The 144,179-nt window shown below is 31.4% G+C and overlaps 5 protein-coding genes across 8 annotated transcripts in view; 3 read left to right on the top strand and 2 right to left on the bottom strand.

Annotated features, from left to right (window-relative positions):
• LOC124362601 (trichohyalin-like) overlaps nt 1-1,102 on the top strand; it is a 49,920-nt gene extending 48,818 nt beyond the window's left edge. For all 4 annotated transcript variants that reach the window (XM_046817247.1, XM_046817249.1, XM_046817248.1 and 1 more), the window contains one exon: nt 1-1,102. This exon is cut by the window's left edge and continues 2,241 nt beyond it. The gene's annotated coding sequence lies outside the window, so the exon portion shown is untranslated.
• Nucleotides 1,103-2,747: 1,645 nt separating this feature from the next.
• On the bottom strand, nt 2,748-47,735 carry LOC124362599 (ceramide synthase 6). The gene is made up of 8 exons (XM_046817244.1): nt 47,367-47,735; nt 29,248-29,481; nt 25,928-26,036; nt 21,530-21,751; nt 16,308-16,426; nt 13,299-13,449; nt 4,481-4,614; nt 2,748-2,919 (listed from the first exon to the last, which is right to left on the bottom strand). The coding sequence occupies exons 1-7, from the start codon at nt 47,543-47,545 to the stop codon at nt 4,501-4,503; spliced, it is 1,128 nt and encodes a 375-aa protein (XP_046673200.1). The 5' UTR covers nt 47,546-47,735; the 3' UTR covers nt 2,748-2,919; nt 4,481-4,500.
• An 8,033-nt stretch (nt 47,736-55,768) lies between these two features.
• On the top strand, nt 55,769-66,789 carry LOC124362598 (transmembrane protein 177-like). Its single transcript, XM_046817243.1, has 3 exons — nt 55,769-56,063; nt 58,031-58,256; nt 66,237-66,789. The coding sequence occupies exons 1-3, from the start codon at nt 55,912-55,914 to the stop codon at nt 66,786-66,788; spliced, it is 930 nt and encodes a 309-aa protein (XP_046673199.1). The 5' UTR covers nt 55,769-55,911; the 3' UTR covers nt 66,789.
• An 18,011-nt stretch (nt 66,790-84,800) lies between these two features.
• Nucleotides 84,801-124,614, bottom strand: LOC124362596 (vacuolar protein sorting-associated protein 41 homolog). Its single transcript, XM_046817242.1, has 19 exons — nt 124,454-124,614; nt 119,967-120,107; nt 116,687-116,857; nt 115,446-115,563; nt 112,872-113,082; nt 111,838-111,995; nt 108,453-108,662; nt 106,816-106,921; nt 105,951-106,099; nt 103,583-103,737; nt 100,953-101,137; nt 100,387-100,570; nt 99,998-100,193; nt 97,601-97,741; nt 96,984-97,120; nt 95,344-95,443; nt 95,161-95,205; nt 92,082-92,164; nt 84,801-89,206 (listed from the first exon to the last, which is right to left on the bottom strand). The coding sequence occupies exons 1-19, from the start codon at nt 124,487-124,489 to the stop codon at nt 89,138-89,140; spliced, it is 2,595 nt and encodes an 864-aa protein (XP_046673198.1). The 5' UTR covers nt 124,490-124,614; the 3' UTR covers nt 84,801-89,137.
• Nucleotides 124,615-125,948: 1,334 nt separating this feature from the next.
• LOC124362595 (elongator complex protein 5) lies at nt 125,949-142,564 on the top strand. The gene is made up of 6 exons (XM_046817241.1): nt 125,949-126,252; nt 130,652-130,840; nt 134,090-134,266; nt 137,944-138,120; nt 139,019-139,206; nt 142,454-142,564. Exons 4-6 carry the CDS (start codon nt 137,983-137,985, stop codon nt 142,545-142,547), a joined length of 420 nt encoding a protein of 139 aa, XP_046673197.1. The 5' UTR covers nt 125,949-126,252; nt 130,652-130,840; nt 134,090-134,266; nt 137,944-137,982; the 3' UTR covers nt 142,548-142,564.
• The last annotated feature ends 1,615 nt before the right edge of the window (nt 142,565-144,179 follow it).

Genomic DNA, 144,179 nt, shown 5'->3' with positions numbered 1-144,179 from the left:
AATCTATAAATTTTTAAAAACCAAAGAATTTTAAGATTTAAACCAAACAGGATCCATATTAAATTTTAATTAAGAACTCTTAAAATGAGAACTAAGCCCATTATTTTACTTAACTTGATATAAATCTACATTTATTAGTACTTATAATATTAAGTAGAGTCAAACAGCTATTCTACTAAATTAGAGTAGTAATGTTTCAAGATAATAAGGGATGACAGAATCTACAACTGTGTGGGGTTTAAGTAAGAACAAATGTGCACTATTTAGGACGATATTGGCCAGCCTCATACCAATTGATTATGTAAGACCTGGACATTTTCAATGGAAATTGCAAGCAAAATACTATTCAATCCTATTTATTGATATGCACTTCCTTAGATCTCGTTGACCAAAAGTACTTCGAGAACATAAGCTTGAGGTAGCAGAATTTGAATGACTTTGGTTTATTATTGTATGAGTGCTATATAAATAGTAATGACTAATAGTGCTGCCAGGCAGACAAACATATAATGTTATCAGCTTATTCAAAAGGTACATTTACAGAAAAATCTTAATCAATCAATCCAGTAACGTGATTGTGGGATAATCATACAGACTCAATTTGGATGGATAAACAGATCACATAATGTGTTGATCAACATATTTTCACAAGGAGCATACATAGTCTACAGATCACATAATGTGTTGATCAACATATTTTCACAAGGAGCATACATAGTCTATCTGTTTATAAGGAGCACTCATGCCAAAAATTGCGGAAAGTAGAGATGGAGTGGTGGAAATTTTATTTAAGTTCAAATACAGACCTATTTTTCAATTAAATTTTAGTTCAGATTCTAGGATTTGTTAGAATGGATTGATTCATAGAATATTGTTTATTATGAAACAAATAAGTTGTTTCATTCATGCCTAATATTTATAAACATAACATTTTCTAAATCCAGGATGAATATAAAATATCAAAATAAATTAAAATTAGCTTTAAATTATGTACTTTATACATGATCTAACAGTGAAGAGAAAACATGTTGTAGACTTGTTGATACCAGTATTTTCTGTAAATATTGATAAGTTAAAATAAAATATATTTATTGACTGATAATGATATTGTTTGTATTTTACCATTGACTACATCGTTTTTTTGTAAGGAATGTACAGTATAACTACAACATTATGATCAATGATAGTGTAGTAAGTGGAGAACTTACTCTAAGACACGTGGTTATAAAGAGTGCAATAGTGAATCATTCTAAAATGAGATTTCCCCAACTGTGTGAAATGGTTGAGTTGAGTTACTTTGGTAAGTTCGCTATTGACAATATAACAGATATTTATGATAGTACTTATGATTTTGAGAACAGTTTCACAAACTTTCTGGATTAACGGCAAATCACAAAAGTTTTGTGATGTGTCTGACGAAGATAGCCTTGCTATCGTAAGGCCTAACAAAAATAAAAGTTTTAAATATTGGTTTATGTGTTTAAATGTAATTAAGTTAACAGTAGCCAGTATAAGCTCCATCTTCAACATTCAACATGACCTTATGTACTTCTTTTATTTTATTTTTGGAAGTATGTACAAGGGCTATTCAGAAAGTAACAAATGTTTTGAGATGAAAAATCAAAAAATGATTGAAAAAACATTTACTATATAAATTTCAAAGTACATTCTTAGCCTATTTTTCAACATAATCGCCTTTCACAACTTTGTTTTATTCCAACTTTCCAATCCTCCGCCTGAGACCGAAGCCACTGGTTACCGCCAGCTTGAAGTTCGCCGTTACTATCAAAGCACTGTGTTGCAAGCCAGGTTTCATCAATGCAAAGAGGAGGTCACTTGGTGCTTGATCTGGCTGTATCTGTATGGAGGATGGCCGAACATCTAATATCCAATTTCCAAGAGCTCTCAAAATGGCTGTATGTACAACAATGGATTGTGTATCGTGAATTGTTGTGACGAAAAAAAGTGTTTGAGCTCAGTTTTGCTGTCCCAGAAAACAGTCCATAATCTTTCTGACTGACAGGTTTGGAGACATTTTTTAGTTGCCCGGGAGAATACATGTGTCTTCATTCACTAGGCTGTCTTTTCGTCTTTCAATAAACACACTTCACCCATGTTTCATCACCAGTTACGATACGATCGAAAAGTTCATTACAATTTTTATCGTAATTTTCTAGGAAATTTCAGCTAGGATGGAGTCCACCTGGTACAAAATTTGTAGAAGCCAAACTTCTCCACAACAACTAAACTTCATGAAATTTGTAGGAAATGTTCCAAGGTGTTTCATCAATTAAGTCTTCAGTAATCAGGCTAAACCGACCAAAGCAATTCTTGTCGTGACCATTTTAAAAATCAATACACCATTTCTCACTCTGTTTTCACTTATTATTCCACTCCCATAAACATCACAACAGTGGTAATGTATTCCAATAGGTTTATAGTATTTTCTAATAAAAACCAAATCACCTAACACACTTCACAAGTGGCGTGATTCTCAATAGCAGCACACATTTTAACAAGCTACAGTGAAACAAGTAGGAGAGATACATACCACCCACTACCACAGCTTGATGCGTACTGAGCGTATGAATCATTTTATCCCAAGATGGCAGCTCTAGCTTCACCCACTACTGAGCTAGCCCCAAACATCTGTTACTTTCTGGACTACCCTCATAATTATCTAATAAGAAATTTCAAATTCTTCATGGTTTGAAAAATTTCTATAAAACATGGGTGAAGGATTTAAATAAATTACTTTTTAAATATTGTACTTTTATTTTATTGTTATATAAGCTATCTTCCAAAAATATACAAATAAAAACAAACACTTTGATTATAAATAAATACAAGAAAAGGAAAATGAAATGCTGGCAGAATCAACAACAGTGAGACCAGTTTTACTGCCGTGATGATGAGTCTCTGGAAACACAACAGAGATGAGTGATAGCAACGGAAATGTGAGGGCAAATTCATTGTGTAAATCATAATAATGTTGGTCAAATAATTTAACTATATATTTTTAAATTGCTGTTTAACACATTAGAAAAAATTGTTCTATAAGTTAGCATTATATTATCACACAATAAGCTGAAAAATATAATATTTGATCATGTTTTCTATGTATGCATTCATTTTGGAAGACAAGTACATAAGGTTGTTTCTTAGGCGTAATTTTCACTTTTTTAGGAAATTTATTTTTGGTATTCTTCGGAAAAAAAGAATAAATTTCTTCAGCAGACTTAAAAACAAAGGGAACTATCATTATAATTTGGTAAAAAAAAAAAATAGATTGTGAAATATAATACAAGAATATCAACTCTAAATAAACAGTATTTTTAAAACTTGCTTTGCATTGAAATACATTTATTGTAATGTAATATTTAAATAGTTTAAGTTAATAATCTAGTTTAAGTACAAAAACTGTGAATATAAGTTTCCATGCCTAACATAATTTAAGAATTTTAATTCATTGTTAAAAATATAGGCATTACATTAATACTTTTAAATTTTTAGTTTCAAGCTATTACAAAATGAAATTTTTCATCATGAAAAAAATGAGTTAATAAGATTTAAAAAATAATTATATATGTAACCAGAGAGCTGCACAAACTGATTTCAGGAATCATTTAAGTTTGTTTTCAGTAGCAAATGAACTAATAGATTGATATTTATTTAAATAAAAATTTTCGGACTTAAAATTACTTTTATGAAAGGTGTCACTACCTCTATGTTAAAGATTATAGACAAAAAGGAATTTCCCCAAATAATTGTCTACCTTACAAAATATATTTAAAAGGGAAATATAATATTTCCCTACCTTTGAGGAAGAACAAATTTTTCGAACTGCGCATTAATATTTATTTAAGTTTTTAGAGAGTATTAAGTACTTCAATTTTATAATAATAATTAATTTAAAATTCATATGTAGTGTTAAAAATATATCTGTTACTAAACCAAGAAGAGACTTAGAATTTTCTAATGATGACTTAAATATACCAATCAATATATAAACCAAAACAAATTATGTACAAAATAAAGTAGAATAACTAGACTTCAACGTATATTTGCTAATAAAATTATGCTTTAAAATGTATAAAAAGGATTATTGTTTTCTAATAACATCCTCTTTTTAAAAACCTGTTGCTATGAGGAATTTCTTGTTTTGGCAAGAAATTGTTAAATCTTATACTAAGATACGAAATGGAAAAGTGCTTTAGAATTCTCAACTATCAACTATAGGTTTCCAGATGTTTGTTATAAATGTTTTTAAACTTTTACAATAATATCAAATTATACAATTGAACACAATGTACAGACATAATTTTATAACTAATTAGAACCTAATCATGATTACATTTTTAGAAACTGTTTGTATGCTTAAAACTATGAAATACATACATAAACTATTACACATAAATCTTGTAAATTTCAAGATAACAGAGTTTCTTTATTTTCAAAAAATACTCCAATGAGGACTTACTTGGTGAGGTGGTGTTTGTGTTACTTCTCCACCGGTTTGTGTGGTGATGAGTTGTGATCGCCTTGCTGGTGGTTCACTGAGTTGTTGGATACATCTGAAGCGTCACTAGACGAACTCCTTATATCACCTTCCATCTATATCCAACAATATGAAAATAAGTACAGTCATGTCAAAACTACACACACAATGACAAGAAGAGTCCCGTCACAGGGATCTGTGCTAGGTCCCATCTTGTTTACAAGCGATTGATTGGAGAAGGTCCCATCACTCCTGGAAAGTTATAGTACTCGCTGTCTAATGTATAACCTATGTATAAGACAACCCTAAGATAAGAAATTACACAGCAGGAAAACTTGCATTTCTCCAATTCACCTACACTTACAGTAAATTCATTGACCTAGCAATAATTCCTGGTATAAAACAGCTCAGACACACTTTAGAAGAAAAAGACCAACAGTAAAGTATTTACAATTTGTGGTCAAGTGACACTCTAAAATAAATCTACAACAATGTATGCTTTGTATACATAGACGGAGCAAGTAAATAATATCTGAAAAATGAACACAAACATTTTTGTAGTTAAATATGTAAAGCATAGGATTGAAGCTTTACAGCCTATTGTGCACTGATAAAACAAACACATAAGATATGGGCTGTTTTTCTGGTGTTTCCCTTTTGAAAAAATTCAATAAAATACTAATCTATACACTGTAAATAAAATGTATCTTACATATATTTGTGATCACTATAATCGAAATGTAGCCTGAGGTTTTATTTTAAATCTTTATACAATACAAATCTTATACAGTACAAAGCACAAAATTCTATTTAACAAACAAAATTGTGAATGAGTGCATGTTACACGAAATTAGCTAATTATGACATTCTGACACGGTATATTTACAGTAGCTGACCAGGTAAATAAGGAACCTAGATACCATTAACATGAATATCAACAAGCCATTTGCTCTGTGCTAAACCGAAAGAAGTACGCAAGTACAATAGCTAGCCCGCAACCATTGCAATTACAAAGTGCAAATCACGAAGTACAAATTTTTATGAGGGCTGAAAAAACCATAAAGCAGTAATTCGGATTTTACACTGATGAAGGATATTACAGTGATTAAGTGTATAAAAATTGAGATAATTTCTAAACTGAACCAAGGAAATGAAATAATATAGTGAACAGAGATCAGAAAGCAAGGCCATACAATATACTTTACCAGGTTTACAGATTTTCTTACTTGTCAATAACGAAAACCATGGCTACACATGAAGACAGCGGGCTGAGTGACTTGCAAAGGAGGCATGTTTCCTTACGGAAATTAACCTAATTGTAAATATTATAGATGTAATAGTTTGGATTTTTATCATTCTGTTACACAAAACTACTAGGCACTACTGTTTTGAAATTTTGCACTAACACTGAAATTATAATATATTATATACCTCAAATATGACTACTTCTGTTTCCAATTTAACAAAGGGTTCAATTATATTATGACTTTGACAATAGGATTCCTGCCCACTGGTCTAAAACTTGTGAAGTGTCATTGAAATATTTGAAGTTATACACAAAACAAAAAGCAAAATAAATAAAAAAGCAAAAAAAAAATTAAGCGTGGCAAAGTTATTTGAGTTATTTCATTGGTGGTTATGAGACTTTTTTTCTTTCCAACTTCAGGATCCCAAAACATTGATTGTCATTTCAACTAAAAATCCAACTATTCTAAAGTGGATAAGGAGATGGAATATTTTCCATGACCATCACTTATCTCACAAGTACTTGGAATGCTATTTAAAGAGGATTTACCTAAGACATCCCTATTATTCAGCAGGAAATTGTTTGCAAAGCCACGAGTAACAGCTAGTACTAGATAAAAAGTATTATTATATGTTTTGCATGTCAAATGTACTGTACATCATGAATTTCTTCCAGGAGAAACAGTAAATGCTGAGTTCTACCTCACAGTTCTCAAGCGTTTTAGAGATTGTGTGCATTGCGTGCAACCAAATTTGACGCAAGGAAATAGATTTATCCTTCACTATAACAATGCACCTTGCACATTTAACATTGATTATTCGTCAGTTTCTGGAAAAAAATTCAATCACCATCCTTGAGCATCCTCCTTATTCTCCAGATTTCGCCCCCTGCAACTTTTTCTATTACCAAAATGCAACAATGTAATGAGGGGACATCACTGCGAAGATTTGGACATAATAAAGCAAGAAACGACAAGACCACTTAAAAGCCTAACTGCCAAGGACTTCCAAGGGTGATTTAAACAGTGAAAAAGAAGATGAAAATAAGTGTGCAGCAACAAATAGAGAGTACTTTGAAGGGAAAATATCTATGTAGACTAAATTTTGCAAAATAACGTTCTTATGACTTCAATTTGTGTACGAGGGCTGTTTTTTAAGTAAGGGCCGTTCTCCCGTACACGGTAGTAGTTCGCGTTCCTGCGGTAACGAGCGTGCGCCCCGCCTCCCGGCATTCTTAGCGAACAACTTCATGCCAGTTGCAGCTCTGTAGCTAACCTGTATGCATTACTGTGGATCTTTAAAATGTTTAAGATTATCGAATCACCCGCCGCGTGTGAGATTCGGTCAGTGATACGATTTTTGACTGCAAGAAACATGTCGGCTGCTGACATTCACCGTCAGCTTTGTGAGGTGTATGGTGCCAAGGCAATGAGTGAAGGTAAAGTGCGGAAATGGGTCCGAGAATTTAAAGATGGCCGCGAAAATGTCCACGATGAAGATCGCTCAGGCCGGCCATCTGTGATCACGGGAGATTTGATTACTGCAGTTGACGCAAAAATTCATGAGGACCGACGGTTCACAATAACCACTCTCTCTATGGAATTTCCTCAAGTGTCCAGGTCAGTACTGTACAAAATTGTGTCAGAAAACCTAAACTTTAAAAAATTGTGCTCAAGATGGGTACCCAAACTCCTCACTGAGGATCACAAAAAAAAGAGATTAAGCAGTTCTTTGACTTTCTTGACCCACTACGACGAGGAAGGAGATGACATGTTGAGTCGAATTGTCACAGGAGATGAAACATGGGTATCCCATATCACTCCTAAATCAAAGCAACAGTCCATGGAATGGGGGCACACAACATCTCCAGTCAAAGTCAAAGCCAAGCAAACGCTGTCGCGGCACAAAGTTATGGCAACTGTGTTCTGGGACAGGCGCGGTGTTTTGCTAGTGGACTTTATGCCGCGAGGAATGACGATTAACTCAGAAGCCTACTGCGCAACCCTGGCCAGTCTCCGACGCGCCATTCAGAACAAAAGACGCGGCATGCTGACAAAGGGAATTCTGCTCCTCCACGACAATGCAAGGCCTCACACCGCTGCTCGGACACAGGAAATGATCGACTCTTTTGGCTGGGAAGTTTTGAATCATCCGCCCTACAGCCCCGACCTTGCTCCGAGCGATTTCCACCTTTTTCGTTACTTGAAAAATCATCTTGGCGGGAAGCGCTACAATGACGACGAAGAAGTCAAGACGGCCGTGAACTCCTGGTTGTCAGAGCAGGCGGCAGATTTCTTTGAAGAGGGATTTCAAAACTTAGTTTTAAGATATGATAAGTGCCTTAACAAACAAGGCAACTATGTAGAAAAATAAAGAAAAGTATGCAGATTCTGAAAATAAATGTATTTTGAAAAAAATAATTGTTGTTTATTTACAAAAAAAAAAAAAAAAAAAAACGGCCCTTACTTAAAAAACAGCCCTCGTATTTATTGGACAGACCTCATACACTAGAAATAAAATTCCAAATTTGCTTATTTGATAAAATATTCTACTTTCCATAACTTGTCTATGGAACTCATAAATCACTAAAATTGCCATGAAAATTATATCAACACACATCGTGTAAATTTTTAAGCGGCTACACAGTTCATTACATAATGATAAAATGACATTTTCGAGAATAGGTGACTTGTTCAATAAGAAATATTTTAACTACAAATGTTTATAAAAATTTTGTATTTTATTCAAGTGTTTTCTTTTGCACTAAAAAAAGAAGTTTTGGTTTTGTGGTACTGACTTAAAATAGCATTTATATAAATATGGGATGAATTTTTGGAATTGGTTAACATTTTGTATAAAATATATTTTAACATTTCAGAAGATTGAAATATTGATTAAATCTACCTTTCTTCCAAATGTGCCAGAAGGAATATACAATTTTACTTTTTGTAAAAGATGTTTCCTTTATTAACCACAATATATATACTGAGCTTACTTTGATAATTTGGCACATTGTGCTTAAATTGTGATTTCAATCAAACATTTTATTCTGGGGTGTAAAACAACGGAGAACCTAAACAGCGCACTGATATTTATAAAGTTTGACGAAACTTCAATATAAATTAAGCATAAAACAGAATCCTTAGAGTAAAAATTATGAGTGTTTGTTCTTGAATCAGTGGCAATAACAAGTCATTATTTTGGTTCAAAAAGGTAAAACAAATGATGTCCTGACAACATTTGTGTGTTAAGACATTAGTTTTGAAAAAAAATAATAGGTGTGATCAAATGTTTAAATTTTATCAGCTCCTACTTACTAACTTTCACCTGCAGTTTCAAAATTTCTTGGATGAAAAGCAGTAAAATATATATATATATATATATATATATATATATATATATATATATATACTGTTTTTTTATGTTTATTAACTTTCCTTCATAAAAAGGATAATAATTCTCAAGGATGTTAAAATGACATAATGGTTTCAAATGGTATGAATTGATATGTCTATGTTGATAATTTCATTATTTTCATCATAGACTAATTTAATTATTATTTATTATTATTACTTATGTAATTATTTTTTTTTTATTTTAATTTATAAATGTAGGATTGTGTATATATATATATATATATATATATATATATATATATATATATATATATATATACAATAAAATAAATAAACATATAAATTAACATATAAATTAAACATATTTTTATTATAAAATAAAATATATGTACATAAAACTTGATGTTAAATGTTTCAAGTTCAAACTGACAAAATAAACCTAAAACACACAGCTCTGTCAATTAAGTTACAAATTATAAAAGAGAATTATATCTCAATACACAAAAGTATCAAGTTGTTGCTTTATAAACAACACAGTTGTACCAGATTTGCCAACAAATAAAACCATTCTTATAAATGCATTTCACATAAATTTGGCAATCAAATCTGTTAAAATATTTATTTTTAAACATAACCAATGGATTATTTTTACTTAAAACAAGACAAATAATTTTATCTTGTTAAAGACTAAAAAAGTAAAAAAATGTATAACATTTACACATTGTTGAATAATGTATAAGAAGGCTCTGGAAATTCAATTAAATTATACTGCCTAAAGCATGAAGAATATCCTCAAAATCAAAGTACAATCCCAATAAACCATTTCAGACTTTTGTTCTTTTTTCTTCATTGTAATTCTAATCAAAATTATATAGCAAAAGATTAACAAATATAAAGCGATTACACAACAGCAAACATCAGTTCACAGCAGAATTTAACAAAGAGAACGTACATCATCATCTCTAGGCAGTTAAGATTATACTGTCCAGTATTCCAGTATATTAATTTTAGGACCATTGACTAATATTAAACACTGGTCAATTAAAAAATTAGATATGCTTTGTGTGGTTACTCAATGGTCTTGGCATGAGAACCTGAGACAGCAACTGCACACACAACTGTTTAGCAAAATTACAAAAAAGGTCAAACATTAAATAAGCTAAAAGCCACTAAATGGTTCATTCACAAGCAAAATTCAAATTTTTATGCAATGGGTAAAGAAACATATATCAATATGAACGACTTAAAAACCGTTTAGGGCAAGTGTTTACTTTTCTAAGCAGATATTGCAATAAATCTCAGTATTTTGATCAAAAAGTTCAACTCCAAACACTACTTATTCTTGATGTCTATGATGGTTGTATCAATTGAAAGCAAGCTTGATCGGGGGAAAACAAGCCTAAGGCCTATAAACTCACTTATTTTGAGAAACTGTCACAATTTGAAGGTTGTGACATATACAAATATGTCATGATGCTAGATGACCTGAGAGAAAAGTCAACTCTCGATTTTCAGATTTGATCGGTAGGACTGTTTGGTGTCAATTTCAAAGAAGTCCCAAGTAAGAAGACTGACTTACAATGCAACTCTAAAATGAAAAGTTTAATTTAAATGGTTATACAGTAGAATGTAAAAAATTAAGATGTCAAAGATCCGGCCCGTCAATTATACGGATTTAATTCTGGAGAACATTATTTTTTATACATGTAAAGTACTTGTATATAACAACAAAAACTCTCTGTCCCAGAGCATATGCAAGAATCGTGTTGTGTGTCGGTGGTGGGGTACTGTACCAACTCAGCTTGTTCTCCTTAACCAAAGAAAGAACTTGACTGCAAAAAACCCAAACCAATACAGTCGTTCATAAATCCATAGCTAATATGTTTTAAGCTTAAAATATTGAGTAATTTAAGTTATTTATTAATCAAAGTTTTACGGTAATTTTTCTGTAAGTTAAACATCTAAAACTTCTATTAATACAGTATTGAATAATTTGATTTATCAGCACTACTTCCATAAATGTGATTTATGCTCGATTCCACATACCTGTACATTTGCTGTTTCTTATTACCTCTTTTTTTAGTTCATTTCGAAAATCCGGACATTTCAAAAATCTGGATTAGTTCGGGTCCCAATTGATTCAGATTATTGATGCTTAACTGTACCATAATGAGCTGTTTTAAAAACCCAATTTTAGAATGCAGGTACCAAATATGATATCGACAAAGCATTAAAATTTGTGAACATTTGTTTTCTAAAACAAAATTTGTTGAAAGGTTGGATAATTTGTTATAAAGAGAACTTGCATAAACAAAATGTATTGAAAAAATTCTCATTAAAAATTACTCATTTAATTCACAGATATTAACTTAATCCGATTTGTTAAATATCTAATTAAAATGTACATTATGTTCCATGGCAGCTGAAGATTCGGCAGTATATTATGTTCTTTACTTTCAATAAAATTCTGTAAGGCAATAATACCGAAGTTAATGGAAAATGTGATGCGAATCATTGTTAATTTAAGGCATAAAACTTATTTCATAAATTTATATTGAATATCAATGAACTGCACATTAGTATTTGTAATTATTATGTTTGTCCTTATTTTTAAATAAATTACAGATATTTAATAATTTCCTAAAATAAACATGAAGTATTCAGTAAATAAGTTAATCGATTTCTGTTAATGGGGAAATAATGTTTCAAAAAAAGTAAAAGAACCCAAACAAAACAAAAAATAAACAGAACATTTTCAAGTCATAAGAAAAATACTTAAGAACTTTATTGTTTGTTACCTATTATAGAGTTTCTGATGACAATTCAGCTGAAATACATTTCACAATTGTTTTACTCAATATACTAAATCTAATAAATACATAAACATTAAATACAAATTAAAACTAGCATACTAAATCAATTTCTATTTTAACATCTTTATCTAGAAGTCGAATATCAAGAGTGAAAATAGCATCTAATATTGTAGACAAAAATAACAAATATCCAAGTTAACCCATCAATTAATGTATATAGTATATAAATCAGAATATAATAAAAACAAATTACAGTTTTCTTTTATGTCAAATAACGTTTATGTAGTTGTGAAAATGAGTGTTTTTCTGTGATTTTTTTGTTAAAATTTGGTTTTTTCAACTATTACATTGAGAAATGTACATTACACATAAGTATGTAAAATAATACTCAATCCAGTAACAATATGATATAAGCTGGCCTAATACTTTAATCAAGTTTAATTATAAAATCAATGTTTTCTCTGTATATTTCTGAAATGTTCATGCATTATTTCCTTGGGTTGTCTGTTATGTACATTCAATATACCAAATTGTAATGTGTAAAATTATGTGTTATTTCATGTAAAATATTTATTGATATAGCCTATATATCAATTCCAAAAAGTTATGGATTCTTGTAGAAATATTTTAATACAAGCAACATCTATAAATCTTTCACCCATCCCACATATATTACAACGAATTTAGGCGGTAAAAATGACTCTACACTCATAAGACGGCAAATGTTGATCAAAGTTTTTGTCCTCTGTTGAGAACACTGTGGTGATGTCTATGACACTATGACAATGTCTACGAATTGTAGACAACAGCTGCGCTCCACTCATTGTTCTAGGACACCTGTTACTTGTCTAAAACTGTCTGTAACAGCAGAGAATGCTATTTTCTCCAGTACTCTGGCACGTTTTATGGCTTTTTCCAAGTGGGGAGGGTAATAATGTCACCTTTCATAAAACTCAAGTCTAACATCAATTAGAACTAGAAGAGAATTAACATTTATATTTTCATGCTAATAGCAGACTGGAGAAATAAAGAAATTTATATTCAGTGCACTAAGGTTTAATTTTAAACTGGTCTTTTTCTAAAACTGTATTTATTAGTGATATTGTATATAAATCTTTTTGCAGTCAATAGGAAAAGTTCAACAAATATAATTTTAAAATATTAATGTATACAGCCAATTTCCAATTATTCAGGAATGAATATATGCAGTGGATTGACCATTCTTGATATAACATTAACTAATAAAAATGTAATTAAAATCATGACAAATGTACATAAACCGAGTTGAGCACTGTACATGTAACACCATTGTACTGGGACAATAAAGCAGGTATTTGTGATTCCCCTTGTAAAACATTAATGACTTATAAATATAATAAAACTAACCTGTCCTGCAGAGATGGCAGACTTGGCAATTTTTACTATTAAATAAGTCCAAAACAGGTGGAGTCCCAGGAGCAAAAATAACAGTCCATTGAATATGTAATACGCTGGAAACATGGGTGTGTTCACGATGATGGGTGCTCTCACTGTTGTACTAGAACACAAAATCAAGTTTAGGGGAAAGTATTGTCCAACACAACAGAATTTACTTGCTTAAGTTTTAATACAAAAATACAAGTAAAAGTTTATTTTAAGAGTAACTAAGTAAAATTCTTTTTCTTGGCGTACCAATAGATTCACCCATGTGCAAATTTGACAGCTTTAGGAAATATTGGTTATTTGCATTTTAACTGTGATAACTTATTTAATAATTGGGTCAGCCTCATTCAGTAATGAAGGAACTGTCCAAAGACTCACACCAATGGCAATAAAAAATACTTTAAATGAGGCCTTAGTTAAGATGAGGTAAGTGCGAGAATATAGTAACATTCCATTATCATGCTCCATAAGAACTTGCCAATAATTTGCAGTAACTTGCCAATTTCCTGACCTGATAACAAAACTCTCAGAATTCACTTTACCAAATCATATTTTAAATTATCTTTACAAAAAGCAGGATTTGATCTAACAAATCCACAGGGAAGAAATCTATCCAATAAGATAGGGAAGAAATCCAAAATTAAGAAGCTTATTCAAAAAGGAAGTGATGTGGGAGCCTATGAGCGGCTTGAGTTGGAGACTAACCTAAGACTAATAACTCAAGTTTGGGAAATTTTTGACTCATGAACCTATGCGTCTATGTAGAGAAGGTAACAAACTCTCTTATAAGGAAAATTGCATAACCTTGGATAATTGTTTAAGGTATTTTAAATTTCAAATATTGCTGGTACAGTGCCAACAGCAAAAATTAATTTAAATTAGATCGAGTTCAGCGAACTTTTTTGAAATTGGTGCAACAATCATAGTCTTCTTAATGGAAAGAAACTGTAAACTTCATCTCAACAATGATACAAGTACAAGAGTATTAATATTGAATATACCTTTGATAATAAATATAGAAATATCACCAATAAGAATAAGAATGTTTATAACAATTTGATATAATTAAAGTGAAATATATCTTGACATTTCAATACCACATGTAAAAAAGTATAAAATAAAAAATATATTACAATATGTCAATAACATTGGGTTCGTTAGAGATTCTTTTGCGATAAAATAATACAACTAATAATGTAAAACAATATTACAGTGAGGCCAAAATATCTTGATTACAATAATCTTAGCGATGTTTTGAAGCTGAGTGGACTTAAAAACTTAAAAGGTAGTTACAATAATTGTGCATGGATGAGAATCAATTCATTATTACTTGCTACAAGTTTATATGAAAACGTGAAGCCCCAAACATGAAGTTTGTACCAGAATTAAAAATTGTACTTTTAATTTTAATTTTACTTCAAGAAAAATAGCCTTATCATAAACTACACTAGAACCTACGTACAACTCCTGCAAATAAGGTTTACCTACTTACAATGTCCACTTTATGTTTTGCTAAATTCAATTAGACCTTTTTAGTGTAAAACAGTTTCCCATTTAAATTTTCCTTGTAAAATTTGATGTGTATACAGATCATGTGTCAAAACATTTTGCAAGACCTCATAAGGGTTTTTCCTTGTAAATTACTATTTTTAGCAGAGTCGACTACACTAATAAACAGCACTAGTCCATCAGTTGACACCCAGCACTGAGCACCTAGAAATCCACAAAAGTTCCTAGAAATCTGCCCCTTGTGGGTGAATAGGGATGCGCCAGTGTTAAGGAAGTGACAGGCTTGCTTTCAGTTCTGATGCTTTGATCATAAATTGGAGAACTCCAGTTTTGTGTCACAATCCATGGGTGTTAGGATTGGGGCAACGACGGATGTCTCTTAACACGTTCACTGCGGGTGAGGTCTCGGGACATCATGTGCACATCACTTCTTTCTTTCATTAGAGTGTCCTTGGCACTTGCGCGGGACGGTTGAGGTTATGTTTGTTTTGTTGTATGGGCTCGGCTGAATTCTCGGCACGTGTAGTTACACTTCCTGTGCTCGGCGAGTCTGTGGTGTTTTATTAAAAGTAAACGTCACAAGTATGGAATCAAGTTGTATACATTATGTGATCCCCAGGGATTTATGCTTACATTTTTAATTTACTGTGGAGTTTTGGATATGGGAGGAAAAGGGCACGCCGCCAATGTTGTTTTGAATCTAATGAGAGAAAAACTCCACAACAACCACAGCCTGTATATGGATAATTATACAGGACATTCGGGTGGCTGGTAGGGATGTATATATAATTGTAAATACCTAGTTGTGCATATATTTTAGCTTCTCACAATATTTCTAGACATAAGAGACAAAATGTGTTTTTCGTGCAAATGATAGTGACAAATCGGGTGCTATTTGCGCGTGAGGTCCCGGGACCTCAAGTTTTATAAATTGCCTAAATGAACTTTTCCGGGCTACAATTGAATATATTTTACCTTTCTGACAATAATTCTATACATAAGAGACAAAATGTGTTTCCTTTGCGCAAGTGATAGTGATAAATCGGGCGCTGTGTGCGCGTGATGTCCTCGGACCACAAGTTTTCAAAATGGCCAAAATAAACTTTTCCAAGCTACAATAAACAAAATACCATCCCCAGTCTACAAGAAAACATCTAACGTTAAGTTTAAACCAAAAATATATCTTTAACATATTGGGTACGTAGTGGGCTGAAATTCAGCAGTGAACGTGTTAAATAGGGGAAGCAACAAAGTTACCAACTAACTTTGTATAGTCTGAATAGTTACTAAGAAATAGTATACATTTTAAATAAGGAACAAAATTATTTAGGAGACAAAACATGGAAGAAAACTTCAGGTTTTTATGAAGTTTTCCACATTAAATAGGGTTCCACAGTATTACTAAATCAAAAGGCACATAAAGCTTAAATTATACACTTTAATAAAACCTATTCAAATTCTTACCTATATATCAGCACAAATGGAAATACGCCTGTTCTTGTTATCAGCCAAGCAATAGTAAACATCACAAATATCATGTCACAAAGTCGCTGGTACTTTGCATATTTCGCCATCTTCGCTGCCTGTAAAAAGATTTAAAACATTATTAGAATAACTTCTACCTGTCAGTTGACAATATATATATATATATATATATATATATGTAATAAAATGTATTGCTGTTTGGTTAAAAATTTAAATCTTATTTACAAATAAAGCTTGTGCTTGGAAAATAAAAGGACAAAGCACCTAAAAAACCTTGGATGATATGGGATATAACCAAATTGATAAAAAAAAAACATGAAACATGATAAGCGATTTAAAAGAGCTAAGAAAAATCCTGGTGATTTCTTACTGGTTGCAGAGTACAGGAATTTAAGAAATAAAGTAAAGAAAGACGTATATTTTGCAAAATAAATTACCACAAGAGAAATTTGGAGATAAATAAAAAAGGTATTTAAAAAACCTAATGAAATAATGGGGAGAAGTAAAAAGTTGAATATAGATAATGTTATTAATAAATTTATGGTTGGTAAAGTTGGTGATATAATATAATTGATTGCTAATGAATTTGCAAAGGTTTTACCCAGGGTATAAACAAAATAATTCACAAATGCAATTTTAAAACAATGAACAATACAAATTATTACGATATTTTAAACCGTGAAGGAAATGTAATAAATACAAATCTTAACATACCTAAATCAAACACAAGTGACATAAAAAACATAATTTGCAAGTTGAAGAAAAAAGCTCAGATGCAGATGGTATAAGAAGTAAAGATGTAAAAATGTTCTCTGAATCCTTTGCTGAGATTATATCTAAAATAATAAATGCATCCCTTGAGGAGAGTAAATTCCCTATAAAATTGATAATTGCTATAATTAGATCTATATACAAGGGAGGAAGCCATGTCCTTTTTCAAAACTATCGCACTATATCGATCTTGTCAGTAGTGGATAAAATAATGGAACATTGTGTAACTAAATATCTCAATACTTACTTAGAAAGTAATAAAATAATAGATTATTCTCAATATGGGTTCCAAAAGAATGAAAGCACGGAAACGCTTCTTCAAGATTTCTCTAATCATCTAAATAATGAGCTGGATGTAAGAAATCAAATACTGATAACATTCATAGATTTTTCTAAGCGTTTGACGTTATAGAGTATGATAGAATTATTGAATCGCTTAAAAAAATTGGAATATAGAATTAATTTCTTGATTGGTTCAGAGATTATTTACAAAACAGAAAATTGATTGTTAAAATAGATTTTATAACAGGAGAGCATAGCATTGAGTCAGGCGTTTCTCAAAGCAGTGTTCTCAGACCAATTCTATATATTATATATTAACTCACAGGCTAAGCAATTCACAAAGGCCAAAATATACATGTATGCAGATGATACTACAATTAGTTACCTCTCACAAAAATAATTATAAAGTAGCAAGTGATATGCAGCATGATTTTAACAATATAGTTACATGGTGTCATGGCAGTGGCTTGATTATATCAATGGTACCATGTCTAAAGTTATGCGTATACATTCGCTGGTTTATGATTGCAAAACAATACAGATTAAACAACATGATACCAACTGCTTGCATACTGGGAATTACATTTTAAACCAGTGCAAATGTGAGGCTCTAGAAAATGTTAATTGTTTTAAATATTTAGGGGTTCTGGTAGACCATACACTAAAACGGGATAAGCACATAGATCATATCTGTAAAAATAGAAATTTGTTCATATAAATTTCACCATTTAAAAAATCTACGACAATGTGTTAATTATAACTTATGGAACAAATATGTCACTAGAAAACTTGAAATTTTTGTGCCCAAACATTTTTAATGTGTTGTGTGAATTAATTATTAATAGAAATAGCTGCAAAAATATAAAATTGGGATTGAAAGAAATTATTTGGTTCTGTTTAATTCAGTTAATGTATGAATATATATATAAATGTGTGTGTGTGTGTTTGTGTGTTTATTTGATTCTATGTGCTTGTTGAAAAATAGTTAATTTGCTGTGTTGTTTTTGTATTTTTTATGTCGTTGGTGGAGTTTTATTGCTCTGTTTTCTTGTAATTGTTATACAGTGAAATGTACACAACAAATATAGAGTGAAAATGTAGTCTATAAGTTATCCTGTCAACATTGCCCTAAAGACTACATTGGAGAAACATCTATGTCACTTAGGCTTAGGATAAACAATCATCGTGCCGATGTTTGACATCAAAATCTACACACGCCAAATCTTAGACCCGTATCTACACACGCTGTCCAATACAATAAAACCTTTGAAAAATGTTTCTCTCTAATTGGCATCAAGAAGTCTCAAAATTATGACAATAAAGACTACACAAAATTATTACTAAGAAGATATGAACAAGCAAACATAATGGCTCTTCAATCAAAATCACCAGTTGGATTAAATTTGAGACACAGTTAATTTAAATTTATTATTCAAACATTTTATCTATCTCTGTGTTTAGGAAAGGTTACATGTTTAATTTACTTGTTTTGATACCATATGTTTTTGTTGTTTGCAATGTTTTTATAACCTTCATTATTTTGTTTGTTTATATTTTATTTTATACATGCTTTTGATGATGTTACTGAAAAGTAACGAAATATTAAGCATTTCGAGTTGAAGAAACGTGTTTTGTTTTCTTTTATACCTATATATATATAAAGTATCTTTATATAATATTTTTTGTGTTCGTGTGTATGTGACTGAACTCCTCCTAAACAACTGGACCGATTTTGATGAAATTTTGGGTGTGTTTTCAATGGAATTCGAGAATGGTTTAGATTCACAATTTGGTCAACTGGAAAATGTTTTTTTTATTAATTTTTCATTTGTAAGTAGTTGTTGATTTTGGAGTATTTTACATTGGATCCAGCAGACTGCACTACGACACGTAATACAAAGTGAACTGATACTTAACAGCTGTTAATACTTTCAGCTGAATTTCGTCAAAGAGACAGAAACATTTGTTGGCATTTAAATTTGAGAAAATATTAAATTATTGTGATGTGCTTCATCAGTAGTGTAATGCAGATTGCAACGACAAAGTTCTCTAATTTTAAATTTAGATTGCACCAATGATCTATAGACCATCTAATGCAATGGGAATACTATTTAAACGCTGTTATAAAACCTATCTTATTGTAAAGAGCTATGTATGTTTACACATAAGGTAATTGAACCTGGTTACATTGAAAGTAAATAAAAAAAGCCGAAAGAAGATGCTTTATGACCGAAGTTGGTTTTCGTTGGTATACATTTTATTAATCGGGGTACAAGGCAAACTCAACAATACTGGAAATATCTTAGACAGAAAATGAATTTAAACAAACGGAATTTGATTTTTTATAACCAAATTAGTTGAATATATATATATATAGGTAGTGTCCTGAATAATGTATCAACGTCCTACCAAAAACGACGAAAGATAGAATTAGGAAATATGGTACATACCCTGATATTGTGTTCTAGAGGCTCACGAAGGAATGACTAGCTATCGATTATCTCAGGAGTGCTTAGAATGTGATCGAAAAAGAATAATGTGAATATAGTATCATGATTTTCAACAGGAAATTGCGTGCAAAGCCGCCGGGAACTTCTAGTATGGATATAATACTAATTTATAAATTTGTTATTTATTGTTTTAGCTGTTTCAAATCCTGATATTTATATTACCTAATCTTGATTTTGCTAATCTGTTTACACCCCTTCTTTTGTTGTAAATTTGACTTATAATAATTGAAGTAAACAGTTAAGTTGGTTAGTTTCTCACTCTGTTTTTACTGCTAGGCTGCTTTCTGTTTGTAGTATATAAATTGTTAGAAATCTTAGTTATTCTTCCAATTATTATATTCATAGCCCTAGAAAGTAAGAATTACGAAAGATTATGAACATCCTTATAATACACGAGAAAATAATCAATATCGTTAAGTTCTAAGTGCAAAAATCTCTGGGGTTTTTGCACTTTTGGTTAATTGTACACATAAAAATATATGTATATACCTTGTGTAAATAGTTAAAAATAAAATAAAAAGTATTATACAACTTGTGTAAGCAAAGTTAATTATTTAGAAAAAAAGAAAGGGCTTTATTATGATCATACACATAAGTCACTGGCCTGTGTGAGGACTTCGAAGAGTAAGGCGGAAAATCAGTACAAGGTCAACAGTACTGATAAATACAGGTACATCTAAGTCACAGGCAGGGTTTGAAACTGTGCTATCTCTCAGATCCAAAGTCCAAAGCCTTAGAATGTGCAGGCTCTGCTCTCTAACAGATTGTAAAATATTACTAATGTTTATTTTCTTCAGTAGCCAAACTAAATTATTAAATATTATATTAAATAATTAACAGGTTAAAATAAAAAAAACTTTAAAATATTTTAAAGTAATAACATTTAGAAAATGGTGAAATGAATTAAATTAATGAAACATCAAGGGATCTATTTAAAATTAATGTAATTTGATAGGAAACATCTCATTTATATATAAAACTATTTAAAATTTGAATATGCCGGAAACTGTGTAAATTTTTAGTGTGAATCCTGAGTACAAGCTAAGTGTTAAACAGTCCAGAAAAACAGCAAGTGTGCGACCACTCCACAGGTTATCACCTAATCTATATATATATATATATAAATGAATGTTTGTGTGTTTGTCCTTTATGGAATTGCAAAATATTAGACAGACCATTATGAAAATTTGTATGTATACGTATTTTTCCACGGAGAAGGTTTATAAGCTGTGCCCATTGATGTAACTCACCACCAAGCGGCGCTGCAAAAGATAAAAGGTTTCAAAGCGCCTGCACACTATAAACTGCAATTACGAGACAGTTACGTATATTACATAGCCAAACACTATTTGAAGGCGCTTATGTTATATGTATATTTGTCTTTAAGATAAATTTCTGATTGAACTTAAAGTTTGAGTGTTAGACCTCTTTATAATAAAGTACATGTACGTGCACAATGGCTATAAACAAAAACATATTTTCTTGATCATGGCAACAAGGCAAACTCTACATCGGCGTTGTAAAAATAATTAAATTAAACCAGAAGTTCACATACACGGGCAAAGCTTACGAAAAGCGTGCAAAGCCGCAGGAAACAGCTAGTATACACATAAACGGTACTATTAATTTACTACAAACCTCTAAAAATATATCGGCAAAATCATGAATCATAAGGGTTGTACTGCCAATCCTGTGGAAATTGCACACCCAAGAGAGATCCACCAGGAATATAGTCAGAATGTGATGTGTAAACATCTGCCAGAAATCTTTCCTCTTCACATCGTAAAACTGGGAAGCCATTAATGACCAGTAGAAAGCTGATGAGGTCATGTAGTACCACCACACCCCATGAGCCACACTCTGTAACAAAATCATGAATCATAAGGGTTGTACTGCCAATCTCTGGAAGTTACACACCCAGAAGAGATTCAGATGGAGTATTTTCATTAAGTAGTGTATAGAAATCTGCCAGAAATTTTTCCTCGTGACATTGTAAAACAGGGTAGCCATTAATGACCAGAAAAATACTGATGAGGTCATATAGTACCGAACATCTATAAAAATATATTTCAACCTTGATTTAACCATTTTAGGCACATTTAAATCTAATTAAAATGTTTAATCTCAGTAGATTTACTAAACATTAACATTTTTAACGATTACTGGTGTTGGTGAACTTAAAAACATATGCAGTGTGGAAATAAGTAGCCCTCCTTTATTTTTGTATAATTATGAACATGAAATTAATAATTTCTAAACGTAATTGCATAAGCACTAAAAAAATTATAGCAAATAGCGACAAAATTGTACCATATTGGTTTTATAACAATCAAACCAAATGATTGGATTCCATACTTGCTTGAATAAGGAAGCAACATGAAACTAATATATGAAATTTTGAAAGACCAGAAGGCCCACTTCATAAAGTATCCAGCAGACTTGGTCAGTTATATTCTATAACTATGAACTATAATTTATATGGCACACATAAATATTAAATGAAAAAATAGAATCATAACGCACAAGATATTCATCATTTAATATATGAGCAAACTTTAGTTGCTGGTTATTTTTTTCATTTCAATTCAATTTATTCAAAATACAACATCAACTTCAGTACTTAATTTAGTATTTAGTTACAGAGCATTTAATTTAAATGGATCATTGATCATTGATGAAAACAGATTTTTTAAGACACGTTTAAAATTCACTGATGACAACTTTCACTAATACTAATACTAGCACTCTATTCATTCATGTAACTATAACGGTTTTATTAATTTTTTACATTTAAATGAAATTGAATCAAAATGTTTACAAATATTTCAGTTAGTTGATTTGTAGACTTTCAAAGTGGATAAATTGAATACAATTAAATATTTATAATAATATTTTAGTAATAAAACATATTCCTTATGGTTTTATTTAACCATTTCAAACAAACATTAACTGAACCTGGTTTCAATGTATACTCTGTTGTTGATAACACAGTACTCCCTCAGTAAACATTGATTGTAACAGGTGTGATAGCAAAGAGTAGAAGCTTGACAAATAAATTCCACTTTCTATCCTATTTATAATTTAAAGTGTTGATACATAATTTTATACAAATACATAATTATTACATAGTATAATAAAAGAATTTGAGACACCATAACTATATAATAAATTATTGTACTATTTTTAAAAATAATACGAACAGAACCCAAACAAAGCAAAAATGTTAATAAAAATAAATGTTTAATTGGTTTTTGAATCCAACATCATACATTCAGAAAATTATTATTGTTTTCTGATTGGTTTTAGTTTGGTTTCTTGTTAGATTCGAAGGAGAGAACAAACTGGCTACTCACAACCTAAAATAAAAAATATTAAATAAATAAATATTTATTGCCGTTTAAAGTTTAACTCATTGAAAATGTCAGAAGTTACAGCTTAGAACCAAGTCTATTACAAAATATAAGATTAATATTTACTATTAACAAGTAATATAAACCTAATAAGTAAAGGTATGTTTACACTGGTACACATGTATGAAAAAAGTGTGATATACTTGTCTGGAAACAAATTTAAAATTTGAGTACTGAAATCCCAATACTTGTTGACTGATCTCATACATGTATACCAGTGTAAACATACCTTTATATAAAATTCCAATAAATAAATTTGAAGGTTTCAAAAATGATCAAAGATGTACTGTACAATTTGACAATAGCATAAAAAGGATTTTTTTAAGTCAATTATGATATTTATAACAAAATACATTTTAGTGTGATTGTTTATGAAAAAACAACAAAATCATCTTGTGATAGCTTTGAACTAACATAATCAATATGAGACCTAATATTCTCCACTAGAGTGTTTATCGAGAAAACTTTATCTGCTCATATGAGTTGTGTTTTGTTTTGTACTCTGTTTTTTCAAGTGTATGATAGGAGCTTCAGGGCTGTAAAACATGAGCCACCAGAGTTCTACAAGTCTGTTTTAACCAGTGGGATAGATAATTGGGAGCCCATAATAGAAACATACTTTAGGTATTACATAATGTTAAAATTTTTTGAGTGGGACATGTATCTTCCTCATCCCTATTTAACAATTATTGTTACTCGAAACAAGATGAATTTTCAGATAGAATATATCAACATGATACAGATCTGTAGTAGTTTTTATTAACCCTCCGGCTGGCAACGTCGTAAATTACCACTCATTTTTTCCTGCCGTGAACTGGCAGAGTCGTAATATACGACTCATTAAACATCGTCTACTAATTACGTCATAGTTCCGATAATTACCGCTCGAATCGCATAAAAGTTATATCACTTTAATCACAAGATCCCAAGCCTTCTAATAATGTATTCACTTTTATATATATATTTGAATATTTGTTCTTTTACTGGCCGCTAAAAGCTCCCGACTACTTCCGCGTGACGCGACTCGGCAACTGTTAGTGCTTGTATATAGTCTTGTTTTTTTTAGTTGTAATTTTATTTGTAAATAAAAGTGTTTATAACTATGTATTTTCTTTTTGTGCATAAGTAAGTGAACATTATGCATATTTTAGATTTTTAAATAAAATTAATTTTGAGTTTTTTTTAATGGCATAATATAAAAAAGTGTTTTTTGAAAAAAAAAGTTTTGAGTTCTGACCATCAAACATCCACCATTATTCAGGTAAGTCAAATTATAATTATGTTTATATTGTACAACATATTCTGCAGAGTAATTTGATGCATAACACTTTTGTGTTTTCTCCAATAATTAATTGTACAGGATAAAAAATTAAAAACTCTGCACGAAGCTTCAAAACAGGGTGCCAGTCAAGGCTCAAATGCGCGCCAGCCGGAGGGTTAATGTTCATAATTTTTACCATTGGCTTTTCACATCTGTGTTACATAATACATTTCTTTTAATCAGCATTGACTTGACTGTTATCTGTTTAGGTTGTTGTTTTCTAAATATATACAGTGATTTTGTACAAACTACGTAACAGATTAATCTTAGACGAAATTGTTCTTAGGCTTACAACAATACAGGCTTACAAGAACAAAATAATGCTTCGCCTTATAATGTTTTAAACAATATTTGAAGGAACAAATATTTAAAAACATTTAAAGTATGATCATTATTGTAAACATTGTTTATACCATTTATATATTCAGAACCAACCATAAACTTACTTATATTTTAGATAAATGAAAGAAAGATTTAGATCCTACTTTTTGTAGAAAGAAATCTATTAACTTATTCTTTAAGAATAGAAAATAACTTAAAACGTCAATCATAAGATACAACAAACTGTAAAAGTTAAAAATTTATCCACCATGTAAAGTGATACAGGTACAATACATTTACATCATCCTTTGCAGGAATTCGTCAATTGGGATGATCAAAACACCAGGGATTCAGCACTTCTAGTCATTAATCTACAGTCCCAATCCAACCTTCAATCTCAAGTCTGGGGGAAGACAGTTGTGTACTTTCTTTCCCATAAATGTTGGATTTTTAATATAATGTGGAATGATACCTTAAAAGGGAGTATATTGATGCATTCCTAGTGTTGAGGTTATGTATGTTGTAAACTATGTTTATGACAATTTATGAAAACATTGACTGTCCAATTCAAAGAAATGTCTAATACATTACATACATCACATACATATTTTTAACAGCAATATTTAATATTTAGTGTTTCAGGAAGCTTGTATGTTTCACAACACGGACCTATTGTTGCACGGAATTATGAATATGAATAAATCACTTAATGAGACAACAGTTGACAGGTGGTTATTATAGGATAAATACAAATGACAGGAAACTAGCAAGACACTTAAATAGAACACTGACAAGTCTTGGTGACCTTAAACTTCCTGTCCCAGAGCCCTTATCAAACCAGTTGGTTTCAGACTCACAAATGTATCTCTTTATTAATATAAAACTAAAAGCTAGGGCACGAAAGAGTTTAATTGTGAAGGAATTCAAATTAAAATCAACACCAAAATTAAAAAACCAAAACACTGAACACTAAAGCATGGTTACCTGATGAGGATAGTTTTCCCAACATAAATCTGAATTCCACAGCCAAGGTTTATCCCACAGAATGTACAATCCAAAGGAAAATGACAGAGTATAGTAAGTGAACCTCCACCTAATAACAGAATACCATTTCTTTAAAGAATATATTTTAGTGCTCAATTTACCTTATTTTATGGCATACTTAATTTGATGATTCAAAAGCAATTATTATTGTTAACAAGTACTTATGAGTAAAGAAAATGAATATGCATGTCAGGGTGGAAATGCTTTGGTAGTATAGGGAGGTTCCCATCTCATGACACCATACAGTACAGCTATTAGAATGTAACCAAAATGCAGTGCTACTAAAAATATCTTGTTAAAAGCAATGTTCTTAATCCCGCCCTTAAAACTGTAAACTTTACTTGAAGCAGACTTTTTTATATCTTTTATTAGTTCTGATGCTACCGGTATCGGCATTGATATCTAACCACTGCACTAATATATAACTTGAAACACTGAGAGAAAATATTTTTCCAGTAACAAATACAGACTGAACAAATAACTTATATGGATAAGAGCGAAACGGAGCGTGGTGAAAAGTTATTGTTTTGGTTGTATTAGCTGCTTCATACGTCTACACAATTTCCAATCAGTCTCTTTATTCACCTTATGACTGATAAGTTTACAAATTACTTTGGTTAAAAGAACTAAAACTCTACTGTTAAATCCTGAAAAAAATGCAGACATACCAAAACATTTTAAGTACAATTTAACAAAATTATACTAAGATATAATGTGCATTACTTAATAAAAAAGAGAAATAAATCAAATAAACTAAAACTAACCGAAATTGAAGGACCCTACAGAACGTAACGAAAAAGATAGTGTAAAAACAGACAGATAGATTGATAGACTGCTCTTATACTTTTAGATTATAAAACCAATAGAGCTATTCCTTGAACAAAGAGGAACCTAAGAACCAAGTTTCCCGTCTTTACTCTCAGATCATATAGTTTAGATATCCAAGTTTCAAAGTTAACCACAAATCAACTAGTAGAGCTGGAATAACGGGAATTACATTAAAACTAGGCTTGTCTATTTAAAGTTTTTTAAATTTATAACAACGAAACCCGGTATTAATTTTTGGTGCTTTTCAACCAAACTGCAACTTTTAAACTTTATAATTTGTGATCCGATTAAGACCAAATTTTTCTATTAGATAGATAAAAGTGTTCTCTTTTTGGGTGTGTAATTTTATGATTATACACAACATTTCTTATTGAAGTATCATCTTAACTTTCATTCTTGACTAGGTGGTTCGATACAGTACAATGTAGATGGTACTGATAAAAAGTGCAATGGTCATAGACAGGATTTGAACTTGTGCTGTCTCTAACTAAGGTCCAAAGTCCGACGTCTTAGACAGCTCGGCCATCAGCACTGCCACAATTTCCAAGTATAATATCAGAATCATATCTATGAACAAAATATTTCTATCAATAAAATATTTTTATTTCATGCAGCAAATTTGGCCCTTCGTAAAAATAATAAATGCAATTGAATTGTTCATGTTTGGAATATACAAGGGCTGTCCAGAAAGTAAGAGACTTTTGGACATGGCGTGGCAATGGGTACACACTCAGTACACAACCAGCCCTGGTAAGATTGTGCATTGTGCCTATCGTACTTTGTATACAGTGGAGTGTTAAAACGAGTGCTGTAATTTTTACAAGCAATCATCTGTAATTGAGTTAGAACACCACATATGAATATACAATCAGTAACCATTATCATGTGGAGAAAAAGAATGGAGGAAACTACTTAAATGATTTTAATGGCTTTGTGTTAAATATGTATTGCTCCCCTCACTACACACACAAAACTTTGGATTTCTTATAGGAACAAATTTAATTGACAAGTTGAGTTTTCAATGTACAACATCTATTACAATACAAGATCTAACTGAATTTGCAATACAGTTTCTATTTCATTCCAATACAGAGTATCATGCATAAAATCGCCCCAAACATGCATTACATTTGATTCAAGATGGTATTTATATTTACTAAACAAAAGAAACTGGATGATGAACATATATACAATAGGTCTATGCATGGTAAGCATAAGAACTAAGATCCATAACTGATATCCGTTTCTTCTGAATATTATGGACCACTACAAGAATGGCATAAATCACAGAAAAGAGAAAAAAAGAACTAAATACACAGTAAAAATGTCTTCAGAATGCTATCCAGTAATCAATCCTAATACTTCTATTGACTAAATTCAGCTCAGCATTAGACAAATCTTTTAACTAATTCTAGTAACTAATTTCAGTGAGCCGTCTACATATTTATTGTCTTTGGTATTTTTATAGTCCAATGAGATTTTATATTAAAACTTTAACTTTGTTTTCTGTGACAGTAACATTAACCCACTTAATAAAAAAACACATTATCTGATGTCTTATAGTTTTAGGGTTCCTTAACCAAAAAACATAAACATACTTTCCAATATAGACTGAATTTATAAAAAGATAAAGGAAATTTTTCTTAAATTTTATCCTTAAAATTCTTTTAAATAACAAGAATGGCTTAACTACAGTACTTAACTTTTGATTGAAGTGGATTGTACGAAAGTAGTAAACAAGCATTTATTCCATTACATAACAAATAGGAATCTAAAATTTTGTCTTTTAACGGGCTATCTTTTATGTATATTGACCATTTTTTTCTCTTCAATTGTTGATTTTCATGACATTTAGCTTTAAAATTTCAAAAAGGCTGTCTTTTTAAAACTATGAATGATAAGATTCTTTCTTGCTATGACATAAAACATTTGATTCGTGAATTTTAAAATTAAAAACAGACAGACAGACATACAAACATTAAACAAAGCTAAATAGGCCACAGCTTATAGGAAAGTTTTTGTTTATTTGCTACCTACTTAATCACATTCAAAAACATTTCCCCACATTTGAACACTCTGTATAAGATATAACATACTGTATATGAGATCTTATGAGGAAAAGCATATCAAATATAAATAATAAATAATTAATTTGTGTTACTGTAACAGAAATTAACACATTTAACCATTCATTAGCATTGAGATATGATATTCTAACATATGGAGACATTCTAAAGTACAATATTTTTGGATTTGAGACAAGTTTTTTTGAACTTTAACTCCATGTTGCAAGTGAAACCACAGACATGCAGCTGACAGCTAACCTGTGTGCCCTCTAAAGCTTTCTTTTACACAAATCTAAATGTCCCACATTTGACTAATAACTTTCATATAGTATACTATACCATACTTAGTATAACATAGTAACAAACCCATTTTCTGAGAATTTTGTCAGAGTTGAAGGTTTATCTTGAGCTTTCCGAAGACGCAGCCACCGTTCAACTTGACGTTCTGTCCAGTCCAACTGTTTTGCCATACCAACTATTTCTTTATGTTTCATCTTTATATTTTGCCTGTAAGCTTTCTCTAAAATTTCATTGTTGACGGCTTTTTTATGCTTACTTCCTTTTATACCTAAGTATAAGCCCAGAGGAATGAAACAAAACCTGAAACAAAAAATAACAAATTAATCATGAGAAAAATACAACAGCCAGTTACAGTAAACACCACATTTTTAAAGATAAATGTAATTTTTCTTGCCAATAATTTATCTCATAACAAGAGTTTAGATGAGGTTTGATCTTGGAAAATAGAAATAAATAAATATTTTGGATATGGAAAAATTATAAAATCTGTAGCAGGTAGCATTCAAATTTTAAAAGTCTGAGAATGTTGAAAATACTTCAAGCCACTCAAAACCAAATAATTGGATGAAATAAAAGTGAAAATTATGTATAATTTCCAAAAATTGAAGTATAAAATGTATATAGAATTAGATTTGTTTCAAAAAAGTCACTTAATATTCTTCAATAAACAGATATTATACAGCAAAACTTCACTAATTCAAAACCTCAATAATTCAAAATGTTTATAATTAGTACCAGTAACTGCTATTGGAATAATGGTTTATTTAAGATTATTTATTATAAGAACCAGTGATCTCTTATATTCGTATTGTAATATTTGACAAATACACTTTATATGCGATATATATATATATATAAAAAACATTATTTATTTATTGGCTGAGCGTTAGCTATCACTTGAGAAGCTGGACCAATTTCATTTTCGTTCATCTGTCCGTCCACATGATATCTTCAGAATGAACTAAGCTATAGACTTGATTTCTATAAGGGTAACATTGGGTTTGATGATGGTGCATGTCATTTCATGAAATTTTCCCTGGGTGGTTGTAAACATTTTTACATTGATCTTATGGTTATCCATGATGAAAACAAGAAAACTACAAAATAAGTACATTTGTAGAAAAACTGAGCACAATCCTATATCATTTTAACAAGTGACATAGTGAGAAGTAGCTATAGACTTGAAATTTTGCAAGCAACTTCAGAGAAGCCGGTTACATGACATCTTGTTTATAACATAACATAACAAGAAGTAGCTGCCAATTTAAGTTCATCAACATTTTAATCTGATAAGAATTATTATTTATTGTGTTGGTTTTACTTCAGTTTAATCAGTGTTCTGTTAAATGGTTCTAGGAATCAAAAAAAAAAAAAAAAAAAAAAATCTAAACTGATTTTTATTTTTAACTCATTTAAACCCCAGTGCTAGAGCAAGTGTGTGTGTGTGTGTGTGTGTGTGTGTGTGTGTGTGCGTGCGTGCGTGCGTGCGTGCGTGCGTGCGTGTATAATGAATGACAAGTCGTTTTACAGGTATTTGGTCTTACAATCATATGTTAGTTTGATTATTTAAACACATATGTAACAGAAACGGTCAAATACAAAATAAATGAGGTCTCTGTGGTGTAGTGGTAGCATGCTCACCCAGCAAGTGAGAGCCCAGCAGGGTAGGTACTTTTTGTGATTAATTTTTATTTAAATTAAATTAGGCTATTGCTGTTTATACAAAATTAAATAATATATGCATGAAAATGTTTATGTGTGGGTATTTCATTATTTATTTCTCACTGGAACTTTGTTTTACTAGTACAAAACTAATCAGATCTCTTCACCAGTCTGCATTGCAAAATTATGTTACACATCTTGGGACATATTTTTTAAAATTAAAAACTAATGTAAATACAGATATGTAACTTTGGTTATTAGTGCCATTGATGAACAATATGAAAGGAAATGGGCACAGGTTTACAAATTCACAATGGTTTTTGTTGTATCCAGGATGCTGATGATTATCACAGAGAAATAACCATCATATAATATCTCCCTTTCTGTGTTGTTATCTACACAGGAAATCATTTGACACCAGCTGTCAGTAATAATGTAATCCATCAAATACCAGAGAACACATCCGCAGTGAAAATATTGGTTGCCCATTCTCTGATCCTTTCAGTAGCCACATTCTACAAACACTTTCTACAAAATTTGATTTTATTTGTAAAGGGTTACCATCAATTAATTTTTAATTAAATAAACTTAAATTAAACCTATCCAGATTTTATTTATTAATATACGTATATTAATTAAAAAATGTACAGGATGATAAAAAGATCACCTCTTCTTAATTTTTTAACATAACAAATAAAAATATTCCTTCCGTGTCAGCTGGTATAAAGGCAGATTTCATATGAGATCGCCATATCGAAATGGCAACATGAAGATGCAAATTAGTTTAGATGTTTAATGTGTACAACTTTATGGGACAATAAGTCTCAATTTTGGTACATTAGTATAATCATACCACCTTAGCAACCATTTAAAAACTCAATTATCTTGAAACCTTACAATACAAAAATTGTTACAACTATATAAATTTCTTTGTGAAAAGATGCACTTGATTTAGTTACAATTCATCCACAATTATGTTTGTAAACATTTTCGCTTACAATTCAATTGTATACTTCTATAAATTTAATATAAATTCGTTTCGCATCACGCATGTAAACTACACCTTATCCAAAACGTAAACAAACGTTATACAAACATCTGAACTGAACTAACAAAATTTGATATTACTAAAAATTCTGTTAGGAGATATTAAGAGGGAAATATAGACCACAATAACATAACCACATTATACAGGGTGAGTGGCTGTTAATGTGACAAAAATTTTTGAGTTATAATGCAATGTAAATGTGATACAATGGCGGTTATAAAAGTCTAACTCCAAAAATTAGGTCTGAAATGAATTATTTTGTTTTTCTAAAACACCCGTGTTTTTTTACGTAAATCTGATATTTCTTAGCAACGTATAGACATATGTGAGCAAACTACATCATTTTTAGATTCTCCGTTAAATTTTCAATTTTAAAAAGTTATCAGTTCATATAGCATACCATTTTAAAACCTATTAAATGGGAAAGTTTTTAATATCACTTGACACATTCTTGTATACAGGATGTGGTAAAAAGATGGGGTTCAATGATATTTCAGTTTTTCTGAAACTTAACAACTTTGCCATTTGAATCGACCTGAAGCTTAATTTTCTTTTCTTACCGTTTGAACGGATAACTTTCTCAAATTGAAAATAATTAATTTCAGACCTAATTTTTGGAGTTCGAATTTTTTATAACCGCCATTGTATCACATTTACATTGCATTATAACCCACAAATTTTTGTCACACCAAGAGCCACTCACCCTGTATATATGATAAGAAAAATAACGAAACGACTCTCTAATCTAGTAATGTATTACAAATGATTTGTTTTCCAACTGTTCGATTAGTTTACTAATATTATTATTGATGTAAATGTCTGAAATATCGCAAAGTCTATCTATCTGTGCTTCTGCAGACTTTCCTAGGTTATGGAATTTTTCAGGTTAGGTTACTTAGTCCCAATTTAAGAGCTGTCAAAATATACAAAATCAATTTATATTATGCTATTAGAAACTATATGACCTTTAACACACTAAAAAACTTCCAACGCCATACAATCGTTGCAAAAAGAATCTAATAAATGGTAAAATACTGATTTGAATAAATCTAAAAATTACAAATTTATTTATTAATGAATCCAACGTAAAATTGATTAACTTACTGCATTATTTAATAGGTAGCAGTATTTAAAGCTCATCGGATTCTTAATTGAATTTTAGCATAGTTAATATTAATTCCTATTCCAGTTCACTACTAGTTTCATCCTGAAGAAATTTGAAAAGTGATTAAAAATAAATTGAGTAGATCTCTTCTAGCCAACAAAGCCGATGTAATTTAATTTGGGAAGAAAATTAGCCTTTCTGTTGATTATAATATTGTAACCTTTATTCAATTACGTTAGGCCGTACCTTACATTTCCTTATAAAATAAATTACGTAAAAACATATTTTAATTCAAATTTTGCTAAAACAATTAATTGACTTTTTAAAAGATAAATTAAATTTAACGATTTCAAACAATAAAATCATAAGTACGACAAGATAGAGAACAATATACGCTGTGTTTACAAGATATTTAGCAAGACTTCATTCCATAATTTTTATTTTTTACCTCAGTTATTATAAACCCTTAACTTCATTTTTAGAATATGATGACAATGAAAATGAAGAAATTATTTTTAAGTACAGTAATTAATTATTAACTATAATAATTGGGGGTTATAATACTTTGTTTGATCACCGTTACTTAGTATTAAATTCACATTTTAATTTGGTAATTCTAAGCAATATATGGGTCAACCTCGATTTTTCTCATATTACAATATAATGTTCCAATAGTCAATTAGAAAAGGAAATGACTAGAATTTCTTGGTGGAAAGCAGTTATAGGGAGCAGGCAACCGCCAGACGGTCATATATTGCTTAGAATTACCTATTAGTGATCAGGGGCACTAACGTGATCTGGGCTTCAAATTTGGAACTACAGTGGAGTCCCGCTAATCCGAACACGTGTAATCCGAACGTCGGTTAATCCGAACAGGTCCAGGAGGAATTATTTATAACGATAATGAACAGTTATAGGAACTAATTACATACAAATGAAAATGGGTGCATCATTTCGTACATAAACAAAGAAAACTTTAATTAAATAGACATACAGTATTTTATTAAGACAAATTGTGTACGGTACAGTACATAAATAATGAAATTAAATACAGTAAGTTACCAAATTAAGACTTATAGGTTAAGTATGAGTTAAATTACTGTATTAAGAAGTGAAATCAAACAAAAATTGGACGTACAGTACTGATATTATTATTGAGTACAATATTAAATGTTAAAAGACATAAATTCAGTTATTCTCTTCTGTCGCATTGAAGGGAGTCTATTGGATGACGCGTAGTTTCGTACAACTATTGAACGCGTGGACCCGTACAATATCCAGTACGCTCACATTGCTTAACAATAGAACTCTCACACTAAATACGGTAAATGTGCTTAGTATTCGCAAACACGTTTATTTGTCAAGAAATACAATGCAACAGTCAGAAAACATGTTTTAATAAACAATACTGATAATTCTATAACAAAATAGACCCATCTCAAGTTTAAAACCGTATTTTTCTGTAATTCTAGCTAATCCGAACAATCACATAATCCGAATAGGGCTCGGTCCCAATTAGGTCGGATTAACGGGACTCTACTGTACTCGAGTTAATTTTTTTTCTAATATGAGAAAAATCGAGGTTGACCCATATATTGCTTAGAATTACCGGTAATTCTAAGCAATATATGGGTCAACCTCGATTTTTCTCATATTAGAATATAATGTTCCAATAGTCAATTAGAAAAGGAAATGACTAGAATTTCTTGCCGGAAAGCAGTTATAGGGAGCAGGCAACCGCCAGACGGTCATATATTGCTTAGAGTTACCTATTAGTAATCAGGGGCACTGACGTGATCTGGGCTTCAAATTTGGAACTACTTGAGTTAATTTTTTTTCCAAAAGAGCAAGCAGCGCGAAGCACTGCGCAGCGGGCAGGCATCGTGCGTGATCCTTTTTTTATTAAAAATTTCTGATAAATTGTTATTACATATTACAATATAATGTAGGTAATGTATGTAAAACAATTTTAAACACATAATTACATGAGGGAAAGCAAAGTAAACCAATATAATCCGCCCAATACAAAATCTCCGTAAAAATCTGGTAAAGGAATCTGTGTCATTCCTTTGGCCTGAATCAATTCAGTATATACGAAGATCACGCACGACGCTTGCCCGCTGCGCAGCGCTTCGCGCTGCTTGCTCTTTTAGAAAAAAAATTGACTCGAGTAGTTCCACATTTGAAGCCTGATCACTAATAGGTAATTCTCGCGGTTGTCTGCTCCCTATAACTGCTTTCCAGCAAGAAATTCTAGTAATTTCCTTTTCTAATTGACTATTGGAACATTATATTGTAATATGAGTTGCCTGCTCCCTATAACTGCTTTCCGGCAAGAAATTCTAGTCATTTCCTTTTCTAATTGACTATTGGAACATTATATTGTAATATGAGAAAAATCGAGGTTGACCCATATATTGCTTAGAATTACCGAATTACCTTTAATTTCAACATATGTTTGTTGTTGCGGACTACAAACACTTTTATATCGATTGATAGTCTAGGATTTGAGATGCGAATATTAGGTATCGATGATTACATTCTTCGATATAAAAAACCGGGTCCGCTTATTGTACCCTACCTGATGCAGAACTAATGAGCAGGTGGTCAGAGTTAGACTAAGGGTGCTCCCCCCTGCCACAGAGTGAAAATAATTTATTAATATTATTGGCAACCGTGATAAGCACGGAGCATGCACCAGGCATTTCAGGTAGGACTGCCATTTTTAATAATCAAATGTTACTTTTACAAAATTGAAATATTACAGACGTACGTATTATTTGAAAGTGTTTACAGCTGTTGATGTAGATTATTTAAGTTAATTGTTTAAAGTAATTAATTAGTATTAATTTATTATATTGATGGTTATAATTAATTAATATTGTTTACCAATTTCAATATAAAAAACCGGGTCCGCTTATCTTCTACAGAGCCATAACCAAACATATCCGTGGCATATTTTACTGCTTTCTCGGTCATGAGCACGTTTCTACTACGTATCTCGTTATTGTTCTTCAAGTGGTAGTGTTGTGATTAGTTTGATATGTTTATCTTATTTTATAGTAAAATGTAATTAAACTTGTCAGTTCAATAAAACTAAAATTTATTTGAATTAAACAGTTTTCTAAATAGTCCTTTTTTATTTTTATCAATAAATACGCTAATTTTAAGTAAAATGCCTTCTTTATACTATTTTCTTTTATCTTTTTTAATTTAGTTATAGTAAAAATTAGCTTTGTACTTAAATGATCAAAAATTGTTTACTTGTCTTGGCGTTGTAGGAAAGTTAATGGATTTATTAGTGGCTTGTGAAGGGTTAAAGATTAACTTTAACTTTTTTACTATGGTAACATATTTTTGATAACCTTATCTAAACCTTCTCATGTAACAACTGGAAGATATAGACAAAACCCTCCCTGTTGGCCTCCCTGTTTAATATAAAATTACTGGGGAACGTTTATTAACACTAACGGGTCAATAATATAATACATTTGTACAATATCATAATGAAAATGATAATACACATAAACACCTACACTATGTACAGTAGATAACAAATTCAAGGGTCAACGATATGCTTCTTTACAATACAGTAACAGAACGAGTGACGCATGAGACGCAGGGCAGCAGCAGACGGCACATGCCAGGAGTGGTGGTACAGTGTCTTAGCTACTCGCATCCTGTCCTGATAACAAAGGCTTAGTTGGTGCGAAGCCAATAGAGAATGATGTTAGAATAATCTCATTCATGAAGCATGGCGATTCGATCTTCATTTTTTCCAGAAGAACACAAGGAGTGTGTATAAGTTGTCAGCAATTGTGTGATTTTTGGCTGCAGACATAGATATACGTCTACAGCACTTAAGGGGTTAAAAATTAAATTACCAGCTACTGTTGCAGGCTGCAGTGATGTAAGCGGCTACCACCACAATTGAATCCGGATACCAAATTATCGATTACAAATACATAAACTTTCAAATACAAAAACATTCTAATTAAAATTATTTTCAATGAATTATTGTCAGCTATTTTTAACGTATCGAATAACAAAATTGTTCTAATTTCATTGAAAGTAAAATCATTTGTATGGTATTCGATTGATGACTGCAAGTACAACAGTCATGTATATGTGTTATTTGTATCACAAGCTGTCAGACACAATTTCCTTTAAAACAAAAAAGTAATTAAATGTTGCACTGTTTTTTTTTTTTTTTTACATTTTATAAATACATAGCCATAGCCTGCATAGTTTTTTATTAATTATAAAATTATTTCTGTTTTATATATAAAAACAGTTGAAATATACTGTAATTTGAAATACCAAGATAACGTTCAGGTCAACATTTTGGTTTCAGTAGTTAAGATAATCAATAATATCGATTATTCGATCATGGTGGTGGCTGCTTATTCTGCTTATTCATTAAGTCGTCCTCAACTAAGTCAGGGATTTTAAGAAGTTGTAGAATAAATAACGAAGTTGTAGAAGTTTTTGTTGCTTTACATTTGTGGCTATTACTTGCCAGTATAGATGTGCCAAGCGGTTTCTTGCATGAAACACTGCATATAGTTCCATGTAGTCCTTGGAACTAGTTTCTGGACCAGTTTCAGCTAAAGCTATTTTAAAGTGAAATGCTATAGCGCTACATTCAATAAATACAATACGTTGTAATAAAAGTAATACGTACATTTTATTTTGTTTATAAATAAATATAAATGTATATTTGTTCATTTGAGGAATAAATAAAAAATATATATAAACAAATGTTAATAATGTAAAATAAAATAGAAAGGCCGTCGCAGGACTGTACGACAGAAGTGACATTTCTTATAACGGGCTGTGAATATATATATATATCTTGAAAAAGTATGTTTGTTGATTATTAAATATTTTTTTAAATATATATTTTAAAGTAATATGAGAGACTCAATTCTATAACATAAAAGATTTTCTATTTTCTATTAATTTTATACATATTTTTGTAATATAATTTACGTTTCATATTTACAATGATCACTGACTTTTACATATTAAAGTAATAAATATTTTTGTTATTACGTTAAAGTAATAAGTATTATTTTTTATACTCACCCAGCAAGTGAGAGCCCAGCAGGGTAGGTACTTTTTGTGATTAATTTTTATTTAAATTAAATTAGGCTATTGCTGTTTATACAAAATTAAATAATATATGCATGAAAATGTTTATGTGTGGGTATTTCATTATTTATTTCTCACTGGAACTTTGTTTTACTAGTACAAAACTAATCAGATCTCTTCACCAGTCTGCATTGCAAAATTATGTTACACATCTTGGGACATATTTTTTAAAATTAAAAACTAATGTAAATACAGATATGTAACTTTGGTTATTAGTGCCATTGATGAACAATATGAAAGGAAATGGGCACAGGTTTACAAATTCACAATGGTTTTTGTTGTATCCAGGATGCTGATGATTATCACAGAGAAATAACCATCATATAATATCTCCCTTTCTGTGTTGTTATCTACACAGGAAATCATTTGACACCAGCTGTCAGTAATAATGTAATCCATCAAATACCAGAGAACACATCCGCAGTGAAAATATTGGTTGCCCATTCTCTGATCCTTTCAGTAGCCACATTCTACAAACACTTTCTACAAAATTTGATTTTATTTGTAAAGGGTTACCATCAATTAATTTTTAATTAAATAAACTTAAATTAAACCTATCCAGATTTTATTTATTAATATACGTATATTAATTAAAAAATGTACAGGATGATAAAAAGATCACCTCTTCTTAATTTTTTAACATAACAAATAAAAATATTCCTTCCGTGTCAGCTGGTATAAAGGCAGATTTCATATGAGATCGCCATATCGAAATGGCAACATGAAGATGCAAATTAGTTTAGATGTTTAATGTGTACAACTTTATGGGACAATAAGTCTCAATTTTGGTACATTAGTATAATCATACCACCTTAGCAACCATTTAAAAACTCAATTATCTTGAAACCTTACAATACAAAAATTGTTACAACTATATAAATTTCTTTGTGAAAAGATGCACTTGATTTAGTTACAATTCATCCACAATTATGTTTGTAAACATTTTCGCTTACAATTCAATTGTATACTTCTATAAATTTAATATAAATTCGTTTCGCATCACGCATGTAAACTACACCTTATCCAAAACGTAAACAAACGTTATACAAACATCTGAACTGAACTAACAAAATTTGATATTACTAAAAATTCTGTTAGGAGATATTAAGAGGGAAATATAGACCACAATAACATAACCACATTATACAGGGTGAGTGGCTGTTAATGTGACAAAAATTTTTGAGTTATAATGCAATGTAAATGTGATACAATGGCGGTTATAAAAGTCTAACTCCAAAAATTAGGTCTGAAATGAATTATTTTGTTTTTCTAAAACACCCGTGTTTTTTTACGTAAATCTGATATTTCTTAGCAACGTATAGACATATGTGAGCAAACTACATCATTTTTAGATTCTCCGTTAAATTTTCAATTTTAAAAAGTTATCAGTTCATATAGCATACCATTTTAAAACCTATTAAATGGGAAAGTTTTTAATATCACTTGACACATTCTTGTATACAGGATGTGGTAAAAAGATGGGGTTCAATGATATTTCAGTTTTTCTGAAACTTAACAACTTTGCCATTTGAATCGACCTGAAGCTTAATTTTCTTTTCTTACCGTTTGAACGGATAACTTTCTCAAATTGAAAATAATTAATTTCAGACCTAATTTTTGGAGTTCGAATTTTTTATAACCGCCATTGTATCACATTTACATTGCATTATAACCCACAAATTTTTGTCACACCAAGAGCCACTCACCCTGTATATATGATAAGAAAAATAACGAAACGACTCTCTAATCTAGTAATGTATTACAAATGATTTGTTTTCCAACTGTTCGATTAGTTTACTAATATTATTATTGATGTAAATGTCTGAAATATCGCAAAGTCTATCTATCTGTGCTTCTGCAGACTTTCCTAGGTTATGGAATTTTTCAGGTTAGGTTACTTAGTCGTTAGTCCCAATTTAAGAGCTGTCAAAATATACAAAATCAATTTATATTATGCTATTAGAAACTATATGACCTTTAACACACTAAAAAACTTCCAACGCCATACAATCGTTGCAAAAAGAATCTAATAAATGGTAAAATACTGATTTGAATAAATCTAAAAATTACAAATTTATTTATTAATGAATCCAACGTAAAATTGATTAACTTACTGCATTATTTAATAGGTAGCAGTATTTAAAGCTCATCGGATTCTTAATTGAATTTTAGCATAGTTAATATTAATTCCTATTCCAGTTCACTACTAGTTTCATCCTGAAGAAATTTGAAAAGTGATTAAAAATAAATTGAGTAGATCTCTTCTAGCCAACAAAGCCGATGTAATTTAATTTGGGAAGAAAATTAGCCTTTCTGTTGATTATAATATTGTAACCTTTATTCAATTACGTTAGGCCGTACCTTACATTTCCTTATAAAATAAATTACGTAAAAACATATTTTAATTCAAATTTTGCTAAAACAATTAATTGACTTTTTAAAAGATAAATTAAATTTAACGATTTCAAACAATAAAATCATAAGTACGACAAGATAGAGAACAATATACGCTGTGTTTACAAGATATTTAGCAAGACTTCATTCCATAATTTTTATTTTTTACCTCAGTTATTATAAACCCTTAACTTCATTTTTAGAATATGATGACAATGAAAATGAAGAAATTATTTTTAAGTACAGTAATTAATTATTAACTATACTAAAAAATAATACTTATTACTTTAACGTAATAACAAAAATATTTATTACTTTAATATGTAAAAGTCAGTGATCATTGTAAATATGAAACGTAAATTATATTACAAAAATATGTATAAAATTAATAGAAAATAGAAAATCTTTTATGTTATAGAATTGAGTCTCTCATATTACTTTAAAATATATATTTAAAAAAATATTTAATAATCAACAAACATACTTTTTCAAGATATATATATATATTCACAGCCCGTTATAAGAAATGTCACTTCTGTCGTACAGTCCTGCGACGGCCTTTCTATTTTATTTTACATTATTAACATTTGTTTATATATATTTTTTATTTATTCCTCAAATGAACAAATATACATTTATATTTATTTATAAACAAAATAAAATGTACGTATTACTTTTATTACAACGTATTGTATTTATTGAATGTAGCGCTATAGCATTTCACTTTAAAATAGCTTTAGCTGAAACTGGTCCAGAAACTAGTTCCAAGGACTACATGGAACTATATGCAGTGTTTCATGCAAGAAACCGCTTGGCACATCTATACTGGCAAGTAATAGCCACAAATGTAAAGCAACAAAAACTTCTACAACTTCGTTATTTATTCTACAACTTCTTAAAATCCCTGACTTAGTTGAGGACGACTTAATGAATAAGCAGAATAAGCAGCCACCACCATGATCGAATAATCGATATTATTGATTATCTTAACTACTGAAACCAAAATGTTGACCTGAACAACGTTATCTTGGTATTTCAAATTACAGTATATTTCAACTGTTTTTATATATAAAACAGAAATAATTTTATAATTAATAAAAAACTATGCAGGCTATGGCTATGTATTTATAAAATGTAAAAAAAAAAAAAAAACAGTGCAACATTTAATTACTTTTTTGTTTTAAAGGAAATTGTGTCTGACAGCTTGTGATACAAATAACACATATACATGACTGTTGTACTTGCAGTCATCAATCGAATACCATACAAATGATTTTACTTTCAATGAAATTAGAACAATTTTGTTATTCGATACGTTAAAAATAGCTGACAATAATTCATTGAAAATAATTTTAATTAGAATGTTTTTGTATTTGAAAGTTTATGTATTTGTAATCGATAATTTGGTATCCGGATTCAATTGTGGTGGTAGCCGCTTACATCACTGCAGCCTGCAACAGTAGCTGGTAATTTAATTTTTAACCCCTTAAGTGCTGTAGACGTATATCTATGTCTGCAGCCAAAAATCACACAATTGCTGACAACTTATACACACTCCTTGTGTTCTTCTGGAAAAAATGAAGATCGAATCGCCATGCTTCATGAATGAGATTATTCTAACATCATTCTCTATTGGCTTCGCACCAACTAAGCCTTTGTTATCAGGACAGGATGCGAGTAGCTAAGACACTGTACCACCACTCCTGGCATGTGCCGTCTGCTGCTGCCCTGCGTCTCATGCGTCACTCGTTCTGTTACTGTATTGTAAAGAAGCATATCGTTGACCCTTGAATTTGTTATCTACTGTACATAGTGTAGGTGTTTATGTGTATTATCATTTTCATTATGATATTGTACAAATGTATTATATTATTGACCCGTTAGTGTTAATAAACGTTCCCCAGTAATTTTATATTAAACAGGGAGGCCAACAGGGAGGGTTTTGTCTATATCTTCCAGTTGTTACATGAGAAGGTTTAGATAAGGTTATCAAAAATATGTTACCATAGTAAAAAAGTTAAAGTTAATCTTTAACCCTTCACAAGCCACTAATAAATCCATTAACTTTCCTACAACGCCAAGACAAGTAAACAATTTTTGATCATTTAAGTACAAAGCTAATTTTTACTATAACTAAATTAAAAAAGATAAAAGAAAATAGTATAAAGAAGGCATTTTACTTAAAATTAGCGTATTTATTGATAAAAATAAAAAAGGACTATTTAGAAAACTGTTTAATTCAAATAAATTTTAGTTTTATTGAACTGACAAGTTTAATTACATTTTACTATAAAATAAGATAAACATATCAAACTAATCACAACACTACCACTTGAAGAACAATAACGAGATACGTAGTAGAAACGTGCTCATGACCGAGAAAGCAGTAAAATATGCCACGGATATGTTTGGTTATGGCTCTGTAGAAGATAAGCGGACCCGGTTTTTTATATTGAAATTGGTAAACAATATTAATTAATTATAACCATCAATATAATAAATTAATACTAATTAATTACTTTAAACAATTAACTTAAATAATCTACATCAACAGCTGTAAACACTTTCAAATAATACGTACGTCTGTAATATTTCAATTTTGTAAAAGTAACATTTGATTATTAAAAATGGCAGTCCTACCTGAAATGCCTGGTGCATGCTCCGTGCTTATCACGGTTGCCAATAATATTAATAAATTATTTTCACTCTGTGGCAGGGGGGAGCACCCTTAGTCTAACTCTGACCACCTGCTCATTAGTTCTGCATCAGGTAGGGTACAATAAGCGGACCCGGTTTTTTATATCGAAGAATGTAATCATCGATACCTAATATTCGCATCTCAAATCCTAGACTATCAATCGATATAAAAGTGTTTGTAGTCCGCAACAACAAACATATGTTGAAATTAAAGGTAATTCGGTAATTCTAAGCAATATATGGGTCAACCTCGATTTTTCTCATATTACAATATAATGTTCCAATAGTCAATTAGAAAAGGAAATGACTAGAATTTCTTGCCGGAAAGCAGTTATAGGGAGCAGGCAACTCATATTACAATATAATGTTCCAATAGTCAATTAGAAAAGGAAATTACTAGAATTTCTTGCTGGAAAGCAGTTATAGGGAGCAGACAACCGCGAGAATTACCTATTAGTGATCAGGCTTCAAATGTGGAACTACTCGAGTTAATTTTTTTTCTAAAAGAGCAAGCAGCGCGAAGCGCTGCGCAGCGGGCAAGCGTCGTGCGTGATCTTCGTATATACTGAATTGATTCAGGCCAAAGGAATGACACAGATTCCTTTACCAGATTTTTACGGAGATTTTGTATTGGGCGGATTATATTGGTTTACTTTGCTTTCCCTCATGTAATTATGTGTTTAAAATTGTTTTACATACATTACCTACATTATATTGTAATATGTAATAACAATTTATCAGAAATTTTTAATAAAAAAAGGATCACGCACGATGCCTGCCCGCTGCGCAGTGCTTCGCGCTGCTTGCTCTTTTGGAAAAAAAATTAACTCAAGTAGTTCCAAATTTGAAGCCCAGATCACGTCAGTGCCCCTGATTACTAATAGGTAACTCTAAGCAATATATGACCGTCTGGCGGTTGCCTGCTCCCTATAACTGCTTTCCGGCAAGAAATTCTAGTCATTTCCTTTTCTAATTGACTATTGGAACATTATATTCTAATATGAGAAAAATCGAGGTTGACCCATATATTGCTTAGAATTACCGGTAATTCTAAGCAATATATGGGTCAACCTCGATTTTTCTCATATTAGAAAAAAAATTAACTCGAGTACAGTAGAGTCCCGTTAATCCGACCTAATTGGGACCGAGCCCTATTCGGATTATGTGATTGTTCGGATTAGCTAGAATTACAGAAAAATACGGTTTTAAACTTGAGATGGGTCTATTTTGTTATAGAATTATCAGTATTGTTTATTAAAACATGTTTTCTGACTGTTGCATTGTATTTCTTGACAAATAAACGTGTTTGCGAATACTAAGCACATTTACCGTATTTAGTGTGAGAGTTCTATTGTTAAGCAATGTGAGCGTACTGGATATTGTACGGGTCCACGCGTTCAATAGTTGTACGAAACTACGCGTCATCCAATAGACTCCCTTCAATGCGACAGAAGAGAATAACTGAATTTATGTCTTTTAACATTTAATATTGTACTCAATAATAATATCAGTACTGTACGTCCAATTTTCGTTTGATTTCACTTCTTAATACAGTAATTTAACTCATACTTAACCTATAAGTCTTAATTTGGTAACTTACTGTATTTAATTTCATTATTTATGTACTGTACCGTACACAATTTGTCTTAATAAAATACTGTATGTCTATTTAATTAAAGTTTTCTTTGTTTATGTACGAAATGATGCACCCATTTTCATTTGTATGTAATTAGTTCCTATAACTGTTCATTATCGTTATAAATAATTCCTCCTGGACCTGTTCGGATTAACCGACGTTCGGATTACACGTGTTCGGATTAGCGGGACTCCACTGTAGTTCCAAATTTGAAGCCCAGATCACGTTAGTGCCCCTGATCACTAATAGGTAATTCTAAGCAATATATGACCGTCTGGCGGTTGCCTGCTCCCTATAACTGCTTTCCACCAAGAAATTCTAGTCATTTCCTTTTCTAATTGACTATTGGAACATTATATTGTAATATGAGAAAAATCGAGGTTGACCCATATATTGCTTAGAATTACCAAATTAAAATGTGAATTTAATACTAAGTAACGGTGATCAAACAAAGTATTATAACCAAAATTAGGAAAACTGAAGACGACCATATTTACTCCTCTCACAGTTACATTTGTTTCTTTCCCACAAATTTCACAAAATGGGTTTTTCGGTACGAGTCCAACATGTTGAAGCCACGAAAAACATGTCTTATCATCTTTCAAAGCAATGTTGTGTAGTTTTCTAAAATTGACTGCCATTCTTAATAATCAAATGTTACTTATGTAAAATTGAAATATTACCTTACGTGTATTACTTGAAAGTGTTTACAGCTGTAGATATAGATTATTTAAGTTAATTGTTAAAAGTAATTAATTAGTTATCAATTGATTATATCGATTGTTATGATTGAGTAATATCGTTTGCCAATTTCTATATAAAAAACCGGGTCCGCTTATCGTACCCTACCCAGCATTTCAAAGGCGTTTTGGGTAAATCTTAAGCTCAGCGACTACCGCTCCGATCGCCGTAATTTTTTGCATTCTAACACAGGTTAACGTAATTTCACCGAAAAAAATAGTCCCGATTATCGCCGTAGCTGTTTACTCCCCCCCCCCAAAAAAAATTTTTTGGAAAAAATAAAATTAAAAAAACCTGACTAACAGTGCATCTATTCGTTTTTTTGGTGTTATTAGTTCGTAGGGCACGTAATTTCACCGAAAAAAGTAGTCCCGATTATCGCCGTAGCCGTTTACTCCCCCCCCCAAAAAAAAAAATTTTGAAAAAATAAAATTTGAAAAACCTGACTGACAATGCATTTATTCGTTTTTTTTTGGTGTTATTAGTTCGTAGGGTAGTAGTCCATGTACTAATTCTAGTATAAACTCGTCTTATCTTGTCAGTAATAAACGCGCGCTGCTTATCTTTTGCCTGTAATGAAACCTGCGTTAGTTCTGTCTGAGTGTTGTGTGTGTAAGCAGTCATGCGTGATCTGGGCTTGGACTTTGCAAGCTCGAGTTAATTTTTTTTCTAAAAGAGCAAGCAGCGCGAAGCGCTGCGCAGCGGGCAAGCATCGCGTGATCTGAATTTTGAATAGGCAAGCTAGGGTCTTTTTAGCGTGTGACAAGAACCATCGCAAGCCATGTCAATAACTTCACTAATTATTCCTTGTCCATGTGGGTTTGTTTGTGTACGTCTGGTGGTCAATCGAAGCCGTCCTATAGGTCACGTGACCCGTCCGGCCAATCGGAAACCTTCCTGTTTGTCACGTGGCAACTGTCAATTCATCAAAACGTCCATGGTCGGCCATTGTTTTTAGTTTGATAGTCGAAAATCTTGTTATTTATGTGTTTTGTATTGCCAACATTGTACTGCCGTAAAAACTGGTTTTTATATGTTAGCGATAATCGGGACTATTTTTTTCGGTGAAATTACGTTAACCTGTGTTAGTACGAAAAACCTTACGGCGATCGGAGCGGTAGTCGCTGATCTTAATATTTACCGCGTTTTGTAAAAAAGCTCTCCAATAAAAAATCTACAATATCGGATATAACTGTATTTGGCATTTTGGTCAAAGTCTACCATTCTAATACACTAGATCCAACTGTGGCATGGGAAGAGTTAAGAGTGCAAAAATAATCTGTGCTTGAATTTAGGTACTATCTCGAGGAATACTTTTCTTCCTCGGAGAGGTGTGGGGAGGCGCCACTGAAACCCACACTAGAGGCCAGGAGGCCTTAACTTTTAACTGTTTTTATTTAGGTACAATATAAATGTATGTATTTACCTACTTTTATAGCATAATAACAAGATTTATTGTTATCAGTAGATAGGGATTCAAAGTAGCTCCCTACACTCCCCCAAAGAAATCTTGTACATTATATAACTTTATAAGAATTTGTATCATTATATAATGGTACTAAAAGATGTAAAAAAAATTATTTATATTTTTTATTAGGTAAGGATATTTGGGACCAAAACAACCCAGAGTACAGGTCTGAAATTAAGCCAGCACTTACGGGGTTAACTAAATGTTTACTAGGGACAAACATTATCACAAACCACTTCTATTGGCTATACATAAACATAGCCTAACTTACTATACTTACTTTTCGACAAAGTACCGGATGATTAGAACTAATACCGCCATCGGGAGAGGATATAGTAGATGTTTGTAGTTGGCATACTCAATTTTATCGTTTGATTCAAGATCCGCCCAGGTTATATTGGGAGGTAACCATATATCGGGATCCCAAAACTTATCAAAAACTGCTTGTAGCACACTCATTGTTAAATTAAACGTTCTAACAAATTATAAATACTTATTTATTAATTTACAAACTTTAAAGAAATTTCCCTTACACAAACACCTTATCAAATACAATATTGACTTCAAATCTCCTGACAAGAAGAATAGACACTAGACACACAATCCCATGCTTCATCTTCATCCAAGCCCACAGAACACCGCCTGGCGCCTACAGGCTGCACTGATTACCGAATGCCGACGAGCTCATAACGATATTGATCACAAACATTTTCATTTTACACTTTATTGTTAATACTATGTATAGAATGTATCTTAAAGCAATCGGTAGAACTAACAATACAATAGACACAGTGGTGGCGCATTAGAGAGAGTATAACGAAATGTATTATTATGTAAAGGGTTCAGACGGAAAAGGATTTAAACTATATATAATTTAAAAAATACTAAAATCTCTTTCCACGGAGACTTTTGAATGGTCTCCAACAAACAAACAGCTAGAGTTTTATTTGTAAGGTTTTTATTTCTCTAATGTTTATATCTAGTCGTTTATTTCACATTTCATAGTTATAAAAACTTGCCTTTAGTAACCACCCTACTGGAAAAACAAAAAGACAGATATGATCGTATTACCGTAAGTTTAAAAATAACCAACAGTATACAAAATTAATTATTAGGGGTAATACTCTAATTTTCACATTACCAAACCCTATTTTTGTAGACTGGGTAAACATTTAAGTATTTCAACTTTAAATTGTTCAAGTATTAATAGAATTAACATTAGCGAAAGTATTATGAGGTAAGAGCACATTGCATATTAACACATGTAGACTGGATCACTAAATGGAATTGGTGTATATTAGGCAAAGAACGACACAAAAATTGGAAATAAATTACGTTAAGAAGAAGATACAAGAAGGGACATTAATTGCTACTGCAGAATTAAGCTCTAAAATACGTGGACCAATTATTCTCTTTTTCTCAAGTAGCTCTGCATGTGCAACTAGGATAGTAAAAAAATTAACAACGGCTTCCCTTCTCGATAGTTCATAAACTAATTACCAATAAACAAGCAATAATGTTACAGTTGGTAACCGAACACATGGGTAAAAAATGAAGTTTCTGATATAATTGTTAAATAAGCCAGTGTTAGTCCTCCTCCGTAGACTAATGGATATATTATCGGCTCCCTAACTGAGAGATCACGGGTTCAAATCCCGGGGATGGCCAATCATGCATAGACAAGAATAAATAGTGTACTTTGCATATAAATAGAACAGTGTACTTCGAAGCCAGTATAGCTAAGCTGAGGCTTTAAAATAAGACAGTGTTGATATGATTTTTCAGACGGACTATCGATATAATAGAATTATAATAAAAACATATAACAACTGTTACATTATTGAATGATTACAATATTGATGTTTGTAAAACAATCGGAGCAGCACTCTAAATGCCAAAAATATACAACCAAAATCAAACTCTGGTTGTTGTGGTAGACCTACGTGTATGTACTATAAAAGCTTAAACTGAAGATTCGTTGATATGTTGTGTTGATGGCTCTCAACCTCAAAATGTATCAAGCTCATCATCTCAATATTTAACGACTAGTTGTAAGCATACTTATATTTATCCTTACATTTTGACGTAGTGAAATCTGGAAATGTAAAAAGTAAGTTTTCGTGTTTGAATTGTTGCAACGAAAAGATTGGTTGTAAGATTTTGAAGACAGTTACTCAACTCGGAGCTGTTGTCAACAAAAGAAGAGTGCATATATATAAAAATAGAGTAGCTACCAGGTATCTTTTAACGTATCATGTAAAACAGATCGGCCGAATTTTTTAAGAAATCCGATCTTTGAATAGAACAATTCTGCTAACCACACAGCTGCTGAAGAAAATCGCATCTAAAACTAACAAAAAAATAGTAATTGAGAATGTGTTTTATGACAGTGCAGCGCCCACTTAATGATCATAATAACGATTTTAATGCAGCATAATATATTGCTAAAAACAACAGACCTTGCAACGACCACTTTGGCCTTTCTGAGATGCAAAAGTTATAAGCTCTAGGTGTTGGATTACAATAAAATAACTGTAATGAAAACAATGTCATGAATCTGATAATATGAAAAGAAAGATAACTGTAAGGGTAATTGTATAATATAAAGGAGAATTGTCCGGCTTTTAGAGGCTATGGAGGAAAGGTCTAACACTAATACTTTAGTTACAGAGAGAAAGAAACTATCCATAAAATCAAATTTGTTATTCTTCCACGCTCAGAAAATTTTAAAAATCCAACAGACGAGTTTTATATTATACGCTATTTGAGAGTCCTTTTGAAACGGGCATCTAAATAATAACTCCGTAATTGATGTTTAGCGTTTCAGATCAAAATTCAGACGTAAACAAAATCAGGGACGCCAGGTTCGGCACGGCATTTGTGCAGATATAGCAAATACATGTTTTACATGATTGAAATAAAGGCTACATACCATTAAATGGAATTTTATGGTATAATAACCGAATTGTATAAGCAATTTACAAGGAAACTAAACTACACAAAAGTATTTCAAGAGCTATAAAGATAACAAATTTACGATTCACAAGAGCAATTAAATCATGGCCAATTATGTATACGAGTAGAGAGACCACAAGGAAAAATACTAGGTAAATTAAATATAATAATTTTACAAAATTAAATTTTAATTTCTTGCTGTTCTAATAATGTTTGAGAATCATTGCCCAGAACACAGCATAGGGTCATCCACTGTACAGTTTCTTTGGCCCGACAGCAATGTTAAGTCATCGGTTGGCGTAAACTAGTTTAAGAATATCAACTCTCATTGGGGCAGGTCACGATAGACGAAACAATGTTCCTGAAAGAAGAGGTCTTGGGATTAAGTGAAAGCAACCGCACAAAATCTAACCCCCGGTAGTTTTGTCAACAGTCAATACCAGGCCCGGTTAACTCATATATGTTGACCATTACCAGGATACATATCGTCTTCTTCGGTTATTGGTGATAGTTGGGTGCCGAAACGAATGGGGCGCTAGTCACAGTACCTTGTTTTTTATTGACTGTCATCCTTTGATAAATTGTTAAAAATATTCGTTATATACGATTTACAGTAAAAATATTGTTGCCTGTTGTTGACTAATGAAAACCAAAAATTGTATTTACATGATTTAAATACCAAATTTTTATTTTAATAAATTCCATTGATAATGACTTTTGCTACATTAAGTAAAACAAATGAACCTAAGTAGTACAAACAATAACTAAATTATGGAGTAACGTAAAGCGTGTTTTATACCTTATCTATAAACCAGAAAAGAAGGGCATCTTTCATTTTTCAAGAAACTTTTCAGTTTAAGAGCTCATATATGTGTGTGTGTGTGTGCTTATATGTTTTTTTTTTCAATTTTAATTGCAAATTAATTAGATATCAGGGATTTTTACATGATTTGTAACCCCAAAAAATACGCATATCGTAAAACTTTAGTTAGTTGACAATAAGCTGTTTTGGAAGATTAGTAAATAAGTAAAAGCGAAACGTCATAATTGACAGACGACATATTTATTACTTCTTGATTGGCTTCTGATATGTCTCCCAATATGCTTTATTCCGTATGCTCTTGTTTAATGCTTACAAGTATGCTTGAAAAAAGTCAAGACCTGTTTGACGTATAGCCTCTCCGTGTATTTTACCAGCTGATGTGATATTGGTAATGTCGAGACTGTTATTGCAAAAAGTCGTACGTCAAAAGGGGCACTTTTTCAAGAGAGCAAAAAAAACTTAATATTTATTTTTGTTACTTGTTAATATTATAGATCTGGAAATGAGTTAATAGGTTATTATTAAGATTTAATAAATATATTAAAAGGTGTTTATTGATGTAAGTTAATAATTATGGGTTTTTTTTTAACGCACATACGACTTTTTGCAATTAAAATTACAATTATATCTCAACATACGACATTTTTACACAGACATAAGACTTTTTGTACACAAATTAGGGTGTTTTATTAACATACGACTTTTTATGAAACACACTTTATTAAAGATATTATTTTACATTTGAATAAAGACATAACCTAAACTAGTTTTTTAATCAGTTTTCATGACACAAATGGTCATAAAACAAACGGTAATCTTCTTCTAGGAGGTTTTTCAACTCTTGCAGGTCCTTGAATTTTCTAGCTGTGATGGGCACTGGCTTGTTGTACAGTGGTTTGAGCTGAGAGTAAACCTCTGTTATTGATTTGGGACGCCTAGGCAGAAGGGCCCAGTTATCAGAGAACTGTAGTTTATACCATATTTGACCATCGGAATTGTACTTAAGGCATCTGAGGTCTGTTACATAAGGATCGCCTTTTTTATTTCCGGGTCTTATACTTTTGTAGTAACCATCAGCATAGCTAGAAAAGTCTTTGTATGTTAGGGTTTCTACAGAGTAGGGGCCTGGAAATCTTCGAGCTTCCTTGATGTCTCTAACAAAGTCTGCAGGAACAAAGTGTTCATGTTTTTTTAATTTCCTTTCAATTGTGCTATGCACACTATCTACTTCCATCTGGGTGTGGCCCACCTCGAGTGTATTTTTGGGTACACTGTTACCTTTTTATTTATGGCAACGTACAAAAGAGCGTTCGACACTGTTTCGCATCTGTTTTGGTTGGTGCAACCATCACTCCAAATAACAACATCAGTAATGTCTGGGCAACTTTCTATTTGTTTTGTAAGAAACCTCACAAGCATGGAGGCAAAGATATCACCATTTAACTCACCATTTCCCTCATGCCAGATGTAGCATGTTTACATCATGGTTTGCAAGATTGTAAATGGAATAGTTATGTACTTTTAACTTAGTTTTGTAGTAAGATTGAAGATGCCTTAATATTTGGGCATGTCAACACTTTTTGTACATCAACGGCCACTACCAATGTATTATTTGACTCTGCTGCTTTCTTCTTATCGATTTCCTTCTCATTCCTAGCTCCTTCTTTCTACTTTGATGCTGCTGATACTCCTCTTCTGTGATCTTACTCAACTTAAACTTGATGCACGTTTCACATTGATCATTTTTTGGTATGAAAAAATCCTATGTTCATTAGAACAAAAACTTTGTGAAAAAGAGCTCTTGAGGCTGTTTCAAGATTCCTCTCCTCACACCAACGGCTATATTCCCTATGTAGCTGGGATTTGGTTTCCCAATTAGGTTCCAAATACTGTTTTGTTGTCTTGGCCCGACAATAATGGGATTCCATTTTTGGAAGAGAAATTCAAAAAACTGCCGAACAGTATCTCTCTCTTTTCAGAATCTTTTTTTGGCTCCTGGTCATTATTATTTGGAAAAATCTCATTAACTTGCTGAATATCATCTGGATTATTTTCTTGTGGCAGTGGTTGGTCCATAGGTCCTTTCAATACCCAAGATCTGACTGATTTTTCACCAAGACAGAATGTGTTTTAAAAAACATCTTCTTGCAGACTCTAACTTTACCGTCCCCCACTTTTAGGTAGTATTTGAAAGACACATTTTTGCGAGAATTCTCAACATCAGTTGTACTTCGCCGATAGTTAGGGTGTGATTTTTCTACCAGTGATACAATTACAGCTCGCTTTGCTTCCCAACTATCTACGTTCTTCCAGAAATTTGTGAAAAGTTGGTTTCTGTCCAGATCTGTTACGTTGTCACAGCTATAGTTCCTACCATTTTTGCATCTGCATCGATCTTTCACCTCTTTCCCTTTCCTTTCATTATTGAACTTGTATTTTCTGCCATTTTCACTTTCTTGTTTCTTCAACCCTAAATAGAGGCTCTCCTCTTTTTCTTTTTAGCAGAGTTAACATTCCTTTCCCAGTCCCTTGGATCTGCATTTTCTCCTTTCCTCCGTTTCCTTTTTTCTTGTATGCCTCCTATAGGCTGTTCCACCTGACCACGGTTCTCTACTATATAATCTTCTTCCTCTTCAACCATTGGAGAAGGACTATTCTCATGAAACACACCAAACTTCTTCAACAGTTTGTTGATTGTTATCAGTGTTATCTGACGCTGTTAACCAAACTTTGGGGTTTTAACGGCAATGATAGGAGGAGAAATGTTTTGTTTTTCACGTACTTTTTTCAATACTTTAATTCTTTTTTGAAAAAAGCAGGATTCTTCATCACTAGAGCTTGAACTAGGCTCATAAACATCTGAATCAGAAGAAAAATAAGGGATCATTTATACTATCATCAGTTTGTTGTAAAATTTTCTGAACTTTTTCTCTCCCTATTGATTTTTTATTTCGGCTAGGTCTAGCAGATTCTTGGTTGGTTCCTCTGAGTTTCTCTTTCTTGTACGAAAGAGGTATTTCAACTGCTTGTTCGTCGACTTCCTCTAAATCAATAAGAGGAGAACTGCCAACTTCAACCGGCACTGGTATTCCCTCTTTAGCAGCAGCCACGTCTGGTTCACCTGCAACATTAACAAACAATATAATTAGCATTAAAATTCTACCAGCTTGAAAGATTATTTAAACACATTTTTGGATTGAGAAATCGGATTGGCCAAAGTGTTGCTGAAAGAAAAGTCCTTAGGCTGTTTAAAAATCTGGTTGTTGTTAATTATACACAAATTGAAGCGATGAAAACAGTTGGCCCAATGTTTTTACTTTTCCTTGGTTTAATACAATGTTTGCCATCAATACATACTTAGTATAATAAAGTAAAGGTTAGTGATTAACTTACCATGCTCTATATTATCAGCCAAGCCAAACCGAGTCTTGTTTCTTTCATAGTCGGAAGGTTCACAGTCGCAACAGTAGGGACAGATATACTTGCAGTGAGAGGCACATCTGTAACATTTTAAGTAATATAAATTTAGCATACAAACTAAGTTAGCCTCTAGTCTAGAGTAACAATGTTAAAAATATATCTCAGTTGATGTACTTAAAAAAAGGTTTAATGAATTGCATTTCAAAATCAGGCTTAAAGTCAAAATCAAGGTGCTTTTTTTGAAAGAAGTATGTAGCCTAAACTATATTGGTGGTCTAGAAATTACAGATTGTTTTGTATTTTATCACACCCTAGCATAGGCTATATGTTTAAAGGTAATTTAAAAACCTTACAAGATATAAATAGCAATAATATTAATCCTAATGAAGATGAAAGATGTGGTTGTAACAATCTATAGGTTACCTTCCTCTAAGTTTTCAGCAACGCTCAACTTCATTTGCAGCTGGGTAGGGTCACATTTATAACAGACAGTCTTTTTTCTGCTAGTTCGACCATCAATTTTCCCCTTTGCATCATTTTCTGAAACAATGCAAGATTGCATTTAATATAAGTTCCAAAAAGTCGTATGTTTTTGAAAATGCAAATAGGCTAAATACCAAACACAAGACTTATACCAAACATAAGACATTTTAGTACCGAAATAAAATATTAAGATTATGCATGATATAATCATATTAAACCATAACTTGTGTCCTAAAACTCTATTATGAAGTCTATTCATATAGTAGAAATACTTAAAATGTTGAAAATCATTTTTCTAAAGCTTGAGTTGGAGTTACAAACATAACCTAAAAACACGTCAACAGAATTTAACAGTGTAAATAACTCTTTTTGTATCGTCCTCCTCCGTAGACTAATGGATATAGTCTCGGCTCTCTAACTGAGAGATCACGGGTTTCAAATCCCGGGAGGTCCAATCAGGCATAGACACGATTAGTGTACTTTGCAAATAAAGTAGTGTAATAATAATAATAATAAATAATAATAATAATAATAAACCAGTGTACATCGAAGCCAGCATAGCTTAAAGCTGAGGCTTAAAAGAGAAAAAAAAAAAAAAAAAAAAACTCTTTTGTAAGATTTAAAGACTGTAAACACTATGAAGTAATGTGTAGGTTACAAATTAAACCTTTCTGAAACATTTATGAACAGAAATAGAACAGAATAATTGTATATATTTAGTAGAGAAGAAGGAAAACAAAAACAACTTACCTTCTCTTCCAGTCTTCTCAGACATAAGACATTTTGCAGTAGCACAAATCAGTAGAGAATACATACAACTTTTAAACAATAGCTTATATTTCACATTCGACCAGCTGTTGACATAAGAGATTTTGCTGCTTGAAGCGAAACATAATTTGCCACATTTTAAGGCAATAAAAAAAAAAAACCGAAATTTTTGACATACGACTTTTTGAAATAACAGTCTCGATGTGTTTATAGCCTATGATTGCATTTTTTTCTAAACAGTCTAACCTTCTTTTGCTCCTTTAGCAATAATTTAAGATGTAACGTTTAGTTTAACTAGTTTCATTTAATATTGATATATGTAAGCAGACATATATAGTTTGTAGTCCATCAATAAGTTTTGTAACATCATTATAACATGTCAAGACCATTGCTTGTTAAACCAACCCTAATTAGTAGAGGTATATTTTCTGCAACTATCCTTAGTGGAAGTGCTGTGATTGGAGTATCCCATTTCATTAAGCATACATTTTTATTAAATTTCTTAAAAAACAGAATTGAGTTACAAGGGTGAGTCTACATAATAAATAGTATAATTTAATATTATGATTGAAGTATGTGAAATCAAGATAAAGCTTTACTCTCAAATGGAGGTTAGAATTTGCTGCAGTGTAATAAGTGGCCACCACCACAACCACCAATCAACATCTAATACAAATATTTAAACTACAACCATTCCAATCCATTGTTAAGGACTGGATGTCCTGAAGGATAAATTTAGTTAAATATTATGACATTTCACTCATAGTTTGAAATAAAACTGTATTTTTAGCTTTCTGGTTGGTGTGCCAAATTCTGAATGCAATCCTTGTGCCACATAAAGTTATTCAATAACTGTTAACAGTTAAAGGTATGTTACAGATGGGACATGGGAAAAAAAGAACCTCAACTTCATGTAAAGTGTTTTGTGAAATATATTGATGCTGAATTTCAAAGAATATGTGTTAGATAACTCGTGTACTTAATTGATAATATAATAGTGTCAATTTGAACTATAGCATCTTTATAATAAGAAAAACAAAATGTATAAAAAACTTACGATAATATAAATAATACACATGATAAAGGTATAACCAATGTTATTTATTTTTAATTACCAAACTAAAGTATACAATACTTGACAGTAAACTAAACTATAACTTAATTAAAGTTTCTCTAAACTTATATTTTTTTATATAGGCTAAGGAGTCTTCTTAAATTAAAAAGTTATAATTCAAATGACTTCAAATTTAAATAAAACATTTGATTTTCAGATTCTTTTATTTCTGGAGAGTTGAATAGTCCACATATTTCTGTAAATGCAATAATTTAAGACTCTTGAGTTGTCAATTTTAAGTAACTGTTAATTGTTTCTTCTACTAACAACAGTCATATAATATACAACTTATACAATATTGTTTTCCTTATCGACACAGGTTTGTGTAAATTCTCACATACTTTGGTCTTTTCATTTTCTCACTAAAAAAATCTAAAAAAACAAACTGTCCTGCCTTATTTATTGCCTAATATTTATTTATCAAAGAAATGTATAAATAATCTAAAATAAAGTCTTAAAATAGCAATAATTAGTGTAATAGAGAACTACCATGAATGAACTGTGTTATGCACCCCAGACATTCTGCTGCTGCTACACCATTTGCCACTGTAAACAATTCCAGCTGCCAGGTGTCAAGCGCTGAGGTTCTTCACCACTCATAGTGGGTTAATAGAAAACAGGACTAGAGATGGAAAACTCTGTTAAGGATCTATGTGACTATTTTATTAAAGGCTCAACCAAAGGGACAAGTACTCAGGAATCCGTAAATGTATCCAAAGAGTCCTGACGGGGAGACTTTAATAAGCGTCCTACAATCGTTATTAGGTTGTTTTATTGGACAGCTCGATATATTATCCAACTTCATAATTTAACTACATTTGACTTTGGTATATACAATGATGTATTGCATGGCATAACAGGGTTGTTTATTAATAAATTTCTCTGCATTTGATGTTTGTGTATTACTTTTATGTGTTATACTGCATATATCTTTTGTGTAAATCGTTCCAAATTGCTCACAGATGCTTTCTAATGTATCTACTTTGTTTAACGTACATGTATTGGATCATCAATATTCATCTTTCTCTTTCTTCGAAAAGATGTTGTTAATTTTGTCTGAGGTTTTTTGTATATCATTTTTATTTTTCATATTAGTCTATCTGTTAGGGGATGTAAGAGTTTCTTTTCTGTATAATTGTCTGTCTGTTTGACCACGGGACATCTCGAAATGAAATAAGCTCTAGATTTGATAATTTGCATGCAACTTTAGTGAAGCCTGATGTGGTGTACTGCTACTTTGTTATATTTTGGTAAGAAATATAAATTGTCATAAATTTTGTTTCACAAAATGGTAAAGAATATTCTACTTATGATCATTAGTAGTGTTGTAATTTAAAACAACAAATCCATAGTTGAAATTCAGCTGAAGTTTTGTCCACAGGGAGGATGGGCCCATTAAACCAACTGAAAAACTTACGTCAATTTTTAACGATGTTTCGAATGACGTAAAAGAGTTTGTCAGCAACCACACTTTTATGGTTCCATTTCTAGTTCCTGGCATACGCGTTATACACGGAGGAACATATGGTACTATCCAGGGTGGCATCGTTGGACTGCCTGCATTCTTCGACTTTAATACTAAAGAAGATGTGGAAAAAAATGTAGTGGTAAGTAGGATGATTGATTACAGATTAGTCCTCTTATACTGTAAATTAATATTGTAAGTTTTTAGGAATAAAATAAATACACACCGGCAATTTGTTACAAACTTACAAATGTTTCTGTTAAACTTTGCTTACAAACCTTTAAAAAATTCATGTATTGTTTGAAAAAATAAGTTTTTTCTTCTAATTTTGATGTAATAAAAGATGGGCTTAACGGAGTTCCTTTGAGTGCCACGGAGTTTTGCTATATGGTATGCATAAAATGCTGAGCGAAAATGCCTGACTCTGCAAGGGTCTGGTTAAAAATTCATAACAAATTTATTTATTGGTATAATGTCTTGGGTTTTTGTTTTTTATTTTTTTAGATAAATATATTTTCTTTATACATATAATGCATTGATCACTTATTTAACGTTTTTATACCAATAAAAAAAATCATTAACAAAAACTTTATGAGCAAAAACATTTTGTTTTTATTTTGACACAACTTAGTGTTATTGAAATATTTTATTTTTTCACTTTTAGTTATTCTATTTTATACTCCATTTAATTCTTTACAAAAAGACATATAAAAACTTTTTTTATATTTATAAATAAAGTTTGGAAAATAAATATGAAAATATGAACCACTACAAAACTAGAAATTTTCTAACCTAACCTAACACTCTGTGTATTGTCTACACTGCTAATGCTTAAATCTAATGCTTACAATACTAGGTCTTCATTGTCAGCAATGTTTTTACGACTCATTGTTTATAAATATCACTGAACAAACACAAAAAACATAAAAACTATACAAATGTATAATTAGTAAAGTACTAGCTGCTTACAATCACCGTAACTCACGGTCAAGTCATTGTTCTACTTATTCATAGACTAAAACAACATGCACAAACGAAATAATTTTAAGATACTAACACTACAACCCCATTTACATTTAAAAACTTTCAATATTTACAATCATTTGTGAAATAAACACCAGCGCAAACAAAACATGGGACGGCTCGTCCGCGTAGCGGTCGATTCTAAACTCGACTGACGCGCTCAATTTACAACCGCCGTAAAAATCCGAATCTAACCAGATGCAACAAAACCTACATCAAAAGTTACGTTGAAGCCTTTGGAGTGCGTATGTATAGTCATTTAGCCAATTTAGATAAATACTAGATAAAATATAAGTCGCAAATAGCGATTCTGGCATTTCTTGCATATAATGCAGGATCGCAAATAGCAATGCTCCGGCACTCAAAGGGTTAATAGTATTCAATATGTTAATTTTGGTTTAGAAATACATAATTCTTAACAAGTCCTAACTATTTTTTTTTCTGGAAGGTCCAATCTGTAAATTTTGTAACAGGTATGAACTTTTCCTTAACTTGACTACTGTGTCAGTTCTTCAAGTGTACTATCATAAAGATATATATTTTTTATATTTAAAATAAATTATTGAACTGATAAACTTTGAATTCTTGAAGGAAACAGGATTTTTCCGGACATTTGCCATCGTTCAGTGAAAAAAAAAATCAGTAACACTACGTTTCGAGATCTGCAATCTGATCTCTTCTTCAGGTAAAGAACTAACCTAGTACATAATTACAAACTAGGTTAAAATAAACAAATCTTACCAAAGCGTTTTGGCACGCCTAAGTTAGGAATCACAACCTACATGTTGTTTGTCAACTTCACTAACTCTATAAACATGCACTTAATAAAAAACTATACAAAACACTAATCATTAAAACTGAACTACGGAATACAGGTCACAATATGTCTTCATTCGTCTACTAACCACCTACGACTGACCAGAGGGACTAGCCAATGGTAATCGTCACGGCTGGCTAAAACAAGAGGGCGGAAATAAAAAGGAAGGGGGACAGGAATGGGCCCTTTCGTTATTATTGGTTCATGCAAGATGAACTTCTTAAAACCATATTGTGACTCCTCATTGGTTTATTACAAATATCTGATCCGTTTGATACTTTTGGTTTTCTCTTTAGTTTATTTTTTAGAATTGGCAACCAAAGCGGCCTAATCTCGACTGATGGTTGACTGATTGGTTGGTCTGCCAATTTAATGTATGTTGCCTCAATTAAATGTATTAGGTTAGTTCTTTTCCTGAAGAAGAGATCAGATTGCAGATCTCGAAACGTAGTGTTACTGATTTCTTGTTTCACTGAACAATGGCAAATGTCCGGAAAAATCCTGTTTTCTTCACAATCCTTCCATCGTCAAAAATAACCTTCAAACAAAGAATTTGAATTCTTATTTAACAACTATTTCATTATTTATGTGAAGTGAAATTGAATTTTAAAACTAAATCCTATCTTTAAAGTAATCTTTATGTTTGATTTAACATTTTGTTACAAATGCATAATCAATAGTCTCCGGTTATTGTAAAAAAGCAGTAAATATTAAATAATTAATTATTATGAAAATGTAAAAAAGAACATAATCTAGTCTTTAACCCTTTGAGTGCCACAGCTCTAAAAATTTTTCACATTGTAAGAGTGCCAGGTGAAATTATCTGGTATATGCAAGAAGTGCCGGGATAAAAAATAAGATAAAAAAACATAAACTAATTTTTGTTTTATCTAGTTAAAAATATTTTTATGTTATACAACATTAAAAAACAATCAAAATTCATATGTATAACATAATTCTGAATTAAAACCTTCTTGAAAAAAAATACAATGACAAATTGTTGGTTATGCCATATTTGGTTACAATGCTGTAAAAAATTGGTTTACCAACATATTTTGATGATTTTTTTGTGAAAGAACAAACAGAAGTTATATAATATATAACATTATATTTGAACTAAAAATAATAAACCTGAAAATAATATCTAACAATTACAAATTTTTTGTAAGGATTAATTAGATTTTCTTCTCTAAGCAACAATGTTTCTAACAATAATATTACATTTTTTACTTCAATTCCTAATATATCCTGTAAGAAGTGTAAAACAAATGGCTTCCAAAAGTTTTCTAATATCACTATCTTCCATTTTTCGGGTTGAAACTACAAATGCAGCACTAAAAACTTGAAAACTCTCAAGCAAGATAAACAACAACGAAACACAACACACAACGGCCACTGCGATCGTCGTTGCATCAAAACAGCTGAACACAAAACAAAAACGGTTCTTTGGGATTATACCGACCACATCAGTACGAAGAACACAAAAATATAAATTTATAGAAACAAACATGATAGAACGAAAAAACAACTCTCTAATTTCAAACTTACAAGCATTTCCAGGTATTGTGATCGGTATTGTTGTCGCTGTTATCTTATCTTTCTCGAGAATCCCGATTACGGCAGGCCGCGCGGCATCACATGATTATTTAAGTTTTTTGCACGGTACATAATTGCCTTTCAGTTACAATTCAATTTATATTTCTTATCAGCCCCTCTAGAATTTGATATTTTCTCGAGGGATGTTTTTCTTTCGTTGACATCAGCGCGGGCTTCGGCAGCACCTTCGGAGGCACTCGCATTTTGAATGGCGGAGTACAATCAAAAATAAAAACAAGTTTTAAGTGTTTTTTTTTTTTTTTTTTTTTTTTTTTTTTTTTTTTTTTTTTTTTTTTTTTTTCAATTAAGAGTTTAGTTTTTGTTTGGTAATGTTTGTTTTTGTTAAATTTTTGTGTTTGGAGAAATGTAGGGGTAAAACAAGGAAGTACAACAAAGCGACGCACCAGCTGAACGGGCGGCGTGACTCTGCAATCACGTTATCTACTAGACCGTTCGACTTTTTTGACTTCTGTCTGAGGATGGGGAGGGGTTTGCGATAAGACAATTCTTGTTTTATATCGACGAAATATTGTTCTACGCTAATCTAGTAATCAGTAGAAGCAAAATGTCAAATAACAATTCATGTCTGGGTGTGGTCGGTATAATCCCAAAGTACCACAAAAACAAGCACGTCATCTGCCCGCAGTACAAAGGAAAATATTTTTTTTTGTACGCTTTGCATATCTATGAAGCTTTTGGATGTAGTGTAAACCAGTAAATATATGACAATATTGTATAATAAATTAAATACGAAGTCTCCCGTTACGGGAGACCCGGCACTTCTTGCGCTACTACGGGGTCTCCCGGTACGGGAGACTCGGCACTTTTCGGAAGTATATAAGGTCTCCCGTTACGGGAGACCCTGGCACTATAAGGGTTAATATTACAACTAAGGCTTGGACTACATAATCAGGCAAACAGCCATGTATTGTTTGCTCTATTTATTAAAACCATTACTTCTCATTACACAACCTACACAAGGGTTTGGACTGCTTGGTGAGGACGTGTCAGTGTGGCGGTTGGCAGATCGAATGCCTCTGGAGACGTCAAATCGGTGTGTGGCTTGTCAGCTCACCAGAAGCAAGTGTTTCTCCCCCTCCCCATCTTCCTCCCTGAAGTTGGAGCCGCCCTTGACGCAGATAATAAAGCACTAAAACAAAAACTTCATGATATTTCAGGTGAGAAACCTTTTTACCAACATGAACTGGAAGATAATATAAGAACATTGGAAAGTGTTTTCAAAGAAAACAATATACAAACTAAAAACAAAGTTAATTTTTGGTCAGGAAAACTAAAATCAGAGCACTGCCTTAAAGATGACCTTGTCTGAAGAAGAAAAAATACCCTTTCACAGGAACTAAATTATGTACTCTCTCAAAACACTGAGCTTTCTAAAATAATTTTTCAAACAATCTCAAAATATTCTATTGAGTGACAAAACTACTTAAGAATAACGGCATAATGTCAGGAGCCATCCAAAGCGACATGGATAACCGAACACCCACTTGACTGAGATTGGCCAGAATTATCACTGGTGATTCAACCACAGGATACAGATTAACTGGTGAAGAAACACAGATTTAAGACTAATCTAGTAAGGAGACCACCCCTACATACTAGAAAAGAAAATATTTCTAGTATATCTTTTCAAGTTGCAAAGAACAAAACCAACCCGAAAACAGCCACATCCATTGACTGTGTATGTTATAACATCTCTGAAGAAGATATAAGTGCATATACAAGTCTTACAGGATCATCAGATCACACTGCTCTGCTTTGTAAACTAAACATAATTCATTAATTAACTCGCTCTCAAAACACCACCAGAAGAATTATTTAAACAAAATAAAGACTTCAAAATCTTTTTCTCTGGACAAAAGTAGAAAAAGGTACACAAATGCTCTAATGCTGAAGAACTTGCTGCTTTTATAACTTTAAACATATCCTACAACTAACCCTTGACACTGTATGCCCTTTAAAGAAAATAAAAAAATAAACAGCTACAGTTTTATGAAGAAGAACCCAGAACACTTAAAAGTGTGTATCTGAGAGTTATATATTTATAAATAGCTTTTAACAGTATTTTTCTGATATAGCCAACAACACTCTATTGCAAAGCAAAGCAATCACAGAAGTAAACAGAGTAACTATCAATCCGTTAGCAACTGTTTGCCCAGTAACTTTAACCCTAACCCCAACAAATTCTGTAGAAGTTGTAAACATTTAAAAACAAAAGTCATTAAGTCATCTGGTGTCATTAATGGGTTCTCATCCAAAATATATTTGTATAATTAGTAAATCATTTGAAGGTGGGCAGTTTCCCTCAGCACTAAAAATTAGTAAAGTTTACTCCAAACACAAAAAGGGTCCAATTACAAATCTCCAGAACTACCCACCAATCTTCCTTGTCTCCACTTTCTCCGAAATCATAAAAAAATTGTCTTAGCCGGATTGATGCATTATATGACCCAAAATGGATTACTAACATACAAACAACTTGGTTTTCTGAAAAATCAAACAAAGTTCTTTGGTATAATGCTTGACAGCAAGTTCACTTAGACAGAACATATTGATTACTCGTGCAAAAAAATCAGTGCAAGTATTATATGTCAACCGGATTCTCAAAAGGTGTTCCAAGCATTGGTGAACCTTGAACAATGTTAAACCTGCTGTTAAGCATTCTGAGACCTAGAGATCATGACAGATGTATCTCCTCTGTACATACTATAAAGTATACTCTATGTAGACAAACTTAAACCACAAAAAAAATAGAGACTCATTCCTACAATACTCGTCATGGCTAGGTTTAGCTTGCTAGTTCATCGTACCATTCTACTAGAGAAAAACCCATCTTACCCTGGCTGTAAACTCCGAAAACACGTACCTGCATTAATGGAGGACTTTAAAGGAGATCAGTTAAGGCAAGAGCTGAAGATGTGGCTGGTGAGGAGTCCATACAACAGCATAGATGAATTCCTCAAGTGTGACAGAGAACTCACACATATGTCCAGATCTGAATATGCATTTTTGTTAAATTAACAATATTGGAATTCTTGATGAATGTACAATAAAACAATTTTTATTTTGACTTCAGATCCTTTTTTTGCAAGAAGTTCCAGAAGTCACATGTTGCTAAATCTTGGATGTAGTGTGAGAAATGAGCTCCATTGCCAAGTCCTGAATCAGCTGCAATAGGGTTGACCCAAGAAAGGGTCAGCATAAGTTTTCCAGCACTCTCACAACTTTTGAACTTTCTTGGAGGGGATGAATATGCATGTCTGTACTCCTTCAATTGATTTTTCCCTAAAAATCGTGGTATTGTGGTATAATTTCCTTTGTCTTCATATCGGCGAAAATTTGTTCTGAAATTTTCAAGATGGGTTTCTTTTCAGGAGTAAGCATTCTCTGCATCCAACAAGCACACACTTTATGATATAAGTTGTGAACCATATAACTGACTCGTTCTTTAGAAATATCACAAAGAAAATCAATTTCATGGTGTTTTATTATTTTTTTTAATAAGCTCAACACATGCGAGTTTTAATCTGTTGTCACATCCACTGGATAGCCAAAACGAGAAACATTGTCTATATTTAATGTTCAGAAATATTCTTTCTAAAGTGAGTAATATCCATTGTTTTGTCACCATAAATACTTGATGTACCAGATTTAAATGACACATTGGTCTCAGAGTAGCTTCAACTGGAAATTATAAACCAGTAAGAAGTGAACCTTTCCTCTGGGGATTTGTGCTCTCATTATCACCTACTTACACCCGACGCAACACTTAAATACTTATTTGATTAACAACACCCAACTATGTGCAGTCTGGTGGCCAAAGAACTGGGGACCTGTTGAAAAAACCATTATTTATTTCCATTTTAATTGAAGTAGCAAATCTCTACTCCAGCAGGTTCCAGGTCTCTGACCTGTTACGAGAACAGATCAGTAAATGGTCTACTTGTGACTTTGGTAGTTTTGAATAAACAACAGTTCTATAATTGATGCCCACCACTACCTAATAATAATGTTACTAAGGAACTAAAAATAAATGTGGTAGTTAATTTTCCTTTGTAAATTGATGTAAAAAGGCCAAAAATAATTTTTTCCTTATGAATAATTTTTTTCTGAATGTTTTGGAAGTCAGTTTATTTTGTGGAAAAGACACTACAGGAAAAATTGTATTCTTATTTCCGTTGAAACTATGTCCAAAATATTATTAGTTTACTAGTAAAAAGTTCTTTCAATAAATAAAAATGCTAAAAGGTTTGGTTGTGTTTAAAGATTTGTTTTTGTCATATAAGAAACGAAAAATAAAATTTTCATAAATAATGGAAATACTTTTCCAGAATGAACAAGTGAAATATGCAGTTTTACCTTAAAATAAATGAACTCGATAGGGAAACAGGGTCCCAGATATTTCAAATGGAAAGGAGTAAGGATTGGGAAAAATTTTAGTTTGTACCTTTTAAATTAGCAAGTGGGCATATGGGGATGGCAGGGATAAGGAGGCACCAAAATCCATCATTAGTAAACAAAATGTCCCAGCCCCTGTTTCATATCTGTAGTTGTACTGGAGCAAAAATATATATTTTGTAAACACAGAAGTAATACAGTTTGCAATCACTATGAAACACTTGGCAAATTTGTTGTTAAATCTTGTTAATAAATATTATTTTTTTACAGGTGAATGGACCATCACATTTAAGTGAAGAAGAATTAAGTGATATGTTTTTACTGAGTGATGAAGCTAAAAAATATGTAATAGCACGTGAAATCCTGCTTATAAACTCAATGCATGTGTACATTAAAACATGCTTACCCGTACTTGTAGCATACTCAACAGAGATGTTATCAAAACTGATCGCAAGACACCAGAAGTTAACACAATTTCCTGTGCAAGTAAGAGCCGTCTACTACCTTCTAGTGACGGTTGTCGGGCTGATGATCTGGAATGTTTTATCCAATAATTTTAAACACTATTATGAGGCAGATGTGGAGAATAAGATATGTAAACTTGACAGTAACTACATGAGAGGGGGCATTGAATATTACAGCAAAGAGTGTAAGCGTAACCAATTTCAAGTCAACTTTAAGAATCAGACTAGCTCTTTGCTAAAAACTGTTGATGATTTCATAGTGTCATTACTCTCTTTTAAAGAAATTCCTGTTGTTAGAAAAATAGCGTATTTAAAAGCTCATTTAGATCTAGATAGTAAAAAATTAGCTGCTGAGTGAATCTTTTAATGTTTTTCTAATTTCAGAATCCTTTCCTTTAATCCTTCTCAGAGTGGAAATACAGAGAGAAGTATAACATTTTCAAAAGTTACTATTTTATACATTTATACACACACATTACTTGCCGGGCAAGTGTGCTACTATTTGCATAATATTTGATAAAACAAATTTAATTTTTATTTACAATATATAATGTCTTGCAATCATTTAATCAAACTGTACTACATTGTATCATGAGGTAAAACTAACTAATAATGTATAACGTGTGCCCTTTCTAGCTTAATTTAGAAGTTGTCTTTCTGTATATGAGTTTTCGGAAATAACTATTATCTCACAAACAGTTTACGATAAATTCATGAAACCTAGAGACCTCTATCATACTGACTTTAGGACAAGAAGCTTAGAAATTGCACCTAGACCTAAAAGAACCTTTGTGCTGCTTCCGGAGTAACAGAATATTGTGAATGGTTAAGGTTGGGGTAGGGGCCGCCTCCTGTTGAGATCCATGAGGAAGAATTTAGGGCATTAATCTCAGTCATGTACCCTCGGAAAAGGGGAAGCCAGCTATGAACCAACCTCTCCAGTCAAAACAGGCACGCCCTTAAGTCTAGACTAGCATGAACGTTTGACTCTTAGAGAATCACTCCAACTTCAACAGTCATCTCCCACAGTAGACTAGACCTATAGAACTGCCCTTGCAACCCAGAATCTCGACATTTGTGTTTAGTGATGCTCCTGGACATTTATAGGGTTGCCCAAATTTAAGTGACATTGGTTTTTGCTGCCCAGTGTTGGTTCAACTGGAAGGTATAAATCAGCTAGAAGTGAACCCTCCTGGGTACATAATACTGACACATCAACCTGCAAAATATTAACTTACTGCAGTTGCTTGTTTCAAATTTTCAAAGTTAACTTTTTTAAATCTACAAAAAAATACAAAATATGTAGGCAATGTTTAGGTAAATTCAAAGGAGCCGTCCCTTAATTATGTAATGCTAAAATATTAGTTTTCAGACTCTCCGTCTGAAACTATTTTTTCTAACAGTTGTCTTCCCTGATTATTGCAAAAACTCATTGGAGGGGTGCATTAGTTAAAATTGCAGAGTTAAAATTTAAAACTAGATAAAAATTAGTGCGTTTTTATAATAAAAAGTGTATTACATGAAAAGCATATGTTAAGTAATTCCAGATCAGAAGATGTCTATGGACTTTCCAACTTTGTATTAAAGGAAATATTAGATGCTATAATCTATCCTTTAACACACCTGATAAACTGGGTGCTTACTGATGGAATATATCCACAGTGCCTTAAAATAACAATAACAGTACCTATACATAAGAAGGGTGACAAAATGAATTTAAACAATTACCAGCCTATTGCCCTAGTACCCGTTATATCAAAGTTAATAGAGACTATTGTGAAAAACCAATTGGAATATTACTTTGAGTACAATAATTTGATTTCTTCATCTCAGTATGGGTTTAGGAAAAATCTGTCAACTGTTAAAGCTGTAGAAAATATTGTCTCTTATGTATTGAATAGCTTTGAAAATAAGGAAGAAACAGCTGCTGTGTTATTTGATTTAAGTGAGGCATTTGACGTTGTACCTCATGATGAACTCATTCAAAAATTGAAATATTATGGTCTGGAGAACAATGCTTTGTCTTTGATTATGTCTTATTTGAGCAATAGACTTCAGCTTGTCAAAGTAAGTGACCAGAGATCAGGACTTAAGAGGGTGGCAAGCAGGGTTCCCCAGGGCTCAGTCTTGGGCCCCTTCTTGTTTACTGTCCTCATTAATGATCTCCCTAAATTTGTCCCTGGTAAGGTTGTCTTGTATGCTGATGATACTACTCTGTTATCATCAGACAGAGACTCAAAATTAAATGATGTCGTTATGGGCTATATGAGGGAAAGGTCCTATCTCTGGTTCTCTGCTAATAAATTAACTGTGAATAATAACAAGACCGAGGAAATTGTCTTTAGTTTACGTAATTCTGTAAATAAGTCTGTAAAACTACTTGGTATCAATTTAGACTCAAAGCTTAGCTGGGGAATCCATACAAACCATTTATGTATTAGATTGGCAAGAGTAATATTTCTACTAAAAAAACTAAAATTGTATACAAGTCTTAATCTTGTCATTAGTGCATATTACGCTTTCTTTAATGTACACCTTCTGTATGGGGTTTTACTGTGGGGCAACTCTAGTGGAGCCAAGACTGTGTTTAAGTGGCAAAAGAAAGCCATACACTGCATAGTAGGAATTAGTGACAATGAGTCCTGTAGGCCATTTTTTGAAGAACTGGGTATACTTACACTTCCATGTATATATATATTACACAGTTTAGTTTTTGTTAAGGAAAATCTCAACTCTTTCAATCTTAGAAGCTTTAACCATGAACACACTAGAATTAAAAATACAATTGATGTGCAATATGCTAGGTTAAGTAAAACTCAACAGAACTATGCAATAACTGGAGCTAGGCTATTCAATAAGTTACCATTAAGTGCTAGATCAATTTCTGTTGGTAGGTTTAAGAATGTTGTTGCAGAGTGGCTCAAGAGAAAACATTTTATTCTGTAGATGAGATTTTTAATGCTAATTTTAGTGACTTACAATTTTAAACTTTTAACATAGATATAGATTGTATTTATTTTAGACTCTGTAGGCCTACTTAGTGATATTTTTAATATCATATTTGACTTTGTCAATACAATTTTGTAATTGTTGGACGACAATAAAATGATTCTGATTCTGCATAACTTGATGTCTAACAGTGGTAATTTGTTTCTTTCAGTAATTTAATATTAAATCAATACACTATTAAATGAATTTGAATTAAATAACTTACTATAATTTCTAAAAGTATCAAAATTAAAAAATATTTAATTTCTTTTAATTATGTTTTTATAGGAACCTTATTTTTAGTTTTAAATTACCAAGCTTCAATTAATATTAATAATGAATTCAATATTTTCTGAAAAATAAATTATTATTCAGCTGATTACAATAATACAGCTATTAGAACAGCTGTTTGACAATTATGAACTTTAAAAATCAAACTATGTACTCATTGTTGTGTAATTTGTAGAGTCAAAAAATGCACTTTGTTTCCCTGTGTAAGTTTTGTATTTTCAATTTGTCATTATAAGTTAGATTTTCATGTAGTACTTTATTTTAAGACATTATTTTTTATCTAGTTTCAAATGTTAACTATAAACCTCTGTAATTTGGTCAAATTATCCCAATGTGTTTTTTCTTAATCATGAAGACAACTGTTAAAAAATGTGTTTTCTCAGTTATACTTGATTCTATGATAAAACATCATTCACTGTTGAATTTTCTTTGACGTAATCTACATATTTTGTATCTTGAAATTTGATTGTTAAACTTGGATATAGATGTAGATTTTAAAAAAGTTTACTTTGTAAAGTAAACTTATGAAATTTGACTTTTTCTTGTTTCCAAGCATAAAAAGACACAGATTTGATAACATCAAAGAGGGCAAGAACAAAACGAGGAGGAGCCGTCAGCCATTTCTAAAGATGAGTACAAAAAATGTTTTGAACAGTGGAAACACTGGTGGGACAAATTTATTAGTCGTAGTGGAGAGTATTTTGAAGGAAATTCGGGTTTTTTGTAAAAAATTTAAAAATATATAGCTTTTAAAAAATAATTCTGGTTTCTTTTGGGTACAATAGTTCTCTGGTTTGGTTCTCAAATGACTCCAGATATTCATTACAATATTCAATAAATATATCCACACTATCAACAGAAGTTACATGGAGGTCTGTAGAGTTCATGAACCCAGAGAGACTAAACAGTTTTAATTGAGCTTCATTAAGAAAATGTTCAGACCAACAGAGAATATTAGGTGAAACAAGCTCAATAGATACTTCTAGAATACTGACTGAGCTTAGCTAAGACGCCTTGAACATTCTTATTTGTGATCCTCAATGTGTTGGGTCCAATATTCCCAGAGGTATCATTCAAAATTAAATGACCTACCCTATAAGATCAATGTTAAATTTCTATCACTTGCACAATCTTATTTTTGGTCTCTGAATTAGGGGAAATGTCTAATATAAAGATATTATTAATTAGCATCCAAATGTTTTTTTAGTTTTTCTTTTAAAATTAAATTTTGTTTAATATTCAATCAAAGAAGTATAAAAAGTTTTGGATTTTCTACAAATAACCAATACAAATATTTAAAAACCTAAAAATTATTTGGATGTGCGTTAACTATATCTTTAAAATGAGACATCTCCCATAATTCATCAATTTAAAACAAGGGAGAAAAGATGTTTAAGACTACTTTTAAGTGAGAAAAGTCAAAGTGATCACCAGTACTAACAGCCAGCTATAAAAATGTGAACTATGTTAAAATAGGAACAGGTGGTGACATAACATTAAGTAAGATGAGTAAAATCCAGATTATTGGTAATCTTTGGGAAGACAGGGACTGTTAAATAGGGTGAAGAAACAAAATTAATACTAAACATTGTAGGAGGCTGGAAATAAGTAATTATGACACAATTTATTTTTGACAGTATTAATACTACTATTAAATTTTTTAAATGCATGATTATTCAGGAAAAATAAGTAATTACTCACTTATTGTTTATAAAATAAGTAATTGCTCACTTATTGTTTGTTTTTATTGGTCACTGTCATATAGCAAATTATAAAGAATACTATGAATAGAGAAAACTAAGCAATATCATAAAAATAAACATGTCAGAGAGCAACACGTGATACAAACATAAGCAATAAATTGATAGGGACATTGTACTGTGGGCATGGGGAGGGAGAAGAGATACCCAATATAAAGCCAGCTCACATTGTTCACTTGAAATGTTGCTTCTATTTCAAAACCTAGCTTTTTATATACATATTATATTAATTGACTTTTACTTTCTCTAGTGACTAGGTCTTTATTATAAGATTTTGATAATTAATTATTTCAAGGTTAGTTCAGAAATTTAAAAGTAATTTAGAGGACAATAACCTTAACCGTTTCATATTAATCTTAAAAGAGTTATTGACTTCTACCTTATATTCAATAAAAGTTAAAATATTTTGGCTGGATGGAGCTGATATGTTAAAAGTAAATTGTGGTACTCTGTGAAATAACCAGAACAAAATTTTGGGAGAAAAGTTTATATTTATTATCAAGAAATTTGGAAGGTGATAACTGACCCTTGGTGACTAAAAGCCCCATATGTACAATTTTAAGACCATCAGATTTAATATTTTAGTTCACTTTATTTCTGAAAAAAAAAGAAAATTTAATTTAAAATTTGGTGGAAATGCATCCTGACCTCATCCGTAGATGTGTACTCAAGTTGTGCTTTACAAACACTCATTGCAGGTTTCCTTTAGGACTATAACTGATTCTGAGCTATTAATATTTAAATTTGGTTGTGTATAATATATTGTACAACAATTAGGTATTTTACGGCCCTTCTTAGACATCAATTAATTTCTATCTAAAAGTTTTCAATGGTGGTATTCAACATGCATATGTAGAGACATTATGCATTTTTTTGATTACATCAACAGTTTATAGAACTAGAATGAAAGCTTATTATTTATTTTATTTATATTTCTTTACATCATATTATGCTATATAGAGTACCAACTGTTACCCAAAGCAGATGAATAGTCAATAATGAATCTACCCAAAGCAGATGAAGTCAATAATGAATTACAAATTACACTTCAAAAATGTCATTTACAAAAAATTACTTCAATAAATGAGAATTGTTATAGGATAGGAAGAGCAAGCTTACCTTTACCAGATTAGAAGGGTCTTCCTCTTCTTCTTCATAGAAACAAATAAATAGCCAAAATGTGATATTTCATGCCCACTGGGGGTTTTGACAATCACAGAGAGATTCAAATAAACTCTTTTCTTTATACATTTCCTCTTTAATAGCGTTGCTTATCTAATTCCAAAACAAATTTACATGGTATGTATTATTTCCTGTTTCATTAATAATATGTGCAGGTCATGTTTGGAAATTTTTTACTATTACAAAAACAAAAAAGTACATTTAATGATCAAGTCTGTTATGTGTATTTTGTAAATTAATAAATGGCAATAAAACAAATTTAATACATAAATGTTATAATAAAAAGCAATTTACGAATGAAAACCAGTATTTAAATTAAACTACCAAACAAACAAAACACAAATTCAAGCGGACAACTTTTGACTGCTGATTGGCAGAAATCAGATCATGTCAGCCAAGTTGAAAACAGTTACGATATCTAATGAAAATCAACCTTAACTTTTAAATTACAGCCTCTGAAAATAATTCACTCAGTTATAAGTAGTGGTTATACTTTCAGAGTTATGCTGTGATTGAAAATAATACATTTTGACTTTAAAAAACAGGTAAAACACTAGGTTATTTTCTGTCAGCCACATTTAAAAACATTTCAGTGAGGTAGTTTATATTTTACTCTCATTATGAACATTATAATAGTAATTTTTAGTTTTTATACATTTTTCTCCTCATAGTTAACAGGAGCATAAAAAACCGTAATGGAAAGGAAGCCGGGCACTATTTTTGTGAAAGTTTGGGTTCATGTATAAAATTATCTTCAGATTCTAAATATTAAATAGTGCAAAAATTAGTTGGTTTACGGTAAAAAAACATAACTTTGGTTAGCTGACTTTATGGTACAGTTGCTCAGGAAGAAAGAATTTTATAACGCATGTTTGATGGAAGAAAGTATTTTGAGACATAACAAAGCTCTAGAGAGGCTTTTCATTGGTTCAAATTCATCTGGACATCATTCTTCCTCTTCAATTATCTTGTCTTTTTTTTGCCAAAAACTCGAATAATTGTAGACTTTTTATCTTAAGGAGCAAGCAGATATTTTTATATATTTCAGAGAATAACCTTTGTTTATAATATATATATATATATATATATTTATTGGTTATTAAATTATAATTCATATAAACCTAGATCTTTTTTCAAAATTATATTTTTTGTGCTTGGGTTTTAGGTGCTTAGTTATTTTGAGTTGGAAAAAATACGAATACTACTGTAAAGTACTGTTTAATTTAATAAAATAGGTAATGTGTACTATTGGTAGTAATTACATTAAAATCCAAACTTTTTACATTTTACTTATATGTATATATATATATATATATATATAATTTTTTTTGTAGAAGCAACATTTTCGAGTGACGAATTCTCTTAAACCTATATTCAATCAATATTTGAAAAGAGATTAAGACCCAGATTTTCAAATGTTATTTTTTTTTAATGGAAATGCCGTAATAATTTTGCTAAATCTAAAAAAATAAACCAATTTTATTTTTATTATGCAGTTAATTCTCTTAATTAAAACTCTAAAGTAATATGAAAATTTTAGAATAGTCAGTGAAACTTCATTTCATGTAGCATTCAGCAATTATAATTGTGTGTGTTAAATATACAAATGATATAGCCAATGTTAGATTTGTGGGGTCAGGGCTGGAGAGAGGATGGGTGGGGGAGTGAAGTGTGTTAGTGCAGGTTATGACAGCAATGTACAATCAATTTCACCGGGTATTGGTTTCCACTTATCTGATGATCAATACGTCAGGTCAAGATGATCAAATGCAGGTAAGGTACAGTACTGGTTACCGTAGAGTGGGTGGTGGGTTGTGACCTACACTTACACCCCACTCTGTCAGTTGTGCTCAACAGTCTCTTGATGCAGGTAACGTTCTTAGTGCCATTGTATGGTTACTGATACATTCTATTCATGAATTAATAACATTCACCTATTAGTTGTCAACTGCTGAAAACATGTGAAACCTGTTTATTTTACTAATTGAAAATCCATTTGTTAAAAATTTGAAAATCAGATTTTAAACTGGATTTTGATATTAGGATAACGTCTTGTCAACAGAGTAAGCTAAAGAAGAAAACAAAAACAAGGAACATTTCTGGTAAAATAAATATAGTAAATGAAGTAATCAATTCAAATTTACAAACAAAGTCTACTGAAAGTGGTATTGAAGACTTTGTTGTGTACGGGAGAACTGTTGCTATTGAGCAGAGCAACCCCTACAGAACAAGGGGATACTGCAAGTTTCGGCCGTTCTGTGTGAGAGAAGAAGAAAGTGAAGGAAAGAATATTGTTACCAAGGGAAATTTGTGTGAAGGTTCAAAGTCAAAAAAAGTACCCTTTAAAAAAATACAAAAACATCTGGACCGATGCAAAGATTTACATGGGCAAGATTGTAAAAAGGTCTTTAACAGAACTGTTCCCAAACAAAATCCTATTATGAGGTTACCGATGGAGATCAAAACTAGATTACTTACATTGAAGAAAGCTGACTTCTTCATGCTAGAAGAACCTCAATTGTTCTCTAGCACTGAAGAAGCTCAACAGGTGATAATGAATTTACTCTGTCGTGACCACGAACAATTCCTTAGGAGCAGCAATGTTCGACCTTTTGTAAGTGGACAAATTCTTCAACGCTACCTTCAAGATGTCTATGAATATTTGTACAACAGACACATTGAAGCTTTAAGTAATATTACAGCTGTTGAACATCCACCGCAGAGAAGAAGCCTTCACATACTCAACAAAAGTTATTTATTTGAAGATCGATCTTCTCAAACATTTGAAAATTATGATGTATCAAAAAATGAAACCTCAGAAGAATCTTCTATTGTGTCTGATACTGGAGAAGATGATATACTAGAAGACATCAGTCCAGTCCGGTTAGATCAGCCGTCCGTCAAGGTGATGCCACACAAAACCAAGTTATTGGAAAGCAATTAATTCATTACAATAACTTTGATGATTTCCAACAACATCAAATAATAGCCTTATCAATTTATTACAGGATTATTGCTGTAAAATATTTTAATCAATGCTGTGATATGTAATTCAGGTAATCGAATATCAATTAATGAATATATGAATTATAAGTGAAGTAACTATTCAGTGTACAAAAAAGATTTGCAGTATATGGATTTTTGATAATTATCAATGACATGAATAAACTAATAACAAATATTCTTGAATTTAATATTGATTTTTAAATGTTAATACATGTAAGTATAGTACTAAAATGTTGGTTTGTATTATCGTATCATTATAAATAAGAGTATAAAAACTATAAGTCTATTTATATCAAATTTATAAAAAATGCATTGTGTATTAATTACTTAACTCATATTTTAGTTACAAATAAAGGTATACTAATAAAAATCTTGAACAACTGCATTAACTATTTTATATTATGATTAAAGTTTTTTAGAAAAGGAAATTCATGATAGTTATGTGTTATATTAGTACATAATTCCATAATAATGATAAAATGCAACAATTTTACAGTAAAGGTAATGTAAATCTTCCTGTCTACTAGCCTGAGTCTCATGAAGATTAACATTAAATAGTTTAGCAGCTATTCACAGGTATTGTCATTTAACTCTTTGGACCAGATCTTCCGTCTCTCATTCAAAGATAAAATTCTGTATCATATGGCATAATGTTAGCTCCTTGATAAAACTAAGATTTGTTAGGTATAAGAACAAAAAGCTTAAGTTTAATGTATAAGTATCAATAATAGGTAAGTATTATCTAATCATATTTAGTTGTGTTAATTTTACAAAAAAATGACTACAAGGAACAATAATTCATTATGTGAGTCTGACTGGCCACATTTGCAGGACTGATCTTCAGCCAGGCCCCATTATAACTTTCGACGTATTTTTATACTGACGATCAGCTGATAATTAATGAAGCGGGGAGCCTCCGCAGATTCTATTTTCAAATTCCGTCAACCGATTTTTTAACCTTAATATTTTTGAAGATTCTTTCGAACCTCAATTTTTGTTGAAGATTCTGTAGATTCGAGATTTGGTTTCTACACATCACTAGTTATCACAATACCATAAAACTGGTATTTTAAACAGAAAATTTTGATGACATAGTCATAATCCTTTATTTTTTTTATGATTTCCATTAACCCTCATTAAAATCCCTATCTTTTTCAGCACTTCTGTGACCAATAGACACCCTGCCAGAATAATTGGACTTTTCCTTATTTTTCTCCATATTGTTAAAATTGCCTTATTTCCGGTCATCATATACTTCTATCAAAATTATATATATAATTTCAATAAACATTGAATCACAAAAAGTACTTGCTCCGCCAGGACTCGAACCCGGATCTCTCACTTGCCGGGTGAATGTGCTACCATTACACCACAGAGCCCTCACTTTTTACGATTCAATTATTTTGTATTTGGCCGTTTCTTTCACATATGTGTTTAAATAAATATATAAATCTAAATATATATATTACACACTTTCAAAACTTTGTGTGGCCATTTTTAAACTGTATGAGATATAAAAAAAAACAGGTGGGAACAAATATGTTTGTTAAGAAATCCTGAACACTACCTTTTGCTCTCAGATGTCTAATAACTGGACTATAACTATTCATTTCATAAACTCTGAATTGCCAGCATATGAAAACTTAAACAAGAGGGGTTTAGGTTTTTTGTGTGTTGCTAAATACATTGAAACATGCTTAATTATAAAAGTTGGTTAAAATTTATATTTTCTAAAAATAAATCTTGTATGTTTCATTTGATCAAAAAGGTTGTAAAAATATGAATAGCTGGTATTTTGAAACATTATATTGGTTGAGACTGGCTAACAAACTTATTCAAGGTATGTGTAAAACTATTGCCATCAAGTTTAGTTTGAATCAACTAAATATTATGGCAATTATCATGTTCACAAGACTGCAATACGACTATACATATATGAATGTTTTCATTAGGGTGGTTTTCTGTTCTGAGAGCAGTGATTTGCAAAAATGAACAAAATTCTCAGAAATCTCAATGAAACTGATTGTAATAGGCAGATATCTATAAAAATACCTAAAAATAACCAAATTCTTAATTTTGCTAAAAGAATGCTTGTTGTATAAAATGGTTTTATGTGCATCTACGAGTTGCAAACATTTTAAATATACATCATCAATTAGTCAGTACTAAGTGCACACACAAAGAGGTGCTGATAGTGAAAAATCAGTTAATCAGTTTATTGAGAAAAATTCAAGAATATTTACTGAGTTTCAAAAAGTCATAAGAAATTGAGAATAACTACGAGATTTATAAATTTACTGAAGAAAAGAATATAGATCACATTTAGCATTATGGATAATGTATCTAGTCCTCTCACAAAGTACTGTGATAAAATGGTGTTTCCACCATTCATGTCCAAGAGATTCATTGGACTTGCCTATTTCTAACATGTTGAATATTAAGAAACTTTTTAAACATATTGGTAATCCTAAAACTAATAATAATGGTTTAAGTTATTACAAGTTTAAATAATTTCATATTTGATACAGGAAATCATTCTTTGAAATTTATTAAAAGGAGAAAATGATGCTGTGAGTACAGGTAATGCCCATGTACCCTTAACATGGGACAGCAAACTCTGTAAGTGTACTCTGCAAGGTAGAGACACATAAGGCACAAGAAAATGTATTTCATCAATATTTACAACTCAATCTGCCCTCTTGCATTAGAATTTACTTTGTATGAATAATTATCATAACACAACACTGTGCGTGCAGCCTTGATTCTCCCAGGCACAGAACACAAAATAGAGATGGACCAAGGGATCTGAGCACGCAGGCGAGGCTTTACTAGCCATCCACAAAACATTAACCTCACCTACACGCTGTCGTCTTGTGAGTGATTTAAAAGAACTGAACTATCTGAACACCTTTTAATATAACCACGAGACAACTAAATATTCCAGTTCTTACCTCTTAGGTCAAGAGAATATTGAAGGATGGGCTCCAAGAGAAAGCCCAATATTCTTGGAAAAGACACCTTTTTTCACTGCATGCCATCAGGTGGCCACCCAGTCACCACTTGCCGATCCCTTGGCCCATCTGTAGGTGATGCACTCTGTTTCTCCACAAAACTACTCTCCACTGACAAAACACGGAAAGCTGCTGCTACTTTGTCGAGGACAAGAGAGCGAAGAACAAAACGGGTGCACCAACAACAGCCTATCAGAACTCAAACGGCATAGCACAATTCTTAGTGTAATCGTATAGTTTGTGAGAACTGATCACTGCAAAACATGAATAAACTTTTTTATACTAACTTAGAATTTGACTTTTACTGAGATAATACATCAGGTGATGCAACAAGACTTTTAGAGTTAAATCGGTGCATTTTTAGATGGTGCATATTCCTTCAGGGGATGCAATGAAGGATATTCACATTGTCTTAACAGCAGGAGGCAACAGTCACCTTGGCATGTTCAAAGTGTAAATTTTGGTACTTTTTGGCAAATGTCAGGTTGAAGTATTTCGATAATAGGATATATGGGTTTCTTAACCCCTCACAATGCCGTCAAGAATACTTGAACAAAGCCCGTTAAGAGACACACGGTTTAGTGTACTCTACCTTGTATAAGACACTGTATATTTGGTGTTGCTGTGCACATAAAAGCTTAACATCAATTAATTTTTAATGAAGCATGAGGCAAGCACCGTACACACTTGTCAGTTACACCACCTTTGTTATAAACACTGTCCATTATTAGTAAATACTAGACATAATGAATGCAGTATAACTTAGAATTAAGAAAATTACTCTTGGATATTTTCAATTTACAACACCAAAATTAATGAATGTATCTACTAGAGTTTCAACTGAATCTCAAATCAGCCATTGACAACTTTAGTTACCAACATGCCTAGTATCAAGCGAACACCATTATTACTGCAATATCAGATCATGATGAAAGGGAGCTAAAATAATAAGATTAAATGAGTTTAAAAATAATACTATTATAACTTATAAAAGAATACATTATCACTTTTAATCCTAAAAGTGCTGAGTCGTGATTGCGATACATTAGGATGCTGCAAAAGCAATAAGGGAGTGAGCCATCTGCATATCCCAGACTTGAAGTCGGGATATCTGCATTGTGTTGTTACTCACAGACACAGAAGTTGGCCTTGGAGTTGCAGGTTGAATTCCCACACCTGATGTAAGGGTAAACAGACCTGGTATAAACTTAGAGGTTTCCTGGTCTGTATTAAAATTAACGGTGGTTGACTTGGATGGAAGTTGACGAGATCAGTGTAATCTTGTATAAGTGTACCAACCCTAAAAGGCTTGAAATTTTTGCCTTTGCTGTTACAATAAACCACTTAAATTATGTTCTTTATGTTTTGCAAGGCACTTATTATTGAATCATAATCATAATAATAGCTTTTACCTAGCGTTTCAGGAAACATTACCAGCACTTAAAGGATTAAATACTTGTTTTTGGTAGAAATTGGTTAGAATTACAATAACAAATTTAAAGTAGGCAAGTCAATATTTTTTTTCCTTTATCAAGAGTCTATCTGTTAATAAAAATAAGTTGTTGTATAATGATTTAAAACTGGATAAGGAAATGAAATTGGCTTTACTGGAAGTGAAGTTTGGGCTATAAAGTCCTCTCTTACATTTAACTTCAATATAATCTATAATATTAAAGAGACAAGTCAAAATAATTTAAAAAGAACATAACTGAATAAAATACCATGAATATAAATAACTTATGATAACACAACTTAAAATAATCCTACAACATACTGATGAATAAGTTTTTAAATTTTAAAAAGCATCCATTCAAATCATTCACAAATTTAGCCCCGAAGTATGACACCGGAGACCCAGACCTCATCACAGCCACGCAATATTTGACACGGTACACCTTGACCTCTACCTTGAAACGAGAATAAATGCCAAGATATTTTGATATCATCAAGAAATGCATTTTTATTGTCAGCAGGCAGTAACAGTGAACGATTTATTGGAGAAACTGGAACGATGGATAGGAATTGATACAAGAGATGCTCCCCTATGAGTAGATCATTCACTGATGTTAGAAATGAAAATCTTTTAGACAGATAAGTAGTTAATTTAGTATGATTATGAAGAAGAACAAGAATTTGACATTCAGTTTCATTATGGATAGCTGTTAAAAAAGTGTAACATGATCACTCCATCTTAGATTGAAAATAAATCTAGTGCAACAGTTTTGAGCTCTTTGTAGTCTGTCTGAAAGCTCGACATTCATATCATTATGCACATCACACTAGTTAAAACAGAGCAAAAAGTTTGAGGCTGTGAATGCTACTAAAGACCCTATTACTAAAAACGTAGCCAGGAAAAATTTGGGAGGGTTCAGACAACTGATATTTTCCCCATAGTGGACAGAGAGTAAGGCCCCAATTTGTTCCTTAAAAAGTAAAAAGTTCTTGACCCGTTTCTTTGTTGAGAACGATCTTTCAGCAGTACATGTCAGTAATACTGAATTATTTAAATAATAATAATAGTTAACTAAAAAAGAAATTGAAAATTTGGGAAGGGGGCCCTTGGATTATCTTGCTGCCTACATCCTTGCCTATTACATGTCCCAAAAATCTGATCAGTCCATCCCAATTGCTTTGTTATAATATTAGTACAAGGTCTTTCTATGAAAATATAAGTCTAAGGGGATAACTTTAAATTTTCAAATTGCAACCCATATATTGTGACAAGTCATTTTAACCCATTGGGGAACTTGCCCAAGCGTCACTTGTGCTCTTTCTAGACGCTAATGATCACGTATTTGTTTGTTTTTTCCACTGGATCGCAGATTTGAGTCCTCCTGCATCCTTATGAGCAATCATTCCGTTTCGATTTGTTATGTTTGCACACTAGAACCACATCTAATAGTTTGTTTTGTTATCGTTTACATTTTGCCATATGCTCAATTTTCGTCACTTCAATGTTCTGCTTACATTCTATGTATCATGTTGTCAATGTTTAGTGTTTAACTGTATATAGTTGTTGAATGAGTTTTTAGTTCTTACGCTACCTCATGGTACAAGACAATTTGCGTACTTTAGTAGTAGACAGATTTTGTTTTTTTAAAGGAGAGGCCGATCCCCTTTAGATACTTGGACAGTGTGATATTGAGATATCAAAGATACTCAAAGAGTAACACAAAAATGAACTATAAAAAGTAAATGAATGGTCATTTATGTAATGTAAACAGTTTATTTTAATTATCTTTTTAATAATAACAATGGAATGTAACAAACAGTTTTATCTCATCTCTCAGACCACTAATTCAGGAGCTTAACATAAAATCATCAAAAGTGAAAAAATGTAAATGAATTTTGATTGTTTTGTTTTTATGCTTTATAATTAAGTAATCCAATAAAAACTGGTTTTCCAAGTATAAAACATTGTGCTGTTTTGAATAAAAAATTATTAAAACAGATAAACAAACAAAGTAATAGAATATTGATAGTTGCTTTTGATTTTTTGTTTTTCTTACTAAACAAATTTGTAAATACATACTACAAAAATTAAATAACAAATTACTGGTACAAAGCAACAACACTATTGTAGAGCAACGAAATAGACTAAAATACGATATCTTGAAAAATTTATCTCTATCCAAACTCATTCTATTAATATTTTGGTACACAATGCATTTTTGCCAAAATCAATTCTAACATTCAGTCCTAGAGAGGCTAGGTTAATTGCTTCCTCAATGGGTTAAAGGTCTATTCAATGGCAACACAATGACATGAACAAAACATCTCAACGACGATGCTAGCAAAAGTTATGGGCAAATAATTCTTTACATTATAATGCCAACTAGAAAGACACCTCTTAACAAAACTATGCTCACCAGAAACATTAGATACTACGTAAAGCGATAATCTGGGCCCCTCAAAGTGTTACTAAACGAAATCACGCATACATTGTGTTAATATGCGCAAGAAATTAGCATTGTCTTTACAGATTATTTTTTTGCCCTTAACTTTTGCTAGAAATGACGCAGAGGTGTTTTCTTAGTGTCATTGTGTTTCTATTTAATACACCTTTAATATGACATGTCACAAGATAGGGGTTGTAATTTGAAAATTAAAATTTACCCATTCTACCACTCTTTGAAAAGGGGGTTAAAATCTTTTTACACTCAAAAAAAGTAATTTAAGGAGTATGGTGAAGGTTGTACATTGATATCTCAATCTGTTTGGAATATATCCAAGGGTAACAGGACTTAATTTACACCCTTAGATGTAAGGGGTTGTATGCCCATAAATTTTGCTAGGATCATCGTAGAGATGTTTTATTTCATATTATTGTGTTTCTTTTGAATTTACTTTTCAAATAAAATGTCACAAGATAGGGGTTGCAATTTGAAAATTTAATGTGATCCCCCTCAACCCCTTGGTAAAATATTTTTACCATCTAAAAAGTTTAAAACAGTATTTTAATAGGTATGGTGAAGATTTTACATTGATATCTGAAACCGTTTGGAATATATCCAGGTGTATCAGGACTTAATTTACACCCTGTATCTGTTGATAATTTTAACCTCAAAATTTCTGGCCTGAAAAGTTAGGCTAACATACAACAATGTTTAGAACATTTCTTTGGTTCTCAATATGACAAAAACGAATGATATAAAATTACAATAAAACTAGCAATCAAAGTTAAAAAATAACAGAAGTATGAAGGTTTTGAGGTTTGTCATTAATGATCAGATTTCATGGACTTATCATGTTGAAATGAATGATATGCAGCAGATTGGGTTTGGGGTTGTTTGCATTATGAAAGATGTTATTGCTGTAATACATGAACTCATTTAATGTTATATACTGTAACCATGCAGTCGTATTCAATACAGACTGCAGATCTATAGTAAAACTTCTCATTTCTCTATACAAGAATTTTATATAGCATATAAAAGCAAAAGAATGATTTTAATTATGAAATACAACAAATCATGTAAAGAATAATTTAAAGATATTGACTGTGTTTAGTTTATACGTATTTCAGGCAGTTTTATATGGAAAGCAAAATCAGGATAATTATAAAAAATATAGATTGCAACATAAGAAACAAAAATTATTTTACTACTACTGAATGCGATAGAATATAATTTATTCAATGCAATCCCTGCATATATTGGACCTAGCATTTAAAGTGACATCCCAGAGAGAATCAAACTTAAAAATAATTTACATCTATGAAATAAATTAAAGGCTTTCTTAATAGACATCATACAACAATGTTTAGAACATTTCTTTGGTTCTCAATATGACAAAAATGAATTATATAAAATTAAAATAAAACTAGCAATCAAAGTTAAAAAATAACAGAAGTATGAAGGTTTTTGAGGTTTGTCATTAATGATCAGATTTCATGGACTTATCATGTTGAAATGAATGATATGCAGCAGATTGGGTTTGGGGTTGTTTGCATTATGAAAGATGTTATTGCTGTAATACATGAACTCATTTAATGTTATATACTGTAACCATGCAGTCATGTATTCAATACAGACTGCAGATCTATAGTAAAACTTCTCACTTTAATCTATACAAAAATTTTATATGGCACATAAAAGCAAAAGAATGATTTTAATTATGAAATACAACAAATCATGTAAAGATATTGACTGTGTTTAGTTTATACGTATTTCAGGCAGTTTTATATGGATAGCAAAATCAGGATAATTATAAAAAATATAGATCGCAACATAAGAAACAAAAATTATTTTACTATTGAATGCAATAGAATAATTTATTCAAGGCAATCCCTGCATATATTGGACCTAGTACTTAAAGTGACACCCCAGAGAGAATCAAACTTAAAAATAATTTACATCTATGAAATAAATTAAAGGCTTTCTTAATAGACATCATGTCATATCATTCGTATAGTATCAATTCTGTCAATATTTGTTAATTATTTTAAATAAGCTAACATGTGTGAATATTGGAATGATTAAAATATTTTGTTATGCATTTGTGATAGTACTATTCTTTATTCATATGTATTTGAGGAAGTATTACCACACTCCTTCAAATAGCAAGTAGACTAAATTGTGCATTGTCTGGCCAAGGCCCAGTATATAATACAAAACGTTTGGAAATAAATAATTCAGTTTAAACAGACTTTTATTTGAAGAGTAATAAAAACTTTATATACAATATATGGAAAAGTCAGATTATGAAAGTAGTAACAAAACAATAAAATATAAATACACAATAAGATACACAAGACTATTTGGTTATACTTAACCTCAACCATCCACATTTGAACAAAATATACAAACAGCACAGCTTACAATATTGCATTGAAGAAATAAAATATGCTTAATACAAACAGTTAATCTTTAGAACATGAAAAAAACTTTAAATATATTATAATTACGATGATAAACCTCTTTGTTGTAGAGAACTAAAATGTATTAGATTTACGTTTTTGTTTGTTGTAAATAATACTTGTGTAAATTTGCAATATTTTAAGTGTACAGTTAAAATACAGATGTAATTTCATGAGGTAAAATCAGTAATTATAGTAAAATATTACATAACATATGAGTATTATGTGTTGTGAGTACTATTGTATGAGTACATAATTACAACAGTACAAATCACAGACAAGGGAGAAACATGTATCTCATTGTAACAACAGTTATAATTCTACCATCCGGTTGTAGTTACTAACCTTAATGAGATATTTGGATATAAAATTGTATTTATCATAAACTGTAGTTATCATTATCAATACGTAATTAATATTGTTTTATACTCCTTTTCTAAGTTTACAGATAATAGTTGACCATAATATAATATTATTTAATGACCTCTCCTTTTTAGGGCTACAAAAATATATCTGTTCTACTTTAACAAAAAACTCATTGTCTGAGGCACACTTTTCTGCAGGCACTACAGTCTGATAATTACAAATTACTATTAGTTTCTGGATGAATAATCCATATACCAAAAATTGATAATTTTTACTGGTTTATATGGAAATAAATTATAATTGGCTTGATGTGATTTACAACAATGCTATTTATTAACCAATTTTTCACTTGTAATTTAGCCCTAGTTGCACGATTGAATGAAATGATAAATTTACATTTAAGTGGTTACGTGAAATAGGTCTTAATGAAGTGTTTTGTTAACAAAAGTAATTAATGAAACAAATATATCAGTCTATATATGTAATAGATGCTATTTTTACGATATCTCAAATTAAGAGGCTAGCAAAGTCTAAGGGGCAAGTTTGAAGAAAGATAAACAAAGTGATAGCAAGTGATCAGCTATTAAATTATCCATACTAGCATAAATTCTGTCAGGTATTTGAAGTATTTAGCAGGGAGTTTGAAAGGCAGTGAACAGTTTGAAGTCTAAAACTTAAAACACTTCCTGAAACCTCTTCAAATACATCTTTATATTTAAAAAAGTGAAATATGGTAAAAAATAATGTTTTACTGCATACATTATTGATTTATATTAAATTTTAACGATTGTTAGTAAAAGAATTCGATTTAATAATTGAACAATAATATCGATTTTCACAGCATTGATTCTTGCTATTTAACGCCAAGTGAGTGACATGACATAGTGTGAACAAACGGTAGCTTAGCAAAAGACAGAACAACAATTGCAGTACATACAAAGAAATAACCACACATTAAATGTTATGAGCACAACGACCATGTTATGAGCAAATATACAACATGACAAAGCACAATGACAGCAGCACAATTTATTGTACCATGAGCATACGTTGCAAAACAAACAATCATTCATAAGCATAGATATTGTACAGTGATTGTATCACAAATAAATAACTTCTTATAATACATAGTGTCACATCCTCTATTAGTCAAAAAGAAGTAAATATTTCAAAAGAATTTTATACAATCAAAATTATATATTTTTGGTATACATAAATGTGACTGATCTATATTTGGGGACTGATCTATAAGTAGGGGAGTAAGGTGCATTTTGAAATTTCTCTGTATTCTATGTCAAAGGGTTACTGGCACAAGTGTTTAGGCACAGAGAATAATAACTTAGCCAGGCTAATAGACAGTAGTTTCATAAATATCAATAAGCAGGGATGAGAGCAGTCTCATGAGAAGAAAGGGAACAACATCTTTAAAGAAGAACACAAGTGTGCTTGCAATAAATGCTTGTTCAAGTGAAGACTTTAATATAGTTGTTCCTGGTTTTGTTCTCCCTCCCCAAAGAAGGCAAACTAAGTAATCCTTCACTACTTTTTGAACAATATTTTAATACAAAAATTTGTTTGACAACATAATTTGAAATTTGTGAATTTTTTTAAGTTAAAAAGAACAACAAGGTTCTTAATTTCTACGGAATGTAAAAATGATCTTAAGCCAGTTATAATACATAAGTTTGTAGCGAAAACCTTATTCCAAGTAATAATATTGAGTGTCGAAACCCTTTTCTAACAGGTAGAAACTGGTATTAGTCACCAAAGCAGGCAGAAGTGATTATAATCTATCAACCTAATTAAGTATTTTACTATTTTTAGAGCTCATCCAGAATTCCATGTCTCTTTATATGTTGGGCGTTAAAAAAAAATTAGAAGTAAAAGATTGTACCAAAATAAAAAGTGATAACATACATGTATTTTCCATGTTTTCTTCTTTCTTTTAATATAAAAATGGTTAAATTAATTTTGAATTTTAAAATAATTGTGGCATATACATATATATAATCTTTTTTACAGATGTCTTATATAAAATGTGCTACAATTTGCAGTTTTTATTTCAATATGATACTTTAAAACATGTGCAGTTATTTTATAACTTTAAAATATGTTTTTGCAAGATTGAATATTTATTTTTGCAAAACAAGTGAACAGCTTCAGCTTTGTCATTAAGCTGATACATCACATACATTCTAGCACTGAATTGTGCAACTAAACTCCTAACCTTACAGAATATAGAGAATCCATAAAAACAGGGATTACAATATACAGTAGTTCAAAGAAAATTCACGTGAAACAGGGCCCATGTTCTTACGAAGTTTTGCGGTTACATACACTTATGGAATCAGCATTTAAATTGTTGGAAAATTTAGTACAATTAAAAAATTATTATTATGCTAAGACGCAGAGTGCCTCTGAATTGTATATAAGAATTTTGTAAACCTGCAATCTAAAAAAAGACAACTGGAAAATGTCCTTCCTTGTTTTAAGTGTCTGTTCTTTGTGCTTTCTTAACCATGCATACCTCAGTGACAGTTTGAATGGTTTTAAATGGTGGTTATCAGAACAGAATATGCAAGAAACTAAGACTTACTATAGAAATACAAAATGTGTATTACTTTATTTATTAGCCCACCATCAGTAGAAAAACCACATAGAAAATACATAATTTTACAATAAATATAGATCTAATTTACATTCCTTTAACTCTCACCCAAACACAAGACTTGGATCAGTATGGGTAGCACCACATTGCTACTGCACTACACAGATGGGCAAGCTCTATTTTACTGACTGAAACAATAAGTGTGCGATATAGTGGCAATATTTTGAACTACTATGGGTAGTTTGCTATAAAGAAACCCTTCTTATTGCTTCGACATTCGCTAATATTGAACCAAATTAGAAATAATATAGTTATAATCGACATCAACAATAACAGAATGTGCTGGTTTGCTTACACAACATAGTTTGACTGAGGGAGGCTGACAGAGCAAATTAATTGGGTCTGGTAGCACCATGAATACCTGAAGTAAATGTGACTGGGAGAGGGATATAATAGATTTTATGAGAACAGTTGTTAGTTATAACAAATTTGTCACAATACAATCCAGAAAAGTTCTGTACACATATTTCTTTACAACAGGCCATTATTATGTTCTATTACAGAACGTAAAGAATCAGAATGTATTATATATGGTGGAATCAGAATCAAGAATGGGGAATTGGTTTTCGCCAATTGGAATGCAGGATTGAAAAATTTGTAATCAGTCTGTCAAAACTAACATATTGAATGGATATTGACAAAACGTACCTTATAAGCATTACTACCTTAGTTTTACATTTGTTTACAGTACACATTTACGTATTTATAGAATTGACATTACCAACAAAATATTTTGCTATTTTGTATTGATTCTGATGGAGAGTATAACTGTATGGAAAATAATTTTGTTCAAACAAATCATTAAATGATTATTAATTTACTTATGTCTTAAAATTGCATTGTATGGTATCGTTCAGTGATTAGTGTTGAGACCCTGTTGTTTGGCCCACTTTCAGATTTTTCTAAATGACTCACACTTGCCTAAAGGTAAACAAGGAAAGAAATTATAACACAAAATAATAAAAATTATGAATGATTATAAAATTGTAGATAAATTCTTAAAATAAAATATTTGTTGGCTCTAGTGTACTTTTACTGTAGATTCAATTAAATTTGGTTTTTATTTATTATTTCAGTCTATTTTATAGTAGAATTGAATATTGAAGATTTGTTGGTCTTTGGAGAATTGCATATGACACAACTGACCTGAAACATAACAATATTTGATATACATATTTATATACATAAGCTGCTCAATATGAGGACTATAAAAACATCTCTATATATTATTAATGGTTTCAAACATTTCAGACATTGAAGAAATTAAAAATTTTAAAAAATCTTATCTTAAGAATAAAATGTAAAATGAGCAGGAATATTGGTCGAAAGAGGCTAGTACAGTTAAATGATGGGGAGATTATCCCTCAGTCAGTGATAGCTCGTCCATAAGGGCTCTGGCGAAGAGCCTCCCCAGTAAAAACAAAAAAATAAAAACAATAAATAAATAATATTTACATAATAAACTAAAAATATGAAATGAAAAAGTGTCTATAAAAATTAATTGAAACCAACAAGTTGTCCATAGTAAACTATTTGAAGTCAGCATTTCCATCACTGTCTGAGCTGTCTCAAGGCTCAATGTAAACCAAATGGAAATAGATCTTGACCAACAACGGTTAGGCATCCAATTTGCATATATTTGAATTAATGGTTTTGCTGTTTTTGGGCAGTGCTCAGACTGCACTGCCACTGACATCTATGTGTGTTAAACTCTACTATGTGAGCAATTAGACATATACAGCATACCCGATTATGGTAGTGATCTTTGGTACTATTTCTATACTTCTACTACACACAGTATCAGTAATAAAGGCAGGTATTTAAGTTTAACAAGCTAATTCACGCATTTACTCAGTTTTGGCAGGCCCTGGAAAAGATATTCGGCTGGACCTCATCATGTCCCGCCACCATGTCCCGCCGATGTCTGTTGACATCGTCCCTTCAAATAGACGAGTGGCTAGGCTCGACCCAGGCCCCAGTAAAATTGTCAGAGAAAAACTGTTCTGAGTATGGGCCTGAATGTACATGAAGTTTCAAGGTTTGCTAATATAAGTCCGCTTGATTTATATTCATCAGATTTTCAGCAAAAAAGATAAGGTCCAATACTTTTTTTACAAACATCATATTTATCTACCATCTATATATTCATATTGTAATTGTTCTTTTATCCAGTATTATACTGTATACTTTTATTATTCTATGTTGTAATTTCATTTTGTAATTGCATTGCCTAAAGTGGAAACACAACCTGATATGTTTTTTCTTTGTATTTATAAATACATTTTTATTCATATACTCCTTGAGATGAATCAACTCAACCTAAATATTTTTTGTCTAGTCATGAATAATACAATGTCCAAAATATGTGATTACCGTAAAATTGATTTAACGTTTCAAAATTAAAAGTTCATAGGAGCCATGTACAATCTCCTCCAGACTGTAGTATGGTCAATTCAGCAACCATTGGTAGATGGTCTTCATTAATTGCTGTTGGAAGCAATGAGCTATGATTACACCAGGGAAGACTTTCCAGTATAGTTGGTCATCGATCAGTGCTCCAAGATATTTTGCCATGTACACTTTTAGTCAGTTCAGTTATCTCAACTGCCTTATTTTTCTTCTTCCAAAGAAAATCTTCTAACTTTTGCTTTAGTTTAGAACCAGATTATTTGCAGTACTATTGAACCATATTAACTGCAATGTACGACTGTATTTCAAGTGTCTGGTTCTGGAGAATAAGCCACACATATTAATGATTTGCTGTATCCAGTACGTTAGCTTGAAAGGTCACTTACATATAATATGAAAAGAATTGGTCCCAGAACAGTTGGCACACCTCTGGTCACAATTATTTTGCTAGATGTGATATTTTGGATCATATTGTTTTTATTTCAACAGATAATGTTCAGTTGGTGCGATAGCTCTTAAACCATATTGTTTGACTTATATTTTCCACCTTGCATAATAACATTTCATAGATTAGACTGTTGAAAGCCGTGCTATAATCTAGTTAAACTGCAGTTGCTGTACTAACTTGCTCTAAAGATTCAATAAGATTTTCTATATAATCTGAATTACAGCTGATGTAGAGCATCCAGGCATAAATAAATCCATGCTGTTCTTCTGGTATAAGATTGTTTGTCATTAGGTAATGCTTTGTGAAAGGGATTTTTAAACAAATTTAGATAGAATCAAAACTAATATTGGTCAGTAATGTTTTGTTTTCCTGTTTCATCCATCTTGAATTTTGGATAAACTTTTACAACTTTCAAGATGTTTGGAAAGAATACCTGAGAAAAATATTGATTTATTATGTCAGTCATATGATATGTGAGTTCTTTTCAAAATGTTCTTATTATTTTAGAAGATATTTCATCAAAGCTAGTTAGTTTTTTTACTGCAGAAATGTGTTGATTTTGATAACTTTTGCGTGGGTGGTGGGCCAGAGAATAAGAATATTATAGCAATTGTTATGTAGAACTCCTAAATCAGGTATACTTGATACAGTGTTGGCCAATGATTTTTGGGCTGCATTTGTGAAATAAGAGTTAAGTTGTTCAGAAATTTTAAAAGGATCAGTTGTTCTTTAACCATGAATGGTTGCTTGTCCTTTAAGATGTTGTTTGGGGCATCTTTCACTACTGATCTTTCCAAAGCTGCCTTATTTTTGTTAAACGGTCAATATATGAAATTAGAGTTATGTTTTTTTTTTAAAGCTTTGAGGTGGAAATAATATAATTTTGTTAAGGACAGCATTTAAGCTTTATTTTCAGCACTTCCTATTATTTGATAAGCCTTGTGTGTGCGTTCAAAAATTAATTTTTTCTAATGGCCTATGGATAAAAATGGACATATATACTTTGACAACAAATATTTTAAGTATATATGAAATATTCATAATGAATATGTGTTATTCGGTTTTATGTGGACTGAGTTATCTTCTATTTATTACATAACAAATTATAAATTTATTTTTATTAAATAAATATAAACTATAATGAAGACAAGATGTATAGCTCACAATAAGTTGTAGAGGTGGAAGGCATTCTTCATGAAACAAATGATGGCAATAGAATATCACAATATTATTCTTTTCATTTACATCTGAAAAAGAAGATAATTTAATTAATAAAAGTTAATTTTATTCAACAACTTAATAAACAGACATTTTCATTTTAACTGTAGTCTATGTGAACTAAAATCCAACTTGAAATGTATTAAAAAACTGTATTCAGTAAGAATGCATAAGGAATGGAAAACATTTTTGATACCTAGGTACTATGTTACTGATAATAATATCTTTATTGTCACATTAATGTATTACAATCATTAACAAAGTCTAAGTACAGCAGTTTTAACTGAAACATGCAGTCAAAATATAGTCCATGGTGACTAATTACCTTAGTATACTAATAGATTAATAAAACGTAATAATCTACAGCCTAAAAATTAAAGTTTAAAATGTTGTAAGTAAAGATAAATTATTATGGAGCCCAGAAACTGAAATTAATTAATTCCTATTCGAAGAACAGACCAATGCACTTTGTAGAAGGTAGTCTTTTCAGATAAAATATACTAGACATCAAGTCAACATCTTAATAAATAAATATAGACTATAAATTAACTAATATACAATATATAAATATAATTTAAAATGCAACAAAAACTAACAAACAACTACAAAACACAATAAGAAAACAACCTAACAACTTCTCTGTTAAAATACATTAAAAAACAAAAGATTATTATAACTAAAAACTCATCTGTTAAAAGTGCTAAAGTTTGTGAGTATTTTTGGACATTTTGAACCCTAATGGACAAAATTAAATAAAAATAGAAAAAGAAATAAACCCTTTTAGGACCACAGGTTCTCAGATTTTTCATTTCAAAAGACCGGCCAGTTTCACAAAAATTGAAATAGTTTAATACAAACAAATTTAGCTTTAACCCATTGGCTACCAATGACATATATTTCCCGTCATCAGTTAGGATCAGCGTAATTACCGATAATGGGCACTGCCCATCAAGATAAGTTTGTAATTTTGGAGTAGAAAAATATTTCTGATACTAATTATTTTGGCATTTGTCTATACTCTTATATCGATGGTCTGTTGAAACATAACCCTTTTGATTTTGAAGCTGGTCAACTCTATCAAAATCGATTGTTGTTTACCATTTCATCTGTTGATTGTTTGATTTGATTAGTTGCCATCTAAAATAACATCATGGTATAATGAAGTTGCTGTAAAATGACGTCTTTTCTGAGAGTTTTAGTGGAGAACATATTCAATGAAAGTAAAAATGATGTGAGTGATGACAAAATTTTGAGTGAAAGTGACTATGAAGAAATGGCCTAACATTTAAACTTGGGAGTTGCCAAGGAAAGCTAATGAACTACATAATTTTATTTTTAGTGGTAGATCTGGTATAAATCCAATTGTAGCTAGACAACTAAACACTTAAAGTATAAGATAATAAAATACAATTTTATCTTGTTATATAGTCGTTCAATATTTTAAATTGAACCTAAGCACCCACACAATGATTTCCATTGGAAAATTAAACATTAATTTAGTACCTGAGGGTTAAAATATTTGAATTTTAATTGGTAACCAATGGATTACCACTAATAGATTTATTGATAACCATTTACAAGATATACTGAAATGATTTTTGTAAAATTGTTACTGACCCAAAAACTATCTTTTTTTACAAACATTTATTTATAACTAGCGGACCCGGCGCGCTTCGCTGCGCATTTCAATAAGTTTCCCGCGGCTTCGCACGCAATTTCCCGTTGAAAACAGTACACTATATTCACTTATACATTTTCTATCACATTCTAAACATTGCTGAGATAATTGATAGTCGTTCCTTCGTGAGCTTCTTGGGCGCATTATGAAGGTATGTACCACATTCCTGCCTCTATCTAGCTGTTACCCACGGCTTCGCACGCAAATCTTAAGAACCGAAGTCCTTATATTACTTAGTAAATTTTTTTTTTTTACTATAATAAATTTTAGATTAAATTAGTTATATCTCCGATGCCACGATTGAGCTTGCTTTGTTGTCTCGATCGAGAGAATATGTACACACGGAGTTTTGAGAACCATACTTCTGTCAAAAAAAAACAACTAAGGTTGATTTTATAACATTCTTTATATTTGTAGCCAACGTAAGATAGTAATTATGATATCTGCATTGCTCTTCTGATCAAGCATGAGCATGGTTTATATTAAATAAATATTGCAGTTAAAGGTGAATTTTTACGTCAAATTTGAATTGTATTATCTGGATAGTAAAGTCTATGTTTAACAGTGATTGCAGAAACAGTTTAAACAAAATTTGTCGTTTCTCTTAAGCTTACTCTATGCTTTAAAACTATAAGTGTAGTAATTAAATTATATATAAATATATTTTTTGTCGCATTATATATGTTTACAAAGAACAGCTGATTAAAAATTTGAAAAGACTCTTTCACTTAATAACATATGTTTGCTGCAGTGCATTTCTTACGGGTATTTCTGTAACCAGTGGGGCGGAATCCTGAATCGGGAAAGGGATAAAAAGTATCCTATAACCTTCTACAGATCAAGACGAAACAAATTAAAAAAAAAATTAGGCGAACCCGTCCAGCCGTTTGTGAGTGATGCTGTTACACACGAACAGTTTCATTTTTATATAATAGATGTTAAATAAAATTTAAATGTCAAAAAAGTTAGAGTTAGATTTCATATGTATATATTTATTTATGGGTTAGTTATTAGAACACTGCATATTATTTCAAATTTGTTAACACAAATTTACCAAAATCTAAAAGAATAATGGCAGTAAATACCTGAAATTGTGAATCAATAACAAATATTTAATACAGGCATTGACTAACTTTTATCTATGTTTGAATGTATTATCAATATTTTTTATTGTGCTTTATACTAAAAATAATTAAATAATTGGAAATCTACAAACTTACAGATAAAATTTTGTATAAAACAAGTAATTATTCTTTCAATTAACTTATATTATCCAAAATAATAAATAGTAAACTGTAAAAAAAAACCGTCTAAAACCCACACACACACATATTAATTATATCTTACCTTTAACTATAACTTTTCTATGACAAGCCCCACAGAAGTACTCATCTGTAAAAACATACATTTTTAAAACTTCTGAATGAATATTACATGTGAACTTGGTATTTGTTTAGGATTTATTTATTACAAATTATTCGGTCTTTACAAGTCAGGAGACAAACATTGAGCACATACCAACAAACTCACCATCTATTAAGACTCCTCTTTGTTGCATGCATACCAGGCGTTCATGAAGATTGAAGTAGTCGGAGACCAAAATCTTTTTACAGCCTTCTTGGACTGATACCTACACAAAAATCCTTCTAAAATATGAAATCATAAACAACCATAACACAGGACCATTACAGAACAAAATTTACTAATAGTACTTTGCTACTCGGTATAGTATTTCATTTGAAGTCAACTTCCACATACCTGGGTAAGAATTGACCACATTGAAATTAATTAAGATGCAATCAAATGTTTTAACCCTTCCCACACTGTAGACGGATATATTAGAATGGTAGACTGAACAAAATGCCAAATACTCAAATTTTACTTTATGGCACTTGTTTTACTAAAGACACTGCAACATTAAAATAAGTAAGGCTACAACACACACTACAAACACTGCTTTGTCGGGAATATTCACAACAACCAGAGATTTTAACCCTACCACTCCTAAAGTATTATACCAATAACTGCCTTGATGTAAAAATTGCTTTAACTTACTCTGTAGAAGGCTACAACACACACTACAAACACTGCTTTGTCAGGAATATTCACAACAACCAGAGATTTTAAACCCTACCACTCCTAAAGTATTATACCAATAACTGCCTTGATGTAAAAATTGCTTTAACTTACTCTGTAGAAGGCTAAATAGCCAAAATCTTACTTTTTCAGTGTGTGTCAAACTGATTTTTATGTTTTACTACATAAATGATAAATTTATATTGAGATTTATTGTGACGCTATTCTTGTAATCTATTACATGTCTGAATAAAGAAATTTTGAATTTGAATTATTTTTTTATGTAAAGAAAGGCATAATCTGGTAAAAACACATTTGAAGCAGAAGGGTTAAAGATAATGATTTTTAAGAATGTTGTGTGTGTGTGTGTGTGTGTGTGTATATATACATACACATTATTTGCTAGCACAACATTCATTCTTCCATCGCTATCAGACTAGATATATTGTCCATGTATTAATGTTATGTTTGATTGCACCTTAATGTACTATTCAACAATTTTAGTAATTGACGTAACTTCTTAATCTTTCCAGGGGTATTGATATCTTGAAATGTTATGAGATGGTGTTCTACATGAGTTATGTTTTTAACATAAAAGTAGTTATCAAGAGTAAAAATCATAAAAATAAGGAAAAAGTGTTTCAAATATATACTTACTATAGATTAAAATGGCACAAAAAAAATTTTAATTTAAAAATTTACAGATCACCTAAAACTTTAACAATAAGGTTTTAAACTTTTTCAGATATAACTAAATATTTAATTTTGTACTCTGAAACTAATTATTTTGATTAAAATCCATTTCAGCAATAGATGTTGAGAAACGTTAAGTGTATGCTGTTTGTTTTGTAATTTATAAACCAATGTGGAAGGAAGTTAGTAGAAACCACATCACCCTATTTCAAATGCGCTAATACACTATTTATTAGGAACGTACACAATTGGCAAACAGCTACAGTTATAGTACATGGCAACGGTGGCTTAATATTTATTTATACTATGTACCTTAAAATCCCAGGTATAATAAGATGTTTTATTATATTACAAACAGTAATTATGATTTTTGGATCTAGTAGAAATAAATACTATATTACCTGTAAATTGTAGTCCTGCATCAATTTAACTAGAGAATGTTTTAATCCAGGAATAGTCATTCCACTGTCTATCCTCTGAACTAGTAGGCGGGGATCTATATAAGTTCCTATCCTTTGTAGAAGAAAAGTTATAAAATCTGAAAACAAGAATCCAAATACGAATTATTTACTTTTAATTAGTTACATTTATTATTTTCCTTTTAGATTTGAGAAGAGCTGTGAGCCAGAAGGCTTGATGTTTAGAGCACTGGATATTAATTTCTGCATTTCCCCTTAGCGTGCAATGAGCTTTAAATAAGTTTGTTTGAAGTTCTATTTGAATTAAGATTTCTGAAGTTATTATATGAATTAAAGAATTAAAACTGATTTGCATTAAAAATAAGACATGATATAATTTTGAATTTATTGAAAAAAATTTACAATAAAAATACAACATTTAAATCGCAAGTAAACTCATCCTACAGTCACTGTACACAATGTTCAGATGTAACATATAGCACGTAATTCGACTAAGATCTCAAGAATTGCCTGAAGAAGAATTATCATCCTCCCCAACAGATCATTTTATTCCTTTGAGCAGTTTAACACTACATGGATGATTTGTTCACATTATTTACCTGGTCTCTTGAGTGAACAGCTAATAAGATCTTCCCAGAGGTCTGGATCATCGTGTTCCTTACAAAAGGTGATGGCATATTCAATATCACCTAACTGGTGTGTGATTAGATTCAGAGCCTCTTTTGTATTACCAATTCTTCCTGAAACAATAATTTGGTTTCTAATTTGATGCATTTTTATTCGATTTTGAATTAGTTTTTTATATTACAAATATTGCTTATTTGTACAAAATTTTAATTTTATAACATTTTACAAAACAAAACTGTGGAAGTATGCGAAGAAATAACGATTATTCTATTAGGAAAATTATAAATACAGGTAAAATATTGAAACCAAAACATTCTAAACATATAAAAATATACTGGAATGTCATCATATTCATTTGTACATGATCTCTTATACCTAGTATCGTCCAATGAGTATATGTATGATTCAACACCTTATCTATTTAATTCACTTGACATCATGATGACCCATACTTAAATTGTGGCCAAAAGTATAAAATTTATATATATATATATATATTTTTTTAATTACACATAAATAATGTACAATGTCTACTCTAATAAAAAGAAAATGTTCATAAAAACTAGAAAAATGTTAGATTAAACCAAATTTTTACCAAAGTTTAAAGCTGTTGTACAACAGTTAATGTTTTCTATCTTTATCTCTGGTGTCAATGTATCTATTATTTGTTTGTCTTTAAATGTCAAGTTAAAACATTTGACCTGTGAAAAATGTATGATTTTGTATTTTTAATCATTTTGCTACCCTTTTATTTTGACTCTCATAAAAACTAGTGTAGTTAACAATAGGGAAATTAATACATAGTGCATATTAGAATCACCCAGAATAAAACAATACTTCATTAATCTAATATCTAGATTAATAACTTAACAAATAAACTTCTGAATCTAACATATTTTGTATTACTTTAACATTATAACAAATTGAACTTCACGTGTAAAACAAAATTTGTATACACCATATCAAACAATTATGGAAAATACAACAAAATTAACAATAATATAATTATAAAATACTACCATTAATAGAGAAATATTTAAGAAATTTCTATGTTAAGTAATAGTTTAACCCCTCAACACAGGGATTTTCACTAGCCACTAACTAGGGGTTAGTCAGCCTATCATCACTGACATATGAATTAGCTATTGGTCATTGCTATTGCCGTATTTCCAAGCTACTTTTTAAAACAGTAAAAAATATCTGTCAAAATTAATAGGAAAACTTATGACATTATTGTTGATTTATAACGGTTTACATTATATTAAATAAAAACACAATTTTCATAATTAGACTAGGCCTAAAAAACCCAACAACAACAATTACGACAGGCTATTTTATACTTATTGTACATTAAAAAATATTTACACTCCTACTATAATCTGTTCTGACTAAAAGAGTGATATTTTAACACTGTTAAACCTGAGCTGTTCTAAACAGCAGTTAATATCACGTTCTATAATGTTGAAACTATCACTATAAATCACTAGTGCTTAAGATAATAGATGAAAAAACGTTGTAGTAATAATGATAAGATAAAATTATTTCTATCCTCTAGTGAGAAAACTAATTATTTGAAATAGTTCTGACTGCCGCTAACAGTATAGGGATACTGTCTACATTAAAATTTCACATTCTAAATTTTCGAGTTGGCCAACTGAGATTTTCACATGAAACCACAACGAAGGGTTAATAATTAATAGCAAATATTGGTAATAACTGAAAAATGAATATTTAGAGATATTAAGAATTATTTATTGGATCTGACAACCATAAAAGCATAAATAATTTTCAACAGTAATATTAAAGTTTGATTTATTACTGAAAACAGTGGACTACTAGCAGTTAGAAACTTTAATAAATAAATTATCTATAGTTTTCATTAAAATGAATATTATTACTGAGTTTAGTTTAATTATTTATTAAAGATTAGGTATCTATATCTTGATGGAAAATCTTGATGTTTATTTTTCACTTTCTTATTTCTAAATATTCAACTATTTGTTGTCTACTTGTGTAAATAATTCTGAACTATTCATACTTTACTATTAAATTCCATATTTCATTTCGAGGTTAATTGATTCTATCTCTAATCTAATGATTTTTGAGGAGGTAACAATCTCCCTTTTATCTCAATTTTTCCCATCCTCATGGGTTATTGACGAATGCAATGATCTATCATCAAAATAAGGAGAGTCGATACAAGGTTGACAGTACCAAGAAAAAGTGCAATGGACTCAGATAGTATAGTGTTTCATAACATAATGGGAATAACTTTATTGAAATAAAATCTTGGAAAAATCAATCAATTATTACAAAAACATTGAAAACTGGACCATCAACTAGTGACTGATAAATAGCACAATACTTACCAAGTAAATACACCATCTCGGGATAGAAACACCTGTCCTTGCAGATGTTGAGGGCTTCTTGTATTGGGTAATGGTCACTACGACGAAGCAAGGCCAGTAGCTTATCTTTAGCAAAGTCAGCATATAGGCTAACAAGCAAACCATGATATTTTTTTGCTGCAGACCTATCTTTTCTTTGGTCCAGAGCATCCAAATACTGAAAGTAATAAAGTTATTTTACTACATTAAAAATGTTTATGGCTAGATTTGTACGAATAGAAATGGTTGGTGAAACAATAATTTTTTCGGTTTTAAACCAAACAACGAAATTTATGATTTTTTTTTGCTATAGTTGTGAATTATTTCCCATAGTATTAGTATTAATGAAGTAAGCCTGTATATTCTGTTACCCGATAGAGCAGATGTTTGTTGCTAGAGAGCCTGGCCACCACGATGTCAGGGGGTACCTCCCCGCTATCCAGCAGCGTGATAGTCAGGTCAGCATTCAGCTCCATCAAGTCTTCTATCATGTTGTGGATGACTCCGTACAGGTTGTGTTTGGCTATCAGGTCAAACACTCCGCTGTGACCTAGCCTGGACAAATGTAAGGATGATGATAAATTCTCATATTATAATTACAAGCGGTACATCCAAAACCAACAGCTGCCATGGATAATGTTCATGACAGGTTCATGTACACATCAACAAGAATCAAATTGCAATGTGAAGGCATACTTTCACAGGTTGGTAGGTTTTCACGCCAATTGAAGCTCTGTAGCTTATGTGCATACTGTACTGAGTTTTTAATTTTTCACCATATATTTTTTAAATTTATAAGTATACAATCCCTAGCATGATAGTGATGATGAATAAAATGAAAAGATTTAGTTATGAATCAAACTTGCATGATACAAATCAAGCATTTTAGTGAATTATAAAGAAAAGTCAAACATAAAATACGAAACAACTGTCTTACTTGAGATACATCTGGAGAGCTTTATCGTATTTGTTGTCGTAAGAGTAGAGAAGAGCTAGTGCCTCCAAGAGCACAGACTTGAATGTCTGCTGACTGACCACCAGCAGATGTTCCAGGGTGGCATTGACTACAGCAGGCACGTTGTACAACACTGGAGGCCACTCCTTGATCTTACTCAGGAATCCCTAACAACAAAAACATTCAACATCCATATCAGTGTAACCTTAATTGATCTTCAATATTTGACAAGGATCATCCTAAAGTTTGGCTGTTGTTAAAAAAAACTAATGATATGGCATTTTTAAAGTGTGGATTTAAATTTCTTAAAAATTAACACTTAAACATTCCCTATATTGTTAAAAAAATATAGTCATCAACAATAAATGCTATTTTCATCTTCTTGTATGATTTTTATGGATAACACTTCAGTCTTGCCATAACTCTATGATTTTTTTTCCAACAAAACAAATATTACAGGTTTTATACCCTTATCCATTCCAAAAAAGTTGAAACACAACAAGCTGATGTTTACTGTCTCTGTGCATACTTATACAAGAGAACTCACCATCTAGTGTAGTATAGAGCCATAATTTGAGAGATATAAGCCCTTTGTTTTTAGATGATCTTCCAAAATTCATATGTGGAAAGATTTGTCATTGTTACGATATCTGACATTGTACATTGTACTTCTTAGGCTTAAATGGCCAGTGTGACTACCTTCTAAATTTCCAGGTTCACTCTGCATCCCCCTTCCCCCCTGTAACCCCTCTAAATCCCCACTTCCCCCTTTCCCTTTTCCCTTCCCCCCTATTTTAGTCCTAACTTCATCTCTAATAAAAACATTTTTCATTTCATTACAATGTTGCTAACTCAATCACACTCTTGAGATGTTTCAACCTTGCTATGGAAAGCAATCTTCAGTCAAAAGATATTCACTAAGGATATAAAGAACTGTACATTGAAAGGTTTAGTACTATGGTGACTGGACTTATAATTATACTATTCTAAAAGATTATTTTTTTACCTCCTACAGTAAGAAAACTACATGTGTCACTAAATACCCATTGTGTATATAATTCTCCTTATACAATAGGCTTGGACTGTTATTAATACAAACATGTTCACACCAATATTTTTAAATTTAGTAAAACACAGTGATTATCCTGCTTACAATAGTTACTTTATTGGTTTGTCATTTAGTGATCCACTATTACAAAAAATGCAGCACCTTAAGTGGCCCATACACTTGGTGGATTGCTATTAGCAAGACATGTTGTGATGGTCATACACTTAAAAATGTACTTGTACATTGTACATAAAATATTTAAGATATAGTCAAAGATGGAGATCTTATGATTGTACAGTTTTCTTTTGACAGAACAGTTAAATTTCTAATAGACTATAATTTTGGTGAATATAACTTTGGAATTCAGAGTCACCAAAACTTTTACATCTTGGAGTATTTTGACATTTCCTCCCAATTTAACTCTCAAGAAGTCAATTTTCTTTTTAAGATTGTTCTTAGTCTCAAGTGATTAACTTATCACTATATGCTGGGCACAAAGAACAAGAAAATACTGCCAAAACTGTGAGTGCAAAGAGCAAGAGGTGGCGATTTCCATCTTAGGCCTTTTTATATTTGCTTGGTAGCTAGTACCCACATTAATTAAATATTTTTTTATTAGTATTCATTATTATTGTCTTCACATAAATCAAGAATATATCAAAGAAATATTTTATTCAGAATCATGCATTAAAATATGCATATTTTAATTAACCTACTTTTTGATGAGAAAGATGACTTTCAGAACAAACTCACATTTCATCTTTGTAATAATATATTTAACAACATTAAATATTAGAATCTCAAAGAATAAAGCCAATATTAATTAAAAGCTTTTTTCATAGAGATTCTATACAACGATTGATTTATATTCATTTAAAAAGATAGTGTAATTAACAATTTTACAGATTCAATACTTTAAATTTTAATATTATAAGTTGAAATTTGTATTAAAACTATTAATTAAATTAGAATAGAATTCTTTACCTTCTAAAAATGAAAAAATGTTGCTGAAAAAATCAAATTAAGAGTTATAACAATGCTAAAAATGGATAATTACATGAGGAAAAACAAAAAATAATTATAACTTTAAAAATATTCAAGAGAAGTACCAGAACTTCCAGATCTTCAGAGAATAAAAATGCATTACTAATTATGAGTATAATGAAGACGAATGAAAACAAATAGATTATTTATCAAATGGACTTTAGTAGGCAACTGAAAGGATTGCAAGCAAACATACCCCAACAATTTGGTGAGTGATAAACTTTCTTGTTATTAAAAAAATACCAAATCTTCAATTAAGCCAAAGAAACTTTAATGTCAAAGATAAAAGAGCATCAGGCAACTAAAAGGTCTTGCACAGACTAAGTTTTCATCTGAGACCTCCATACCTGAATCTGAGAGGTTAGTGTCATAACCCATTACTTCTGAGATGTGATTTCAGATTTTAGTTTGGGCATACGATAAAATAGTGATCTGAACATAAACTGAACTTAGCTTAGACTTCTACATTTAGACAAAAATCTTTAATAGAAGCTGATAATTATTATTATGTAAAACCTACCTCTGGGTCTGTTTTTAGGAACTCGTATAACACCATTTCATAAATATAAGGTTCTAGAGGGTTACTGTCTAGAGGTAAATAAGGACTGACTGTCCTCAACTGGTGTACTCTAGCAAATTTGAGCACTTCTTCCTCCCACAGCCTTTTATTGTTACCTAAAATTAAAAATAACAACAACTGAATCAAATCATTTACATACATTAATGATGAATTGGTTTTCATTCTCGAATACCCAATATTAGTACTAATGAATAGTGAAATAGTTTACTTCTAATACCAGCATTTGTAATTTTAAAAAATGCAAAAACTTCTAAAATTTACAAATTAAATTTATTTGACAGATTTCAGTAGAATTTGTTAGTGTTTAACCCTCCAACTGATGACCGACGGTTCAGATGTTCATTGATACAACTTGTGAACTGATAAAGATGACACAAACATCAGTCAACTTTCCGCTATTACATAAAAACCATTTAAGTTATACAGACATAACTTGCACCAGTTGAATCCTTTACTCATAAATACCAATTCCTTATACATAGTTTATATTTGTAATATCACTCATTGTCAGCTGATATTGATCCAAAGCCCACACAGTGTATACAACTGACGGATAACGCAGTTGTTAACAGGCTGCATCCTTGCTCAGCATTGACTTTTTTTTAATATATGAAAAATATGCTGTGCAAAGACAAAAACCAATGTATCATTTTGGGAGTTTTTTATTATCAGTCAGAGGGTTAAGTTATAATTTATTTATTTACAGTTTTTATTCGTTTAATATCCAATAATTAGTTGTACATTCTTTACAGATCACTTAACTGAGCAATTTTTTATAACTACTTGCAAATTTGGGTTTTTGGTTCAAAAATACTGATAACATTAATAGAACATGCATAGTTTACAAACCAGAGCTTATTAAAAAAAAGATTTATATCCAAATGCTACTAATAACCAATAAACTAATAATGGTGAATGGAAATAAAACAATGGCCACACGACATGGCTTGTTTCATATGACCTCTGCAATTCGATACCATATAACTTTCACCTTTGGAGCTTCAGAAAGGATCATTTTTATTTTCCTCCACTAATTTTGACCAAATCCACTTAAGAAACAGAATTGAAGCAGATGTTTTACAAATTAGATACTTCAGAAACACTGATCAAGGTATGTATGGGAAAAACTCAACTATCAAATAGACGTTTACTAAGTGAATCAAATAGCTTATAATGAAATAACTTCAGAAACCATTGTGATCATTTGTTCAATAACATAATTCTATTGTGAGTCAAACGTATTAAATATTATAATGCCTTATAACCTTAATATTTATTTTGAAACGCCTCGTACAAGATTAACTTTTATTTCAGTTTATACCGAGGTTTAACTCAATTTAATCTTGGAAAGTGGAGTAAATGTCATAATTATGAAGAGAACAGCAACCTTCATATTTGTAACAGGTTTGTTTGAAGATAAGAATTGCTAGACCTCTCATTTCAAAACTTTCACCACCTGAGTCACATCAATGTCAGTCAGTATTGTTGTATGTATTTATTAGTGAATAGAGCTAAAGTTCTTTTTATTCAAATTCATTAACATAATACAAAGATCAAACTTACATATTATTAGTACAATTCCTTAATTGCATAATTTTCTGCTACTGTCATCAGTAATTCCAACACTGAACTGGCTGTAATAAAACAACCCAACAGAGTCTTAGCTCAACGGTAGTAAACTTCAATTACATGTTCACCCTAATTTTGAGTCAAAGAATTGTGACAGAAGTCTTGTTTGAAAAATATGATTAAATACCCAACCAAATGTTTTTAAGTTTCTGTATGCTTCTGAGTAACTAAATGATGAAGTGAGTACGAACAAGTTTTAATGTTTTTCTGAATAAACAATAACAATGAGAATATAGTTAAGCTCCATTTAACCTTACATTTGGCTGACACAGTGTGTCAGATTTCAAACATTGCATTAAGCTGAATGGAGTGAAATGTAGCTTAACTCAATATTCACATTGAATTAAACCTTTCCACCATAGCTATTGTATATGTACAATAACAATATTGGAAAAATTAAAAAGTGTTTTACATCTTGTATAATTTTATGACTTAAAATAAGGTCATAAAGTGTTTTAAGTTTAAAATTATTTCTACATGGTTAAAATTAAGATGGACAGCACAGCCAGGTTCTGAAAGTTCAATATTTTTCACGTGCCTCCATTTAAACAAAACTTGTGTGCAAGATACACTGTTTTAGTATTTTATAAGGAAATACTTTACAAATATTTTAATTATTAATTTGCTAGATTCCCAATCTATTTTTAATTTTAGAAAGGATTTTACCTCTAATACACACCTAGAATATCATGACAAAGTTTAGCAGCTTCCTGGTACTGTTCGAGGAAGAGCAAGTGATCAAGGTAAGACTGTCCAACGCTCAGTTTAGTGTGCCTTTGCAAGTCTTTCTCACTACTTGTCACCGCTTCCATTGCATCCTCAAACTTACTGAAAAACCATGAATCATTTTAAACACAAATAACTAAATTACCACCTTCAAAATTATTTAAAAAATTACATAAAATTTATTTTAACAACCAGCACACTATGTTGCTTATTCAATGTCCATACACTTTTTTATGAAAGATTGTTCACTCAGAAAGCTAAACTGTTCTCAATCAAATCATGATGGAGAGGATATCATCATTTACACTGAGAAACACAATTATAACATTAGTCTGGTTCTCACTTACCAGAATAATTTTTATCAACACTATACAGATTGCCTCTTGTCTAATTGATTTCTTCATTCGTTATAAAAGCATTTTCCTATTGCTGAAGAAATTAGGCTACGCTAGAACTCGCACAAGGAACCAACCCCAGAGAGTCACAAATATAACTGACAGACTGAAAAAGTCTTAAGGCAGCCGATATCAATGTTACAACAAGCTGAGCATGTTAAATGTGAACTTTCGTTTTATAACAACCTTTTCTTATAAAATATGTCCAGTTTAATAGTGCAAAATAAATATTTAAAACCAGCAAAACTTGCTCTTTAAAATCCTTAACCAAGTAAAGTTTCTTCTGATTTTGTGGCTGGAATATGTTTTTGTAATTTTCATATAATATGAGAATAGTCAATATTTGAAAAAGTACAAAATGACCTGTTTTGTGACAAGTGGCATATTTCAAATTATTAATATTTTGAAAAAATTACTACTTACAAATGTTCAATGAGCCAGTCTATCCTATCATCTGCATCATACGGGCTTGCAGCGACTATGTCCTTGGGGCTCACAATTAGATAACAATTTTCCTCTATTATACATTCTGTAATAAAAATAATAATTATATTAGTATTTCTTTTAATTCTCTAGTTTTTATATTTGTGTTTCTGAATCAAAGTAAATCTACTTGTAATATTAGCTAATTGTGTTGTCTATTTCATACAACCCAATTCAATTTTATGACATTTTAATTGAAATTTTATTTTTGTATGACATAACAAAATTCAATACATTTAACCCTTTGGACGCCAACGCCCAAGGCTGCTGCCCTACCCATCACGCTAGTGCCCGGACCAACTGTACTAGCCAAAACCGCCAGCCCTGTTTTGACGTTTTTGTAACGTATTACGCTTTGCTCTGTATTATCCTTAGTTTTTATGTTAATTAAATGTTTATTTTTTTATTTGTAGGAAATTATATGCGCTATCGAATAGTGTTATTACAAATAGTATTTAGAATGGAACTACATTGTTTATGATGTGGTAATGCCTAACCAAAACATTTGTTTACATAAAATTTCACTTCAGGCCAAAATATCGGTACGAAAAAAAATATTTTTACCTATCGGTGATATTTTTATTTGTTACAGATATTATATCTAAGACTGCTCACAAAAATTCAGAACTAAAAGTTGAAAAATAGTTTCACAAAAATACTTTTAATTAGTGTTGATATTAGAAAACTGGTAGGCTACTATAACTAGAATTAATGTTACAGTAGGAAATACGTTTGTACATACTTACATAGTATTAAAATGAGAGTATCTTCTCACTAATATAAGTCTATATCATAGATTTTCTTCAAAAAAGTAAGAAAAATCTTTATCAACAAAATAATTATTTACATATATACATTTGACCCCGTCACTTCTAACATGTGCGTTTAGGGAAACACAATGGGTGGACACTAAACTGAACAAAATTAATTACAGATAGTCTTATTTACTTCTAAAATAGTCCTAAACAGTTTAAACCAACTTTTCAAGTTAAAAAATAACTTTTAAAAGATGTTTTTCTCGAACGGCTGATCAATCGGACGTTGGCGCTTTTCGCCCGGACCTCGGCGGTCCGATCGATCGAACGTTGGCGTTTTTCGACTAGACTTCGACGGTCCGATCAACCGGACGTTGGCGTCCAAAGGGTTAAATATTCTCATTTTGTCTGCAAATTTTTCCTTTTTACTGTACAATTTTGAAATAACTGTCAACAAAAGCAACTCACTGTGTATTCTCTTTACTGTAAACTAAGATGTGTGTGTATTTCAATATTTTCTACCAGTTTTACATTGTGTTTAATATTTGATACTCTAGAATAAAAGTATAAAGTTCTTTGTATATGTATTCTACATGGAGCTTTTGATCCAACAAACTACTACTATAACTGTCAATTATTATTAATATAAGAATTTGTTGTACCCAATAATATGTTTCACAGACCAACAAAGAAATTAAACTATTATCTATACTAATACTGAATGAATGACCTTTTTATACTCATATTTTATAGAGTTACATGTATTTTTCATATACAAAAAACCAATTATTATAGAATAATAAGATACTGTAGACAATGTACCCAAGTAGTAGTCACAGGCTGTGTATTGATGGTAGCCTCGCAGACTGAGGTTGTCGGTGCAGATACTGCCGTAGTCTCCCAGTCGTGGTTCCAGCACATGTAGCTGAGGCCGCTGGGGTCCCTCCTCATTCTTCCAGTAACCTAGCACTACCAAGTGCTCGTGAAGTGGTCCAATGCCGCAAATCAGGAAGTCCGTTTGGAAAGATAGTACTGCAAACAAAGTTCATATTTAAGCACTAAGTTGATGTGCCAGTTAATACATTTTTGTTGTTATTCAATTGGTTTCTGAAAAAAAACTTAGACAGATAAGTTTTAATTCAGATTAAGAGAAATATCAGTATAAAAATCTATGCAAAGTTGGTGTCTAGCAAGAGATATAATTTGAAAAAGGTAACTTGTAAAGGCTGCTAATACCAGATTGGTTCAAACCATTTTCAAATGACACGCAGAACACGGATACATAAACACAAACAAAGCGCAAAATATGGAAAAAATGAGGGAATAAGTATTAACCCTTTTAACCCCGGCCATTAAATCAAGTGATGTGCCAGAAATCCCAAGCCATTTTCAGACAAAATGTAAGGGTTTTGTAAAATATTCATAACTCAGTTATTTTTTAAGATATTTAGGTAATTCTTTTTTTGTTTTACTTCTTTATACATGTAACTTACAGAAATATACAAATAAAATTATTATTTTGAAAGTAATTTTTTTACATACTGTACATATACATATATAAAAAATAAATAAAAATGAAAAAATTTCAAGTTTGATCATGGAAACCATACAGATAAAAAAATATTTGACACAAAAATACCCATTTACTTTATGATATATTTAATCCTTAATAAAAGGAAACAAAAATTATAGGCCTACCTTATTTAAAAGTGGAGTAACATCAATTTTTGTAAAGCCGTGTACATTTTTCTTTTTGCCATTTCTGGGCAAGGCAATGTAACAAGACCTTTGAAATTCACAGTAATTAAAATAAACATAAAACCAAAGTTATTTCTGACAAAATAACTAAAACTGTTCATAATCTAAATTTTAAAAAGTTTTAAAACAATATGTACATCACTACAAAATGTTTTAGCACTTGTGGTCACCAAAACAATTGGGGTGAATTCCTTTCTGGCAACTAGGTTACTAATTAGTGTATTTTCACTTACGGGAGACTTTGAATGATGTTTTTTACTCATTTTAAAATCAAACAAATAATAAACTAAACTTTAACTGCCGTACTTTACACTGCTTTAACCTAAAACTGTGAAGAAAACGGAATATTCACAACCACGTGATATACAGCTGTCTGCAACAAGCGTGAACAGTCAGTCAAGACGAACTGCAATTGCTCAGTCACAGACTGACAAAATACAAATTCAAACCATTACAAACTAATATATTTCGATGCAAAATACCTTTGTGCACAAGTCTGTGAAATTTCAAAGCATTTGGTGAAATAGGTGGCCAGTAAAGTAATAAAAAGTGCACGTCCGCACTATACGGACGTCAGGAGTTGACGCCATTTTTATGACGTCCATATAGTACGGACATCGGGGTTAAAAGGGTTAACAAATGTCAAAACTATATCAGAACCTGTAACTGTAGTGCCAAATGCACTAAACAAGTTTAGTATTGATGACAAGACGTGTGCGTTAAAAGTTTATGTGTTGAAAGGTCTTTCACGGCCAATTATTGTTTTATTAAAACAATATGTACAAGATCATTTTGAGTCGGCAGAGGTGTTATAAAAAGCATCCTCTGTATCCAGAAATACACAGAGAGCTAATTTTGTGATTATCAATGAATGATTTCTCAATACTGGAAATTAAGCTACTGAGGGCCTGAATTGTGATTTTCCAGATTGATAGGCATAATGTTCAGAATACAAAGGAGAGTTAAGAAGAACTTGACTCCAATATACCTATCTACAATCTTTTCCATAGTTTTCAGTAGAAAAGATGTTAAACTTAAGAGACAATATGGTTTAGCCTCACCCACAGGATGGAGAATGAAAATTGCCACTTCCAATAAGGGGTATGTGTCCCAGAGCAAAGCTTGATCTAAAGATACTCAGCAAGGATGGTAAAACCAAATCAAGCCCCTGTTGGAAAAGGATTGGAAAGATCCCAACCCCCCTGGAGACTAGAATGGTTTGAAGAAATTCACTGCCCAGCGCACTTTACCTGGAATGAACAACTTCATAGTTTGCAGTTGTTCCAATAAGTAGATCAAGGCATTGGATCTTCAATGGGAGAAACTACCTCAGTATCTATGGAAAGAGTGGAACCCAGAAAATAGGTCACCAAGAGAAGGCTAATACCTGTAGTGTGTTTGTATCCTTCCGGAAAGGAACCATCAGCATTCCTCAATAGACCAATAGGATTTAAGAGCTTTCTGCAATTTGGACACTGGAAGTCGATTCTATCCTAATGCAGAAGTCCCTCCATGTTTTCTGTTTAGACTCAAGGAGTTCTTTAACTAGTCAGGGCAATTTTGTATTCAGCCCACTAATCTAGCCTTTTGGCTTTGTTAAAGAGGCTTCTCGTTCTAGTTGATAAAGCCTTGAGCTGACACTTCCATCAAGTACACTTCGTTTGGCCACTGGATATTTCAAAGGGCCTTTATTGAAGGCTGTCTGTGTTGAGAACAGCCAATTCCTGATGTTCCAAGCTTGCCGCTAGGGCTTCACAGTACAGCATTCAGTTGGCAAGTTGTGGCACTCCATTCACTAACGTACTTGGCCCTGGCATTTCAATATCAAATAGTATATGATTGAAAAAACAGAAAGATTATTCTCTGGATACATCCCAATTGTGCACCAGATTATATGTGAAAGGACTAGTTAGAGTAAAATATAAAACTTCGTCTCAAATCACATTTTTAAAGGTTTCTATTTGCATGATATTAGTACTGAACGATATGTGAGGCACTGCTCTGATTATACTTCTATACCAATCTCACACAAGTCTCAAAAAGAAAGTATTAACCCTTTCCCAGCTATGAATCGCCTGATGATGAAACCTTTGGTTTTGAAAGGCCTTGTCCAAAAAATAAACCGTATTGGAAAAGTATTGTTTTATTAACATTTAGTACTATTTTTAAATGTTTTCCAGTTGATCCAAAAGTCTTTAATTGTTGATAATGATCTGTACTAAATAAAAAATAAACACGTGTTTAATAAATATATAAAACTGCTGAAATGTAAACTGCTACTCTGTGCTGAGGGCCTTAATAAGCAGTTAAGCCAGGCACTAGAGTACCTCTGCGTGCTTTGGCTTGTGATGGTTAAGGGCTTACTTAATAGGACTTTAGTTAATGACAGCTGTATATTAACAAGTACATTCATGTGGTAACAAACTATGGGTGTGAGGTTTTACTGAACTGTTCTCCACAAGGTACTGAGGCCAGTCCGGTGTGAGAGCCATCTCTGCAGGGCTGCGTTTTCGCACGTTCAGGATCCTCACAGAGTCCAACCATCCCACTAGTAATGTGTTGGTGTCCTTCCAGCAGAGGTTGCAGCGTGCTTTCTCGTTCTGGAAACTGTAACAACATACCATCATTGCTGACTGAACAACCACACCCGACATCTTATATTCACCTAATATTATACACAGGGTATCTATAAACTACTTTATCAAACTACACCATTTGATTTGTCAGATCAAATTAAATAAGGAATGTCATAAAAAGTTTTAAGTCTATCTTGTTGGTTTACCATATGTCATAAACACATGAAACAAATTTTAAAGATTAATGTTGCAAAATAATAAGTAATGCATCCATACAAATTTTGTGGCAAGTGTTCAAAGTGACAACAATGAACTCTCAACAGTAATCTCTCATTTGTTAAATACAATAATCAGCTGATAATCAATCATTAGTTAAACAATATTAATAACTCGATTAGTGTATTTTAAGTGAGGAACGCCACTAAGTAAAATCATTACTATTCGGTTATGCTTTGTCATAGAGAAATAAATTTGGTGTCCAAAACCCTTATCTAAAAGTAACCCGTGTTTGACTATCCTTATTAACATTTCCTATTTTTGGGTTATTATTGTTTAATAATTTTTTATGGCCGCCATTTTGAAACATGATATATATTTTCTGATTTTTTTTAACACGTCTTAATCAAACTAAAAGTTTTGCACAGTTTGAATCTTATACCTTTTTCAATTTAACCCTAGCACTGCAGTCATGCTAAATCTTTTACTATAACACATAATACAGTACTCATACATTGATAAATAGTAGACATTGTTAACTTGTTCACTTTTTGTAGACAGAAATAAAAGTGTCTAGAAAAAGTGACTAAGTGAACTGGCATCCCTGCTTCCCACACTGACTCTGCAGCTCAAAGTGAACAGACAACTAGAATGCTATATATAGTTATATATTCTTTATATAACTACTTACTTAGTTGACTTGGTCCACTTGATGAGACCAAGGGAGCACTTGTTGTGGATGTCATAGACTCTGACACCTAGCTGAGTTGCCCAGGCGATGTGCTGACCTGCCTCGTTCCATCGAATGTTCTGGACCCCTCCCTCCACACTCATGTCAAACAGTACTGTAGACTTGATCCGTGACAGAAATGTTCTTTCGTGTAACACTAACCTCTCATCTCCTACACAAACACATACATCACTAGATTAATAGAATTAGGAGGTCAAGAATCTATTCATACAGCCATTGGATAGAAAATCCAGTCCTAGGTGTTGAAAAATGAAACAAATGGGAATATTTGTGATGGAAAACATGGGATAGAGTCGTTCAGTAAGACAAGAGACTAATAATGAATGCCACTCACACTGTCAATTACAGATTCTACCTGGTAACCAGTAAGAGTTCAACTTGGTTTGTCAAAGAATTACATAACCAGGCAGTAAAGAAGCTTAATGGTATTTTTGATTAAAGATAATGTTCCTTAAAATTCAATAAAAGGAAACTCTATAACAAGCAAATTAACTTGTTAATTGCTACTTGAAAAGGTAATTTAACTCATCATAGAGGAATCCCTTACTTGTGTACATTAAATGTATAATAAGTCACCCCTTTATACTATTACATTAAATATAAGTTGTTATCTACTTGCCATAAATTGTATTATTATATCAAACATATTACAATGTAAAATAGTTTCTGGATGACAGTTTTTTTTACAGTTTTCTTTTTGAAATGAAGTACCTACCCATTTTAAGCTATATTCAAACTAATATGAAATGTTTCGTGCTAATAAAGATTGAATTTAATTGGATTTTGTAGTAACCCAATAAAAACAAAAACTACATCACAAAAGTGCACTTGGCAAAATTCAGTTCAACCAGTCAAGAGGCAGGGACACTAGACTCAAACCTTTGGATTCTGTGTTAGTCAGAATACTGAAAAATAAAGTAGGAGCATGTACTAAAACAAATTCATATCTTCAATGTCAGTGACTCCTGCAATTTAGATAATAGCTAATGTCTTGACTACCGTTAATGCTTATTGGCCCTAAAGGGTTAATTTTTATATTGTTTATATGTTTTATTTTGACATTTATTTTAGGTGTTTAATCTTTTACATACAAAAAAATAAGAAAATTGAAATTTTTTAATTTTTCTTGCTAGCATTGGTAGCAATTTATCACAGCACTGGTAGTCACAATATCCTGAAACTTCTTATTCATTGTTTTTCATAACATCCTTAGCATTGGATTCACTGTATTTCTGTTTATAAAAGAACGATCTTATAAAGTATTAAATTCTAAACATGATGCTCACTTTAAATATTGTCTAATATGACTTGTAATATATTTGTTCAAATGTTTACAATATAATTTTATGTATGATTACCAATGCCTGGGAAACCAGATATTAGCAGTGAAAGGGTTAAGTCAAAATTCTTTGAAGAATCCTACAACACATTTCTATACTTTTAAATGAATTGAATATATCATAAATAAAAACTTTATTTCTAGAAATGTGGAATGGGAAATAATTTTAAAGCAAATCTAAATATAATTTACGGACTTTTCTGTGAAAAACAAGTCTACAAGGAGAAGATAATAAAAAGTAGCACAGAATTAATAGCTCTGGTTGCAAAAAGAGCCAAAAAAGAGAAGATTGTGGACCCCCACTCACTTGTCACACACAGCAGTTTTACGTCTGGAGTATTCTAAAGTACCTATACCCCACTACTGCACAGGAAAGCATGAGTTGACAATATAACAACAAAAAGTCATAGTGCAAGTGGTATGAGCGTTTCTGTAAACATCATCTAAATATTGAAGATAACTTTCAGAATTGGAATGTACACCCTACCTTTCTCACTGCAGGAGACAATAGTTCAAAAAAATCATGTTTAAAACAATTTGGGCAAAGACAGTCATTTGAACATGCATTGTACTTGGTATGATTTGTTACGAAGTTGTTATTTAAATGGTCAAAGATAACTGTGAATAAACATTTTCAGAGAAAGAAGTCTATTAAAGATAGTAATTTCTTGAAAATATTGTGAGGAATGATAATGTTCTCCCTATGACCATCAGACAGTCAGTCACAGAATTCAAAAAATCCACCAAAACTTCAATTAAGCAACACAACCTTTTGTAAGAAAACACACAGTGCTGCCAACTGTAAGAAGAGATTGTATAAAATAGTCTGAGGAATTCTTTCAATCTGCCTTATATTGTCTACATTAATTTCATAGCTATCAGAATAAACAAGCTATCATTCATTTAATTAAAGGTAAGATAAGTGAAACCAATAGGATTATAATTTGATAACTCCTATACTATTTGAATTCAAGACCTATTATGCAATTAAACACTTATCTTATTATTGTGATAATGACTTTCATTATTGCAATAATTAATTCATTTTTGAATTAGCATCTCCCATTAATCTAGTAGATAGGTTAATTTGAGAAATTATAAGAAGAGTGTTATTTGGTTGGTTATTACTGATGAATTGATAAGACCTTAATTGTTCTTTATTTAGTTTAACTTACCAGTGATGAACCTACGTCCAGTTTTTGCATAGTTTGGATCAATTGCAACACACTTCACCAGCCTCCCCAATGTCATTGTATGGTTGTATTCCGAAGTATAGAATCCATGTATTAAAACCTAGTTAAGAAACAACAAAATTTAATAGTGTATTATTGTTAAGTTGTAAAACTACAAACAATAATACTTTCTTCCTACTTTAAGACACAGTTGAGAGAAAATACTTTGTGGAGAGATCAATGAGTGAATATTTAATATACATTACTGACTTATTTAACACACATACAGTATTTATCGTGGAACCATTTTGTCCTAACCATTTTGGAACCATTCTTTGGTGTCTTCTAAGAGTTCAACGTAATTGATGTATGTACGATACTTTTTTATTACATACTATCATAATATGATTTTAAAACAAGTTGATGATCAGTTTTGCTCCTTCTCAAATTAAATCTACTTATATTTTCATTGTTATTGATGCCTTTTAATTTATAACATAAATTAAAAGCCATAATCTAGTGAACATAATCAGTACAAAATTGAAAACTGTTGTAATAATTTAATTTTGTAAATATTTATACAATATTCAATGTTACACCTGAAGAAGTACGCCGAGACGTACGAAAATTTATAAAGAGTTTACCAATATTTAGTTTTTTATTTTTGCATGAAGACAATTCATATTGATATATATGATATAATATATATATATTATATATATATATATATATATACATATATATATATATCATTGTTTCAAACTTCTGTGGCTGATAGTACTCATAATTAAAAACAAAAAATGTCCTATAAACAGTTGAAAATGTGTAATTTAGTCGCTAGCTGCCATTTATAATTTTTTTTTTTTAATTAATACTTCTAGACCTAGTAAAGCTACAAACACCAAACTTCACACATAGGTACTAATACATAAGAGGAAAACTAAAAAAATAGTGGTGTGATTTGCTTTCATATTAACAAAATGGTGTCTGTTGAACTTTCAAAGTAAATTAAAAAGTTAAGAGTTTCATATTTCATATTAAAGACAGTCGGCAAAGGTAAAATAGACCTAAATAATTATTTAGAATCTTACATCTACTGTTGTGTAAAAACAACTCTTCTGACTAACAAAAATGATTTTTTACTAGTCAGCTATGTATCATAGCCCTAACAGTTCCTACATCTACATGACTTGATACAGGTAACTTATTGAACATTTTAGTTATTAAAGGTGACTGTCTTATACCTTGCCATCATCAGAGCAGCTGGCTATGAAGTCACCATTGACATCAACACTGATCTGGTTCACAGACACTGTGTGGGCGTTGTAACCTGTGGACATGTCCTTGTGGCGAACGCTGTTGCCTTGATGATCCAGCATGTATATCCATCCAAAATGGGTGCCAATGCAAATAAACTAGTAACATATTTAATCCAAATTATGCTTTTAAAACAGATAAGAACTATGACCAGGTACAAGTATATTACAATAGTAATTAATAGGCTACTGATATTATTAACATAATTTGTGCATACATTTTTTTCTTATTTATATTTACTATTCAATCACTTAAAATACATGAATTTGCTTAATAAAACAAGAGACATATTTAAAAATATCATTAAGCCTATTTAATTTTGTACTTTATTGATTACCAACTTGAACTAATAAATATTTTTTACTGAGCCCTTCAAAATTTGTAAATGTATTGTTCTCAATAAAGGTGTTTGAAGTAATTAAGTATTTTGACTAACAGTTCGGACTACCATGATGTTGTTATGAAATGGTATTATGGTATGAAATGGTACATACCTTCTCCATATTATAATTTCAAGCATTACTAAATAACTTTAAAATTTCTTTTGAGATAAAATGTAAAATTACAACTACTATAGGATCATTACTTCCAGTAATCAAGAACCATGTGTATTTTGTACCAGATATACATACACAGAAAACCATGTTTGAGACATGTTACATTGACAGTATTACATGTTTGCCAGATCGTAGCTCAACATAACACACATAAGAGCATGTGTATTTCTGCCAGATACACAAACACAGAAAACAAAGTTTGAGACCTGTTACATTGACAGTATTACATGTTTACCAGATCGTAGCTGAACATAACACACATAAGAGCATGTGTATTTCTGCCAGATACACAAACACAGAAAACAAAGTTTGAGACCTTTTACATTGACAGTATTACATGTTTACCAGATCGTAGCTGAACATAACACACATAAGAGCATGTGTATTTCTGCCAGATACACAAACACAGAAAACAAAGTTTGAGACCTTTTACATTGACAGTATTACATGTTTACCAGATCGTAGCTGAACATAACACACATAAGAGCATGTGTATTTCTGCCAGATACACAAACACAGAAAACAAAGTTTGAGACCTTTTACATTGACAGTATTACATGTTTACCAGATCGTAGCTGAACATAACACACATAAGAGCATGTGTATTTCTACCAGATACACAAACACAGAAAACAATGTTTGAGACCTGTTACATTGACAGTATTACATGTTTACCAGATCGTAGCTGAACATAACACACATAAGAGCATGTGTATTTCTACCAGATACACAAACACAGAAAACAAAGTTTGAGACCTGTTACATTGACAATATTACATGTTTACCAGATCGTAGCTGAACATAACACACATAAGAGCATGTGTATTTCTACCAGATACACAAACACAGAAAACAATGTTTGAGACCTGTTACATTGACAGTATTACATGTTTACCAGATCGTAGCTGAACATAACACACATAAGAGCATGTGTATTTCTGCCAGATACACAAACACAGAAAACAATGTTTGAGACCTGTTACATTGACAGTATTACATGTTTACCAGATCGTAGCTGAACACAACACACATAAGAGCATGTGTATTTCTGCCAGATACACAAACACAGAAAACAATGTTTGAGACCTGTTACATTGACAGTATTACATGTTTACCAGATCGTAGCTGAACATAACACACATAAGAGCATGTGTATTTCTGCCAGATACACAAACACAGAAAACAATGTTTGAGACCTGTTACATTGACAGTATTACATGTTTACCAGATCGTAGCTGAACATAACACACATAAGGGTACGTCCAAGATGCACGCTGATAAAAGCAGGTAAACAGAGTCAGATTTCTCGGCGCCGACTGTCTGACTCTGAGCGGTAGGCTGATGTGGCCATTATGTAAGCAGGTTGTCAGCGCAGAAAGAGCTGCCACCAAAAAGATATCAGTGTACAATGGAACTTACAAGTGAACAGGCTGCAGCTTTATTGTAGCTTTATTGAAGCAACCCTTATGTGGGCACCAGCAAATGAAACTACCTATATCGACCATGGCCTATAAAACACGTTTTAGAACATTGTGAGAAAGTATGTGCCAGTTCTTGGTACCGTTTATTATAATTCGTGATCCTCTTTAAAACAACCTTAATGTCTTTAAATCTGCCGCCAACAGGCATCAACGATGTTCCTATTGGAATGTTCTTTAAGTCGCTTATCCCATATCGGAGGATTAAGTTGCACTTTTGATACAAAATCGTCGATATCCATCGTAAAAAAAAAACAAACAACACTCAATACACACACGAAAATCACTTTCCGACTAGCAGGCCGTCTGAAACCAGAATGAACAAATCATTCCGGTAAAAATCGGAGTCAGACTACCAGTGCGCAGAAAGTCAGCGCGCAGGTGCAGTGTGGCCACTCCTGCTTAACAACGTGGAATTTTACGCACGCCGACTCGGCGCTGACCGGCGCCGATCGCCTGACTCAGAAAACCAGCGTGCATCTTGGACGTACCCTAAGAGCATGTGTATTTCTGCCAGATACCCAAACAGAGACAATGTTTGAGACCTGTTCACATCGTCAGTACTACATGTTCCCCCATATCATGTCTGAACATAACATAGATAGAAATATGTGTATTTCTGCCAGATACCCAAACAGAGAAAACAATTTTTGAGACCTGTTCACATCGTCAGTACTACATGTTCTCCCATATCATGGCTGAACATAATACAGATAACTGTTTTCCCCACATTTTAATCAACCAGAGACCAGACGGAGAAAAATATACAGTTTTTAATGTGGTTAATACAACACAATAATTGAATGTTCATGTTTATGTTATTAGTTGCTTGTTTTGCATTACATGTCCAAAATTAACACAATAGATTTCTTAATCTCTCAAATTTGTTCCTTAACATGTCACACTTTAAATTAAAAATTAATAAAGTACTTTCTTTTGGACATCCCTTGCTTAGATTTACTACTAACCCGTAATATGCTTTACCTTTTAGGATTAAAATTTTATCTTGAATATATTTTTCTTGATAATAACATTGGACCTTAAATCCCCACTCTACTATTACAGAGTTATATGTAGGCGAACATGAAAATACAATTTGAAATTGAATAAAATTATACCATGAATATTTGAAATTTGGTTGCTTATTACTTAGTCTATTTACTACTACTTACTTTTGGATGAACAGCAATACAGCTCGCTGCATCTTTATACAAGATATTGAGAAGGTCATTGGCAATCCGTGAATACTTCAACTTTGGCTCAATTTCTTCTGATTGGACGCTTTCTTTGTCCTCCTCATTTTCTTGCTCATTCTACAAAGTTTGGATGAAATTAACTACAGTATTAAATAAAATATTATAGAACTGTTATAGTTTCAACTTTCCAAAAATGATTTTCTAGCAAACAACAGAGTTTTGAGTCTGTATAATCAATTATTATTCAATGGCAACTGGTTTCCATTGGCACAACTCCATCCACACGATTCCCTCCCTTTAGGGGGCTATTTCATATGGTAAAAGTAATCTATTGGTAAAGAATTTATAAATATTGGTTCTAAAAATGTTTCGTTTTGGATATCAGAACAATTATTAAAATCTTCATAATTATAATTAATGTACAGTAGGATGTGCTGAAGGAGCAGGAAGTTAAAGATCTTTGGGCACATCTGCTAAAACCAGTTCTGAAAACTTTCCGACCATCCATAGAAGGAATATTCTCAGCATGAGATCAAAATTGCAGCAGATATTACTAACTCTACTAAGGCATATTCAAGATAGCTTTTCTCTACACAGTTTCAGGTAAGAACTATTGTAATTGAAAAATAGAGTGAGCCATATAACAAAATACAAGTTTCTTCTAGCTTTAGAAACAACATTGCTTGAACGTTCAGAGATTAGCTTGGAATCTATGAAAACGCTCAGAATAAATCTGATCATTAAGATATCTTAGTATTAACATTGAAATTCACAGTTTACATTCCACAAAATTGTACTGTAATGTCCTATCTAAAAGATAGGATCTGATCCAACATATAAGGTCAGGAGAAATTAGATGCTTTATCAAAAGGAGTGGTATAGAAACCTGTCTTATAGAAGCCTTTTGGAAGTGATGGTAGATAGTATCAACCTTGTTACTCAACTTCAGAAACGGCCACAGATAAAAATAACAATTTAATACTAGTCGTAAAATCTCTCAATAAGCCATGATGAAGTAGACAGATAAAATGGCAAACTCTCTTTGCAGGAAACTGTACACACCCCACCTTCTGAGTTTTCCTGATTAAATTTCCTGACTATTTTCAAATATCTTGACCCTGCTTTGAAAGCCACCATCAATCAATATATGTAGAATCAATAATTGCAGAGTTAAAGGACATGTTTTCAAATTAGTTTGACTACAGCAATCTTCCATATGGAAGAAAACTGTCTTGCTAAATAAACTTCACCTGAATAATGACATGAGCATAAGAGGAACAGATACTCTAATAATGAATGCATGAATATTGTCCATATTACAAGCTGAGAGACTAGTTTTTAAAGTTGCCACTACTAACCCACATAATCCTCAGAGAGAAACATTCAAAGCATTCAAAGTTTAAAGTGTGGGGAATTTTTTAGCCATCTCAATAAGACATCATCCAACTTCAATACTATATAATAATCGTACACAATAAGAATTTTAAAAAAATTAAAAAGAATAATACATTACAATTATTATAAAAATAAATTTAACCCTTTGGAGACCAGTCTATATTACAAGTAAACCAGAAATACCAGGCTATTATAACAGGATTTGCAGTTTTGGGGAAATGGTTAATATTTTAGGAACCTAAAATTATATCCTTAACCTATTTGTTTATATTGTATATTAAAAAATGGGCTATCAAAATATATGTCATTTACTTGCAAAAAATATTATGAATAAGTAAGTATGTAATAAGTATTGTAAAATTGAAATTTATGAAAAAAAAAAATAGTTTCAAACCACTTCTGACCAGTGGTAAAAAATTTTGAGGCATAAAGCCATATGTATTCTAACAGTGAATCCCATATAATATATGTACAGCCGCATGTGAAACTGACTCACTCACTTACATACAAATTCTAACATAGTTCTAGAAGTACTGGAAACTTGGCACGCAGGTAGATTTACCAATATGATCCACAGGAAAATCCTGAAAACTGGACATATTTACTTGTAAGCCCCTCAAAACAATTTGAGAAAATTAACAAATTTTTCATCCCTGCAGGCTTTTTATATAAACCTGATAGCGAGCTAACCGTTGGAGCTAGCTCGGATCTGACAAAAAATCGTTAGTCAGGAATGAAGTGAACTAAAAGGTCCAGTGACTTTTTGTCCTATCTCTAATGGTTAACCTACAAAACGCTTGAATATTTGACATTCCAGAGATTTTCTTCACTTAAAATAATGTTTCAAGCCCGATAGCAGCCGAACGGTAGGTCGTCGTAGCTCAAATCTGATTGACCCACTAAATTAGCAAACTACGTGATCTACAGAAAAGGTCCAGTGACCTTTGCCCTATCTCCATCGTATGACCGCAATACGCGATTATGTGCAAAATGTGTGTAATTTTCATGTGAGAATTTAGATTTCGGGCTCGATAGCGATGAAACCGTTGGTCATAACTCAAAACACCCTACTTATAAAATATTTAGTGTATAATGTGATCTACAAAAAAGGTCCATTAATATTTTGCTGATATCCTCCCTTAGTTAGACCGTAAAACACAATTATGACCGAAATTCTTGTAATTTTTACGTGTAAATTCTGGTTTCGGGCCCGATAGCGGTCAAACCGTTGGACTAAGCTCAAAACAAATTGTCAATTAGATTTAGGAAACGATGTGATCTACAATAAAGGTCCGGTACTTTTGCTATATCCTTAATGGTTTGGCCGGAAAACGCGTTTAAATGCAAATAATTTGTGATTTCTACGTGAACATTTTGTTTTCGGAGTCGACAGCAACTCATCCATTAGTCTTACCTTAAATATTAAATTTATTATAACCAGAAAATAATGAAATCTACAAAAAAGGCCAAACAGCTATATGTCGTATACCCTTGTGTAAGCCTGAATAACGCTCTTAATGGCAAAATCTTTATCGTTAATGGCAATTTTAGGGGTTTTTGATTTTTTCCGACTATAATGTGTGCAATTCATAACAGTTCCAGAATGTGTTTGTATTACTACATAAACGACTGACTAGTATACATCTACTAGAGCACATCGCGAATTGGCTGAGCGTTAGCGAAAGTCAATAGTAATTAGGGACAGAGTGTCTATTATATATTTTACACTTAAACAATTTATAATACTTGACCGGTGCAAACTTTTGTCCCAAGCTCTGTACCGGCTAAACCAAAGGTCCTATGGATGCATTCAACTTAATTCTCACCGACATTGCTTCCTTTTGGGAGGCAGAATATGATAACCGTTCTTCGTAATGACTTGTGAATTTATGTTTTTTAAATACCTACTATAATTTATTGTGGTCTCCGAGAAGAAAAACTCATCCAAAAATAGTGGCCTCCTGAGAAGCAGTGACTGACTATACAAAAAGCAGACAGGTGACATTGCATGTATACAGACATAGAATAAACAAACAAGAACTCAAAACCTACTTTTTAAAAAACCATTATATTTCATTACTTTGGCTATCAATATAAACTTTTTTTTCCAAAATTCGAAATGTGTCATTGAATAAATGGAAAACATTTTTACATAATTTCAGATATAACGGAAGTTTACCTTATTCACTACTATTACCGACTTACGATATATCAGAAGTTGGTCTCCGAACGGTTAATAAAAAAATAACAAAGCCAACTTTAGCCCAGACCTACATATCAGAGAAACTACAATATTTATAGCTTGATGAGATAGCAGTGAGCAATCGCTTTTGTGAAATGGAGGGCAGAATTCCCCCAATAGGTTCCTACAAGCCATACCTATATGTTGAAATCAAATGAAACGAATCTCACCACTTTTAAGAGATACATCACACAATTTCCTCATAAACATTGCCATCTTCAAATTCTCCAAAAACTAGTTACTTCTTATTGTTTATCTTTTACATTAAACATTGTTGTATTTAATAAGTAGAACTCCTATGTTAAGTTAAATAAATTATACTATCAAAGTATTCATTAGATAAAAAAAACGGAATGAATCTAGGGCCACTTATTTAAGCCTACCCTTGACTGTGAAAAAGTCGCGTTATGGGCTTTGCAGGACTAGTCAACATCGGTCAGTATAGAGCAGCAGTGAAAATATAACATATTACAGGTAGACAATTATTGTACAATAGTTTTACATGTTGAGTGGCAAACACAAACAAGTCACACTACACATTACTTGCAGTATTCTCCAGATATGCCGATAAGAAGAAATAACAATTTTCCAACCACTCAAGCAGGATTTGTTAATGTAATTTATCTAAAATGCTAATGAAGTTCCCATCATTATATACATTTATGATCAAGGCATTTTACTGACTTTTATAGAAAATGATCTCAATTACATAAATAAACATGATCATCTACCACCAACTAATAGCATTCTAGCCTATCCCAAACTAAACAATATATTCCAGGGTATGGCTCAAAGTCCAAGTTAATAAAATTGTTATTTAACATACCTTTTCAGAAGGCCTGGATTCCGAACTGTCACCCATATTTTAAATTATGTTCCATATATCTTTTAAGCATAAATCAATGTACCTGTAATTCTACAGTTTAGTAAAAAAAAAACTTAATTAAACCATAACCAAAATTTCAATCCACTCCTAGTCCTGTAAACATTTCCTTACAGCTGACTCAGCTGAGTATCTGACGTCATTTTTTTATCATTATCAGCAATGTTGCCAAAACCAATTATTAAAGTTACCCACATCTGAATTTAACTACCAGACTAAACAAAATCCCAATCTACAACTTATGGTATTATATAAAATATATCGTGCTAATCTCATTCTATTGTAAAATAAGTGTAAGAATGTAGGAATTATACATCTAATTGTTAATAAGAGTGTAAGTGACATTAACACTAAATCATATACTTGCCTCAGTACATACGACGAAATGCTATCTGAACCAGAGGAATGCTTTGGTTTAAAAGGCCAGATCTCTTTTTCAATTTCTTTGTTTGATGTTTCGGATAGAATCATAGAACATGCAACTAAAGGAAGACCTAGTTGGGAAACGTACAAAATATTTTGATTCTTGGTGCAATTCTCACTTATCAATAAGAATACTTTATTCATGCAATAGTACTCAAAAGTGTTCTGTGCAAGTACATCAGTATCAAAAGTAATTATAAAAAGGCAACATAACAACTGTTTACAATAAAGAATACAATTTAAAGGTGACACACGATAAATTCTTGTAACAATTTTAAGTTATTCCTACTAAAAAAAAATCGGTCTAATCAAGACATGGGCATCACGAGAGCCTCGTAGAGACTGTATAAAGCCTTCCCGATCAAGTAAGCCTTTAAATAATTTTTGAAACTGTTTACATTTGTTTGAAATTTGATTATATTTGGAAGTAAATTGTAGAGTTTAGGACCAAAATTTATTATTGCAACCACATGGGAATTGTGGAACAGATTTCGTTCGGTAAAGCTAGTTCTATTTTGTAAGCATAGACAACGATACTGAGTTAAATCTTTTGTTCAGTGTTTGAATCCATTTTAATCGTATACTAACTATTTATAATCACGTTTTGCTTTGTTTGCCACTAGATGATGCACAACCGCAGAGTTTCATATAGTAACAGATTTTAGTATTGGATGCTATATCTTCTTCTAGACTGATACATGATCAAAGCCCTTGTTTACGATATTCGATAACTGTTCCATAAGTTCTCTTTCAACCATAGAGAAACTTTTTACCGTATAGGAAATTGTAATGCCTTGGTGTTGGTGATAATGAAATGGTAACGAGACAAACTTAATTCAAACTATGAGTCAGTCCATGTATTTAATCATATTAACATAATTATTTTTACCGCCAACCACGAGGACCGAGTGATTTTTGCTTTAAACCAAAACCTGGAAATCTCAATTAACAAAAAACAGTGTACATTGAGGTTTTGTGGAACTTTTCTTAAGCCGGCCTTCAGGAAAAAATATAATAAAAACATAACCTCTTCTCATTCCTCAATGAGGATGTTATTGATAATTATTATTAATTAATATTTATAATGCCAGTTAGTTACGAATATATTGTTTATATACATAACGTTTTAATAAGTCATAAGCCCAACTAGTTCATGATTATTCCTGTATAATCAAATTACTGTAAATTTATCTAAACTTCGTTGTTTTGCTGTAGGTTTTTAAGTTCGTAATTTTGTTGGTACTTAATAATTACTGTTAAGATGAAGTTAATGCAATTACTTGATGGCTCCATCAGTAGTGAATTTATTTTAATCCATGGTAAGGTTGTTCATTTTCCTAGAAAATACGTTGTGTTATAAGAACCATATTATAATCTAATCAGAATGTGGAATATGTCTAAATTCACTTAAACGATGGGTTTTGTGTTATGCTTTAACACTGGCAGTTAATTTTTATCTAACTAGGAGGCTGGTTTAGCTTACTAATAGGCTATTAACTTTTGAAAGTTACCTGAAATGATCTACAATCTCTTAACAGTTTCTTAAAATAGCGTATGCTCCAGTATACTTAAACTATAGCCTATTGCACAATAATTATCAAAGTGTAATTTTAGATTTGGTATCAATTTACAATAACGTGACCATGGAAAGGTATGTTCAATTTTTTTTCCTGAAAACTACAATTTTTCCTGAAAACAATAGTGAAGAAAAAATTCGTCGGCAACGAAAATCAAAGGAGTTACGATTTTTTTAAATCCTCTGAAAACTCTGTTTTTGACAGTACCTCTGGCAATTTTACTGAAATTATGACGTTAATCCTGTCAACGATGCCTGCCCACTGCGCAGTGCTGCGCACTGCTTGCTCTTTTAGAAAAAAAATTAACTCGAGCTTGCAAAAGTCGAATCCCAGATCACGTGATGCCCCTGATCCTTAACCCTCCAAGTGTTGTTCGACAAAATTTTGTCGGTTATTTTCCATCCTTAATGCAGTAATGCCCGAAAGGCATCAATATAATACAATGATATACTTTCCCCCCAGTTTATATGCACCTGTGATAATAATACTTGGCTATAAATGCCTAACCCATAAAAAAAAGTTCATTTTTCATGGTCACGGTATTGTAAATAAATACCTTAGATTTTAACGGAAAATTTTTCTAGTTTACTGGAAATCGGGGTTTCTGAGGGGGGAATAACTCTTGAGGAGAGATAGGGGGCAGTAACAGGGTTATCAGATAATGTTTACTTTAGCTACATTACCTAAAACCACTTTTAATGTCTTCTTAAGGGATAGACTTTAATAAGCAGCCTACTCTCGTTATCCGATTGCTATTATCAAATGGTTTGACTGCTTTTATCCGTAGGATAACTCAATATTACAAATTATTCAACTTAGCATATGATTTCAACTTATTAGTTATAATAATTAGCGATGAATATGAGGAAAATATGTAAGATATTTCTCACAAGTGACGAAATTTGTGTAAGTGGCTTCAACATGAGGGTTTGGCTCCTGGTACCCATGGGGAGGATTATTTCCTCTATTTCACAAAAGCGGTTACTTATTGATAGTTATAAATATTGTAAGGTTTCTATGATATCTAAGTCTAGCCCATATTTGGTTTTGTAATGTTATTGTAAAATTGATGTTTTAGACATTTTTATGTACGAGATTCTTTTTGTTGCAATAATTTATTATAACTCTTATTGGGTACGATTTTTAAGTTGGATAATATATAGAATTGTTCGATAATAGCAATCGAATAACGAGTGTAGGCCGCTTATTAAAGTCTCTCCCTTCTTAAGTAATATACTTTCATTTCAAGAATGAATTTATAGGCAATTGCAAACCATACATTGCACAAAAGTTAATAGTGTTTTAATTTCAATTTATATTTCAAATAGTTCATCAAATGTGGGAGAGGAATAAGGGTTGGGGGAAGATAACAAACTAATAAGGGTTGGATGTAAGATGTAAGAGGAGGGGATAACAGAGTTGTAAACATTCACATAAGAATTTGAGCAGAAAGGTTAGGTCTACCAATGGCAATTGAAGATAAAAGAGTTTTTCGGGACTTTTCTGGGGATCAGTGCGGTTAACGGCCAGAGTAGCCAATCAAAATATATATGGTTTTAGGGGTTAGAAATAAAAAATAACTGTGTTTTAATAATTGAAATATAAATTTGTGGTTATATTTGTGTACTGTGCTTTATCTATAATTAATATTTGTATAAGTAAAATATTTGTATCTATAATTTTTAGTACTATCTGCTCGTGATAGCTTATCTGAGTGTTCTGTGGTCAGAACAGCTTAGTATGGTAACATCAATCGTCTCGTGCAGTACCATTCACTGGCTCTTCGATGGCGTGTATTAACAATTACAGCGTGTTAACTCTATTACAGTAAATTACGGTAGTTTTAAAAGTTATTTACGTGTTTGATTGTGAATTACTTGAGCAGTTGAAATGTTAAGAAATTATTTCATTCCTTTTTAATTGGTCATCGTGTTTTTTCAGAGTGCAAAGTACAAGTACATACATACACGAAGTCATGGTTACGTTAGTTTTGCTTATTTATTAAAACTAAGTGTTAAGTAAATCTATCTAACCATTGGAGAGTATGCAGTTCTTCTGTACAACAATAATATCAGTCTAGTGGCCAGTTAAATCTTTATTATTTCTTCCAACGGTATCTTCCAATTCAATACAACAGTAGTATAATGTGAAATAATTTACAAAAATGAATAACTTATATCAAACAATATTCATGTATTATACACAATCAATCGGATCTTTATTTCTCATTTATATACAATTCAGTACATAGAGAATTGTCATTAGTACAAAAACAGAATGATACAATGACATTTCAATTAAAATACACTAGTAATAAATATAGACTATGAGAATATTAACAAGGATCTTCAAGTAACCTGGATTAAAGTCATTTTCAAAATATTATAGTTTATAAGAGGCATGTAACTCTGCTCTATGTTAACTGTATAACATCGGAAATCCCTTAGATCCATTTTGCATGAAACTAATATGTAAAAATGTGTAAAATTTAAGTATGTAAATATGCTGTGAATGTTAAATACGTTTCTTTAACCTAAAATAGAAATGGGAAGAATATTTTCAAAACAATTATATTGTATCAAGAATCAAGAATTTTATTATTCATATAAACATACAAAGATGCACTGGCATCGTCAGTAAGAATATTAAGAGATCTGTACCACTGTAAAAAAGTTTAAAAGACTAATAATAATACACACTACTGAAAATAGGAAATAGGTACACTACTAATCAAAAATTGAAACCAGAAATACATAAAAAATTATATATGTGCAATTTTAAAACAATTCAGAAATATTTTTTTCAGTCAATTAAAAAGAAATCCTCTACATTATCCAAACATTCAATTAATAGTATAGACTTAATCTTGTTCTTAAAAGCTAGAATAGGTATATTTTTATTATAACGAAACATAATTATAAAGTTTAGTTAACATATACAGAGCATTTTTTCAGTCAGTTAACTCTAAAATACAGTGGAAATATATTGAATCAGTTTTAATATCTGAAATATATAACTGATAAAAGACTTTTAACATAGAATGTAACTTACTACAATTCCTTTGGTTTCTTTCTTTTTCGTGGGCATTCAAAATAAATGGTAAAAAATACACTTATTTTATTGGTTGATTTTATATGAAGTAACTCTTCTCTGTTATTTTCTCTTCAAACTCTGTGAATTTTGTGTAGATAACTATATAGTCATTTGTACAGTGCAGATTAAGTATTTGTCCTAGATGTCAACAAGTACACAAAGTCATGCATTTTAAAAAATACAGGTTTTGAAGGTTCTCTTGTATTACACTGTTATGTGAAAATATACTTCAAATGTAAAAACAGTATATTTTCTGTATACAGTATTGTAACAATATTGATTACTGGAAAATGAAACCATATTAATAAGCATTACTATGTTAAATATCAGCCTTTTTAGCCAATAAAATGATTCATAAAACAAACTATTTGCAAAACACACATTATAGATAGCTCATGTGAGCACAAAAGCACATAGAATAAACACCCTTTTGAACTATTTTTCAAAATACTTAGACTTCTTCCTTTTAGTGAAATATTTTAAAAGAAAAATCACCAAAAACTGAAGAAAGACAAACCATATAATCAAGAAGAACATTAGCAATTTTAGGGAATATGCTGGTCTATATGTTATGGATGTCAGCCGAAAAAGGGTTAAAGGCAGTAAAACTTTTGTCATCTGTCACACCCAGTTGATGGTTTGTTTGGGAATCTGGAATTACAAACATTTTCTTTTGTTAAGTATTCCAAAATGCTGAAACACATGTTTAAAATCACTTTTGAAGAAACTTGAAACTTCACTCCTGAAATATTACGTATTACCCCTGATACGCTGAAAAGCTGCACTTTTATAAAGGTTCACACAGACTCTGGTTAAGATGATTAGAAAAAGGTCACTCAGTAGGAAAAGAGTTCTTAAAAGTAGTTTATAATCATCCAAACCTAGATTGCAAGTTCAGGATTAGTTGTTTAGGAAATGTTTAAGCTCCAGGGTTAGACTCATCACTTTCTGCTTAAATCTTATTAGCTTATAGTGATTCTATTGTATGCTAGTTATGTTTGTTGTATAATAATATTTTCTTTTATTGAACATGTAATTTTTCCTGCAGATTCCAAGGAAGCAAAAGGTGGACTTCTTATTAATGAGTTTGTCAAACAAAATGTGAGATTGCAAAATAATGTTCATCTATTAAGTTTAGAAAAAAATCCAGTCATCTTCAAGAATGTATCTAAAGCATCAAATTTAAAACATCACTGTTTTAGTGACTACAATAAATGGCTCTACAGTAAAAGATCAGGTTTGTGCTTTTACTTAATGAATTGCCTTAAAAATAATTTAAAATCCCTACCCTAATTAATTGATAATTATTTAATAAGGTCAATAACCACAATTCAACTTTAATAACAGGCATTTACCCAATCATTAATCATGTTTTGTAAGTAATTACAATTTTGAAATTCACTGGTGCAGCTCTGTGGTTGGTGTCCTGCACATGCACATTGTGCATCTGTACGTAAGTCACAGACACCATTATGGCAACAGTCGAACGTGTTACATTTGTTTATATGTATTTAATACTTTGGAGTCTGTGATTGAGTCCCACTTGAGCACTATTGGTCAATTCTATAGCCGTCACTCATGCATGTGTTTTCCTATCTATTTATTGATTTCAATGAGTGCCAGCTGAGTGCCACCTGGTTCAAAATATAATGGGATGTTGGATTGTTAACAAAAATTTGCTGGGAGCTATGACAATACTAAATGTTTTGGTGCTAGTTTTTGTCAACTGTTATCACTGGATGATGTCTGGTCATGCATAGGAACATGCAAAAAAAGGTCATTAGGACTATGGGTAGAGCTGGCACTCGAGAACATTGCCACCCACTGTTTGCTAGCATTAGAATTCTCACTATTTATAATCTTTATACAGTAGTGTATCACATACTGCTTTATACAAAATCTAACGTACATACCTTAAACTACCAGACAGAATATACACAGTTATAACACTTCTAACAAAGACAAATTGATGTTCCCAGTCGGAGACTTAGTAAAACAGCAAATTTTGTACAAATAAATTCAATTAGAATTTCAACAAACTTCCTCTTTTAGCAAGAACCCCTCCTTTGAACAAATTTAAAATAGTTGTGTATGATTGGTTAGTAGAGAATCATTTTTATTCAATTCAAGAGTTTATGTACATATACTGTAAGTATAACATGAATATGATGTATCATAGATATTTAATTAGTTTAAAGTTCTTACTTTATTGACAATGCCTATTTCAACATGTAAATGTGATCAATGGCAATAAAGTATTTGATTTGATTTGAACAAATATGGTGTTATTCATATGAAACTATGAAAGATACTTTGTTTGAAGTTTATTTTTGACGATGGAAGGATTGTGAAGGAAACAGGACTTTTCCGGACATTTGCCATCGTTCAGTGAAACAAAAAATCAGTAACACTACTTTTCGAGATCTGCAATCTGATCTCTTCTTCAGGTAAATAACTAACCTAATACATAATTACAAACTAGGTTAACCCTCCGAGTGGTGAAAGACGCTGCAGCGTCTATTAAATCTCGTTCGCGAGTGGCAAAGACGCTCTAGCGTCTATTAACGCAAGCCTCTCTTGTTCCGGTATTTCCGATGTTATGCCGCGACTTAAACGCTATATATTAGGTATGGTTAGAAAGACCAGATTCTAAACTTTAATTTGATATAGTATTTAGATATGCTGGTACTAATGGAACTCTTACAAACGGTTCATCCACCTACTGTACTACCTCCTGGACCAAGTGTAGGTCTTCTTCACGGGATTGCTTATTTACCAGACTTTGTGCAGTGAGTGTACACACCAAAAAAGGGGGTAAAAGTCACTTCTGGTGCCCAACTTGTAATTTTGGGGTTCATAGGGAGTGTTTCCCTTACCTGGAACATTATTGGAGGCCTCTCAAACCAGGAAGAATGATGAGGAATGAGGTTGGCTCTGATACTGACTAAAATGCAGTAAAAAACGTGTACATAAAAGTTTCGATCAGCAAATAGTGCGTTGTTTTTAGGAATAATACATATAACGGATACATATTTTTGTTCAGAATTAAATTTTAAACAAAATGGCTATTTTGGATTTGTGTTAAAAAATTAAGTTTAGGAACATTTACTCAGCCTAATATAAAACAAAAAAATTTGAATTTTGATTTTTGGAATTCAACCCATTGGTTTTTTACACCAATCCAAGGTAAGTGTTTCATATTATTACCATTCTACTCTGTGTGTTATGAAGTTTAAATCGATGTATGATATGTAATACTTATATAATATACAGGATTTTATATAAATTTTCTTTTGCGAACATACAAAATCAGTAAAAATGTCCCGCCACTTGGAGAAAAAAGTACCACCACTCGGAGGGTTAAAAATAAACAAACCATACCAAAGTGTTGCGACATGCCTAAGTCAGGAATCACAACCACCATGTTCTGTGTCAACTTCACTAACTCTAAAACATGCATTTAATAAAAAAACTATACACAACACTAATCATTAAAACTGAACTACAGAATACAGGTCACAATATGTCTGCATTCGTCTACCAACCATCTACGACTGATGAGATGAAAGATTCTTTGTTTGAAGTTTATTTTTGACGATGGAAGGATTGTGACCATACAAACACACTTAGCTCCTGATGATAAAAATGAAAATTTTACGTTGATCTCTAACTTAAACAGCTTTGTGTATCATAAATGATCAAATGGCCCACAACAGTATTGTTGGTGTGTATTAGTTTTGATGCACATGACACTGAATGTGTGCATTGCATAAGAGATAACGTGCATTGAGTTGATACACAACATGGATGTTGTGATTCTTGACTTATGCTTGTCATAATGTTCTGGTGTGTTTTTTTTGTATTTTAACCTAGATTGTAGATATGTGTTTAGTTAGTTATTCATCTGAGGAAGAGATCAGATTGCAGATCTTGAAACATAGTGTAACTGATTTCTCGTATTATTGGATAATGGTAAATATCCTGTTTCCTTTATAATTCTTATATTGTGTAAAAGAAACTTTTAAGCAAAGAATTAATACTATTAATCTAACCACTTTTGATATTAACCTAAGTGACACACCCACAAGAAAACGTGCAATGTTTTTAGATCTTCAATTTTTATATTCATACTAATAGGCTGTAAATGTTGTCAATCTAACTAGACCAGTCAGAAGCTGTTTTGTGTGATCTCCAGTCTTACCAGCAAATAACTCCTTTTTTTAGAATGTGTATCTTTACTTGTATTCATCAGTTTTTTTTTAACATCGAAGACATTTTAAACACATGTTTCTACTTAATATCTATGTTAAGAGAAATAAAATGCTAGTAATGGTGCATTCAAAGGTGTAATTTCACATATTAGTCCTTTTTATAATTTATCATTGTCATAACAAATGTGATAATCTTTATCGTTGCTTGCTATTTTATTGTTGTATTTGACCAAAATTATTGCAGTCTGTACTATTTAATTGAATTATTGTTTCAGATCACTCTTCTGAAGAACATTTAAACCCGATTGATGTTCTTAAAGATATACAAAAAAATGTAAAAACAGAATCAAAAACTGTGATTGTAATTGACTCACTATCATTGTTAGTGTTATTGTACCCGGATGTGTCATACAAATCAATTTGGAACTTGGTAAATCAACAAGTACTACCAGGTGAGTTTATCTTTTGTTTTCAGTGACTATTTTTTTAGAAAGTTCATCAGACAAAGGTAGCAATCGATTTCACCAAAGGGGTGTCTAAAAATCGTAATAGACACCAAGATTGATTTTTAACACAATGTTATTTATTTGATTATGTAACATAAATAAAACATAAAAATCATTTTTCGCTCTGCTTAGCATAAATAATAATTATAATTTAGGCTTGCCTTACCAATTAAAAATTATGTACATAGCAGCAATCAATTATCAGTTTCACTCCTTAGGGAATGTTTAGTTGCAAATTGTTGTTTATATATTATTATGTCATCAATAAATGTTATAAGATCACACTGTGAGCTCAAGGGCCACTTGTGACGGCCATAAGTGTAATGATGATGAAAGTGGTCACTTCATTGTAAGCAAGAGGTCGAAATCTGCCCTATTCTTGCGAGAAATAGAGAGGATGACTGCTTTATGTTGAAATATACACAAATTAAGCCTACCTTTTTCTAACTCCATGAAATGGTGCTAGTGAAAACAATAGCTCTATTAGCAATTGTGTAGGTAATTGAAAACATGCTATAAAAATAAATGTTTATAACTGATTTTTGTTACTGAGTTCTCCCACTTACAACATGGACCTGACATGATAAAAAACACTGTAACAGAAAAACTATGTCAATTATTATACCTATTTGGGCTACACTTACATTCACCTCAACATAGACTTAATTTGAATGTCTAGATTTAAAACATACTTAATTTGAAAGGTACAGCAACAAGCAGAACTTTGCTATATGATAATTATATGATTTGATAGTCTGTTACATCGTTACTAAAAAATTACCTAAGAACAAGGTAGGAATATGACACACCACATGTCATATAACAGGCTTCGCTCAGGTTGCATGCCAAATTTCAAATCTATAGCTCATTTCATTCTCAAATCATACGCACACAAAATTTTATCTCCATTACTTTTTAATACTCTATGCATAAAAATTTCACACATTAAAATCTCATATAACTGTACTCAGTTATTTTAAAAATTTATTTATCCTGTAATTTCTTCATGGTTAGACAGATATACAATTTGTACAACCCCTCGAGTGATAGGCTTTGCTAACGCTTAGCCAATAAATTAATGACAGTTTGTCCTTGTAATTCCTTGCACCGTATATATTCTTAATCTGTTCTGGTATAAATATGACACTATGTGAACAAATCTAGCGGTCTATCTTTGTCAACTTGCTTATTTGAATCTGGAAAAGTGTTTTTAAAGAGTAATGTAATATGAAGAAATATGATCTGTTGAGTGATGAGATTGATCTCAGTTATACAGCTGTGTGTCTTAATGATGGAGATAAGAAGACAGTTCACCATGGAGGTCTGTGAGACTACTCTCAAAAGAAGATGGAGATCCATTGGTTTTGGGAATATTCCAGGAGTCGAGAGCCAGTTTGTTCCATACACCTATGTACACAACCTGGTTTTCTTTTAAATCAATAGAGAAATTACCCTTAGGGAATAAATTGGTTGTCAGCCATGCTAGTTTTGTGTGGAGGTTCAAATGAGAGAGTATCAAAAGGGTTAAAATTGAAATGATAATATTTTCTTAGATCATATTTATCTTAGCTTGACATACTTATGATCATATTTATCTTAGCTAAAGTATCAGTGGATCTCATAAGTCAGATTTCAGTCCTGCCACAGCCGTACAAGTATTACTTGTTACTCAATGCGAATGAGTTAACATGTTCTAATATCATATATTCATTGTCTGTCTATTTAACTTTATATATATATATATATATATATATACTAGCAGTTACCCGCGGCTTCTCACGCATTTTCCTGTTGAAAACTCGGACAATATATTCATGTATTCTTTATCTATGACATAATAAACACTCCTGAGATAATCGATAGTCACTCAAAGCTATTCCAATCTCCTGATCCATTTTAGATTTAAGTTTAAAGAGCAGTGTTTTGGGTTCCTGAAGTCGTAAAGTTAAACAGTTTTTATAAGATTTGTATTTCTGCCAACATTCCATGATAATTTATTGAAGTGCTCTGACAATTTCAGTAACAATAAGAGTTAGCCTTTTTATCCCAGTGTATCGTTCAACTAAAAAGTTGCTGCGGTCAATATGAGTCTGTTCTGGTCGTTTAAATTCACCCCCGGTCTAATCTATTTACAGTTTCACAATTGATTTATGCTGTTGAACTAACCAAAACAATGATCTCATATGGTGGTTTCGGAATTCAACTTAGATTAAATTTATGTGATTAAGTGATTTTGATATTTTTACCGATTAATAAATATGTATAAGGGGTATATGCTTCTAGTATAAGGGCAAGAGTGTGTTATCCCCCTTTGCTTAGACACAATGTTAAAGGAGCTAACCAGATTCGATTACTTTATGTGCAAACATTCACAGCTTTATTTAATGAGGTAGTTTTTATAACAGCATATAAATAGCATTTCCATGGCATTAGATGGATTATTGATCATTGGCGCAATCAAAATTTAAAATTAGGTAATAACTTCGTCTCTGCAATCTGCATTACAGTACTGATCAAGCAGTTTATATAGTTACTAAAATTTCAATGTAAACAAATGTTTCTGCCTCTTTGATGAACTTCAGCTGAAAGTGTTAACAGCTGAAAGTATCAGTTCACTTTGTGTTACGTGTCGTAGCGCAATCTGCCAGATCCAATATAAAACACTCTAACATCAACAACAATTTATAAATAAAAAATTTAATAAAATAAATTATTTAAATCTGACCAAATCATGAATCTAAACCATTCTTGAATCCCCTTCAACACACACACACACACACACACACACACACAAAATTTTATCAAAATCGGTCCAGTCGTTTAGGAGGAGTTCAGTCACATGCACACGAACACAAGAAATATATATATATAAAGATGTTATATTTTCAATGGTATTGAATGCATAATTTTAAGAAGTTAAAATATGTATTTTTTCTATCTTAACTGGATTTCTTATATCATATGTGCCACTTGCACAGTAGTAAAAATTATTCTGTCTGTTTAACACATCGATTGTGGTAGATGCTTATATTGGATTCATTGAGGGGTGATGCGTCATCCACCACTGCAGTAACTGGGTGGTGCCAGTTCACATTTGGTCATTAGTGCTAACTCATCTGCTTGAGGCTTTATATTGTTGGTAAATGTTTCATCATTGATACAGTACACCCGATGGATATTTTGTTATTAGGAGCCCCTGAGGAAACATAACGTCTTTAGCCAAGTCAGAGGTCATTCATTTTTAGAGAAAATAGTAAGGCTAGATTGACTGGTTCTGAACTCAGTATGCAGAGTTTCTGAGAATTAGCACAGTTCGTGTGAACTTTCCCTTGTTTCTCGACTCGATTGGTCTAGACCCCAGAGGCCCATCATACTGTGAGTAGAGCATCACCCTCAACACTGATGAATCCATTATAGTGCGTCTGACTTATTACACCTATTCGAGATCACTCAGTATGTAGGCACGCAGTGAAGGTGTTCATAGGAAGTTTTGCAGTAATGCTTGATTACAAGTAATAAATTACTAGTATATGTAGTGTGTAATTTCAGTTAAGCAGTGGATTTCAATGCTGTGGGTTCCAGTGGCAGGCAGTGTGATAAATATTTCTTTCTGTTTGTGAAAGGGAGGCAGCAACAACAAGTGATATGTTTGATACACACGGATGTCTTGCCCGGAGGTAAAAAAAACATTGAAGATGTTTGAGCTGTTGGCTACAACCAATCTGATTGTGTTTCACGACAAGAGCAAGTCAATAGTAACAACTAGTCATCGTAAAGCAAGTGGAAGAATAATTCAGACTGTAAGTGTTTCAGATCTCAATGAAGTTATTTATGAAAATCATACTTGAATTTCCTGTTACATTGATAATATATTATGTAAATTGTATTATCAGTTTCATATAGAAACAGTTTATTTTATTCTACAGTGAATACAATAGTACAATAGGTGTGTTTTTTAATTATTAATTAAGTAATAATCATTGAAGTTTCTCTTTCTAAAAATCAATTGTAATAGATGAGCAGTACATTTTCTTTCTTACAGTAATGCAATTAAAACTCACAATGCAAAACATACAAGAATCAGGTTAAATTCTAATACTCTTAAGCATGAACACTGAAATAATATGTACCTGATGTATGCCTTACCTCTTGCTTGCTATAAGAAAAGTTTTTGAAAGTTTTGCAGCCTAACTGCGGAAATCCGTAAAAACTATGACAATTATTATTATTGTATTCAGAATTTTTAAAACATTAAAATTATCATTAGTGTACCACATGAGTTAGATGAGCTTAAGATGAGTTTATTTGTATGTTTTTATAATCAATCACAAGAACTCGTAGAAAACCACAATACAGTATAGCTCACATGAAATTAACACTCTACATAACTATTGGATTCTGAGGCTTGAAATAGAAATTGACGATTGAAAACGTTTGCTTCCAATGATGGATGTAATATCCATTTTTGAACTCACGAGATTAAAGGTCTGGTGCAGTTGGGAGAGTTAGGGGGCAAAATAGTGACTTTTCTAACAATTAACGTAGATTTTAGTGAAGTTTGAAAACAGGTCGAAACAAATGTAAGGTTCCTGCCAATCCTACAGTTTGAACCGCAACGGGCTTCTAGTATAAAAATAAAAGTGCTTCATCTGTTTTAAGTTAAAAAATAATTTTACACCTAATTAATTTCTTTTTCAGATTGAAGAGTTTTCTACTGATAGTGCTACAGGATTGATTTCAACAAAAGAAATAGAACTGTCTAAGGCAAGCAAGATCCGAAATGAAAATGATAATATTGCAAATATTGATAATGATGTCACCTTTAAATTGGGATTAGAAGATGAAGAAAAACGAGCCCGTAGTGAACTTGTTTTACCTTATCTTAAGTGAGTTATTTTATACTTTTAAATGACATTAATAATGCTTGGTAACAATAGCATGAATTGTTTGGTGCATATTGGTTGGATAACTAACATGTTCGTAATATTAAAGAATAACAATAATATAAAGAAACATTAAGTCAGTTGATGTGAGATGTCATAGGTTCCAAACTTTCATTTATCAACTGCTGCGTGTATCCAGTGTGGAAAAACACTCAGTAAACTGATTGTAAAAAAAGATTAGAACAATTGTATAATCAGATAAAAGGTTAATGAAGTGAGAAGTCATATGTTCATATATTTTATAGCTGTATTACCACGAGAAGATGTGTCTAATGTTTGGCATCGTTGTTAATGGACTAAAACTGTAGTGATCAGTTAATTTTTAATGTTTGCATTGGAAGATTCTTAGTTAAATTACATTGTATGAAAGTAATGTTTGCGTTAATTCAAAGCAAAGAAATTCCAAGTTATTGTAGAAACTCAAGAAAGCTCATATTAAAAAAAATCTTTATTCTTGGGAAATTTTTTCTACATTTTTTTTTTTATCTAGATAAAGAATTACTATCATCAGGATTGCCGATAATCAGGATATTTGAGTTATGAATTCAGCAGGAATCAATTTGTTAAAATTAATAATATTAAAATAAAAAAATTAAGTCACATTCAATTTCTTTAAATTGTAATTCCAAAATGTGTTATCATATTTATTGACTAATATAATATCAGGTCATTTTTGCAATGGTACTACATTTTTATATTACTAGGTGATAATATTTTAAAAGCTTTAAAATATTGCTTTCTGAGAAATAAAATGATATTGTTGGTAAACGTTAGAGAAACACTGTTAGGTGATCAAGGAAATCATTATGACTATACAGTTGTTGTAAGATTTTTTCATTGACATATTATGCCTATTTCTTTAAGTGTGCTACTTTAATTACGTGCATGTTGAAGAAATTCTATTGTAGTAATTTGAAAATAGTTTTAAATCAATTATTTTGTTTAAACATGAACACTCCTTGCAATAGATAATCCAAAAATGACATGTTAATTTTATAATTTTGTCATATGTAGCCTTTTGTGTTTAATTAGTAAGAGGATTAAACAACCCAACACATATTTACAAAGGACCCAAGACACATTTACAAAGGAACACACTAATTTATGAAAAAACCCTTTAATGGTAGAAATTGTTCAGTTTTATTTTCATTTGTATTTTAACTCATTTTGTTATTTTCTTCCTAGCAAACCAGTTATTTACTCAGATCCCCAATATTTTTAATGAGAAGAGTCTATACATCCAAGATATTTTCCAAGTCAGTATTCTGTCTAAAGTCCTGTTGAGGCTAAGAATATATGTGTAATAAATGTGTCAGTTTTGTTAGGTGTTGTATCTATGTTTGTTCTCAAATAATTAAATTATTTTTTTCTGGTCTAGTTTTCTGTGTGTGAGTACCATATAACTTTAACTACTTAACCGGTAGTGACAATGTCAGTACTATTTGGTATATTCCTTTGTTTTTGCTAGTTAAAGTTCACCTAAAACATTGCTTGATGAAGTGTTATAAGATATGTCAGCTGTGTTGTTTTTACCATAATGGTCATCCAAAAAACAAAGATCATTTTACAAAAAGTTCCCAATATATCACTAATTTTATTTTAACAAAACAGACAACTTGTAAGCTTCTTTTCTACATAATTTTGTATTGAGGAACTCGTCGTGATGCTTGCTGGCATGTCTGCCAATCCTCTGTTGATTGTCATCGTGATCTCCTCATCATTGTCTAAGCTAACTCCTTCAGCTTTTCCCAGCAGGGATCACTTCTGGCTGGTTTATACCTTCCAGTTGAACCCACCACTGGGCACAGTAAAAACCGATGTGTCACTTAAATCTGGGCAATCTTATGGATGTCCAGGAGCGGCACATCACTAACCGCAAATGTCGAGATTCTGGGGTTCATGGGAAATTCGATAGGTCTATTCTACTGTGAGAGATGACTGTTGGAGTTGGTGGGGTTTGTTCCCTAACCTCAGAGGTTCTTGCTAGCCTCAACAAGGGTGTGCCACCCCCTACCTTCTTTGACTGGAGAGGCTGGTTCAGAGCTGGCCTTCTCTTCTTCCAGGGAGACATGACATGAATTTGAGATGTAGTGCCCTAATTCTTCCTCATGGATCTCGATAGGAGGCGGCCTCTACCCCCTAACCTTACCTATCCTGAATATCCTGTCACTCCAGAAGCAGTGTTAAGGTCCTTATATGACAAAGTGCAATCTATAAGCTTCTTGTCCTAAGAAACAAAAAAAACTCCTTCAGCTTTGGAAAAAGTAATAATCACAGGGTACAAGATCGGTACTGAATGGAGGGTGATCGAAAACTTTCCACCCAAAACTGTCAATCAGCTCGAGTGTTGTTTCAGCAGCATGTGGATGCATTGTCATGGATACAACACACTGCCTTTTTACGATAGGCCAAGTCAGTGGATCTGTAAGGCATGTTGGAGTTTTCACACAGTGTGAGTCAGCATTTGTGGTTTCATGTCATGCCGTGAATTCACATAGTAAAAACACCATGACAATCACAGAAAACGAGAGTCATAAGTTTGTGTATCGAATTGAACTGCTTGCACTTTTAGCCCAAACATTCTAAACAGTGGATTTGGGTTATTCCATTCCATAGATTGGCATTTCATTTCAGGTTTAAAGTGCGATATCCAAAATTATCATTAATCGTATTGTCTGGTATTTCATCACCACTAATATTTGTTGTCTTCAAGAAAACTAAGTGTAATTACAATGTACTTTTGTTTATGGTCTTCACTCAAAAGGTATGGGAGGTTATCGTGCCCAAATCTTGTTACATACCAAATGACAGGATTAGGATTTATTAAAGGGTTTTATTAAGTTGATATGTTTGTAGCTACTTGGAACGAGACACTGAAATGATGTTTCCTATTAGTCAGTCCAGATTATACTGTTATATTGTGATAAAGGAGTGTTATCTTTATTGAGTTTTGCATGGTTTTTAAACACACACAAAACCATGCAGATATTATAACAGATCTAATAACAATTTGTATATTGTCAAAACTAATAGGTCTTCTTCCTGACTTTAATATTCTTTTTGTAATATTTTATATAAACTTCTAACAGTGAATTCCCAATGTCTCAGTGTTACTTTCCTGAATGCAATTAAATAATTAGATAGATAAAAATGCATTATTTACTATTTATTATATATTTTCTGATTTTAGAACCGCAAAACCAGGCTCTGGAGAGATTGTTTATGAACCTGATGCCAATGATGATTGGGACGAAGAAGACCCGGATGATGATCTAAATATATAAATACGAACAAATAATAATTTTGCTTTGTTCTTTATCCTGATTATTTTACTTTTATTAATACACAAATTGAGATTCAGAGCAGGTCAGTATTTCGTGGCCCTTTCTTTAACAACACTGTTACTTAGATAGACATCACTAGTTAGACTTTGTAAGAATTGAAGGGCTGACACTTCACGATCATTGTAATACTAAGTACATGTAGTTGCCAGTTGGAAACTGAATGGTTGTGATTCTATGAGTGTATGGCTTACTAATCAATTTTGTGTATGTCATTATTTAAAGTTTAATAGAAATTACCAATTGTTTTATAAAATAGCACTGAACATTTTAATTTACTGTAACACATTAACCAACTTGGTAATATTTTGTTTAATTAATACTAAATTCTAAAAATAACTCATTAACCTAATTTGATCAGATAATGTTATTTGAAGAAATGCTTTCTAAGACTAATACTTCCTGTACAGAAGAAATGAAAACTTTGAAAGTGCATTCTCATGGCTACATAACAGACTTGTTCTCAACATCATCTACAAAAGAAGTTTTAAATGTATGAAAGCTGATAGGTTTCATTGCTTTTTGTCTTATTGTATGCAAATCTTGACCCGAAAGGACACAAAAAAGTGTGTTGTCAAATATTTTGACTGAGCGTGAAATCGTCAATTTCAAGTTAAAGAAAACCTAGAGGTTAATGACCTTTAAACAGTTTATCACATAGTACATAAATGCCAACAATAGCAAATCATAAAGCTTGATACAGAACACTGCAGTAAACAGAGGAGTTTACAGCCAGTGTGAGGGGGAGGGGGAGGGGAAATCTTGTCACAACATGATGTAGTTGGCCTGCTTACTAGTGCTGTTTCTGTTTCACTTTATTTAGGTGCCTTATCTTAAACTTCAAGTTACCAAATTAGTTTGAACTTCAACTTATCAAGGTTTTTATAACACAACGTTCAAGTTGTAGAGGTGAAATTAACATTGACTGTTACAAAGTTCAAGAAATCGGAAAATTTGAACTTACCAAGGGCGAATTATTGAGAGTAAAGTTATCACATTTTGATTTTATGAATAAAAAATCTGTTACAGTTATTTGTAACGTTACCTCTTTTTTAAAGAAATGATAGTAAAACAAACTATAAAGGGAGTCCATTACTCTTTAACCACGTATCATTTTCCTTACACTAAGTTTTTAATATTTTATTAGTTACTTCATAAAATATAGTTCTTCATTTATTAGCATACAACTTTGTATAATCTCTGCAGTGGCTTTTCAGCAGTTAATGGAATATAGTTGCTGGCCCTAATATTGCATTGCTATTTGTTGGAAAATATACTAATGTCAATTATTTATGGATTGTCGTTATGTTAACCATATTTAAAATATCAAGAAATAAGTTTTATATTCAATTAGAAAAAGAAGAATAAGAGAATTACGGAACCCAAGTTTAATAAATAATTGTTTTATTTTATCATAATATAAAATGATTTTGAAAAAATTAGAAGGAAAAAAGCATTACAAAACTGTTCTGTTTTAAATTTATAAATAGAGTTACAAAAAAAATTATAAGACAATGTAGAAAATATAGTTTATTTGATTTTACCTTTTCCATAATCTCTCATAAAAAGACATTG

The sequence above is a fragment of the Homalodisca vitripennis genome, chromosome 5, assembly GCF_021130785.1.
Source record: "Homalodisca vitripennis isolate AUS2020 chromosome 5, UT_GWSS_2.1, whole genome shotgun sequence".
Lineage (NCBI taxonomy): Eukaryota > Metazoa > Arthropoda > Insecta > Hemiptera > Cicadellidae > Homalodisca > Homalodisca vitripennis.
The sequence above is the reverse complement of the archived record's forward strand: the minus strand, read 5'-3'. Positions and strand labels throughout refer to the sequence as shown.

Coding starts and splice junctions, on each gene's coding strand:
- LOC124362599 (XM_046817244.1), bottom strand. CDS start 47,545: ATGAGTGTGCTACAAGCAGTTTTTGATAAGTTTTGGGATCCCGATATA. Junction 21,752..25,927: donor GGGAAAACTATCCTCATCAG/GTAACCATGCTT, acceptor ATTTTGTTACAG/AGTGTGGCTCATGGGGTGTG. Junction 4,615..13,298: donor CTGCCATCTCTGCAGGACAG/GTTAGTTTTATT, acceptor TGTTGGATATAG/ATGGAAGGTGATATAAGGAG.
- LOC124362596 (XM_046817242.1), bottom strand. CDS start 124,489: ATGGGTGACAGTTCGGAATCCAGGCCTTCTGAAAAG. Junction 111,996..112,871: donor AAGTGGACCAAGTCAACTAA/GTAAGTAGTTAT, acceptor ATGTTGTTACAG/TTTCCAGAACGAGAAAGCAC. Junction 95,444..96,983: donor TGCAGGACTACAATTTACAG/GTAATATAGTAT, acceptor ATTTTTGTGTAG/GTATCAGTCCAAGAAGGCTG.
- LOC124362595 (XM_046817241.1), top strand. CDS start 137,983: ATGTCTTGCCCGGAGGTAAAAAAAACATTGAAGATGTTTGAGCTGTTG. Junction 138,121..139,018: donor GTGGAAGAATAATTCAGACT/GTAAGTGTTTCA, acceptor TTTCTTTTTCAG/ATTGAAGAGTTTTCTACTGA. Junction 139,207..142,453: donor CTTGTTTTACCTTATCTTAA/GTGAGTTATTTT, acceptor TTCTGATTTTAG/AACCGCAAAACCAGGCTCTG.
- LOC124362598 (XM_046817243.1), top strand. CDS start 55,912: ATGTCAAGACCATTGCTTGTTAAACCAACCCTAATTAGTAGAGGTATA. Junction 56,064..58,030: donor AACAGAATTGAGTTACAAGG/GTGAGTCTACAT, acceptor TTTTGTCCACAG/GGAGGATGGGCCCATTAAAC. Junction 58,257..66,236: donor ATGTGGAAAAAAATGTAGTG/GTAAGTAGGATG, acceptor ATTTTTTTACAG/GTGAATGGACCATCACATTT.